The sequence below is a fragment of the Pristiophorus japonicus genome, chromosome 29, assembly GCF_044704955.1.
Source record: "Pristiophorus japonicus isolate sPriJap1 chromosome 29, sPriJap1.hap1, whole genome shotgun sequence".
In the NCBI taxonomy this organism is placed as follows: Eukaryota; Metazoa; Chordata; class Chondrichthyes; family Pristiophoridae; genus Pristiophorus; species Pristiophorus japonicus.
The window spans coordinates 6,280,324-6,424,502 of record NC_092005.1 but is presented as its reverse complement, the minus strand read 5'-3'; positions in this window follow the sequence as shown (position 1 = coordinate 6,424,502).

Genomic DNA, 144,179 nt, shown 5'->3' with positions numbered 1-144,179 from the left:
CCAGGTCAGTATTTATTGCACTCTCCTGGTCAATATTTATTGCCTTCTCCAGATCAGTATTTATTGTCCTCTCCAGGTGAGTATTTATTGTACTCTCCTGGTCAATATTTATTGTGCTCTCCAGGTCAAAATTTATTGTACTCTCCAGGTCAGTATTTATTGTACTCTCCAGGTCAGTAATTATTGCCCTGTACAGGTCAGTATTTATTGTATTTATTGTACTCTCCAGGTCAGTATTTATTGTACTCTCCACGTCAGTATTTACTGTACTCTCCAGGTCAGTATTTATTGTACTCTCCAGGTCAGTATTTATTGCCCTCTCCAGGTCAGTATTTATTGTACGCTCCAGGTCAGTATTTATTGTACTCTCCAGGTCAGTATTTATTGTACACTCCAGGTCAGTATTTATTGTACTCTCCAGGTCAGTATTTATTGTACTCACCAGGTCAGTATTTATTGCACTCTCCAGGTCAGTGTTTATTGTACTCTCCAGGTCAATATTTATTGTACTCTCCAGGTCAGTATCTATTGTACTCTCCAGTTAATTTTTAATGGTACTCTCCAGGTCAGTATTTATTGTACTCTCCAGGTCAGTATTTATTGTATATATTGTACTTTCCAGGTCAGTATTTATTGTACTCTTCAGGTCAGTATTTATTGTACTCTCCAGGTCAGTATTTATTGTACACTCCAGGTCAGTATTTATTGTACTCTCCAGTTAATTTTTTATGGTACTCTCCAGGTCAGTATTTATTGCCCTGTCCAGGTCAATATTTATTGTATTTATTGTACTCTCCAGGTCAGTATTTATTGTAGTCTCCAGATCAATATTTAGTGGACTCTCCAGGTCAGTATTTATTGTACTCTCCAGGTCAATATTTATTGCCCTGTCCAGGTCAGTATTTATTGTACGCTCCAGGTCAGTATTTATTGTACTCTCCAGGTCAGTATATATTAACCTCTCCAGGTCAGTATTTATTGTACTCTCCAGGCCAGTATTTATTGTACTCACCAGGTCAATATTTAATGTACTCTCCAGGTCAGTATTTATTGTACTCCCCAGGTCAGTATTTATTGTACTCACCTGGGCAGTATTGATTGCCCTCTCCAGATCAGTATTTATTGTACTCTCCAGGTCAGTATTTATTGTACTCTCCAGGTCAGTATTTATTGCCCTGTCCATGTCAGTATTTATTGTACTCTCCTGGTCAATATTTATTGTGCTCTCCAGGTCAATATTTATTTTGCCCTCCAGGTCAGTGTTTATTGTACTCTCCAAGTCAGTACTTATTGTATTTATTGTACTCTCCAGGTCAGTATTTATTGTCTTCGCCAGGTCATTATTTAATGTACTCTTCAGTTCAGTATTTACTGTACTCTCCAGGTCAGTATTTATTGTACTCTCCAGGTCCAGTAATTATTGCCCTGTCCAGGTCAATATTTATTGTATTTATTGTACTCTCCAGGTCAGTATTTATTGTACACTCCAGATCAATATTTAGTGGACTCTCCAGGTCAGTATTTATTGTACTCTCCAGGTCAGTATTTATTGCCCTGTCCAGGTCAGTATTTATTGTACGCTCCAGGTCAGTATTTATTGTACTCTCCAGGTCAGTATATATTAACCTCTCCAGGTCAGTATTTATTGTCCTCTCCAGGTCAGTATTTTTTGTACTCACCAGGTCAATATTTAATGTACTCTCCAGGTCAGTATTTATTGTACTCCCCAGGTCAGTATTTATTGTACTCACCTGGGCAGTATTGATTGCCCTCTCCAGATCAGTATTTATTGTACTCTCCAGGTCAGTATTTATTGTACTCTCCAGGTCAGTATTTATTGCCCTGTCCAGGTCATTATTTATTGTACTCTCCTGGTCAATATTTATTGTGCTCTCCAGGTCAATATTTATTTTGCCCTCCAGGTCAGTGTTTATTGTACTCTCCAAGTCAGTACTTATTGTATTTATTGTACTCTCCAGGTCAGTATTTATTGTCTTCTCCAGGTCAGTATTTAATGTACTCTTCAGTTCAGTATTTACTGTACTCTCCAGGTCAGTATTTATTGCCTCTCCAGGTCAGTATTTATTGTACTCTCCATGTCAGTATTTATTGTACTCTCCAGGTCAGTATTTATTGTACACTCCAGGTCAGTATTTACTGTACTCTCCAGGTCAATATTTATTACCCTCTTCAGTTCGATATTTATTACCCTCTCCAGGTCAGTATTTATTGTACTCTCCAGGTCAGCATTTATTGTACTCTCCAGGTCAGCATATATTGCATACTCAAGGTCAATATTTATTGCCCTCTCCATGTCAGTATTGATTGCCCTCTCCAGGTCAGTATTTATTGTATTCTACAGGTCAGTATTTATTGTATTCTCCAGGTCAGTATTTATTATAATCTCCAGTTCAGTATTTATTGTACTCTCCAGGTCAGTATTTATTGTACTCTCCAGGTCAGTATATATTACCCTCTCCAGGTCAGTATTTATTGTACTCTCCAGGTCAGTATTAATTGTACTGTCCAGGTCAGTATTTATTACACTCTCCAGGTCAGTACGTATTGTACTCCCCAGGTCAGTATTTATTGTACTCACCAGGTCAATATTTATTGTACTCTCCAGGTCAGTATTTATTGTACTCTTCAGGTGAGTATTTATTGTACTCTCCAGGTCAATATTTATTGTACACTCCAGGTCAGTATTTATTGTACTCTCCAGGTCTGTATTTATTACCCTCTTCAGGTCGATATTTATTCCCATCTCCAGGTCGGTATTTATTGTACTCTCCAGGTCAGCATTTATTGTACTCTCCAGATCAGCATATATTGCACTCTCAAGGTCAATATTTATTGCCCTCTCCATGTCAGTATTTATTGCCCTCTCCAGGTCAGTATTTATTGTACTCTCCAGGTCAGTATTTACTGTACTCTCCAGGTCATTATTTATTGTACTGTCCAGGTCAGTATTTATTATCCTCTCCAGGTCAGTATTTATTGTACCTTCTCGGTCAGTATTTATTGTACTAACCAGGTCAGTATTTATTGTACTCTCCAGGTCCGTATTTATTGCACTCTCCAGTTCAGGATTTATTGTACTCTCCGGGACAGTATTTATTGTACTCTCCAGGTCACTATTTATTGTACTCTCCTGGTCGGTATTTATTGTTCTCTCCAGGTCAGTATTTATTGTACACTCCAGGTCAGTATTTATTGCACTCTCCTGGTCAATATTTATTGCCTTCTCCAGATCAGTATTTATTGTCCTCTCCAGGTGAGTATTTATTGTACTCTCCTGGTCAATATTTATTGTGCTCTCCAGGTCAAAATGTATTGTACTCTCCAGGTCAGTATTTATTGTACTCTCCAGGTCAGTAATTATTGCCCTGTACAGGTCAGTATTTATTGTATTTATTGTACTCTCCAGGTCAGTATTTATTGTACTCTCCACGTCAGTATTTACTGTATTCTCCAGGTCAGTATTTATTGTACTCTCCAGGTCAGTATTTATTGCCCTCTCCAGGTCAGTATTTATTGTACGCTCCAGGTCAGTATTTATTGTACTCTCCAGGTCAGTATTTATTGTACACTCCAGGTCAGTATTTATTGTACTCTCCAGGTCAGTATTTATTGTACTCACCAGGTCAGTATTTATTGCTCTCTCCAGGTCAGTGTTTATTGTACTCTCCAGGTCACTATTTATTGTACTCACCAGGTCAGTATCTATTGTACTCTCCAGTTAATTTTTAATGGTACTCTCCTGGTCAGTATTTATTGTACTCTCCAGGTCAGTATTTATTGTATATATTGTACTTTCCAGGTCAATATTTATTGTACTCTTCAGGTCAGTATTTATTGTACTCTCCAGGTCAGTATTTATTGTACACTCCAGGTCAGTATTTATTGTACTCTCCAGTTAATTTTTTATGGTACTCTCCAGGTCAGTATTTATTGCCCTGTCCAGGTCAATATTTATTGTATTTATTGTACTCTCCAGGTCAGTATTTATTGTAGTCTCCAGATCAATATTTAGTGGACTCTCCAGGTCAGTATTTATTGTACTCTCCAGGTCAATATTTATTGCCCTGTCCAGGTCAGTATTTATTGTACGCTCCAGGTCAGTATTTATTGTACTCTCCAGGTCAGTATATATTAACCTCTCCAGGTCAGTATTTATTGTACTCTCCAGGCCAGTATTTATTGTACTCACCAGGTCAATATTTAATGTACTCTTCAGTTCAGTATTTACTGTACTCTCCAGGTCAGTATTTATTGTACTCTCCAGGTCAGTAACTATTGCCCTGTCCAGGTCAGAATTTATTGTATTTATTGTACTCTCCAGGTCAGTATTTATTGTACTCTCCACGTCAGTATTTACTGTACTCTCCAGGTCAGTATTTATTGTACTCTCCAGGTCAGTATTTATTGCCCTCTCCAGGTCAGTATATATTGTACTCTCCAGGTCAGTATTTATTGTACTCTCCAGGTCATTATTTATTGTACACTCCAGGTCAGTATTTATTGTACTCTCCAGGTCAGTATTTATTGTACTCTCCACGTCAGTATTTATTGTACTCTCCAGGTCAGTAATTATTGCACTCTCCAGGTCAGTATTTATTGTACTCTCCAGGTCAGTATTTATTGTACTCTCCAGGTCAGTTTTTATTGTACTATCCAGGTCAGTGTTTATTGTACTGTCCAGGTCAATATTTATTATCCACTCCATGTCAGTATTTATTGTAGTCTCCAGGTTAGTATTTATTGCATTCTCCAGTCAGTATTTATTGTATTCTCCAGCTTAGTGAATATTGTAATCTCCAGGTCACTATTTATTGTACTCTCCTGGTCAGTATTTATTACCATCTCCAGGTGAGTATTTATTGTACTCTCCTGGTCAATATTTATTGTGCTCTCCAGGTCAGTATTTATTGTACTCTCCAGGTCAGTATTTATTATACTCTCCAGGTCAGTATTTATTGCCCTGTCCAGGTCAGTATTTATTGTATTTATTGTACTCTCCAGGTCACTATTTATTGTACACTCCAGGTCAGTATTTATTGTACTCTCCAGTTCATTTTTATGGTACTCTCCAGGTCAGTATTTATTGCCCTGTCCAGGTCAATATTTATTGTATTTATTGTACTCTCCAGGTCAGTATTTATTGTACTCTCGAGATCAATATTTAGTGGACTCTCCAGGTCAGTATTTATTGTACTCTCCACGTCAGTATTTATTGCCCTGTCCAGGTCAGTATTTATTGTACGCTCCAGGTCAGTATTTATTTACTCTCCAGGTCAGTATATATTAACCTTTCCAAGTCAGGATTTATTGTACTCTCCAGGTCAGTATTTATTGTACTCACCAGGTCAATATTTAATGTACTCTCCAGGTCAGTATTTATTGTACTCCCCAGGTCAGTATTTATTGTACTCACCTGGGCAGTATGGATTGCCCTCTCCAGATCAGTATTTATTGTACTCTTCAGGTCAGTATTTATTGTACTCTCCAGGTCAATATTTATTGCTCTGTCCAGTTCAGTATTTATTGTACTCTCCTGGTCAGTATTTATTGCCCTCTCCAGGTCAGTATTTATTGTACTCTCCAGGTCAGTATTTATTGTACTCTCCAGGTCAGTATTTATTGTACACTCCAGGTCAATATTTATTGTACTCTCCAGGTCAGTATTTATTGTACTCTCCAGGTCAGTATTTATTGTACTCTCCAGGTCAGTATTTATTGCACTCTCCAGGTCAGTATTTATTGTACTCTCCAGGTCAGTATTTATTGTACTCTCCAGGTCAGTATTTATTGTACTCTCCAGTTAATATTTAATGGTACTCTCCTGGTCAATATTTAATGTACTCTCCAGGTCAGTATTTATTGTACTCCCCAGGTCAGTATTTATTGTACTCACCTGGGCAGTATTGATTGCCCTATCCAGATCAGTATTTATTGTACTCTCCAGGTCAGAATTTATTGTACTCTCCAGGTCAGTATTTATTGCCCTGTCCAGGTCAGTATTTATTGTAATCTCCTGGTCAATATTTATTGTGCTCTCCAGGTCAATATTTATTTTGCCCTCCAGGTCAGTGTTTATTGTACTCTCCAAGTCAATACTTATTGTATTTATTGTACTCTCCAGGTAAGTATTTATTGTCTTCGCCAGGTCAGTATTTAATGTACTCTTCAGTTCAGTATTTACTGTACTCTCCAGGTCAGTATTTATTGTACTCTCCAGGTCAGTAATTATTGCCCTGTCCAGGTCAGTATTTATTGTATTTATTGTACTCTCCAGGTCAGTATTTATTGTACTCTCCACGTCAGTATTTACTGTACTCTCCAGGTCAGTATTTATTGTACTCTCCAGGTCAGTATTTATTGACCTCTCCATGTCAGTATTTATTGTACACTCCAGGTCAGTATTTATTGTACTCTGCAGGTCAGTATTTATTGTACTCTCCAGGTCAGTATTTATTGTACTCTCCAGGTCAGTATTTATTGCACTCTCCAGGTCAGTATTTATTGTACTCTCCAGGTCAGCATTTATTGTACTCTCCAGGTCAGTATTTATTGTACTCTCCAGGTCAGTTTTTATTGTACTCTCCAGGTCAGTGTTTATTGTACTGTCCAGGTCAATATTTATTGTCCTCTCCATGTCAGTATTTATTGTAGTCTCCAGGTTGGTATTTATTGTATTCTCCAGTCAGTATTTATTGTATTCTCCAGCTCAGTGAATATTGTAATCTACAGGTCACTATTTATTGTACTCACCTGGTCAGTATTTATTGCCATCTCCAGGTGAGTATTTATTGTACTCTCCAGGTCAGTATTTATTATACTCTCCAGGTCAGTATTTATTGCCCTGTCCAGGTCAGTATTTATTGTATTTTTTGTAATCTCCAGGTCAGTATTTATTGTAATCTCCAGTCAATATTTAATGTACTCTCCAGGTCAGTATTTATTGTACTCTCCAGGTCAGTATTTATTGCCCTCTCCAGGTCAATATTTATTGTACTCTCCAGGTCAGTATTTATTGTACTCTCCAGTTAATTTTTAATGGTACTCTCCAGGTCAGTATTTATTGTACTCTCCAGGTCAGTATTTATTGTATTTATTGTACTTTCCAGGTCAGTATCTATTGTACTCTCCAGGTCAGTATTTATTGTACTCTCGAGGTCAGTATTTATTGTACTCTCCAGGTCAGTTTTTATTGTACTCTCCAGGTCAGTGTTTATTGTACTGTCCAGGTCAATATTTATTGTCCTCTCCATGTCAGTATTTATTGTAGTCTCCAGGTTAGTATTTATTGTATTCTCCAGTCAGTATTTATTGTATTCTCCAGCTCAGTGAATATTGTAATCTCCAGGTCACTATTTATTGTACTCTCCTGGTCAGTATTTATTGCCATCTCCAGGTGAGTATTTATTGTACTCTCCTGGTCAATATTTATTGTGCTCTCCAGGTCAGTATTTATTGTACTCTCCAGGTCAGTATTTATTATACTCTCCAGGTCAGTATTTATTGCCCTGTCCAGGTCAGTATTTATTGCACTTTTTTGTTCTCTCCAGGTCAGTATTTATTGTAATCTCCAATCAATATTTAATGTACTCTCCAGGTCAGTATTTATTGTACTCTCCAGGTCAGTATTTATTGTACTCACCAGGTCAATATTTAATGTACTCTCCAGGTCAGTATTTATTGTACTCACCTGGGCAGTATTGATTGCCCTCTCCAGATCAGTATTTATTGTACTCTCCAGGTCAGTATTTATTGTACTCTCCAAGTCAGTATTTATTGCCCTGTCCAGGTCAGTATTTATTGTACTCTCCTGGTCAATATTTATTGTGCTCTCCAGGTCAATATTTATTTTGCCTCCAGTTCAGTGTTTATTGTACTCTCCAAGCCAGTATTTATTGTCTTTCCAGGTCAGTATTTAATGTACTCTTCAGTTCAGTATTTACTGTACTCTCCAGGTCAGTATTTATTGCCTCTCCAGGTCAGTATTTATTGTACTCTCCAGGTCAGTATTTATTGTAATCTCCAGGTCAGTATTTATTGTACACTCCAGGTCAGTATTTATTGTACTCTCCAGGTCTATATTTATTAACCTCTTCAGGTCGATATTTATTACCCTCTCCAGGTTAGTATTTATTGTACTCTCCAGGTCAGCATTTATTGTACTCTCCAGGTCAGCATATATTGCACACTCAAGTTCAATATTTATTGCCCTCTCCATGTCAGTATTTATTGCCCTCTCCAGGTCAGTATTTATTGTACTCTCCAGGTCAGTATTTACTGTACTCTCCAGGTCATTATTTATTGTACTGTCCAGGTCAGTATTTATTGCACTCTCCAGGTCAGTATTTATTGTACTCTCCAGGTCAGTATTTATTGTACTCTCCAGGTCAGTATTTATTGCACTCTCCAGGTCAGTATTTACTGTACTCTCCAGGTCAGTATTTATTGTACTCTCCAGGTCAGTATTTATTGCACTCTCCAGGTCAGTATTTATTGTACTCTCCAGGTCAGTATTTATTGCACTCTCCAGGTCAGTATTTATTGTACTCTCCAGGTCAGTTTTTAGTGTACTCTCCCCTCAGTGTTTATTGTACTGTCCAGGTCAATATTTATTGTCCTCTCCATGTCAGTATTTATTGTAGTCTCCAGGTTAGTATTTATTATATTCTCCAGTCAGTATTTATTGTATTCTCCAGCTCAGTGAATATTGTAATCTCCAGGTCACTATTTATTGTACTCTCCTGGTCAGTATTTATTGCCATCTCCAGGTGAGTATTTATTGTACTCTCCTGGTCAATATTTATTGTGCTCTCCAGGTCAGTATTTATTGTACTCTCCAGGTCAGTATTTATTATACTCTCCAGGTCAGTATTTATTGCCCTGTCCAGGTCAGTATTTATTGTACTTTTTTGTTCTCTCCAGGTCAGTATTTATTGTAATCTCCAATCAATATTTAATGTACTCTCCAGGTCAGTATTTATTGTACTCTCCAGGTCAGTATTTATTGTACTCACCAGGTCAATATTTAATGTACTCTCCAGGTCAGTATTTATTGTACTCTCCTGGTCAATATTTATTGTGCTCTCCAGGTCAATATTTATTTTGCCTCCAGTTCAGTGTTTATTGTACTCTCCAAGCCAGTATTTATTGTCTTCTCCAGGTCAGTATTGAATGTACTCTTCAGTTCAGTATTTACTGTACTCTCCAGGTCAGTATTTATTGCCTCTCCAGGTCAGTATTTATTGTACTCTCCAGGTCAGTATTTATTGTAATCTCCAGGTCAGTATTTATTGTACACTCCAGGTCAGTATTTATTGTACTCTCCAGGTCTATATTTATTAACCTCTTCAGGTCGATATTTATTACCCTCTCCAGGTTAGTATTTATTGTACTCTCCAGGTCAGCATTTATTGTACTCTGCAGGTCAGCATATATTGCACACTCAAGTTCAATATTTATTGCCCTCTCCATGTCAGTATTTATTGCCCTCTCCAGGTCAGTATTTATTGTACTCTCCAGGTCAGTATTTACTGTACTCTCCAGGTCATTATTTATTGTACTGTCCAGGTCAGTATTTATTATCCTCTCCAGGTCAGTATTTATTGTACCTTCTCGGTCAGTATTTATTGTACTAACCAGGTCAGTATTTATTGTACTCTCCAGGTCAGTATTTATTGTACTCTCCAGTTCAGCATTTATTGTACTCTCCGGGTCAGTATTTATTGTACTCTCCAGGTCACTATTTATTGTACTCTCCTGGTCGGTATTTATTGTTCTCTCCAGGTCAGTATTTATTGCACTCTCCTGGTCAATATTTATTGCCTTCTCCAGATCAGTATTTATTGTCCTCTCCAGGTGAGTATTTATTGTACTCTCCTGGTCAATATTTATTGTGCTCTCCAGGTCAAAATTTATTGTACTCTCCAGGTCAGTATTTATTGTACTCTCCAGGTCAGTAATTATTGCCCTGTACAAGTCAGTATTTATTGTATTTATTGTACTCTCCAGGTCAGTATTTATTGTACTCTCCACGTCAGTATTTACTGTACTCTCCAGGTCAGTATTTATTGTACTCTCCAGGTCAGTATTTATTGTACTCTCCAGGTCAGTATTTATTGTACTCTCCAGGTCAGTATTTATTGTACTCTCCAGGTCAGTATTTATTGCTCTCTCCAGGTCAGTATTTATTGTACTCTCCAGGTCAGTATTTATTGTACTCTCCAGGTCAGTATTTATTGCACTCTCCAGGTCAGTATTTATTGTACTCTCCAGGTCAGTTTTTATTGTACACTCCCCTCAGTGTTTATTGTACTGTCCAGGTCAATATTTATTGTCCTCTCCATGTCAGTATTTAATGTAGTCTCCAGGTTAGTATTTATTGTATTCTCCAGTCAGTATTTATTGTATTCTCCAGCTCAGTCAATATTGTAATCTCCAGGTCACTATTTATTGTACTCTCCTGGTCAGTATTTATTGCCATCTCCAGGTGAGTATTTATTGTACTCTCCTGGTCAATATTTATTGTGCTCTCCAGGTCAGTATTTATTGTACTCTCCAGATCAGTATTTATTATACTCTCCAGGTCAGTATTTATTGCCGTGTCCAGGTCAGTATTTATTGTACTTTTTTGGTCTCTCCAGGTCAGTATTTATTGTAATCTCCAATCAATATTTAATGTACTCTCCAGGTCAGTATTTATTGTACTCTCCAGGTCAGTATTTATTGCCCTCTCCAGGCCAGTATTTATTGTACTCTCCAGGTCAGTATTTATTGTACTCTCCAGTTAATTTTTAATGGTACTCTCCAGGTCAGTATTTATTGTACTCTCCAGGTCAGTATTTATTGTATTTATTGTACTTTCCAGGTCAGTATTTATTGTCCTCTCCAGGTCAGTATTTATTGTACTCTTCAGGTCAGTATTTATTGTACTCTCCAGGTCAGTATTTATTGTACACTCCAGGTCAGTATTTATTGTACTCTCCAGTTCATTTTTTATGGTACTCTCCAGGTCAGTATTTATTGCCCTGTCCAGGTCAATATTTATTGTATTTATTGTACTCTCCAGGTCAGTATTTATTGTACTCTCCAGATCAATATTTAGTGGACTCTCCAGGTCAGTATTTATTGTACTCTCCAGGTCAGTATTTATTGCCCTGTCCAGGTCAGTATTTATTGTACGCTCCTGGTCAGTATTTATTGTACTCTCCAGGTCAATATATATTAACCTCTCCAGGTCAGTATTTATTGTACTCTCCAGGTCAGTATTTATTGTACTCACCAGGTCAATATTTAATGTACTCTCCAGGACAGTATTTATTGTACTCCCCAGGTCAGTATTTATTGTACTCACCTGGGCAGTATTGATTGCCCTCTCCAGATCATTATTTTTTGTACTCTCCAGGTCATTATTTATTGTACTCTCCAGGTCAGTATTTATTGCCCTGTCCAGGTCAGTATTTATTGTACTCTCCTGGTCAATATTTATTGTGCTCTCCAGGTCAATATTTATTTTGCCCTCCAGGTCAGTGTTTATTGTACTCTCCATGTCAGTACTTATTGTATTTATTGCCCTTTCCAGGTCAGTATTTATTATAATCTCCAGGTCATTATTTATTGTACTCTGCAGGTCAGTATTTATTGTACTCTCCAGGTCAGTATTTACTCTATTCTCCAGGACAGTATTTATTGTACTGTCCAGGTCAGTGTTCATTGTCCTCTCCAAGTCAGTAATTATTGTACCCTCCAGGTCAGAATTTATTGTACTAACCAGGTTAGTATTTATTGTACTCTCCAGGTCAGTATTTATTTTACTCTCAAGATCAATATTTATTGTAGTCTCCAGATCAGTATTTATTGCATACTCCTGGTCAGTATTTATTGCACTCTCCTGGTCAATATTTATTGCCCTCTCCAAGTCATTATTTATTGCCCTCTCCAGGTGAGTATTTATTGTACTCCCCAGGTCAATATTTATTGTACTCTCCAGATCAGTATATATTACCCTCTCCAGGTCACTATTTATTGTACTCTCCAGGTCAGTATTTATTGTACTCACCAGTTAATTTTTAATGGTACTCTCCAGGTCAGTATTTATTGTATGTATTGTACTTTCCAGGTCAGTATTTATTGTCCTCTCCAGGTCAGTATTTATTGTACTCTTAAGGTCAGTATTTATTGTATTCTCCAGGTCAGTGTTTATTGTACACTCCAGGTCAGTATTTATTGTACTCTCCAGTTCATTTTTTATGGTACTCTCCAGGTCAGTATTTATTGCCCTGTCCAGGTCAATATTTATTGTATTTATTGTACTCTCCAGGTCAGTATTTATTGTACTCTCCAGATCAATATTTCGTGGACTCTCCAGGTCAGTATTTATTGTACTCTCCAGGTCAGTATTTATTGCCCTGTCCAGGTCAGTATTTATTGTACGCTCCAGGTCAGTATTTATTGTACTCTCCAGGTCAGTATATATTAAACTCTCCAGGTCAGTATTTATTGTACTCTCCAGGTCCGTATTTATTGTACTCACCAGGTCAATATTTAATGTACTCTCCAGGTCAGTATTTATTGTACTCCCCAGGTCAGTATTTATTGTACTCACCTGGGCAGTATTGATTGCCCTCTCCAGATCAGTATTTATTGTACTCTCCAGGTCAGTATTTATTGTACTCTCCAGGTCAGTATTTATTGCCCTGTCCAGGTCAGTATTTATTGTACTCTCCTGGTCAATATTTATTGTGCTCTCCAGGTCAATATTTATTTTGCCCTCCAGGTCAGTGTTTATTGTACTCTCCAAGCCAGTATTTATTGTCTTCTCCAGGTCAGTGTTTAATGTACTCTTCAGTTCAGTATTTACTGTACTCTCCAGGTCAGTATTTATTGCCTCTCCAGGTCCGTATTTATTGTACTCTCCAGGTCAGTATTTATTGTACTCTCCAGGTCAGTATTTATTGTACACTCCAGGTCAGTATTTATTGTACTCTCCAGGTCTATATTTATTACCCTCTTCAGGTCGATATTTATTACCCTCTCCAGGTTAGTATTTATTGTACTCTCCAGGTCAGCATTTATTGTACTCTCCAGGTCAGCATATATTGCACACTCAAGTTCAATATTAATTGCCCTCTCCATGTCAGTATTTATTGCCCTCTCCAGGTCAGTATTTATTGTACTCTCCAGGTCAGTATTTACTGTACTCTCCAGGTCATTATTTATTGTACTGTCCAGGTCAGTATTTATTATCCTCTCCAGGTCAGTATTTATTGTACCTTCTCGGTCAGTATTTATTGTACTAACCAGGTCAGTATTTATTGTACTCTCCAGGTCAGTATTTATTGTACTCTCCAGTTCAGCATTTATTGTACTCTCCGGGTCAGTATTTATTGTACTCTCCAGGTCACTATTTATTGTAATCTCCTGGTCGGTATTTATTGTTCTCTCCAGGTCAGTATTTATTGCACTCTCCTGGTCAATATTTATTGCCTTCTCCAGATCAGTATTTATTGTCCTCTCCAGGTGAGTATTTATTGTACTCTCCTGGTCAATATTAATTGTGCTCTCCAGGTCAAAATTTATTGTACTCGCCAGATCAGTATTTATTGTACTCTCCAGGTCAGTAATTATTGCCCTGTACAGGTCAGTATTTATTGTATTTATTGTACTCTCCAGGTCAGTATTTATTGTACTCTCCACGTCAGTATTTACTGTACTCTCCAGGTCAGTATTTATTGTACTCTCCAGGTCAGTATTTATTGTACTCTCCAGGTCAGTATTTATTGTAATCTCCAGGTCAGTATTTATTGTACACTCCAGGTCAGTATTTATTGTACTCTCCAGGTCAGTATTTATTGTACTCTCCAGGTCAGTATTTATTGTACTCTCCAGGTCAGTATTTATTGCACTCTCCAGGTCAGTATTTATTGTACTCTCCAGGTCAGTATTTATTGTACTCTCCAGGTCAGTATTTATTGTCCTCTCCAAATCAGTATTTATTGTAGTCTCCAGGTTAGTATTTATTGTATTCTCCAGTCAGTATTTATTGTATTCTCCAGCTCAGTGAATATTGTAATCTCCATGTCACTATTTATTGTACTCTCCTGGTCAGTATTTATTGCCATCTCCAGGTGAGTATTTATTGTACTCTCCTGGTCAATATTTATTGTGCTCTCCAGGTCAGTATTTATTGTACTCTCCAGGTCAGTATTTCTTATACTCTCCAGGTCAGTATTTATGGCCCTGTCCAGGTCAGTATTTATTATACTTTTTTGTACTCTCCAGGTCAGTATTTATTGTAATCTCCAATCAATATTTAATGTACTCTCCAGGTCAGTATTTATTGTACTCTCCAGGTCATTATTTATTGCCCTCTCCAGGTCAGTATTTATTGTACTCTCCAGGTCAGTATTTATTGTACTCTCCAGTTAATTTTTAATGGTACTCTCCAGGTCAGTATTTAATGTACTCTTCAGGTCAGTATTTATTGTATTTATTGTACTTTCCAGGTCAGTATTTATTGTCCTCTGCAGGTCAGTATTTATTGTACTCTTCAGGTCAGTATTTATTGTACTCTCCAGTTCATTTTTTATGGTACTCTCCAGGTCAGTATTTATTGCCCTGTCCAGGTCAATATTTATTGTATTTATTGTACTCTCCAGTTCAGTATTTATTGTACTCTCCAGATCAATATTTAGTGGATTCTCCAGGTCAGTATTTATTGTACTCTCCAGGTCAGTATTTATTGCCCTGTCCAGGTCAGTATTTATTGTACGCTCCTGGTCAGTATTTATTGTACTCTCCAGGTCAATATATATTGACCTCTCCAGGTCAGTATTTATTGTACTCTCCAGGTCAGTATTTATTGTACTCACCAGGTCAATAATTAATGTACTCTCCAGGTCAGTATTTATTGTACTCCCCAGGTCAGTATGTATTGTACTCACCTGGGCAGTATTGATTGCCCTCTCCAGATATTTATTTATTGTACTCTCCAGGTCAGTATTTATTGTACACTCCAGGTCAGTATTTATTGCCCTGTCCAGGTCAGTATTTATTGTACTCTCCTGGTCAATATTTATTGTCCTCTCCAGGTCAATATTTATTTTGCCCTCCAGGTCAGTGTTTATTGTACTCTCCATGTCAGTACTTATTGTATTTATTGTACTCTCCAGGTCAGTATTTATTGTCTTCTCCAGGTCAGTATTTAATGTACTCTTCAGTGCAGTATTTACTCTGCTCTCCAGGTCAGTATTTATTGCCTCTCCAGGTCAGTATTTATTGTACTCTCCAGGTCAGTATTTATTGTACTCTCCAGGTCAGTATTTATTGTACACTCCAGGTCAGTATTTATTGTGCTCTCCAGGTCTATTTTTATTACCCTCTTCAGGTCGATATTTATTACCCTCTCCAGGTCAGTATTTATTGTACTCTCCAGGTCAGCATTTATTGTACTCTCCAGGTCAGCATATATTGCACACTCAAGGTCAATATTTATTGCCCTCTCCATGTCAGTATTTGTTGCCCTCTCCAGGTCAGTATTTATTGTACTCTCCAGGTCAGTATTTATTGTATTCTCCTGGTCAGTATTTATTATAATCTCCAGTTCATCATTTATTGTACTCTCCGGGTCAGTATTTATTGTACTCTCCAGGTCACTATTTATTGTAATCTCCTGGTCGGTATTTATTGTTCTCTCCAGGTCAGTATTTATTGCACTCTCCTGGTCAATATTTATTGCCTTCTCCAGATCAGTATTTATTGTCCTCTCCAGATTAGTATTTATTGTACTCTCCTGGTCAATATTTATTGTGCTCTCCAGGTCAAAATTTATTGTACTCGCCAGGTCAGTATTTATTGTACTCTCCAGGTCAGTAATTATTGCCCTGTACAGGTCAGTATTTATTGTATTTATTGTACTCTCCAGGTCAGTATTTATTGTACTCTCCACGTCAGTATTTACTGTACTCTCCAGGTCAGTATTTATTGTACTCTCCAGGTCAGTATTTATTGTACTCTCCAGGTCAGTATTTATTGTACTCTCCAGGTCAGTATTTATTGTACACTCCAGGTCAGTATTTATTGTACTCTCCAGGTCAGTATTTATTGTACTCTCCAGGTCAGTATTTATTGTACTCTCCAGGTCAGTATTTATTGCACTCTCCAGGTCAGTATTTATTGTACTCTCCAGGTCAGTATTTATTGTACTCTCCAGGTCAGTATTTATTGTCCTCTCCATGTCAGTATTTATTGTAGTCTCCAGGTTAGTATTTATTGTATTCTCCAGTCAGTATTTATTGTATTCTCCAGCTCAGTGAATATTGTAATCTCCATGTCACTATTTATTGTACTCTCCTGGTCAGTATTTATTGCCATCTCCAGGTGAGTATTTATTGTACTCTCCTGGTCAATATTTATTGTGCTCTCCAGGTCAGTATTTATTGTACTCTCCAGGTCAGTATTTCTTATACTCTCCAGGTCAGTATTTATGGCCCTGTCCAGGTCAGTATTTATTGTACTTTTTTGTACTCTCCAGGTCAGTATTTATTGTAATCTCCAATCAATATTTAATGTACTCTCCAGGTCAGTATTTATTGTACTCTCCAGGTCATTATTTATTGCCCTCTCCAGGTCAGTATTTATTGTACTCTCCAGGTCAGTATTTATTGTACTCTCCAGTTAATTTTAATGGTACTCTCCAGGTCAGTATTTAATGTACTCTTCAGGTCAGTATTTATTGTATTTATTGTACTTTCCAGGTCAGTATTTATTGTCCTCTGCAGGTCAGTATTTATTGTACTCTTCAGGTCAGTATTTATTGTACTCTCCAGTTCATTTTTTATGGTACTCTCCAGGTCAGTATTTATTGCCCTGTCCAGGTCAATATTTATTGTATTTATTGTACTCTCCAGTTCAGTATTTATTGTACTCTCCAGATCAATATTTAGTGGACTCTCCAGGTCAGTATTTATTGTACTCTCCAGGTCAGTATTTATTGCCCTGTCCAGGTCAGTATTTATTGTACGCTCCTCGTCAGTATTTATTGTACTCTCCAGGTCAATATATATTGACCTCTCCAGGTCAGTATTTATTGTACTCTCCAGGTCAGTATTTATTGTACTCACCAGGTCAATGTTTAATGTACTCTCCAGGTCAGTATTTATTGTACTCCCCAGGTCAGTATGTATTGTACTCACCTGGGCAGTATTGATTGCCCTCTCCAGATATTTATTTATTGTACTCTCCAGGTCAGTATTTATTGTACACTCCAGGTCAGTATTTATTGCCCTGTCCAGGTCAGTATTTATTGTACTCTCCTGGTCAATATTTATTGTGCTCTCCAGATCAATATTTATTTTGCCCTCCAGGTCAGTGTTTATTGTACTCTCCATGTCAGTACTTATTGTGTTTATTGTACTCTCCAGGTCAGTATTTATTGTCTTCTCCAGGTCAGTATTTAATGTACTCTTCAGTGCAGTATTTACTCTACTCTCCAGGTCAGTATTTATTGCCTCTCCAAGTCAGTATTTATTGTACTCTCCAGGTCAGTATTTATTGTACTCTCCAGGTCAGTATTTATTGTACACTCCAGGTCAGTATTTATTGTGCTCTCCAGGTCTATTTTTATTACCCTCTTCAGGTCGATATTTATTACCCTCTCCAGGTCAGTATTTATTGTACTCTCCAGGTCAGCATTTATTGTACTCTCCAGGTCAGCATATATTGCACACTCAAGGTCAATATTTATTGCCCTCTCCATGTCAGTATTTATTGCCCTCTCCAGGTCAGTATTTATTGTACTCTCCAGGTCAGTATTTATTGTATTCTCCAGGTCAGTATTTATTATAATCTCCAGTTCAGTATTTATTGTACTCTCCAGGTCAGTATATATTACCCTCTCCAGGTCAGTATTTATTGTACTCTCCAGGTCAGTATTTATTGTACTGTCCAGGTCAGTATTTATTACACTCTCCAGGTCAGTACTTATTGTACTCCCCAGGTCAGTATTTATTACCCTCTTCAGGTCGATATTTATTCCCCTCTCCAGGTCGGTATTTATTGTACTCTCCAGGTCAGCATTTATTGTACTCTCCAGGTCAGCATATACTGCACTCTCAAGGTCAATATTTATTGCCCTCTCCATGTCAGTATTTATTGCCCTCTCCAGGTCAGTATTTATTGTACTCTCCAGGTCAGTATTTATTGTATTCTCCAGGTCAGTATTTATTGTAATCTCCAGTTAAGTTTTTATTGTACTCTCCAGGTCAGTATTTATTGTACTCTCCAGGTCAGTATATATTACCCTCTTCAGGTCAGTATTTATTGTACTCTCCATGTCAGTATGTATTGTACTGTCCAGGTCAGTATTTATTACACTCTCCAGGTCAGTACTTATTGTACTCCCCAGGTCAGTATTTATTGTACTCACCAGGTCAATATTTCTTGTACTTTCCAGGTCAGTATTTACTGTACTCTCCAGGTCAGTATTTATTGCTCTCTCCAGGGTAGTATTTATTGCCCTTTCCAGGTCAGTATGTATTATACTCTCCAGGTCATTATTTATTGTACTCTGCAGGTCAGTATTTATTGTACTCTCCAGGTCAGTATTTAATCTATTCTCCAGGACAGTATTTATTGTACTGTCCAGGTCAGTGTTCATTGTCCTCTCCAAGTCAGTAATTATTGTACCCTCCAGGTCAGAATTTATTGTACTAACCAGGTCAGTATTTATTGTACTCTCCAGGTCAGTATTTATTTTATTCTCAAGATCAGTATTTATTGTAGTCTCCAGATCAGTATTTATTGCACACTCCAGGTCAGTATTTATTGCACTCTCCTGGTCAATATTTATTGCCCTCTCCAAGTCAGTATTTATTGCCCTCTCCAGGTGAGTATTTATTGTATTCGCCAGGTCAATATTTATTGTACTCTCCAGATCAGTATATATTACCCTCTCCAGGTCACTATTTATTGTACTCTCAAGGTCAGTATTTATTGTACTGGCAAGTCAGTATTTATTACCCTCTCCAGGTCAGTATTTATTGTACTCCCCAGGTCAGTATTTATTGTACTCTCCAGGTCAGTATTTAATGTACTCTCCAGGTCAGTATTTATTGTACTCTCCAGGTCAGTATTTATTGCCCCCTCCAGGTCAGTATTTATTGTACTCTCCAGATCATTTTTTATGGTACTCTCCAGGTCAGTATTTATTGTACTCTCCAGGTCAGTATTTATTATACTCTCCAGGTCAGTATTTATTGCCCTGTCCAGGTCAGTATTTATTGTACTTTTTTGTACTCTCCAGGTCAGTATTTATTGTAATCTCCAATCAATATTTAATGTACTCTCCAGGTCAGTATTTATTGTACTCTCCAGGTCAGTATTTATTGCCCTCTCAAGGTCAGTATTTATTGTACTCTCCAGGTCAGTATTTATTGTACTCTCCAGTTAATTTTTAATGGTACTCTCCAGGTCAGTATTTATTGTACTCTCCAGGTCAGTATTTATTGTATTTATTGTACTTTCCAGGTCAGTATTTATTGTCCTCTCCAGGTCAGTACTTATTGTACTCTTCAGGTCAGTATTTATTGTACTCTCCAGGTCAGTATTTATTGTACACTCCAGGTCAGTATTTATTGTACTCTCCAGTTCATTTTTTATGGTACTCTCCAGGTCAGTATTTATTGCCCTGTCCAGGTCAATATTTATTGTATTTATTGTACTCTCCAGGTCAGTATTTATTGTACTCTCCAGATCAATATTTAGTGGACTCTCCAGGTCAGTATTTATTGTACTCTCCAGGTCAGTATTTATTGCCCTGTCCATGTCAGTATTTATTGTACGCTCCTGGTCAGTATTTATTGTACTCTCCAGGTCAATATATATTAACCTCTCCAGGTCAGTATTTATTGTACTCTCCAGTTCATTTTTTATGGTACTCTCCAGGTCAGTATTTATTGCCCTGTCCAGGTCAATATTTATTGTATTTATTGTACTCTCCAGGTCAGTATTTATTGTACTCTCCAGATCAATATTTAGTGTACTCTCCAGGTCAGTATTTATTGTACACTCCAGGTCAGTATTTATTGCCCTGTCGAGGTCAGTATTTATTGTACTCTCCTGGTCAATATTTATTGTGCTCTCCAGGTCAATATTTATTTTGCCCTCCAGGTCAGTGTTTATTGTACTCTCCATGTCAGTACTTATTGTATTTATTGTACTCTCCAGGTCAGTATTTATTGTCTTCTCCAGGTCAGTATTTAATGTACTCTTCAGTGCAGTATTTACTGTACTCTCCAGGTCAGTATTTATTGCCTCTCCAGGTCAGTATGTATTGTACTCTCCAGGTCAGTATTTATTGTACTCTCCAGGTCAGTATTTATTGTACACTCCAGGTCAGTATTTATTGTGCTCTCCAGGTCTATATTTATTACCCTCTTCAGGTAGTTATTTATTACCCTCTCCAGGTCAGTATTTATTGTACTCTCCAGGTCAGCATTTATTGTACTCTCCAGGTCAGCATATATTGCACACTCAAGGTCAATATTTATTGCCCTCTCCATGTCAGTATTTATTGCCCTCTCCAGGTCAGTATTTATTGTACTCTCCAGGTCAGTATTTATTGCATTCTCGAGGTCAGTATTTATTATAATCTCCAGTTCAGTATTTATTGTACTCTCCAGGTCAGTATTTATTGTACTCTCCATGTCAGTATATATTACCCTCTCCAGGTCAGTATTTATTGTACTCTCCAGGTCAGTATTTATTGTACTGTCCAGGTCAGTATTTATTACACTCTCCAGGTCAGTACTTATTGTACTCCCCAGGTCAGTATTTATTGTACTCACCAGGTCAATATTTATTGTACTCTCCAGGTCAGTATTTATTGTACTCTTCAGTTCAGTATTTATTGTACTCTCCAGGTCAGTATTTATGTACACTCCAGGTCAGTATTTATTGTACTCTCCAGGTCTGTATTTATTACCCTCTTCAGGTCGATATTTATTCCCCTCTCCAGGTCGGTATTTATTGTACTCTCCAGGTCAGCATTTATTGTACTCTCCAGGTCAGCATATATTGCACTCTCAAGGTCAATATTTATTGCCCTCTCCATGTCAGTATTTATTGCCCTCTCCAGGTCAGTATTTATTGTACTCTCCAGGTCAGTATTTATTGTATTCTCCAGGTCAGTATTTATTGTAATCGCCAGTTAAGTTTTTATTGTACTCTCCAGGTCAGTATTTTTGTACTCTCCAGGTCAGTATATATTACCCTCTCCAGGTCAGTATTTATTGTACTCTCCATGTCAGTATTTATTGTACTGTCCAGGTCAGTATTTTTTACACTCTCCAGGTCAGTACTTATTGTACTCCCCAGGTCAGTATTTATTGTACTCACCAGGTCAATATTTCTTGTACTTTCCAGGTCAGTATTTACTGTACTCTCCAGGTCAGTATTTATTGCTCTCTCCAGGGTAGTATTTATTGCCCTTTCCTGGTCAGTATTTATTATACTCTCCAGGTCATTATTTATTGTGCTCTGCAGGTCAGTATTTATTGTACTCTCCAGGTCAGTATTTACTCTATTCTCCAGGACAATATTTATTGTACTGTCCAGGTCAGTGTTCATTGTCCTCTCCAAGTCAGTAATTATTGTACCCTCCAGGTCAGAATTTATTGTACTAACCAGGTCAGTATTTATTGTACTCTCCAGGTCAGTATTTATTTTACTCTCAAGATCAGTATTTATTGTAGTCTCCAGATCAGTATTTATTGCACACTCCAGGTCAGTATTTATTGCACTCTCCTGGTCAATATTTATTGCCCTCTCCAAGTCAGTATTTATTGCCCTCTCCAGGTGAGTATTTATTGTACTCGCCAGGTCAATATTTATTGTACTCTCCAGATCAGTATATATTACCCTCTCCAGGTCACTATTTATTGTACTCTCCTGGTCAGTATTTATTGTACTGGCAAGTCAGTATTTATTACCCTCTCCAGGTCAGTATTTATTGTACTCCCCAGGTCAGTATTTATTGTACTCACCAGGGCAGTATTGATTGCCCTCTCCAGGTCAGTATTTATTGTACTCTCCAGGTCAGTATTTAATGTACTCTCCAGGTCAGTATTTATTGTACTCACCAGGTCAGTATGTATTGGACACTCGAGGTCAGTATTTATTGTACTCTCCAGGTCAGTATTTATTGCCCTCTCGAGGGCATTATTTATTGACCTTCCAGGTCAGTGTTTATTATACTCTCCAGGTCATTATTTATTGTACTCTGCAGGTCAACAATTATTGTACTATCCAGGTCAGTATTTACTGTACTTTCCAGGTCATTATTTATTGTACTGTCCAGGTCAGTATTTATTATACTCTCCAGGTCAATATTTATTGCCATGCCAGGTCAGTATTTATTGTATTTATTGTACTCTCCAGGTCAGTATTTAATGTACTCTCCAGGTCAGTATTTATTGTACTCTCCAGGTCAGTATTTATTGCCCCCGCCAGGTCAGTATTTATTGTACTCTCCAGATCATTTTTTATGGTACTCTCCAGGTCAGTATTTATTGTACTCTCCAAGTCAGTATTTATTGTATTTATTGTACTCGCCAGGTCAGTATTTATTGTACTCTCCAGATCAATATTTAATGGACTCTACAGGTCAGTATTTATTGTACTCCCCAGGTCAGTATTTATTGCCCTGTCCAGCTCAGTATTTATTGTACACTCCAGGTCAGTATTTATTGTACTCTCCAGGTCAGTATTTATTGTACTCTCCAGATCAGTATTTATTGTACTTTCCAGGTCAGTATTTATTGCACTCTCCTGGTCAATATTTATTGCCCTCTCCAGGTCAGTATTTATTGCCCTCTCCAGGTGAGTATTTATTGTACTCTCCTGGTGAATATTTATTGTGCTCTCCAGGTCAGTATTTATTGTACTCTCCAGGACAGTATTTATTATAATCTCCAGGTAAGTATTTATTGCCCTGTCCAGGTCAGTATTTATTGTATTTACTGTACTCTCCAGGTCAGTATTTATTGTACTCTCTAGATCAGTATTTAATGTACTCTCCAGGTCAGTATTTATTGTACTCTCCAGGTCAGTATTTATTGTCCTCTCCAGGCCACTATTTATTGTACTCTCCAGGTCAGTATTTATTGTACTCTTCAGGTCAGTATTTATTGTACACTCCAGGTCAGTATTTATTGTACTCTCCAGGTCAGTATTTATTGTACTCTCCAGGTCACTATTTATTGTACCATCCAGGTCATTAGTTATTGCACTCTCCAGGTCAATATTTATTGCACTCTCCAGGGCAGTATTTATTGTACTGTCCAGTTCAGCATTTATTGTACTCTCCTGTTCAGCATTTATTGTACTCTCCAGGTCAGTATTTATTATACTCTCCTGGTCATTACTTATCGTACTCTGCATGTCAGTATTTATTGTACTCTCCAGGTCAGTATTTACTGTACTCTCCAGGTCAGTATTTATTGTACTGTCCAGGTCAGTATTTATTGTCCTCTCTAGGTCAGTATTTATTGTACCCTCTAGGTCAGTATTTATTGTACTAACTAGGTCATTATTTGTTTTACTCTCCAGGTCAATATTTATTGTACTCTCCAGGTCACTATTTATTGTACTCTCCATGTTATTAATTATTGCACTCTCCAGGTCAGTATTTATTGCTCTCCCAAGGGCAGTATATATTGTACTCTCCAGTTCAGCATTTTTTGTACTCTCCGGGTCAGTATTTATTGTGCTCTCCAGGTCAGTATTTATTGTAATCTCCAGATCAGCAGATATTAACCTCTCCAGGTAAGTATTTATTGTACTCTCCAGGTCAGTATTTATTGTACTCACAAGGTCAATATTTAATATACTCTCCAGGTCAGTATTTATTGTACTGTCAGGTCAGTATTTATTGTACTGGCCACGTCAGTATTTATTGTCCTCTCCAGGTCAGTATTTATTTTACCCTCGAGGTCAGTATTTATTGTACTCTCCAGATCAGTATTTATTGAACTCTCCAGGTCTGTATTTATTGCACTCTCCTGGTCAATATTTATTGCCCTCTCCAGGTCAGTATTTATTGCCCTCTCCAGGTGAGTATTTATTGTACTCTCCTGGTCAATATTTATTGTGCTCTCCAGGTCAGTATTTATATTGCCCTCCAGGTCAGTGTTTATTGTACTCTCCAAGTCAGTATTTATTGTATTTATTGTACTCTACAGGTCAGTATTTATTGTATTCTCCAGGTCAGTATTTAATGCACTCTTCAGTTCAGTATTTACTGTACTCTCCAGGTCAGTATTTATTGCCCTCTCCAGGTCAGTATTTATTGTACTCTCCAGGTCAGTATTTATTGTGCTCTCCAGTTCAGTATTTATTGTACACTCCAGGTCAGTATTTATTGTACTCTCCAGGTCTGTATTTATTACCCTCTTCAGGTCGATATTTATTACCCTCTCCAGGTCAGTATTTATTGTACTCTCCAGGTCAGCATTTATTGTACTCTCCAGGTCAGCATATATTGCACTCTCAAGGTCAATATTTATTGCCCTCTCCATGTCAGTATTTATTGCCCTCTCCAGGTCAGTTTTTTTTGTACTCTCCAGGTCAGTATTTATTGTATTCTCCAGGACAGTATTTATTGTAATCTCCAGTTCAGTATTTATTGTACTCTGCAGGTAAGTATTTATTGTACTCTCCAGGTCAGTATATATTACCCTCTCCAGGTCAGTATTTATTGTACTCTCCAGGTCAGTATTTATTGTACTGTCCAGGTCAGTATTTATTACACTCTCCAGGTCAGTATTTATTGTACTCCCCAGGTCAGTATTTATTGTACTCACCAGATCAATATTTATTGTACTCTCCAGTGCAGTATTTACTGTACTCTCCAGGTCAGTATTTATTGCTCTCTCCAGGGTAGAATTTATTGCCCTTTCCAGGTCAGTATTTATTATACTCTCCAGGTCATTATTTATTGTACTTTGCAGGTCAGTATTTATTGTACTCTCCAGGTCAGTATTTACTCTACTCTCCAGGACAGTATTTATTCTACTGTCCAGGTCAGTGTTCATTGTCCTCTCAAAGTCAGTAATTATTGTACCCTCCAGGTCAGTATTTATTGTACTAACCAGGTCAGTATTTATTGTACTCTCCAGGTCAGTATTTATTGTACTCTCAAGGTCAGTATTTATTGTAGTCTCCAGATCAGTATATATTGCACACTCCAGGTCAGTATTTATTGCACTCTCCTGGTCAACATTTATTGCCCTCTCCAGGTCAGTATTTATTGCCCTCTCCAGGTGAGTATTTATTGTACTCGCCAGGTCAATATTTATTGTACTGTCCAGATCAGTATATATTACCCTCTCCAGGTCAGTATTTATTGTACTCTCCAGGTCAGTATTTATTCTACTGGCAAGTCAGTATTTATTACCCTCTCCAGGTTAGTATTTATTGCACTCCCCAGGTCAGTATTTATTGTACTCACCAGGGCAGTATTGATTGCCCTCTCCAGGTCAGTATTTATTGTACTCTCCAGGTCAGTATTTAATGTACTCTCCAGATCTGTATTTATTGTACTCACCAGGTCAGTAATTATTGGACACTCGAGTTCAGTATTTATTGTACTCTCCAGGTCAGTATTTATTGCCCTCTCCAGGGCATTATTTATTGACCTCTCCAGGTCGGTATTTATTATACTCTCCAGGTCATTATTTATTGTACTCTGCAGGTCAATAATTATTGTACTCTCCAGGTCAGTATTTATTGTCCTCTCCAGGTCAGTATTTATTGTACCTTCTCGGTCAGTATTTATTGTACTAACCAGGTCAGCATTTATTGTACTCTCCAGGTCTGTATTTATTGTACTCTCCAGTTCAGCATTTATTGTACTCTCCGGGTCAGTATTTATTGTTCTCTCCAGTTCAGTATTTATTGCACTCTCCTGGTCAATATTTATTGCCCTCTCCAGATCAGTATTTATTGTCCTCTCCAGGTGTGTATTTATTGTACTCTCCCTGTCAATATTTATTGTGCTCTCCAGGTCAAAATTTATTGTACTCTCCAGGTCAGTATTTATTGTACTCTCCAGGTCAGTAATTATTGCCCTGTCCAGGTCAGTATTTATTGTATTTATTGTACTCTCCAGGTCAGTATTTATTGTACTCTCCACGTCAGTATTTACTGTACTCTCCAAGTCAGTATTTATTGTACTCTCCAGGTCAGTATTTATTGCCCTCTCCAGGTCAGTATTTATTGTACTCTCCAGGTCAGTGTTTATTGTACTGTCCAGGTCAATATTTATTGTACTCTCCAGGTCAGTATTTATTGTACTCTCCAGGTCAGTATTTATTGCCCTGTCCAGGTCAGTATTTATTGTACTCTCCAGGTCATTATTTATTGTACTCTCCAGTTCAGTATATATTAACCTCTCCAGGTCAGTATTTATTGTACTCTCCAGGTCAGTGTTTATTGTACTCTCAAGGTCAGTATTTATTGTAGTCTCCAGATCAGTATTTATTCTACTCTCCAGGTCAGTATATATTAACCTCTCCAGGTCAGTATTTATTGTACACTCCAGGTCAGTATTTATTGTACTCTCAAGGTCAATATTTATTGTACTCTTCAGATCAGTATATATTACCCTCTCCAGGTCAGTATTTATTGTACTCTCCAGGTCAGTATTTATTCTACTGGCAAGTCAGTATTTATTACCCTCTCCAGGTCAGTATTTATTGCACTCCCCAGGTCAGTATTTATTGTACTCACCAGGGCAGTATTGATTGCCCTCTCCAGGTCAGTATTTATTGCCCTTTCCAGGTCAGTATTTATTATACTCTCCAGGTCATTATTTATTGTACTCTGCAGGTCAGTATTTATTGTACTCTCCAGGTCAGTATTTACTCTACTCTCCAGGACAGTATTTATTGTACTGTCCAGGTCAGTGTTCATTGTCCTCTCCAAGTCAGTAATTATTGTACCCTCCAGGTCAGTATTTATTGTACTAACCAGGTCAGTATTTATTGTACTCTCCAGGTCAGTATTTATTGTACTCTCAAGGTCAGTATTTATTGTAGTCTCCAGATCAGTATTTATTGCACACTCCAGGTCAGTATTTATTGCACTCTCCTGGTCAACATTTATTGCCCTCTCCAGGTCAGTATTTATTGCCCTCTCCAGGTGAGTGTTTATTGTACTCGCCAGGTCAATATTTATTGTACTCTCCAGATCAGTATATATTACCCTCTCCAGGTCAGTATTTATTGTACTCTCCAGGTCAGTATTTATTCTACTGGCAAGTCAGTATTTATTACCCTCTCCAGGTCAGTATTTATTGCACTCCCCAGGTCAGTATTTATTGTACTCACCAGGGCAGTATTGATTGCCCTCTCCAGGTCAGTATTTATTGTACTCTCCAGGTCAGTATTTAATGTACTCTCCAGATCTGTATTTATTGTACTCACCAGGTCAGTATTTATTGGACACTCGAGTTCAGTATTTATTGTACTCTCCAGGTCAGTATTTATTGCCCTCTCCAGGGCATTATTTATTGACCTCTCCAGGTCTGTATTTATTATACTCTCCAGGTCATTATTTATTATACTCTGCAGGTCATTAATTATTGTACTCTCCAGTTCAGTATTTATTGTCCTCTCCAGGTCAGTATTTATTGTACCTTCTCGGTCAGTATTTATTGTACTAACCAGGTCAGCATTTATTGTACTCTCCAGGTCTGTATTTATTGTACTCTCCAGTTCAGCATTTATTGTACTCTCCGGGTCAGTATTTATTGTACTCTCCAGGTCATTTTTATTGTACTCTCCTGGTCAGTATTTATTGTTCTCTCCAGGTCAGTATTTATTGCACTCTCCTGGTCAATATTTATTGCCCTCTCCAGATCAGTATTTATTGTCCTCTCCAGGTGAGTATTTATTGTACTCTCCCTGTCAATATTTATTGTGCTCTCCAGGTCAAAATTTATTGTACTCTCCAGGTCAGTATTTATTGTACTCTCCATGTCAGTAATTATTGCCCTGTCCAGGTCAGTATTTATTGTATTTATTGTACTCTCCAGGTCAGTATTTATTGTACTCTCCACGTCAGTATTTACTGTACTCTCCAAGTCAGTATTTATTGTACTCTCCAGGTCAGTATTTATTGCCCTCTCCAGGTCAGTATTTATTGTACTCTCCAGGTCAGTGTTTATTATACTGTCCAGGTCAATATTTATTGTACTCTCCAGGTCAGTATTTATTGTACTCTCCAGGTCAGTATTTATTGCCCTGTCCAGGTCAGTATTTATTGTACTCTCCAGGTCAGTATTTATTGTACTCTCCAGGTCAGTATATATTAACCTCTCCAGGTCAGTATTTATTGTACTCTCCAGGTCAGTATTCATTGTACTCTCAAGGTCAGTATTTATTGTAGTCTCCAGATCAGTATTTATTGCACACTCCAGATCAGTATATATTACCCTCTCCAGGTCAGTATTTATTGTACTCTCCAGGTCAGTATTTATTGTACTGGCAAGTCAGTATTTATTAACCTCTCCAGGTCAGTATTTATTGTACTCCCCAGGTCAGTATTTATTGTACTCACCAAAGCAGTATTGAATGCCCTCCCCAGGTCAGTATTTATTGTACTCACAAGGGCAGTATTGATTGCCCTCTCCAGGTCAGTATTTATTGCCCTTTCCAGGTCAGTATTTATTATACTCTCCAGGTCATTATTTATTGTACTCTGCAGGTCAGTATTTATTGTACTCTCCAGGTCAGTATTTACTCTACTCTCCAGTACAGTATTTATTGTACTGTCCAGGTCAGTGTTCATTGTCCTCTCCAGGTCAGTAATTATTGTACCCTCCAGGTCAGTATTTATTGTACTAACCAGGTCAGTATTTATTGTACTCTCCAGGTCAGTATTTATTGTACTCTCAAGGTCAGTATTTATTGTAGTCTCCAGATCAGTATTTATTGCACACTCCAGGTCAGTATTTATTGCACTCTCCTGGTCAACATTTATTGCCCTCTCCAGGTCAGTATCTAATGCCCTCTCCAGGTGAGTATTTATTGTACTCGCCAGGTCAATATCTATTGTACTCTCCAGATCAGTATATATTACCCTCTCCAGGTCAGTATTTATTGTACTCTCCAGGTCAGTATTTATTCTACTGGCAAGTCAGTATTTATTACCCTCTCCAGGTCAGTATTTATTGTCCTCTCCAGGTCAGTATTTATTGTACCTTCTCGGTCAGTATTTATTGTACTAACCAGGTCAGTATTTATTGTACTCTCCAGGTCTGTATTTATTGTACTCTCCAGTTCAGCATTTATTGTACTCTCCGGGTCAGTATTTATTGTACTCTCCAGGTCACTATTTTTTGTACTCTCCTGGTCAGTATTTATTGTTCTCTCCAGGTCAGTATTTATTGCACTCTCCTGGTCAATATTTATTGCCCTCTCCAGATCAGTATTTATTGTCCTCTCCAGGTGAGTATTTATTGTACTCTCCCTGTCAATATTTATTGTGCACTCCAGGTCAAAATTTATTGTACTCTCCAGGTCAGTATTTATTGTACTCTCCAGGTCAGTAATTGTTGCCCTGTCCATGTCAGTATTGATTGTATTTATTGTACTCTCCAGGTCAGTATTTATTGTACTCTCCACGTCAGTATTTACTGTACTCTCCAGGTCAGTATTTATTGTACTCTCCAGGTCAGTATTTATTGTACTCTCCAGGTCAGTATTTATTGTACTCTCCAGGTCTGTTTATATTGTACTCTCCAGGTCAGTGTTTAATGTACTGTCCAGGTCAATATTTATTGTACTCTCCAGGTCAGTATTTATTGTACTCTCCAGGTCAGTATTTAATGTACTCTCCAGGTCAGTTATATTAACCTCTCCAGATCAGTATTTATTGCACACTCCAGGTCAGTATTTATTGCACTCTCCAGGTCAATATTTATTGCCCTCTCCAGGTGAGTATTTATTGTACTCGCCTGGTCAATATTTATTGTACTCTCCAGATCAGTATATATTACCCTCTCCAGGTCAGTATTTATTGTACTCTCCAGGTCAGTATTTATTGTACTGGCAAGTCAGTATTTATTACCCTCTCCAGGTCAGTATTTATTGTACTCACCAGGGCAGTATTGATTGCCCTCTCCAGGTCAGTATTTATTGTACTCTCCAGGTCAGTATTTAATGTACTCTCCAGGTCAGTATTTATTGTACTCACCAGGTAAGTATTTATTGGACACTCGAGGTCAGTATTTATTGTACTCTCCAGGTCAGTATTTATTGCCCTCTCCAGTGCATTATTTATTGACCTCTCCAGGTCAGTATTTATTATACTCCCCAGGTCATTATTTATTGTACTGTGCAGGTCAATAATTATTGTACTCTCCAGGTCAGTATTTACTGTACTCTCCAGGTCATTATTTATTGTACTGTCCAGGTCAGTATTTATTGTCCTCTCCAGGTCAGTATTTATTGTACCTTCTCGGTCAGTATTTATTGTACTAACCAGGTCAGTATTTATTGTACTCTCCAGGTCAGTATTTATTGTACTCTCCAGGTCACTATTTATTGTACTCTCCTGTTCGGTATTTATTGTTCTCTCCAGGTCAGTATTCATTGCACTCTCCTGGTCAATATGTATTGCCCTCTTCTGATCAGTATTTACTGTCCTCTCCAGGTGAGTATTTATTGTACTCTCCAGGTCAGTAATTATTGCCCTGTCCAGGTCAGTATTTTTGTATTTATTGTACTCTCCAGATCAGTATTTATTGTACTCTCCACGTCAGTATTTACTGTATTCTCCAGGTCATTATTTATTGTACTCTCCAGGTCAGTATTTATTGTACTCTCCAGGTCATTATTTATTGTACACTCCAGGTCAGTATTTATTGTACTCTCCAGGTCAGTATTTATTGTACTCTCCAGGTCAGTATTTATTGTACTCTCCAGGTCAGTATTTATTGTACTCTCCAGGTCAGTATTTATTGTACACTCCAGGTCAGTATTTATTGTACTCTCCAGGTCAGTATTTATTGTACTCTCCAGGTCAGCTTTTATTGTACTCTCCAGGTCAGTGTTTATTGTACTGTCCAGGTCAATATTTATTGTCCTCTCCATGTCAGTATTTACTGTACTCTCCAGGTCAGTATTTATTGTACTCTCCAGGTCAGTATTTATTGTACTCTCCAGGTCAGTATTTATTACCATCTACAGGTGAGTATTTATTGCACTCTCCTGGTCAATATTTATTGTGCTCTCCAGGTCAGTATTTATTGTACTCTCCAGGTCAGTATTTATTATACTCTCCAGGTCAGTATTTATTGCCCTGTCCATGTCAGTATTTATTTTATTTTTTGTACTCTCCAGGTCAGTATTTATTGTAATCTCCAGGTCAATATTTAATGTACTCTCCAGGACAGTATTTATTGTACTCTCCAGGTCAGTATTTATTGCCCTGTCCAGGTCAGTATTTATTGTACTCTCCAGGTCAGTATTTATTGTACTCTCCAGGTCAGTATATATTAACCTCTCCAGATCAGTATTTATTGTACTCTCCACGTCAGTATTTACTGTACTCTCCAGGTCAGTATTTATTGTACTCTCCAGGTCAGTATTTATTGTACTCTCCAGGTCAGTATTTATTCTACTGGCAAGTCAGTATTTATTACCCTCTCCAGGTCAGTATTTATTGCACTCCCCAGGTCAGTATTTATTGTACTCACAAGGGCAGTATTGATTGCCCTCTCCAGGTCAGTATTTATTGCCCTTTCCAGGTCAGTATTTATTATACTCTCCAGTTCATTATTTATTGTACTCTCCAGGTCAGTATTTACTCTACTCTCCAGTACAGTATTTATTGTACTGTCCAGGTCAGTGTTCATTGTCCTCTCCAGGTCAGTAATTATTGTACCCTCCAGGTCAGTATTTATTGTACTAACCAGGTCAGTATTTATTGTACTCTCCAGGTCAGTATTTATTGTACTCTCAAGGTCAGTATTTATTGTAGTCTCCAGATCAGTATTTATTGCACACTCCAGGTCAGTATTTATTGCACTCACCTGGTCAACATTTATTGCCCTCTCCAGGTCAGTATTTATTGCCCTCTCCAGGTGAGTATTTATTGTACTCGCCAGGTCAATATTTATTGTACTCTCCAGATCAGTATATATTACCCTCTCAGGTCAGTATTTATTGTACTCTCCAGGTCAGTATTTATTCTACTGGCAAGTCAGTATTTATTACCCTCTCCAGGTCAGTATTTATTGTCCTCTCCAGGTCAGTATTTATTGTACCTTCTCGGTCAGTATTTATTGTACTAACCAGGTCAGTATTTATTGTAATCTCCAGGTCTGTATTTATTGTACTCTCCAGTTCAGCATTTATTGTACTCTCCGGGTCAGTATTTATTGTACTCTCCAGGTCACTATTTTTTGTACTCTCCTGGTCAGTATTTATTGTTCTCTCCAGGTCAGTATTTATTGCACTCTCCTGGTCAATATTTATTGCCCTCTCCAGATCAGTATTTATTGTCCTCTCCAGGTGAGTATTTATTGTACTCTCCCTGTCAATATTTATTGTGCACTCCAGGTCAAAATTTATTGTACTCTCCAGGTCAGTATTTATTGTACTCTCCAGGTCAGTAATTGTTGCCCTGTCCATGTCAGTATTGATTGTATTTATTGTACTCTCCAGGTCAGTATTTATTGTACTCTCCACGTCAGTATTTACTGTACTCTCCAGGTCAGTATTTATTGTACTCTCCAGGTCAGTATTTATTGTACTCTCCAGGTCAGTATTTATTGTACTCTCCAGGTCTGTTTATATTGTACTCTCCAGGTCAGTGTTTAATGTACTGTCCAGGTCAATATTTATTGTACTCTCCAGGTCAGTATTTATTGTACTCTCCAGGTCAGTATTTAATGTACTCTCCAGGTCAGTATATATTAACCTCTCCAGATCAGTATTTATTGCACACTCCAGGTCAGTATTTATTGCACTCTCCAGGTCAATATTTATTGCCCTCTCCAGGTGAGTATTTATTGTCCTCGCCTGGTCAATATTTATTGTACTCTCCAGATCAGTATATATTACCCTCTCCAGGTCAGTATTTATTGTACTCTCCAGGTCAGTATTTATTGTACTGGCAAGTCAGTATTTATTACCCTCTCCAGGTAAGTATTTATTGTACTCACCAGGGCAGTATTGATTGCCCTCTCCAGGTCAGTATTTATTGTACTCTCCAGGTCAGTATTTAATGTACTCTCCAGGTCAGTATTTATTGTACTCACCAGGTCAGTATTTATTGGACACTCGAGGTCAGTATTTATTGTATTCTCCAGGTCAGTATTTATTGCCCTCTCCAGTGCATTATTTATTGACCTCTCCAGGTCAGTATTTATTATACTCCCCAGGTCATTATTTATTGTACTCTGCAGGTCAATAATTATTGTACTCTCCAGGTCAGTATTTACTGTACTCTCCAGGTCATTATTTATTGTACTGTCCAGGTCAATATTTATTGTCCTCTCCAGGTCAGTATTTATTGTACCTTCTCGGTCAGTATTTATTGTACTAACCAGGTCAGTATTTATTGTACTCTCCAGGTCAGTATTTATTGTACTCTCCAGGTCACTATTTATTGTACTCTCCTGTTCGGTATTTATTGTTCTCTCCAGGTCAGTATTCATTGCACTCTCCTGGTCAATATGTATTGCCCTCTTCTGATCAGTATTTACTGTCCTCTCCAGGTGAGTATTTATTGTACTCTCCAGGTCAGTAATTATTGCCCTGTCCAGGTCAGTATTTATTGTATTTATTGTACTCTCCAGATCAGTATTTATTGTACTCTCCACGTCAGTATTTACTGTATTCTCCAGGTCAGTATTTATTGTACTCTCCAGGTCAGTATTTATTGTACTCTCCAGGTCATTATTTATTGTACACTCCAGGTCAGTATTTATTGTACTCTCCAGGTCAGTATTTATTGTACTCTCCAGGTCAGTATTTATTGTACTCTCCAGGTCAGTATTTATTGTACTCTCCAGGTCAGTATTTATTGTACACTCCAGGTCAGTATTTATTGTACTCTCCAGGTCAGTATTTATTGTACTCTCCAGGTCAGCTTTTATTGTACTCTCCAGGTCAGTGTTTATTGTACTGTCCAGGTCAATATTTATTGTCCTCTCCATGTCAGTATTTACTGTACTCTCCAGGTCAGTATTTATTGTACTCTCCAGGTCAGTATTTATTACCATCTACAGGTGAGTATTTATTGCACTCTCCTGGTCAATATTTATTGTGCTCTCCAGGTCAGTATTTATTGTACTCTCCAGGTCAGTATTTATTATACTCTCCAGGTCAGTATTTATTGCCCTGTCCATGTCAGTATTTATTTTATGTTTTGTACTCTCCAGGTCAGTATTTATTGTAATCTCCAGGTCAATATTTAATGTACTCTCCAGGACAGTATTTATTGTACTCTCCAGGTCAGTATTTATTGCCCTGTCCAGGTCAGTATTTATTGTACTCTCCAGGTCAGTATTTATTGTACTCTCCAGGTCAGTATATATTAACCTCTCCAGATCAGTATTTATTGTACTCTCCACGTCAGTATTTACTGTACTCTCCAGGTCAGTATTTATTGTACTCTCCAGGTCAGTATTTATTGTACTCTCCAGGTCAGTATTTATTGTACTCTCCAGGTCATTATTTATTGTACACTCCAGGTCAGTATTTATTGTACTCTCCAGGTCAGTATTTATTGTACTCTCCAGGTCAGTATTTATTGTACTCTCCAGGTCAGTATTTATTGTACTCTCCAGGTCAGTATTTATTGTACTCTCCAGGTCAGTATTTATTGTAATCTCCAGGTCAGTTTTCATTGTACTCTCCAGGTCAGTGTTTATTGTACTGTCCACGTCAATATTTATTGTCCTCTCCATGTCAGTATTTACTGTACTCTCCAGGTCAGTATTTATTGTACTCTCCAGGTCAGTATTTATTGTACTCTCCAGGTCAGTATTTATTGCCATCTCCAGGTGAGTAGTTATTGCACTCTCCTGGTCAATATTTATTGTGCTCTCCAGGTCAGTATTTATTGTACTCTCCAGGTCAGTATTTATTATACTCTCCAGGTCAGTATTTATTGCCCTGTCCATGTCAGTATTTATTGTATTTTTTGTACTCTCCAGGTCAGGTCAGTATTTATTGTAATCTCCAGGTCAATATTTAATGTACTCACCAGGTCAGTATTTATTGTACTCTCCAGGTCAGTATTTATTGCCCTCTCCAGGTCAGTATTTATTGTACTCTCCAGTTCAGTATTTACTGTACTCTCCAGGTCAGTATTTATTGCCCTCTCCAGGTCAGTATTTATTGTACTCTCCAGGTCAGTATTTATGGTACTCTCCAGGTCAGTATTTATTGTACTCTCAAGGTAACTTATTTATTGTATTTATTGTCCTCTCCAGGTCAGTATTTATTGTCCTCTCCAGGTCAGTATTTATTGTACTCTTCAGGTCAGTATTTATTGTACTCTCCAGGTCAGTATTTATTGTACACTCCAGGTCAGTATTTATTGTACTCTCCAGTTCATTTTTTATGGTACTCTCCAGGTCAGTATTTATTGCCCTGTCCAGGTCAGTATTTATTGTATTTATTGTACTCTCCAGGCCAGTATTTATTGTACTCTCCAGATCAATATTTAGTGGACTCTCCAGGTCAGTATTTATTGTACTCTCCAGGTCAGTATTTATTGCCCTGTCCAGGTCAGTATTTATTGTACTCTCCAGGTCAGTATTTATTGTACTCTCCAGGTCAGTATATATTAACCTCTCCAGGTCAGTATTTATTGTACTCTCCAGGTCAGTATTTATTGTACTCAGCAGGTCAATATTTAATGTACTCTCCAGGTCAGTATTTATTGTACTCCCCAGGTCAGTATTTATTTTATTCTCCAGGTCAGTATTTATTGCAATCTCCAGTTCAGTATTTATTCTATCTCCAGGTCAGTATTTATTGTACTCTCCAGGTCAGTATATATTACCCTCTCCAGGTCAGTATTTATTGTACTCTCCAGGTCAGTATTTATTGTACTGTCCAGGTCAGTATTTATTACACTCTCCAGGTCAGTACTTATTGTACTCCCCAGGTCAGTATTTATTGTACTCACCATGTCAATATTTATTGTACTCTCCAGTTCAGTATTTATTGTACTCTTCAGGTCTATATTTATTGTACTCTCCAGGTCAGTATTTATTGTACACTCCAGGTCAGTATTTATTGTACTCTCCAGTTAATTTTTTATGGTGCTCTCCAGGTCAGTATTTATTGTACACTCCAGGTCAGTATTTATTGTACTCTCCAGGTATGTATTTATTACCCTCTTCAGGTCGATATTTATTACCCTCTTCAGGTCAGTATTTATTGTACTCTCCAGGTCAGCATTTATTGTACTCTCCAGGTCAGCATATATTGCACTCTCAATGTCAATAATTATTGCCCTCTCCATGTCAGTATTTATTGCCCTCTCCAGGTCAGTATTTATTGTACTCTCCAGGTCAGTATTTATTGTATTCTCCAGGTCAGTATTTATTGTAATCTCCAGTTCAGTATTTATTGTACTCTCCAGGTCAGTATTTATTGTACTCTCCAGGTCAGTATATACTACCGTCTCCAGGTCAGTATTTATTGTACTCTCCATGTCAGTATTTATTGTACTGTCCAGGTCAGTATTTATTACACTCTCCAGGTCAGTACTTATTGTACTCCCCAGGTCAGTATTTATTGTACTCACCAGGTCAATATTTATTGTACTCTCCAGGTCAGTATTTACTGTACTCTCCAGGTCAGTATTTATTGCTCTCTCCATGGTAGTATTTATTGCCCTTTCCAGGTCAGTATTTATTATACTCTCCAGGTCATTATTTATTGTACTCTGCAGGTCAGTATTTATTGTACTCTCCAGGTCAGGATTTACTCTACTCTCCAGGACAGTATTTATTGTACTGTCCAGGTCAGTGTTCATTGTCCTCTCCAAGTCAATAATTATTGTACCCTCCAGGTCAGTATTTATTGTACTAACCAGGTCAGTATTTATTGTACTCTCCAGGTCAGTATTTATTGTACTCTCAAGGTCAGTATTTATTGTATTCTCCAGGTCAGTATTTATTGCACTCTCCTGGTCAATATTTATTTCCCTCTCCAGGTCAGTATTTATTGCCCTCTCCAGGTCAGTATTTATTGTACTCTCCAGGTCAGTATTTATTGTACACTCCAGGTCAGTATTTATTGTACTCTCCAGTTCATTTTTTATGGTACTCTCCAGGTCAGTATTTATTGCCCTGTCCAGGTCAGTATTTATTGTATTTATTGTACTCTCCAGGTCAGTATTTATTGTACACTCCAGGTCAGTATTTATTGTACTCTCCAGTTAATTTTTTATGGTACTCTCCAGGTCAGTATTTATTGACACTCCAGGTCAGTATTTATTGTACTCTCCAGGTCTGTATTTATTACCCTCTTCAGGTCGATATTTATTACCCTCTTCAGGTCAGTATTTATTGTACTCTCCAGGTCAGCATTTATTGTACTCTCCAGGTCAGCATATATTGCACTCTCAAGGTCAATAATTATTGCCCTCTCCATGTCAGTATTTATTGCCCTCTCCAGGTCAGTATTTATTGTACTCTCCAGGTCAGTATTTATTGTAATCTCCAGGTCAGTATTTATTGTAATCTCCAGTTCAGTATTTATTGTACTCTCCAGGTCAGTATTTAATGTACTCTCCAGGTCAGTATTTATTGTACTCACCAGGTCAGTATTTATTGGACACTCGAGGTCAGTATTTATTGTACTCTCCAGGTCAGTATGTATTGCCCTCTCGAGGGCATTATTTATTGACCTCTCCAGGTCAGTATTTATTATACTCTCCAGGTCATTATTTATTGTACTCTGCAGGTCAATAATTATTGTACTCTCCAGGTCAGTATTTACTGTACTCTCCAGGTCATTATTTATTGTACTGTCCAGGTCAGTATTTATTGTCCTCTCCAGGTCAGTAGTTATTGTACCTTCTCGGTCAGTATTTATTGTACTAATCAGGTCAGTATTTATTGTGCTCTCCAGGTCAGTATTTAGTGTACTCTCCAGTTCAGCATTTATTGTACTCTCCGGGTCAGTATTTATTGTACTCTCCAGGTCACTATTTATTGTACTATCCTGGTCAGTATTTATTGTTCTCTGCAGGTCAGTATTTATTGCACTCTCCTGGTCAATATTTATAGCCCTCTCCAGATCAGTATTTATTGTCCTCTCCAGGTGAGTATTATTGTACTCTCCTGGTCAATATTTATTGTGCTCTCCAGGTCAAAATTTATTGTACTCTCCAGGTCAGTATTTACTGTACTCTCCAGGTCAGTATTTATTGTACTCTCCAGGTCAGTATTTATTGTACTCTCCAGGTCAGTATTTATTGTACACTCCAGGTCAGTATTTATTGAACTCTCCAGGTCAGTATGTATTGTACTCTCCAGGTCAGTATTTATTGTACTCTCCAGGTCAGTTTTTATTGTACTCTCCAGGTCAGTGTTTATTGTACTGTCCAGGTCAATATTTATTGTCCTCTCCATGTCAGTATTTATTGTACTCTCCAGGTTAGTATTTATTTTATTCTCCAGTCAGTATTTATTGTATCCTCCAGCTCAGTGAATATTGTACTCTCCAGATCACTATTTATTGTACTCTCCTGGTCAGTATTTATTGCCATCTCCAGGTGAGTATTTATTGTACTCTCCTGGTCAATATTTATTGTGCTCTCCAGGTCAGTATTTATTGTACTCTCCAGTTCAGTATTTATTATACTCTCCACTTCAGTATTTATTGCCCTATCCAGGTCAGTATTTATTGTATTTTTTGTACTCTCCAGGTCAGTATTTATTGTACTCGCCAGGTCAATATATAATGTACTCTCCAGGTCAGTATTTCTTGCCCTCTCCAGGTCAGTATTTATTGTACTCTCCAGGTCAGTATTTATTGTATTCTCCAGTTCATTTTTTATGGTACTCTCCAGGTCAGTATTTATTGTACTTTCCAGGTCAGTATTTATTGTATTTATTGTACTCTCCAGGTCAGTATTTATTGTCCTCTCCAGGTCAGTATTTATTGTACTCTTCAGGTCAGTATTTACTGTACTCTCCAGGTCATTATTTATTGTACTGTCCAGGTCAGTATTTATTGTCCTCTCCAGGTCAGTAGTTATTGTACCTTCTCGGTCAGTATTTATTGTACTAATCAGGTCAGTATTTATTGTGCTCTCCAGGTCAGTATTTAGTGTACTCTCCAGTTCAGCATTTATTGTACTCTCCGGGTCAGTATTTATTGTACTCTCCAGGTCACTATTTATTGTACTATCCTGGTCAGTATTTATTGTTCTCTGCAGGTCAGTATTTATTGCACTCTCCTGGTCAATATTTATAGCCCTCTCCAGATCAGTATTTATTGTCCTCTCCAGGTGAGTATTATTGTACTCTCCTGGTCAATATTTATTGTGCTCTCCAGGTCAAAATTTATTGTACTCTCCAGGTCAGTATTTACTGTACTCTCCAGGTCAGTATTTATTGTACTCTCCAGGTCAGTATTTATTGTACTCTCCAGGTCAGTATTTATTGTACACTCCAGGTCAGTATTTATTGAACTCTCCAGGTCAGTATGTATTGTACTCTCCAGGTCAGTATTTATTGTACTCTCCAGGTCAGTTTTTATTGTACTCTCCAGGTCAGTGTTTATTGTACTGTCCAGGTCAATATTTATTGTCCTCTCCATGTCAGTATTTATTGTACTCTCCAGGTTAGTATTTATTTTATTCTCCAGTCAGTATTTATTGTATCCTCCAGCTCAGTGAATATTGTACTCTCCAGATCACTATTTATTGTACTCTCCTGGTCAGTATTTATTGCCATCTCCAGGTGAGTATTTATTGTACTCTCCTGGTCAATATTTATTGTGCTCTCCAGGTCAGTATTTATTGTACTCTCCAGTTCAGTATTTATTATACTCTCCACTTCAGTATTTATTGCCCTATCCAGGTCAGTATTTATTGTATTTTTTGTACTCTCCAGGTCAGTATTTATTGTACTCGCCAGGTCAATATATAATGTACTCTCCAGGTCAGTATTTCTTGCCCTCTCCAGGTCAGTATTTATTGTACTCTCCAGGTCAGTATTTATTGTATTCTCCAGTTCATTTTTTATGGTACTCTCCAGGTCAGTATTTATTGTACTTTCCAGGTCAGTATTTATTGTATTTATTGTACTCTCCAGGTCAGTATTTATTGTCCTCTCCAGGTCAGTATTTATTGTACTCTTCAGGTCAGTATTTATTGTACTCTCCAGGTCAGTATTTATTGTACACTCCAGGTCAGTATTTATTGTAATATCCAGTTCATTTTTTATGGTACTCTCCAGGCAAGTATTTATTGTACTCTCCATGTCAGTATTTATTGTATTTATTGTACTCTCCAGGTCAGTATTTATTGTACTCTCCAGATCAATATTTAATGGACTCTCCAGGTCAGTATTTATTGTACTCTCCAGGTCAGTATATATTGCCCTGTCCAGGTCAGTATTTATTGTACTCTCCAGGTCTGTATTTATTGTCCTCTCCAGGTCAGTATTTATTGTCCTCTCCAGGTCAGTATTTATTGTACTCTTCAGGTCAGTATTTATTGTACTCTCCAGGTCAGTATTTATTGTACACTCCAGGTCAGTATTTATTGTACTCTCCAGTTCATTTTTTATGGTACTCTCCAGGTCAGTATTTATTGCCCTGTCCAGGTCAGTATTTATTGTATTTATTGTACTCTCCAGGCCAGTATTTATTGTACTCTCCAGATCAATATTTAGTGGACTCTCCAGGTCAGTATTTATTGTACTCTCCAGGTCAGTATTTATTGCCCTGTCCAGGTCAGTATTTATTGTACTCTCCAGGTCAGTATTTATTGCACTCTCCAGGTCAGTATATATTAACCTCTCCAGGTCAGTATTTATTGTACTCTCCAGGTCAGTATTTATTGTACTCAGCAGGTCAATATTTAATGTACTCTCCAGGTCAGTATTTATTGTACTCCCCAGGTCAGTATTTATTTTATTCTCCAGGTCAGTATTTATTGCAATCTCCAGTTCAGTATTTATTCTATCTCCAGGTCAGTATTTATTGTACTCTCCAGGTCAGTATATATTACCCTCTCCAGGTCAGTATTTATTGTACTCTCCAGGTCAGTATTTATTGTACTGTCCAGGTCAGTATTTATTACACTCTCCAGGTCAGTACTTATTGTACTCCCCAGGTCAGTATTTATTGTACTCACCATGTCAATATTTATTGTACTCTCCAGTTCAGTATTTATTGTACTCTTCAGGTCTATATTTATTGTACTCTCCAGGTCAGTATTTATTGTACACTCCAGGTCAGTATTTATTGTACTCTCCAGTTAATTTTTTATGGTACTCTCCAGGTCAGTATTTATTGTACACTCCAGGTCAGTATTTATTGTACTCTCCAGGTATGTATTTATTACCCTCTTCAGGTCGATATTTATTACCCTCTTCAGGTCAGTATTTATTGTACTCTCCAGGTCAGCATTTATTGTACTCTCCAGGTCAGCATATATTGCACTCTCAATGTCAATAATTATTGCCCTCTCCATGTCAGTATTTATTGCCCTCTCCAGGTCAGTATTTATTGTACTCTCCAGGTCAGTATTTATTGTATTCTCCAGGTCAGTATTTATTGTAATCTCCAGTTCAGTATTTATTGTACTCTCCAGGTCAGTATTTATTGTACTCTCCAGGTCAGTATATACTACCGTCTCCAGGTCAGTATTTATTGTACTCTCCATGTCAGTATTTATTGTACTGTCCAGGTCAGTATTTATTACACTCTCCAGGTCAGTACTTATTGTACTCCCCAGGTCAGTATTTATTGTACTCACCAGGTCAATATTTATTGTACTCTCCAGGTCAGTATTTACTGTACTCTCCAGGTCAGTATTTATTGCTCTCTCCATGGTAGTATTTATTGCCCTTTCCAGGTCAGTATTTATTATACTCTCCAGGTCATTATTTATTGTACTCTGCAGGTCAGTATTTATTGTACTCTCCAGGTCAGGATTTACTCTACTCTCCAGGACAGTATTTATTGTACTGTCCAGGTCAGTGTTCATTGTCCTCTCCAAGTCAATAATTATTGTACCCTCCAGGTCAGTATTTATTGTACTAACCAGGTCAGTATTTATTGTACTCTCCAGGTCAGTATTTATTGTACTCTCAAGGTCAGTATTTATTGTATTCTCCAGGTCAGTATTTATTGCACTCTCCTGGTCAATATTTATTTCCCTCTCCAGGTCAGTATTTATTGCCCTCTCCAGGTCAGTATTTATTGTACTCTCCAGGTCAGTATTTATTGTACACTCCAGGTCAGTATTTATTGTACTCTCCAGTTCATTTTTTATGGTACTCTCCAGGTCAGTATTTATTGCCCTGTCCAGGTCAGTATTTATTGTATTTATTGTACTCTCCAGGTCAGTATTTATTGTACACTCCAGGTCAGTATTTATTGTACTCTCCAGTTAATTTTTTATGTTACTCTCCAGGTCAGTATTTATTGACACTCCAGGTCAGTATTTATTGTACTCTCCAGGTCTGTATTTATTACCCTCTTCAGGTCGATATTTATTACCCTCTTCAGGTCAGTATTTATTGTACTCTCCAGGTCAGCATTTATTGTACTCTCCAGGTCAGCATATATTGCACTCTCAAGGTCAATAATTATTGCCCTCTCCATGTCAGTATTTATTGCCCTCTCCAGGTCAGTATTTATTGTACTCTCCAGGTCAGTATTTATTGTAATCTCCAGGTCAGTATTTATTGTAATCTCCAGTTCAGTATTTATTGTACTCTCCAGGTCAGTATTTAATGTACTCTCCAGGTCAGTATTTATTGTACTCACCAGGTCAGTATTTATTGGACACTCGAGGTCAGTATTTATTGTACTCTCCAGGTCAGTATGTATTGCCCTCTCGAGGGCATTATTTATTGACCTCTCCAGGTCAGTATTTATTATACTCTCCAGGTCATTATTTATTGTACTCTGCAGGTCAATAATTATTGTACTCTCCAGGTCAGTATTTACTGTACTCTCCAGGTCATTATTTATTGTACTGTCCAGGTCAGTATTTATTGTCCTCTCCAGGTCAGTAGTTATTGTACCTTCTCGGTCAGTATTTATTGTACTAATCAGGTCAGTATTTATTGTGCTCTCCAGGTCAGTATTTATTGTACTCTCCAGTTCAGCATTTATTGTACTCTCCGGGTCAGTATTTATTGTACTCTCCAGGTCACTATTTATTGTACTATCCTGGTCAGTATTTATTGTTCTCTGCAGGTCAGTATTTATTGCACTCTCCTGGTCAATATTTATAGCCCTCTCCAGATCAGTATTTATTGTCCTCTCCAGGTGAGTATTATTGTACTCTCCTGGTCAATATTTATTGTGCTCTCCAGGTCAAAATTTATTGTACTCTCCAGGTCAGTATTTACTGTACTCTCCAGGTCAGTATTTATTGTACTCTCCAGGTCAGTATTTATTGTACTCTCCAGGTCAGTATTTATTGTACACTCCAGGTCAGTATTTATTGAACTCTCCAGGTCAGTATGTATTGTACTCTCCAGGTCAGTATTTATTGTACTCTCCAGGTCAGTTTTTATTGTACTCTCCAGGTCAGTGTTTATTGTACTGTCCAGGTCAATATTTATTGTCCTCTCCAGGTCAGTATTTATTGTACTCTCCAGGTTAGTATTTATTTTATTCTCCAGTCAGTATTTATTGTATCCTCCAGCTCAGTGAATATTGTACTCTCCAGATCACTATTTATTGTACTCTCCTGGTCAGTATTTATTGCCATCTCCAGGTGAGTATTTATTGTACTCTCCTGGTCAATATTTATTGTGCTCTCCAGGTCAGTATTTATTGTACTCTCCAGTTCAGTATTTATTATACTCTCCAGGTCAGTATTTATTGCCCTATCCAGGTCAGTATTTATTGTATTTTTTGTACTCTCCAGGTCAGTATTTATTGTACTCGCCAGGTCAATATATAATGTACTCTCCAGGTCAGTATTTCTTGCCCTCTCCAGGTCAGTATTTATTGTACTCTCCAGGTCAGTATTTATTGTATTCTCCAGTTCATTTTTTATGGTACTCTCCAGGTCAGTATTTATTGTACTTTCCAGGTCAGTATTTATTGTATTTATTGTACTCTCCAGGTCAGTATTTATTGTCCTCTCCAGGTCAGTATTTATTGTACTCTTCAGGTCAGTATTTATTGTACTCTCCAGGTCAGTATTTATTGTACACTCCAGGTCAGTATTTATTGTAATATCCAGTTCATTTTTTATGGTACTCTCCAGGTAAGTATTTATTGTACTCTCCATGTCAGTATTTATTGTATTTATTGTACTCTCCAGGTCAGTATTTATTGTACTCTCCAGATCAATATTTAATGGACTCTCCAGGTCAGTATTTATTGTACTCTCCAGGTCAGTATATATTGCCCTGTCCAGGTCAGTATTTATTGTACTCTCCAGGTCTGTATTTATTGTACTCTCCAGGTCAGTATATATTAACCTCTCCAGGTCAGTATTTATTGTACTCTCCAGGTCAGTATTTATTGTAATCACCAGGTCAATATTTAATGTACTCTCCAGGTCGGTATTTATTGTACTCCCCAGGTCAGTATTTATTGTACTCACCAGGGCAGTATTGATTGCCCTCTCCAGATCAGTATTTATTGTACTCTCCAGGTCAGTATTTATTGTACTCCCCAGGTCAGTATTTATTGCCCTGTCCAGGTCAGTATCTATTGTACTCTCCAGGTCAGTATTTATTGTACTCTCCAGGTCAGTATATATTAACCTCTCTAGGTCAGTATTTATTGTACTGTCCAGGTCAGTATTTATTGTCCTCTCCAGGTCAGTATTTATTGTACCTTCTCGGTCAGTATTTATTGTACACTCCAGGTCACTATTTATTGTACTCTCCGGATCAGTTTTTATTGTTCTCTCTAGGTCAGTTTTTATTGCACTCTCCTGGTCAATATTTATTGCCCTCTCCAGGTCAGTATTTATTGTCCTCTCCAGGTGAGTATTTATTGTACACTGCAGGTCAATAATTTTTGTACTCTCCAGGTCAGTATTTACTGTACTCTCCAGGTCATTATTTATTGTACTGTCCAGGTCAGTATTTATTGTCCTCTCCAGGTCAGTATTTATTGTACCTTCTCGGTCAGTATTTATTGTACTAACCAGGTCAGTATTTATTGTACTCTCCAGGTCAGTATTTATTGTACTCTCCAGTTCAGTATTTATTGTAATCTCCGGATCAGTTTTTATTGTTCTCTCCAGGTCAGTATTTATTGCACTCTCCTGGTCAATATTTATTGCCCTCTCCAGGTCAGTATTTATTGTCCTCTCCAGGTGAGTATTTATTGTACTCTCCTGGTCAATATTTATTGTACTCTCCCGGTCAATATTTATTGTACTCTCCAGGTCAGTATTTATTGTTCTCTCCAGGTCAGTAATTATTGCCCTGTCCAGGTCAGTATTTATTGTATTTATTGTACTCTCCAGGTCAGTATATATTGTTCTCTCCACGTCAGTATTTACTGTACTCTCCAGGTCACTATTTATTGCCCTCTCCAGGTCAGTATTTATTGTACTCTCCAGGTGAGTATTTATTGTACTCTCCTCATCAATATTTATTGTGCTCTCCAGGTAAATATTTATTGTACTCTCCAGGTCAGTATTTATTGTACACTCAAGGTCAGTAATTATTGCCCTGTCCAGGTCATTATTTATTGTATTTATTGTACTCTCCAGGTCAGTATTTATTGTACTCTCCACGTCAGTATTTACTGTACTCTCCAGGTCAGTATTTATTGTACTCTCCAGGGCAGTATTTATTGTACTCTTCAGGTCAGTATTTATTGTACTCTCCAGGTCAGTATTTATTGTACACTCCAGGTCAGTATTTATTGTAATCTCCAGTTCATTTTTTATGGTACTCTCCAGGTAAGTATTTATTGTACTCTCCATGTCAGTATTTATTGTATTTATTGTACTCTCCAGGTCAGTATTTATTGTAATCTCCAGATCAATATTTAATGGACTCTCCAGGTCAGTATTTATTGTACTCTCCAGGTCAGTATATATTGCCCTGTCCAGGTCAGTATTTATTGTACTCTCCAGGTCTGTATTTATTGTACTCTCCAGGTCAGTATATATTAACCTCTCCAGGTCAGTATTTATTGTACTCTCCAGGTCAGTATTTATTGTACTCACCAGGTCAATATTTAATGTACTCTCCAGGTCGGTATTTATTGTACTCCCCAGGTCAGTATTTATTGTGCTCACCAGGGCAGTATTGATTGCCCTCTCCAGATCAGTATTTATTGTACTCTCCAGGTCAGTATTTATTGTACTCCCCAGGTCAGTATTTATTGCCCTGTCCAGGTCAGTATCTATTGTACTCTCCAGGTCAGTATTTATTGTACTCTCCAGGTCAGTATATATTAACCTCTCTCGGTCAGTATTTATTGTACTGTCCAGGTCAGTATTTATTGTCCTCTCCAGGTCAGTATTTATTGTACCTTCTCGGTCAGTATTTATTGTACACTCCAGATCACTATTTATTGTACTCTCCTGGTCAGTATTTATTGTAATCTCCAGGTCAGTATTTATTGTACTCTCCGGATCAGTTTTTATCGTTCTCTCTAGGTCAGTTTTTATTGCACTCTCCTGGTCAATATTTATTGCCCTCTCCAGGTCAGTATTTATTGTCCTCTCCAGGTGAGTATTTATTGTACACAGCAGGTCATTAATTTTTGTACTCTCCAGGTCAGTATTTACTGTACTCTCCAGGTCATTATTTATTGTACTGTCCAGGTCAGTATTTATTGTCCTCTCCAGGTCAGTATTTATTGTACCTTCTCGGTCAGTATTTATTGTACTAACCAGGTCAGTATTTATTGTACTCTCCAGGTCAGTATTTATTGTACTCTCCAGTTCAGTATTTATTGTACTCTCCGGATCAGTTTTTATTGTTCTCTCCAGGTCAGTATTTATTGCACTCTCCTGGTCAATATTTATTGCCCTCTCCAGGTCAGTATTTATTGTCCTCTCCAGGTGAGTATTTATTGTACTCTCCTGGTCAATATTTATTGTACTCTCCCGGTCAATATTTATTGTACTCTCCAGGTCAGTATTTATTGTTCTCTCCAGGTCAGTAATTATTGCCCTGTCCAGGTCAGTATTTATTGCATTTATTGTAATCTCCAGGTCAGTATATATTGTTCTCTCCACGTCAGTATTTACTGTACTCTCCTGGTCAGTATTTATTGCCCTCTCCAGGTCAGTATTTATTGTACTCTCCAGGTGAGTATTTATTGTACTCTCCTCATCAATATTTATTGTGCTCTCCAGGTCAATATTTATTGTACTCTCCAGGTCAGTATTTATTGTACACTCAAGGTCAGTAATTATTGCCCTGTCCAGGTCATTATTTATTGTATTTATTGTACTCTCCAGGTCAGTATTTATTGTACTCTCCACGTCAGTATTTACTGTACTCTCCAGGTCAGTATTTATTGTACTCTCCAGGGCAGTATTTATTGTACTCTCCAGGTCAGTATTTATTGTACTCTCCAGGTCAGTATTTATTGTACACTCCAGGTCAGTATTTATTGTACTCTCCAGGTCAGTATTTATTGTACTGTCCAGGTCAGTTTTTATTGTACTCTCCAGGTCAGTGTTTATTGTACTGCCCAGGTCAATATTTATTGTCCTCTCCAGGTCAGTATTTATTGTACTCTCCAGGTTAGTATTTATTGTATTCTCCAGTCAGTATTTATTGTATTCTCCAGCTCAGTGAATATTGTAATCTCCAGGTCACTATTTATTGTACTCATCTGGTCAGTATTTATTGCCATCTCCAGGTGAGTATTTATTGTACTATCCTGGTCAATATTTATTGTGTTCTCCAGGTCAGTATTTATTGTACTCTCCAGTTCAGTATTATTATTCTCTCCAGGTCAGAATTTATTGCCCTGTCCAGGTCAGTGTTTATTGTATTTTTTGTACTCTCCAGGTCAGTATTTATTGTACTCTCCAGGTCAACATTTAATGTACTCTCCAGGTCAGTATTTATTGTACACTCCAGGTCAGTATTTATTGTACACTCCAGGTCAGTATTTATTGTACTCTCCAGTTCATTTTTTATGCTACTCACCAGTTAAGTATTTATTGTACTCTCCATGTCAGTATTTATTGTATTTATTGTACTCTCCAGGTCAGTATTTATTGTACTCTCCAGATCAATATTTAATGGACCCTCCAGGTCAGTATTTATTGTACTCTCCAGGTCAGTATTTATTGCCCTGTCCAGGTCAGTATTTATTGTACTCTCCAGGTCTGTATTTATTGTACTCTCCAGGTCAGTATATATTAACCTATCCAGGTCAGTATTTATTGTACTCTCCAGGTCAGTATTTATTGTACTCACCAGGTCAATATTTAATATACTCTCCAGGTCGGTATTTCTTGTACTCCCCAGGTCAGTATTTATTGTACTCACCAGGGCAGTATTGATTGCCCTCTCCAGATCAGAATTTATTGTACTCTCCAGGTCAGTATTTATTGTACTCTCCAGGTCAGTATTTATTGCCCTGTCCAGGTCAGTATCTATTGTACTCTCCAGGTCAGTATTTATTGTACTCTCCAGGTCAGTATATATTAACCACTCCAGGTCAGTATTTATTGTCCTCTCCAGGTCAGTATTTATTGTACTCTCCAGGTCAGTATTTATTGTACTCACCAGGTCAGTATTTATTGGACACTCGAGGTCAGTATTTATTGCACTCTCCAGGTCAGTATTTATTATACTCTCCAGGTCATTATATATTGTACTCTGCAGGTCAATAATTATTCTACTCTCCAGGTCAGTATTTACTGTACTCTCCAGGACATTTTTTATTGCACTGTCCAGGTCAGTATTTATTGTCCTCTCCAGGTCAGTATTTATTGTACCTTCTCGGTCAGTATTTATTGTATACTCCAGGTCACTATTTATTGTACTCTCCTGGTCAGTATTTATTGTAATCTCCAGGTCAGTATTTATTGTACTCTCCGGATCAGTTTTTATTGTTCTCTCTAGGTCAGTAATTATTGCACTCTCCTGGTCAATATTTATTGCCCTCTCCAGGTCAGTATTTATTGTCCTCTCCAGGTGAGTATTTATTGTACACTGCAGGTCAATAATTTTTGTACTCTCCAGGTCAGTATTTACTGTACTCTCCAGGTCATTATTTATTGTACTGTCCAGGTCAGTATTTATTGTCCTCTCCAGGTCAGTATTGATTGTACCTTCTCGGTCAGTATTTATTGTACTAACCACGTCACTATTTATTGTACTCTCCAGGTCAGTATTTATTGTACTCTCCAGTTCAGTATTTATTGTACTCTCCGGATCAGTTTTTATTGTTCTCTCCAGGTCAGTATTTATTGCACTCTCCTGGTCAATATTTATTGCCCTCTCCAGGTCAGTATTATTGTCCTCTCCAGGTGAGTATTTATTGTACTCTCCTGGTCAATATTTATTGTACTCTCCCGGTCAATATTTATTGTACTCTCCAGGTCAGTATTTATTGTTCTCTCCAGGTCAGTAATTATTGCCCTGTCCAGGTCAGTATTTATTGTATTTATTGTACTCTCCAGGTCAGTATTTATTGTTCTCTCCACGTCAGTATTTACTGTACTCTCCAGGTCAGTATTTATTGCCCTCTCCAGGTCAGTATTTATTGTACTCTCCAGGTGAGTATTTATTGTACTCTCCTGGTCAATATTTATTGTGCTCTCCAGGTCAATATTTATTGTACTCTCCAGGTCAGTATTTATTGTACTCTCAAGGTCAGTAATTATTGCCCTGTCCAGGTCAGTATTTATTGTATTTATTGTACTCTCCAAGTCAGTATTTAGTGTACTCTCCACGTCAGTATTTACTGTACTCTCCAGGTCAGTATTTATTGTACTCTCCAGGGCAGTATTTATTGTACTCTCCAGGTCAGTATTTATTGTACTCTCCAGGTCAGTATTTATTGTACTCTCCATTTCAGTATTTATTGTACTCTCCGGATCAGTTTTTATTGTTCTCTCCAGGTCAGTATTTATTGCACTCTCCTGGTCAATATTTATTGCCCTCTCCAGGTCAGTGTTTATTGTCCTCTCCAGGTGAGTATTTATTGTACTCTCCTGGTCAATATTTATTGTACTCTCCCGGTCAATATTTATTGTACTCTCCAGGTCAGTATTTATTGTTCTCTCCAGGTCAGTAATTATTGCCCTGTCCAGGTCAGTATTTATTGTATTTATTGTACTCTCCAGGTCAGTATTTATTGTTCTCTCCACGTCAGTATTTACTGTACTTTCCAGGTCAGTATTTTATGCCCTCTCCAGGTCAGTATTTATTGTACTCTCCAGGTGAGTATTTATTGTACTATCCTGGTCAATATTTATTGTGCTCTCCAGGTCAGTATTTATTGTACTCTCCAGGTCAGTATTTATTGTACACTCCAGGTCAGTATTTATTGTACTCTCCAGGTCAGTATTTATTGTACTCTCCAGGTCAGTTTTTATTGTACTCTTCAGGTCAGTGTTTATTGTACTGCCCAGGTCAATATTTATTGCCCTCCCGATCAGGTCAGTATTTATTGTACTCTCCAGGTTAGTATTTATTGTATTCTCCAGTCAGTATTTCTTGTATTCTCCAGCTCAGTGAATATTGTAATCTCCAGGTCACTATTTATTGTACTCATCTGGTCAGTATTTATTTCCATCTCCAGGTGAGTATTTATTGTACTCTCCTGGTCAATATTTATTGTGCTCTCCAGGTCAGTATTTATTGTACTCTCCAGTTCAGTATTTATTATTCTCTCCAGGTCAGAAGTTATTGCCCTGTCCAGGTCAGTGTTTATTGTATTTTTTGTACTCTCCAGGTCAGTATTTATTGTACTCTCCAGGTCAATATTTAATGTACTCTCCAGGTCAGTATTTATTGTAATCTCCAGGTCAGTATTTATTACCCTCTCCAGGTCAGTATTTATTGTACTCTCCAGGTCAGTATTTATTGTACTCTCAAGGTCAGTATTTATTGTACTCTCCAGATCAGTATTTATTGCATACTCCAGGTCAGTATATATTGCACTCTCCAGGTCAATATTTATTGTGCTCTCCAGGTCAGTATTTATTGTACCTCCAGGTCAGTATTTATTGTACTCTCCAGGTCAGTATTTATTGCCCTCTCCAGGTCAGTGTATATTGTACTCTCCAGGTCAGTATTTATTACCCTCTCCAGGTCATTTTTTATGGTACTCTCCAGGTCAATATTTATTGTACTCTCCAGGTCAGTATTTATTGTACTCTCCAGGTCAGTATTTATTGCCCTGTCCAGGTCAGTATTTATTGTATTTATTGTACTCACCAGGTCAGTATTTATTGTACTCTCCAGGTCAGTATTTAATGTACTCTCCAGGTCAGTATTTATTGTACTCACCAGATCAGTATTTATTGCCCTCTCCAGGTCAGTATTTATTGTACTCCCCAGGTCCGTATTTATTGTACTCTCCAGGTCAGTATTTATTGTGCACTCCAGGTCAGCATTTATTGTACTGTCCAGGTCAGTATTTATTGTCCTCTCCAGGTCAGTATTTATTGTACCCTCGAGGTTAGTATTTATTGGACTAACCAGGTCAGTATTTAATGTACTCTTCAGGTTCGTATTTATTACCCTCTCCAGGTCAATATTTATTGTACTCTCCAGGTCTGTATTTATTGTACTCACCAGGTCAATATTTAATGTACTCTCCAGGTCAGTATTTACTGTACTCTCCAGGTCAGGATTTATTGCTGTCTCCAGGGCAGTATTTATTGCCCTCTCCAGGTCAGTATTTATTGTACTCTCCAAGTCAGTATTTAATGTGCTCTTCAGGTTCGTATTTATTACCCTCTCCAGGTCAATATTTATTGTACTCTCCAGGTCTGTATTTATTGTACTCTCCAGGTCAGTATTTAATGTACTCTCCAGGTCAGTATTTATTGTACTCACCAGGTCAGTATTTATTGGACACACGAGGTCAGTATTTATTGTGCTCTCCAGGTCAGTATTTATTGCCCTCTCCAGGGCAGTATTTATTGCCCTATCCAGGTCAGTATTTATTATACTCTTCAGGTCATTATTTATTGTACTCTGCAGGTCATTATTTATTGTACTGTCCAGGTCAGTATTTCTTGTCCTCTCCATGTCAGTATTTATTGTACCCTCTAGGTCAATATTTATTGTACTAACCAGGTCATTATTTATTGTACTCTCCAGGTCAGTATTTATTGTACTCTCCAGGTCAGTATTTATTGCCCTGTCCAGGTCAGTATTTATTGTATTTATTGTACTCTCCTGGTCAGTATTTATTGTACTCTCCAGGTCACTATTTATTGTACTCTCCAGGTTATTATTTATTGCACTCTCCAGGTCAGTATTTATTGCACTCTCCAGGGCAGTATTGATTGTACTCTCCAGTTCAGCATTTTTTGTACTTTCCTGGTCAGTATTTATTGTGCTCTCCAGGTCACTATTTATTGTACTCTCCATGTCAGTATTTATTGTAATCTCCAGGTCAGTATTTATTACCCTCTCCAGGTCAGTATTTATTGTAATCTCAAGGTCAGTATTTATTGTACTCTCCAAATCAGTATTTATTGTACTCTCCAGGTCTATATTTATTGCACTCTCCTGGTCAATATTTATTGCCCTCTCCAGGTCAGTATTTATTGCCCTCTCCAGGTGAGTATTTATTGTACTCTCCTGGTCAATATTTATTGTGCTCTCCAGATCAGTATTTATTGTACTCTCCAGGTCAGTATTTATTGTATTCTCCAGGTCAGTATTTAATGTACTCTCCAGTTAAGTATTTATTGTACTTTCCTGGTCAGTATTTATTGCCCTCTCCAGGTCAGTATTTATTGTACTCTCCAGGTCAGTATCTTTTGTAATCTCCAGGTCAGTATTTATTGTACACTCCAGGTCAGTATTTATTGTACTCTCCAGGTCAGTATTTATTGTACTCTGCAGGTCAGTATTTATTACACTCTCCAGGTCAGTGTTTATTGTACTGTCCAGGTCAGTATTTATTGTCCTCTCCGAGTCAGTATTAATTATACTCTCCAGGTCAGTATTTATTTTACACTCCAGGTCAGTATTTATTGTACTCTCCAGGTCAGTATTTATTGTACTCTCCAGGTCAGTATTTATTGAACTCTCCAGGTCAGTTTATATTGTCCTCTCAAGGTCAGTATATATTGTACTCTCCAGGTTAGTATTTATTGTATTCTCCAAGTCAGTATTTATTGTACCCTCCAGGTCAGTATTTATTGTACTTTCCAGGTCAGTATTTATAGGACTCTTCAGTTCAGTATTTATTGCCCTGTCCAGGTCAGTATTTATTGTATTTATTTTACTCTCCAGGTCAGTATTTATTGTACTCTCCAGGTCAGTACTTAATGTACTCTCCAGGTCAGTATTTACTGTACTCCCCAGGTCAGTATTTATTGCCCTCTCCAGGTCAGTATTTATTGTACTCTCCAGGTCAGTATTTATTGTACTCTCCAGGTCAGTATTTATTGTACACTCCAGTTCAGTATTTATTGTACGCTCCAGGTCAGCATTTATTGTACTGTCCAGGTCGGTATTTATTGTACTCTCCAGGTCAGTAGTTATTGTATTCTCCAGGTCATTTTTAATTGTAATCTCCAGATCACTATTTATTGTACTCTCCTGGTCAGTGTTTATTGCAATGTCCACGTCAGTATTTATTGTCCTCTCCAGGTAAATATTAATTGTACTCTCCAGGTCATATTTAATGTACTCTCCAGGTCAGTATTTATTGTACTCTCCAGGTCAGTATTTATTACCCTCTCCAGGTCCGTATTCATTCTCCTCTCCAGGTCAGTATTTATTGTACTCTCCAGTTCAGCATTTATTGTACTCTCCGTGTCAGTATTTATTGTACTCTCCAGGTTACTATTTATTGTACTCTCCTGGTCAGTATTTATTGTAATCTCAAGGTCAGTATTTATTGTACTCTCAAGGTCCGTATTTATTGTACTCTCCAGGTCAGTATTTATTGTACTCTCCAGGTCAGTATTTATTGTACTCTCCAGGTCAGTATTTTTTGCCCTGTCCAGGTCAGTATTTATTGTATTTATTGTACTCCCCAGGTCAGTATTTATTGCCCTCTCCAGGGCAGTATTTATTGTACTCTCCAGGTCAGTATTTATTGTACTCTCCAGGTCAGTATTTATTGTACACTCCAGTTCAGTATTTATTGTACTCTCCAGGTCAGCATTTATTGTACTGTCCAGGTCGGTATTTATTGTACTCTCCAGGTCAGTAGTTATTGTACTCCCCAGGTCAGTATTTATTGCTCTCTCCAGGTCAGTATTTATTGTACTCTCCAGGTCAGTATTTATTGTACTCTCCAGGTCAGTATTTATTGTACACTCCAGTTCAGTATTTATTGTACTCTCCAGGTCAGCATTTATTGTACTGTCCAGGTCGGTATTTATTGTACTCTCCAGGTCAGTAGTTATTGTATTCTCCAGGTCAGTTTTTATTGTAATCTCCAGATCACTATTTATTGTACTCTCCTGGTCAGTATTTATTGCACTCTCCATGTCAGTATTTATTGTACTCTCTAGGTCAGTTTTTATTACCCTCTCCAGGTCCGTATTCATTCTCCTCTCCAGGTCAGTATTTATTGTACTCTCCAGTTCAGCATTTATTGTACTCTCCGGGTCAGTATTTATTGTACTCTCCAGGTAACTATTTATTGTACTCTCCTGGTCAGTATTTATTGTAATCTCAAGGTCAGTATTTATTGTTCTCTCAAGGTCCGTATTTATTGTACTCTCCAGATCAGTTTTTATTGTACTATCCAGGTCAGTATTTATTTCCCTCTCCCGGTGAGTATTTATTGTACTCTCCTGGTCAATATTTATTGTGCTCTCCAGGTCAGTATTTATTGTACTCTCCAGGTCAGTATTTATTGTACTCTCCAGGTCAGTATTTATTGCCCTGTCCAGGTCAGTATTTATTGTATTTATTCTACTCCCCAGGTCAGTATTTATTGCCCTCTCCAGGTCAGTATTTTTTGTACACTCCAGTTCAGTATTTATTGTACTCTCCAGGTCAGCATTTATTGTACTGTCCAGGTCGGTATTTATTGTACTCTCCAGGTCAGTAGTTATTGTATTCTCCAGGTCAGTTTTTATTGTAATCTCCAGATCACTATTTATTGCCCTCTCCAGGTCAGTATTTATTGCCCTCTCCAGGTGAGTATTTATTGTACTCTCCTGGTCAATATTTATTGTGCTCTCCAGATCAGTATTTATTGTGCTCTCCAGGTCAGTGTTTATTGTACTCTCCAGGTCAGTATTTATTGTATTTATTGTACTCTCCAGGTCAGTGTTTATTGTATTCTCCAGGTCAGTATTTAATGTACTCTCCAGTTAAGTATTTATTGTACTTTCCTGGTCAGTATTTATTGCCCTCTCCAGGTCAGTATTTATAGTACTCTCCAGGTCAGTATCTTTTGTAATCTCCAGGTCAGTATTTATTGTACACTCCAGGTCAGTATTTATTGTACACTCCAGTTCAGTATTTATTGTACGCTCCAGGTCAGCATTTATTGTACTCTTCAGGTCAGTATTTATTGCCCTGTCCAGGTCAGTATTTATTGTATTTATTGTACTCTCCAGGTCAGTATTTATTGTAATCTCCAGGTCAGTTTTTAATGTACTCTCCAGGTCAGTATTTATTGTACTCCCCAGGTCAGTATTTATTTCCCTCTACAGGTCAGTATTTATTGTACTCTCCAGGTCAGTATTTATTGTACTCTCCAGGTCAGTATTTATTGTACACTCCAGTTCAGTATTTATTGTACGCTCCAGGTCAGCATTTATTGTACTGTCCAGGTCGGTATTTATTGTACTCTCCAGGTCAGTAGTTATTGTATTCTCCAGGTCAGTTTTTATTGTAATCTCAAGGTCAGTATTTATTGTACTCTCAAGGTCCGTATTTATTGTACTCTCCAGATCAGTTTTTATTGTACTCTCCAGGTCAGTATTTATTGCCCTCTCCAGGTGAGTATTTATTGTACTCTCCTGGTCAATATTTATTGTGCTCTCCAGGTCAGTATTTATTGTACTCTCCAGGTCAGTATTTATTGTACTCTCCTGGTCAGTATTTATTGTACACTCCAGTTCAGTATTTATTGTACTCTCCAGGTCAGCATTTATTGTACTGTCCAGGTCGGTATTTATTGTACTCTCCAGGTCAGTAGTTATTGTACTCCCCAGGTCAGTATTTATTGCCCTCTCCAGGTCAGTATTTATTGTACTCTCCAGGTCAGTAGTTATTGTATTCTCCAGGTCAGTTTTTATTGTAATCTCCAGATCACTATTTATTGTACTCTCCTGGTCAGTATTTATTGCACTCTCCATGTCAGTATTTATTGTACTCTCCAGGTCAGTATTTATTACCCTCTCCAGGTCCGTATTCATTCTCCTCTCCAGGTCAGTATTTATTGTACTCTCCAGTTCAGCATTTATTGTACTCTCCGGGTCAGTATTTATTGTACTCTGCAGGTAACTATTTATTGTACTCTCCTGGTCAGTATTTATTGTAATCTCAAGGTCAGTATTTATTGTTCTCTCAAGGTCCGTATTTATTGTACTCTCCAGATCAGTTTTTATTGTACTATCCAGGTCAGTATTTATTTCCCTCTCCCGGTGAGTATTTATTGTACTCTCCTGGTCAATATTTATTGTGCTCTCCAGGTCAGTATTTATTGTACTCTCCAGGTCAGTATTTATTGTACTCTCCAGGTCAGTATTTATTGCCCTGTCCAGGTCAGTATTTATTGTATTTAATCTACTCCCCAGGTCAGTATTTATTGCCCTCTCCAGGTCAGAATTTTTTGTACTCTCCAGGGCAGTATTTATTGTACTCTCCAGGTCAGTAGTTATTGTATTCTCCAGGTCAGTTTTTATTGTAATCTCCAGATCACTATTTATTGTACTCTCCTGGTCAGTATTTATTGTACTCTCCATGGCAGTATTTATTGTACTCTCCAGGCCAGTATTTATTACCCTCTCCAGCTCCGTATTCATTCTCCTCTCCAGGTCAGTATTTATTGTTATCTCCAGTTCAGCATTTATTGTATTCTCCGGGTCAGTATTTTTTGTACTCTCCAGGTCACTATTTACTGTACTGTCCTGGTAAATATTTATTGTAATCTCCAGGTCAGTATTTATTGTACTCTCCAGGTCAGTATTTATTGTACTCTCCAGGTCAGTATTTATTGTACACTCCAGTTCAGTATTTATTGTACTCTCCAGGTCAGCATTTATTGTACTGTCCAGGTCGGTATTTATTGTACTCTCCAGGTCAGTAGTTATTGTATTCTCCAGGTCAGTTTTTATTGTAATCTCCAGATCACTATTTATTGTACTCTCCTGGTCAGTATTTATTGCACTCTCCATGTCAGTATTTATTGTACTCTCCAGGTCAGTATTTATTACCCTCTCCAAGTCCGTATTCATTCTCCTCTCCAGGTCAGTATTTATTGTACTCTCCGGGTCAGTATTTATTGTACTCTCCAGGTAACTATTTATTGTACTCTTCTGGCCAGTATTTATTGTAATCTCAAGGTCAGTATTATTGTACTCTCAAGGTCCGTATTTATTGTACTCTCCAGATCAGTTTTTATTGTACTCTCCAGGTCAGTATTTATTGCCCTCTCCAGGTGAGAATTTTTTGTACTCTCCTGGTCAATATTTATTGTGCTCTCCAGGTCAGTATTTATTGTACTCTCCAGGTCAGTATTTATTGTACTCTCCTGGTCAGTATTTATTGTACGCTCCAGGTCAGCATTTTTTGAACTGTCCAGGTCAGTATTTATTCTCCTCTCCAGGTCAGAATTTATTGTACCCTCGAGGTCAGTATTTATTGGACTAAACAGGTCATTATTTATTGCACTCTCCAGGTCAGTATTTATCGCACTCTCCAGGGCAGTATTTATTGTACTCTCCAGTTCAGCATTTATAGTACTCTCCAGGTCAGTATTTATTGTACTCTCCAGGTCACTATTTATTGTACTCTCCAGGTCAGTATTTATTGTAATCTCAAGGTCAGTATTTATTACCCTCTCCAGGTCAGTATTTATTGTACTCTCCAGGTCAGTATTTATTGTACTCTCAAGGTCAGTATGAATTGTACTCTCCAGATCAGTATTTATTGCACACTCCAGTTCAGTATTTATTGCACTCTCCTGGTCAATACTTATTGCCCTCTCCAGGTCAGTATTTATTGCCCTCTCCAGGTGAGTATTTATTGTACTCTCCTGGTCAATATTTATTGTCCTCTCCAGGTCAGTATTTATTGTACCCTCTAGGTCAGTATTTATTGTACTAACCAGGTCATTATTTATTGTACTCTCCAGGTCAGTATTTATTGTACTCTGCAGGTCACTATTTATTGTACTCTCCAGGTTATTATTTATTGCACTCTCCAGGTCAGTATTTATTGCACTCCCAAGGGCCGTATTTATTGTACTCTCCAGTTCAGCATTTTTTATACTCTCCGTGTCAGTATTTATTGTGCTCTCCAGGTCACTATTTATTGTACTCTCCAGGTCCCTATTTATTGTAATCTCCAGGTCAGTATTTATTACCCTCTCCAGGTCAGTATTTATTGTACTCTCAAGATAATTATGTATTGTTCTCTCCAGATCAGTATTTATTGTACTCTCCAGGTCAGTATTTATTGCACTCTCCTGGTCAATATTTATTGTGCTCTCCAGGTCAGTATTTATAGTGCTCTCCAGGTCAGTGTTTATTGTACTCTCCAAGTCAGTATTTATTGTATTTATAGTACTCTCCTGGTCAGTATTTATTGTATTCTCCAGGTCAGTCTTTAATGTACTCTCCAGGTCGGTATTTATTGCACTCTCCAGGTCAGTGTTTATTGTACTGTCCAGGTCAGTATTTATTGTCCTCTCCATGTCAGTATTAATTGTACTTTCCAGGTCAGTATATATTTTACACTCCAGGTCAGTATTTATTGTATTCTCCAGGTCAGTATTTATTGTACTCTCCAGGTCAGCGCATATTGTCCTCTCCAGGTCAGCGCATATTGTCCTCTCAAGGTCAGTATTTATTGTACTCTCCAGGTTAGTATTTATTGTATTCTCCAGGTCTGTATTTATTTTACCCTCCAGGTCAGTATTTATTGTACTTTCCAGGTCAGTATTTATAATACTCTCCAGGTCAGTATCTATTATATTCTCCAGGTCATTATTTATTGCACTCTCCAGGTCAGAAATTATTGCACTCCCCAGGGCAGTATTTATTGTACTCACCAGGTCAGCATTTATTGAACTCTCCAGGTCAGTATTTATTACCCTCTCCAGGTCCGTATTCATTCTTCTCTCCAGGTCAGTATTTATTGTACTCTCCAGGTCACTATTTATTGTACTCTCCTGGTCAGTATTTATTGTAATCTCAAGGTCACTATTTATTGTACTCTCCTGGTCAGTATTTATTGTAATCTCCAGGTCAGTATGTATTATCCTCTCCAGGTCAGTATTTATTGTACTCTCCAGGTCAGTATTTATTGTACTCTCAAGGTCAGTATTTATTGTACTCTCCAGATCAGTTTTTATTGCACTCTCCAGGTCACTATTTATTGCCCTCTCCAGGTGAGTATTTATTATATCTCCTGGTCAATATTTATTGTGCTCTCCAGGTCAGTATTTATTGTACTCTCCAGGTCAGTATTTATTGTACTCTCCAGGTCAATATTTATTGCCCTGTCCAGGTCAGTATTTATTGTATTTATTGTACTCTCCAGGTCAGTATTTAATGTACTCTCCAGGTCAGTATTTAATGTACTCTCCAGGTCAGTATTTATTGTGCTCCCCAATTCAGTATTTATTGCCCTCTGCAGGTCAGTATTTATTGTACTCTCCAGGTCAGTCGTTATTGTACTCTCCAGGTCAGTATTTATTGTCCTCTACAGGTCAGTATTTATTGTACCCTCGAGGTCAGTATTTATTGTACTCTCCAGGTCACTATTTATTGTACCCTCCAGGTCATTATTTATTGCACTCTCCAGGTCAGTATTTATTGCACTCTCCAGGGCAGTATTTATTGTACTCTACAGTTCAGCATTTATTGTACTCTCCAGGTCACTATTTATTGTACCCTCCAGGTCATTATTTATTGCACTCTCCAGGTCAGTATTTATTGCACTCTCCAGGGCAGTATTTATTGTACTCTACAGTTCAGCATTTATTGTACTCTCCAGGTCAGTATTTATTGTACTCTCCAGGTCAGTATTTATTACCCTCTCCAAGTCCGTATTCATTCTCCTCTCCAGGTCAGTATTTATTGTACTCTCGAGTTCAGCAATTATTGTACTCTCCGGGTCAGTATTTATTGTACTCTCCAGGTAACTATTTATTGTACTCTCCTGGCCAGTATTTATTGTAATCTCAAGGTCAGTATTTATTGTACTCTCAAGGTCCGTATTTATTGTATTCTCCAGATCAGTTTTTATTGTACTCTCCAGGTCATTATTTATTGCCCTCTCCAGGTGAGAATTTTTTGTACTCTCCTGGTCAATATTTATTGTGCTCTCCAGGTCAGTATTTATTGTACTCTCCAGGTCAGTATTTATTGTAATCTCCAGGTCAGTATTTATTGCCCTGTCCAGGTCAGTATTTCTTGTACTCACCAGGTCAGTATTTATTGTATTCTCCAGGACAGTATTTATTGTACACTCCTGGTCAGTATTTATTGTACTCTCCAGGTCAGCATTTTTTGAACTGTCCAGGTCAGTATTTATTCTCCTCTCCAGGTCAGTATTTATTGTACCCTCGAGGTCAGTATTTATTGGACTAAACAGGTCATTATTTATTGCACTCTCCAGGTCAGTATTTATCGCACTCTCCAGGGCAGTATTTATTGTACTCTCCAGTTCAGCATTTATTGTACTCTCCAGGTCAGTATTTATTGTACTCTCCAGGTCACTATTTATTGTACTCTCCAGGTCAGTATTTATTGTAATCTCCAGGTCAGTATTTATTACCCTCTCCAGGTCAGTATTTATTGTACTCTCCAGGTCAGTATTTATTGTACTCTCAAGGTCAATATTAATTGTACTCTCCAGATCAGTATTTATTGCACACTCCAGTTCAGTATTTATTGCACTCTCCTGGTCAATATTTATAGCCATCTCCAGGTCAGTATTTATTGCCCTATCCAGGTGAGTATTTATTGTACTCTCCTGGTCGATATTTATTGTCCTCTCCAGGTCAGTATTTATTGTACCCTCTAGGTCAGTATTTATTGTACTAACCAGGTCATTATTTATTGTACTCTCCAGGTCAGTATTTATTGTACTCTACAGGTCACTATTTATTGTACTCTCCAGGTTATTATTTATTGCACTCTCCAGGTCAGTATTTATTGCACTCCCAAGGGCAGTATTTATTGTACTCTCCAGTTCAGCATTTTTTATACTCTCCGTGTCAGTATTTATTGTGCTCTCCAGGTCACTATTTATTGTACTCTCCAGGTCACTATTTATTGTAATCTCCAGGTCAGTATTTATTACCCTCTCCAGGTCAGTATTTATTGTACTCTCAAGATAATTATTTATTGTTCTCTCCAGATCAGTATTTATTGTACTCTCCATGTCAGTATTTATTGCACTCTCCTGGTCAATATTTATTGTGCTCTCCAGGTCAGTATTTATAGTGCTCTCCAGGTCAGTGTTTATTGTACTCTCCAAGTCAGTATTTATTGTATTTATAGTACTCTCCAGGTCTGTATTTATTGTATTCTCCAGGTCAGTCTTTAATGTACTCTCCAGGTCGGTATTTATTGCACTCTCCAGGTCAGTGTTTATTGTACTGTCCAGGTCAGTATTTATTGTCCTCTCCATGTCAGTATTAATTGTACTTTCCAGGTCAGTATATATTTTACACTCCAGGTCAGTATTTATTGTACTCTCCAGGTCAGTATTTATTGTACTCTCCAGGTCAGTATTTATTGTACTCTCCAGGTCAGTGCATATTGTCCTCTCAAGTTCAGTATTTATTGTACTCTCCAGGTCCATATTTATTGTATTCTCCAGGTCTGTATTTATTTTACCCTCCAGGTCAGTATTTATTGTACTTTCCAGGTCAGTATTTATAATACTCTCCAGGTCAGTATCTATTATATTCTCCAGGTCATTATTTATTGCACTCTCCAGGTCAGAAATTATTGCACTCCCCAGGGCAGTATTTATTGTACTCACCAGGTCAGCATTTATTGAACTCTCCAGGTCAGTATTTATTACCCTCTCCAGGTCCGTATTCATTCTTCTCTCCAGGTCAGTATTTATTGTACTCTCCAGGTCACTATTTATTGTACTCTCCTGGTCAGTATTTATTGTAATCTCCAGGTCACTATTTATTGTACTCTCCTGGTCAGTATTTATTGTAATCTCCAGGTCAGTATGTATTATCCTCTTCAGGTCAGTATTTATTGTACTCTCCAGGTCAGTATTTATTGTACTCTCAAGGTCAGTATTTATTGTACTCTCCAGATCAGTTTTTATTGCACTCTCCAGGTCACTATTTATTGCCCTCTCCAGGTGAGTATTTATTATATCTCCTGGTCAATATTTATTGTGCTCTCCAGGTCAGTATTTATTGTACTCTCCAGGTCAGTATTTATTGTACTCTCCAGGTCAATATTTATTGCCCTGTCCAGGTCAGTATTTATAGTATTTATTGTACTCTCCAGGTCAGTATTTATTGTACTCTCCAGGTCAGTATTTAATGTACTCTCCAGGTCAGTATTTATTGTGCTCCCCAATTCAGTATTTCTTGCCCTCTCCAGATCAGTATTTATTGTACTCTCCAGGTCAGTCGTTATTGTACTCTCCAGGTCAGTATTTATTGTCCTCTACAGGTCAGTATTTATTGTAACCTCGAGGTCAGTATTTATTGGACTAATCAGTTCAGTATTTATTGTACTCTTCAGGTCAATATTTATTGTACTCTCCAGGTCACTATTTATTGTACCCTCCAGGTCATTATTTATTGCACTCTCCAGGTCAGTATTTATTGCACTCTCCTGGGCAGTATTTATTGTACTTTACAGTTCAGCATTTATTGTACTCTCCAGGTCAGTATTTATTGTACTCTCCAGGTCACTATTTATTGTACTCTCCAGGTCAGTATTTATTGTAATCTCCAGGTCAGTATTTATTACCCTCTCCAGGTCAGTATTTATTGCACTCTCCTGGTCAATATTTATTGTGCTCTCCAGGTCAGTATTTATTGTACCTCCAGGTCAGTATTTATTGTACACTCCAGGTCAGTATTTATTGCCCTCTCCAGGTCAGTGTATAATGTACTCTCCAGGTCAGTATTTATAACCCTCTCCAGGTCATTTTTTATGGTACTCTCCAGGTCAATATTTATTGTACTCTCCAGGTCAGTATTTATGGTACTCTCCAGGTCAGTATTTATTGCCCTGTCCAGGTCAGTATTTATTGTATTTATTGTACTCTCCAGGTCAGTATTTATTGTACTCTCCTGGTCAGTATTTAATGTACTCTCCAGGTCAGTATTTATTGTACTCCCCAGGTCAGTAGTTATTGCCCTCTCCAGGTCAGTATTTATTGTACTCCCCAGGTTTGTATTCATTGTACTCTCCAGGTCAGTATTTATTGTGCACTCCAGGTCAGTATTTATTGTACTCTCCAGGTCAGCATTTATTGTACTGTCCAGGTCAGTATTTATTGTCCTCTGCAGGTCAGTATTTATTGTACCCTCGAGGTCAGTATTTATTGGACTAACCAGGTCATTATTTATTGCACTCTCCAGGTCAGTATTTATTATACTCTCCAGGTGACGATTTATTTTACTCTCCAGTTCAGTATTTATTGTACTCTCCAGGTCAGTATATATTACCCTCTCCAGGTCAGTATTTATTGTACTCTCCAGGTCTGTATTTATTGTACTCACCAGGTCAATATTTAATGTACTCTCGAGGTCAGTATTTACTGTACTCTCCAGGTCAGTATTTATTGCTGTCTCCAGGGCAGTATTTATTGCCCTCTCCAGGTCAGTATTTATTGTACTCTCCAGGTCAGTATTTAATGTGCTCTTCAGGTTCGTATTTATTACCCTCTCCAGGTCAATATTTATTGTACTCTCCACGTCTGTATTTATTGTACTCTCCAGGTCAGTATTTAATGTACTCTCCAGGTCAGTATTTATTGTACTCACCAGGTCAGTATTTATTGGACACTCGAGGTCAGTATTTATTGTGCTCTCCAGGTCAGTATTTATTGCCATCTCCAGGGCAGAATTTATTGCCCTATCCAGGTCAGTATTTATTATACTCTTCAGGTCACTCTTTATTGTACTCTGCAGGTCAGTATTTATTTTACTCTCCAGGTCAGTATTTACTGTATTCACCAGGTCATTATTTATTGTACTGTCCAGGTCAGTATTTCTTGTCCTATCCATGTCAGTATTTATTGTACCCTCTAGGTCAATATTTATTGTACTAACCAGGTCATTATTTTTTGTACTCTCCAGGTCAGTATTTATTGTACTCTCCAGGTCACTATTTATTGTACTCTCCAGGTTATTATTTATTGCACTCTCCAGGTCAGGATTTATTGCACTCTCCAGGGCAGTATTTATTGTACTCTCCAGTTCAGCATTTTTTGTACTTTCCTGGTCAGTATTTATTGTGCTCTCCAGCTCACTATTTATTGTACTTTCCATGTCAGTATTTATTGTAATCTCCAGGTCAGTATTTATTGTACTCTCAAGGTCAGTATTTATTGTACTCTCCAAATCAGTATTTATTGTACTCTCCAGGTCAGTATTTATTGCCCTCTCCAGGTGAGTATTTATTGTACTCTCCTGGTCAATATTTATTGTGCTCTCCAGGTCAGTATTTATTGTACTCTCAAGGTCAGTATTTATTGTACTCTCCAGATCAGTTTTTATTGCACTCTCCAGGTGAGTATTTATTATATCTCCTGGTCAATATTTATTGTGCTCTCCAGGTCAGTATTTATTGTACTCTCCAGATCAGTATTTATTGTACTCACCAGGTCAATATTTATTGCCCTGGCCAGGTCAGTATTTATTGTATTTATTGTACTCTCCAGGTCAGTATTTATTGTACTCTCCAGGTCAGTATTTAATGTACTCTCCAGGTCAGTATTTATTGTGCTCCCCAATTCAGTATTTATTGCCCTCTCCAGATCAGTATTTATTGTACTCTCCAGGTCAGTCGTTATTGTACTCTCCAGGTCAGTATTTATTGTCCTCTACAGGTCAGTATTTATTGTACCCTCGAGGTCAGTATTTATTGGACTAACCAGTTCAGTATTTATTGTACTCTTCAGGTCAATATTTATTGTACTCTCCAGGTCACTATTTATTGTACCCTCCAGGTCATTATTTATTGCACTCTCCAGGTCAGTATTTATTGCACTCTCCAGGGCAGTATTTATTGTACTCTACAGTTCAGCATTTATTGTACTCTCCAGGTCAGTATTTATTGTACTCTCCAGGTCACTATTTATTGTACTCTCCAGGTCAGTATTTATTGTAATCTCCAGGTCAGTATTTATTACCCTCTCCAGGTCAGTATTTATTGTACTCTCCAGGTCAGTATTTATTGTACTCTCAAGGTCAGTATTTATTGTACTCTCCAGATCAGTATTTATTGCACACTCCAGGTCAGTATTTATTGCACTCTCCTGGTCAATATTTATTGTGCTCTCCAGGTCAGTATTTATTGTACCTCCAGGTCAGTATTTATTGTACACTCCAGGTCAGTATTTATTGCCCTCTCCAGGTCAGTGTATATTGTACTCTCCAGGTCAATACTTATTACCCTCTCCAGGTCATTTTTTATGGTACTCTCCAGGTCAATATTTATTGTACTCTCCAGGTCAGTATTTATTGTACTCTCCAGGTCAGTATTTATTGCCCTGTCCAGGTCAGTATTTATTGTATTTATTGTACTCTCCAGGTCAGTATTTATTGTACTCTCCAGGTCAGTATTTAATGTACTCTCCAGGTCAGTATTTATTGTACTCCCCAGGTCAGTATTTATTGCCCTCTCCAGGTCAGTATTTATTGTACTCCCCAGGTCAGTATTCATTGTACTCTACAGGTCAGTATTAATTGTGCACTCCAGGTCAGTATTTATTGTACTCTCCAGGTCAGCATTTATTGTACTGTCCAGGTCATTATTTATTGTCCTCTCCAGGTCAGTATTTATTGTACCCTCGAGGTCAGTATTTATTGGACTAACCAGGTCATTATTTATTGCACTCTCCAGGTCAGTATTTATTGTACTCTCCAGGTCACGATTTATTTTACTCTCCAGGTCAGTATTTATTGTACTCTCCAGGTCAGTATATATTACCCTCTCCAGGTCAGTATTTATTGTACTCTCCAGGCCAGTATTTTTTGTACTCACCAGGTCAATATTTAATGTACTCTCCAGGTCAGTATTTACTGTACTCTCCAGGTCAGTATTTATTGCTCTCTCCAGGGCAGTATTTATTGCCCTCTCCAGGTCAGTATTTATTGTACTCTCCAGGTCAGTATTTAATGTACTCTTCAGGTTCGTATTTATTACCCTCTCCAGGTCAATATTTATTGTACTCTCCAGGTCTGTATTTATTGTACTCACCAGGTCAATATTTAATGTACTCTCCAGGTCAGTATTTACTGTACTCTCCAGGTCAGTATTTATTGCTGTCTCCAGGGCAGTATTTATTACCCTCTCCAGGTCAGTATTTATTGTACTCTCCAGGTCAGTATTTATTGTACTCTCCAGATCAGTATTTATTGTACTCTCCAGGTCAATATTTATTGCCCTGTCCAGGTCAGTATTTATTGTATTTATTGTACTCTCCAGGTCAGTATTTATTGTACTCTCCAGGTCAGTATTTAATGTACTCTCCAGGTCAGTATTTATTGTGCTCCCCAATTCAGTATTTATTGCCCTCTCCAGATCAGTATTTATTGTACTCTCCAGGTCAGTCGTTATTGTACTCTCCCGGTCAGTATTTATTGTCCTCTACAGATCAGTATTTATTGTACCCTCGAGGTCAGTATTTATTGGACTAACCATCTCAGTATTTATTGTACTCTTCAGGTCAATATTTATTGTACTCTCCAGATCACTATTTATTGTACCCTCCAGGTCATTATTTATTGCACTCTCCAGGTCAGTATTTATTGCACTCTCCAGGGCAGTATTTATTGTACTCTACAGTTCAGCATTTATTGTACTCTCCAGGTCAGTATTTATTGTACTCTCCAGGTCACTATTTATTGTACTCTCCAGGTCAGTATTTATTGTAATCTCCAGGTCAGTATTTATTACCCTCTCCAGGTCAGTATTTATTGTACTCTCCAGGTCAGTATTTATTGTACTCTCAAGGTCAGTATTTATTGTACTCTCCAGATCAGTATTTATTGCACACTCCAGGTCAGTATTTATTGCACTCTCCTGGTCAATATTTATTGTGCTCTCCAGGTCAGTATTTATTGTACCTCCAGGTCAGTATTTATTGTACACTCCAGGTCAGTATTTATTGCCCTCTCCAGGTCAGTGTATATTGTACTCTCCAGGTCAGTATTTATTACCCTCTCCAGGTCATTTGTTATGGTACTCTCCAGGTCAATATTTATTGTACTCTCCAGGTCAGTATTTATTGTACTCTCCGGGTCAGTATTTATTGCCCTGTCCAGGTCAGTATTTATTGTATTTATTGTACTCTCCAGGTCAGTATTTATTGTACTCTCCAGGTCAGTATTTATTGCCCTCTCCAGGTCAGTATTTATTGTACTCCCCAGGTCTGTATTCATTGTACTCTCCAGGTCAGTATTTATTGTGCACTCCAGGTCAGTATTTATTGTACTCTCCAGGTCAGCATTTATTGTACTGTCCAGGTCAGTATTTATTGTCCTCTCCAGGTCAGTATTTATTGTACCCTCGAGGTCAGTATTTATTGGACTAACCAGGTCATTATTTATTGCACTCTCCAGGTCAGTATTTATTGCACTCTCCAGGTCACGATTTATTTTACTCTCCAGGTCAGTATTTATTGTACTCTCCAGGTCAGTATATATTACCCTCTCCAGGTCAGTATTTATTGTACTCTCCAGGCCAGTATTTTTTGTACTCACCAGTTCAATATTTAATGCACTCTCCAGTTCAGTATTTACTGTACTCTCCAGGTCAGTATTTATTGCTCTCTCCAGTGCAGTATTTATTGCCCTCTCCAGGTCAGTATTTATTGTACTCTCCAGGTCAGTATTTAATGTACTCTTCAGGTTCGTATTAATTACCCTCTCCAGGTCAATATTTATTGTACTCTCCAGGTCTGTATTTATTGTACCAACCAGGTCAATATTTAATGTACTCTCCAGGTCAGTATTTACTGTACTCTCCAGGTCAGTATTTATTGCTGTCTCCAGGGCAGTATTTATTGCCCTCTCCAGGTCAGTATTTATTGTACTCTCCAGGTCAGTATTTAATGTGCTCTTCAGGTTCGTATTTATTACCCTCTCCAGGTCAATATTTATTGTACTCTCCAGGTCTGTATTTATTGTACTCTCCAGGTCAGTATTTAATGTACTCTACAGGTCAGTATTTCTTGTACTCTCCATGTCAGTATTTATTGTACCCTCGAGGTCAATATTTATTGTACGAACCAGGTCATTATTTTTTGTACTCTCCAGGTCAGTATTTATTGTACTCTCCAGGTCACTATTTATTATACTCTCCAGGTTATTATTTATTGCACTCTCCAGGTCAGTATTTATTGCACTCTCCAGGGCAGTATTTATTGTACTCTCCAGTTCAGCATTTTTTGCACTTTCCTGGTCAGTATTTATTGTACTCTCAAGGTCAGTATTTATTGTACTCTCCAAATCAGTATTTATTGTACTCTCCAGGTCAGTATTAATTCCCTCTCCAGGTGAGTATTTATTGTACTCTCCTGGTCAATATTTATTGTGCTCTCCAGGTCAGTATTTATTGTACTCTCAAGGTCAGTATTTATTGTACTCGCCAGATCAGTTTTTATTGCACTCTCCAGGTCACTATTTATTGCCCTCTCCAGGTGAGTATTTATTATATCTCCTGGTCAATATTTATTGTGCTCTCCAGGTCAGTATTTATTGTACTCTCCAGGTCAGTATTTATTGTACTCTCCAGGTCAATATTTATTGCCCTGTCCAGGTCAGTATTTATTGTACTCTCCAGGTCAGTATTTAATGTACTCTACAGGTCAGTATTTATTGTGCTCCCCAATTCAGTATTTATTGCCCTCTCCAGATCAGTATTTATTGTACTCTCCAGGTCAGTCGTTATTGTACTCTCCAGGTCAGTATTTATTGTCCTCTACAGGTCAGTATTTATTGTACCCTCGAGGTCAGTATTTATTGGACTAACCAGTTCAGTATTTATTGTACTCTCCAGGTCAGTATTTATTGTACTCTCAAGGTCAGTATTTATTGTACTCCCCAGGTCAGTATTCATTGTACTCTCCAGGTCAGTATTAATTGTGCACTCCAGGTCAGTATTTATTGTACTCTCCAGGTCAGCATTTATTGTACTGTCCAGGTCAGTATTTATTGTCCTCTCCAGGTCAGTATTTATTGTACCCTCGAGGTCAGTATTTATTGGACTAACCAGGTCATTATTTATTGCACTCTCCAGGTCAGTGTTTATTGTACTCTCCAGGTCACGATTTATTTTACTCTCCAGGTCAGTATTTATTGTACTCTCCAGGTCAGTATATATTACCCTCTCCAGGTCACTATTTATTGTACTCTCCAGGCCAGTATTTTTTGTACTCACCAGGTCAATATTTAATGTACTCTCCAGGTCAGTATTTACTGTACTCTCCAGGTCAGTATTTATTGCTCTCTCCACGGCAGTATTTATTGCGCTCTCCAGGTCAGTATTTATTGTACTCTCCAGGTCAGTATTTCATGTACTCTTCAGGTTCGTATTTATTACCCTCTCCAGGTCAATATTTATTGTACTCTCCAGGTCTGTATTTATTGTACTCACCAGGTCAATATTTAATGTACTCTCCAGGTCAGTATTTACTGTACTCTCCAGGTCAGTATTTATTGCTGTCTCCAGGGCAGTATTTATTGCCCTCTCCAGGTCAGTATTTATTGTACTCTCCAGGTCAGTATTTAATGTGCTCTTCAGGTTCGTATTTATTACCCTCTCCAGGTCAATATTTATTGTACTCTCCAGGTCTGTATTTATTGTACTCTCCAGGTCAGTATTTAATGTACTCTCCAGGTCAGTATTTATTGTACTCACCAGGTCAGTATTTATTGGACACTCGAGGTCAGTATTTATTGTGCTCTCCAGGTCAGTATTTATTGCCCTCTCCAGGGCAGTATTTATTGCCCTATCCAGGTCAGTATTTATTATACTCTTCAGGTCATTATTTATTGTACTCTGCAGGTCAGTATTTATTGTACTCTCCAGGTCAGTATTTACTGTATTCTCCAGGTCATTATTTATTGTACTGTCCAGGTCAGTATTTCTTGTCCTCTCCATGTCAGTATTTATTGTACCCTCTAGGACCATATTTATTGTACTAACCAGGTCATTATTTTTTGTACTCTCCAGGTCAGTATTTATTGTACCCTCCAGGTCACTATTTATTGTACTCTCCAGGTTATTATTTATTGCACTCTCCAGGTCAGTATTTATTGCACTCTCCAGGGCAGTATTTATTGTACTCTCCAGTTCAGCATTTTTTGTACTTTCCTGGTCAGTATTTATTGTGCTCTCCAGGTCACTATTTATTGTACTCTCCATGTCAGTATTTATTGTAATCTCCAGGTCAGTATTTATTACCCTCTCCAGGTCAGTATTTATTGTACTCTCAAGGTCAGTATTTATTGTACTCTCCAAATCAGTATTTATTGTACTCTCCAGGTCAGTATTTATTGCCCTCTCCAGGTGAGTATTTATTGTACTCTCCTGGTCAATATTTATTGTGCTCTCCAGGTCAGTATTTATTGTACTCTCCAGGTCAGTATTTATTGTACTCTCCAGGTCAGTATGTATTGCCCTGTCCAGGTCAGTATTTATTGTATTTATTGTACTCCCCAGGTCAGTATTTATTGCCCTCTCCAGGTCAGTATTTATTGTACTCTCCAGGTCAGTATTTATTGTACTCTCCAGGTAAGTATTTATTGTACACTCCAGTTCAGTATTTATTGTACTCTTCAGGTCAATATTTATTGTACTCTCCAGGTCACTATTTATTGTACCCTCCAGGTCATTATTTATTGCACTCTCCAGGTCAGTATTTATTGCACTCTCCAGGGCAGTATTTATTGTACTCTACAGTTCAGCATTTATTGTATTCTCCAGGTCAGTATTTATTGTACTCTCCAGGTCACTATTTATAGTACTCTCCAGGTCAGTATTTATTGTAATCTCCAGGTCAGTATTTATTACCCTCTCCAGGTCAGTATTTATTGTACTCTCCAGGTCAGTATTTATTGTACTCTCAAGGTCAGTATTTATTGTACTCTCCAGATCAGTATTTATTGCACACTCCAAGTCAGTATTTATTGCACTCTCCTGGTCAATATTTATTGTGCTCTCCAGGTCAGTATTTATTGTACCTCCAGGTCAGTATTTATTGTACACTCCAGGTCAGTATTTATTGCCCTCTCCAGGTCAGTGTATATTGTACTCTCTAGGTCAGTACTTATTACCCTCTCCAGGTCATTTTTTATGGTACTCTCCAGGTCAATATTTATTGTACTCTCCAGGTCAGTATTTATTGTACTCTCCAGGTCAGTATTTATTGCCCTGTCCAGGTCAGTATTTATTGTATTTATTGTACTCTCCAGGTCAGTATTTATTGTACTCTCCAGGTCAGTATTTAATGTACTCTCCAGGTCAGTATTTATTGTACTCCCCAGGTCAGTATTTATTGCCCTCTCCAGGTCAGTATTTATTGTACTCCCCACGTCAGTATTCATTGTACTCTACAGGTCAGTATTAATTGTGCACTCCAGGTCAGTATTTATTGTACTCTCCAGGTCAGCATTTATTGTACTGTCCAGGTCATTATTTATTGTCCTCTCCAGGTCAGTATTTATTGTACCCTCGAGGTCAGTATTTATTGGACTAACCAGGTCATTATTTATTGCACTCTCCAGGTCAGTATTTATTGTACTCTCCAGGTCACGATTTATTTTACTCTCCAGGTCAGTATTTATTGTACTCTCCAGGTCAGTATATATTACCCTCTCCAGGTCAGTATTTATTGTACTCTCCAGGCCAGTATTTTTTGTACTCACCAGGTCAATATTTAATGTACTCTCCAGGTCAGTATTTACTGTACTCTCCAGGTCAGTATTTATTGCTCTCTCCAGGGCAGTATTTATTGCCCTCTCCAGGTCAGTATTTATTGTACTCTCCAGGTCAGTATTTAATGAACTCTTCAGGTTCGGATTTATTACCCTCTCCAGGTCAATATTTATTGTACTCTCCAGGTCTGTATTTATTGTACTCACCAGTTCAATATTTAATGTACTCTCCAGGTCAGTATTTACTGTACTCTCCAGGTCAGTGTTTATTGCTGTCTCCAGGGCAGTATTTATTGCCCTCTCCAGGTCAGTATTTATTGTACTCTCCAGGTCAGTATTTAATGTGCTCTTCAGGTTCGTATTTATTACCCTCTCCAGGTCAATATTTATTGTACTCTCCAGGTCTGTATTTATTGTACTCTCCAGGTCAGTATTTATTGTACTCTCCAGGTCAATATTTATTGCCCTGTCCAGGTCAGTATATATTGTATTTATTGTGCTCTCCAGGTCAGTATTTATTGTACTCTCCAGGTCAGTATTTAATGTACTCTCCAGGTCAGTATTTATTGTGCTCCCCAATTCAGTATTTATTGCCCTCTCCAGATCAGTATTTATTGTACTCTCCAGGTCAGTCGTTATTGTACTCTCCAGGTCAGTATTTATTGTCCTCTACAGGTCAGTATTTATTGTACCCTCGAGGTCAGTATTTATTGGACTAACCAGTTCAGTATTTATTGTACTCTTCAGGTCAATATTTATTGTACTCTCCAGATCACTATTTATTGTACCCTCCAGGTCATTATTTATTGCACTCTCCAGGTCAGTATTTATTGCACTCTCCAGGGCAGTATTTATTGTACTCTACAGTACAGCATTTATTGTACTCTCCAGGTCAGTATTTATTGTACTCTCCAGGTCACTATTTATTGTACTCTCCAGGTCAGTATTTATTGTAATCTCCAGGTCAGTATTTATTACCCTCTCCAGGTCAGTATTTATTGTACTCTCCAGGTCAGTATTTATTGTACTCTCAAGGTCAGTATTTATTGTACTCTCCAGATCAGTATTTATTGCCCCCTCCAGGTCAGTATTTATTGCCCTGTCCAGGTCAGTATTTATTGTATTTATTGTACACTCCAGGTCAGTATTTATTGCCCTCTCCAGGTCAGTATTTATTGTACTCCCCAGGTCAGCATTTATTGTACTGTCCAGGTCAGTATTTATTGTCCTCTCCAGGTCAGTATTTATTGTACCCTCGAGGTCAGTATTTATTGGACTAACCAGGTCATTATTTATTGCACTCTCCAGGTCAGTATTTATTGCACTCTCCAGGTCACGATTTATTTTACTCTCCAGGTCAGTATTTATTGTACTCTCCAGGTCAGTATATATTACCCTCTCCAGGTCAGTATTTATTGTACTCTCCAGGCCAGTATTTTTTGTACTCACCAGGTCAATATTTAATGTACTCTCCAGGTCAGTATTTACTGTACTCTCCAGGTCAGTATTTATTGCTCTCTCCAGGGCAGTATTTATTGCCCTCTCCAGGTCAGTATTTATTGTACTCTCCAGGTCAGTATTTAATGAACTCTTCAGGTTCGTATTTATTACCCTCTCCAGGTCAATATTTATTGTACTCTCCAGGTCTGTATTTATTGTACTCACCAGTTCAATATTTAATGTACTCTCCAGGTCCGTATTTACTGTACTCTCCAGGTCAGTGTTTATTGCTGTCTCCAGGGCAGTATTTATTGCCCTCTCCAGGTCAGTATTTATTGTACTCTCCAGGTCAGTATTTAATGTGCTCTTCAGGTTCGTATTTATTACCCTCTCCAGGTCAATATTTATTGTACTCTCCAGGTCTGTATTTATTGTACTCTCCAGGTCAGTATTTATTGTACTCTCCAGGTCAATATTTATTGCCCTGTCCAGGTCAGTATATATTGTATTTATTGTGCTCTCCAGGTCAGTATTTATTGTACTCTCCAGGTCAGTATTTAATGTACTCTCCAGGTCAGTATTTATTGTGCTCCCCAATTCAGTATTTATTGCCCTCTCCAGATCAGTATTTATTGTACTCTCCAGGTCAGTCGTTATTGTACTCTCCAGGTCAGTATTTATTGTCCTCTACAGGTCAGTATTTATTGTACCCTCGAGGTCAGTATTTATTGGACTAACCAGTTCAGTATTTATTGTACTCTTCAGGTCAATATTTATTGTACTCTCCAGATCACTATTTATTGTACCCTCCAGGTCATTATTTATTGCACTCTCCAGGTCAGTATTTATTGCACTCTCCAGGGCAGTATTTATTGTACTCTACAGTTCAGCATTTATTGTACTCTCCAGGTCAGTATTTATTGTACTCTCCAGGTCACTATTTATTGTACTCTCCAGGTCAGTATTTATTGTAATCTCCAGGTCAGTATTTATTACCCTCTCCAGGTCAGTATTTATTGTACTCTGAAGGTCAGTATTTATTGTACTCTCCAGATCAGTATTTATTGCCCCCTCCAGGTCAGTATTTATTGCCCTGTCCAGGTCAGTATTTATTGTATTTATTGTACACTCCAGGTCAGTATTTATTGCCCTCTCCAGGTCAGTATTTATTGTACTCCCCAGGTCTGTATTCATTGTACTCTCCAGGTCAGTATTTATTGTGCACTCCAGGTCAGTATTTATTGTACTCTCCAGGTCAGCATTTATTGTACTGTCCAGGTCAGTATTTATTGTCCTCTCCAGGTCAGTATTTATTGTACCCTCGAGGTCAGTATTTATTGGACTAACCAGGTCATTATTTATTGCACTCTCCAGGTCAGTATTTATTGCACTCTCCAGGTCACGATTTATTTTACTCTCCAGGTCAGTATTTATTGTACTCTCCAGGTCAGTATATATTACCCTCTCCAGGTCAGTATTTATTGTACTCTCCAGGCCAGTATTTTTTGTACGCACCAGGTCAATATTTAATGTACTCTCCAGGTCAGTATTTACTGTACTCTCCAGGTCAGTATTTATTGCTCTCTCCAGGGCAGTATTTATTGCCCTCTCCAGGTCAGTATCTATTGTACTCTCCAGGTCAGTATTTAATGTACTCTTCAGGTTCGTATTAATTACCCTCTCCAGGTCAATATTTATTGTACTCTCCAGGTCTGTATTTATTGTACCAACCAGGTCAATATTTAATGTACTCTCCAGGTCAGTATTTACTGTACTCTCCAGGTCAGTATTTATTGCTGTCTCCAGGGCAGTATTTATTGCCCTCTCCAGGTCAGTATTTATTGTACTCTCCAGGTCAGTATTTAATGTGCTCTTCAGGTTCGTATTTATTACCCTCTCCAGGTCAATATTTATTGTACTCTCCAGGTCTGTATTTATTGTACTCTCCAGGTCAGTATTTAATGTACTCTACAGGTCAGTATTTCTTGTACTCTCCATGTTAGTATTTATTGTACCCTCTAGGTCAATATTTATTGTACTAACCAGGTCATTATTTTTTGTACTCTCCAGGTCAGTATTTATTGTACTCTCCAGGTCACTATTTATTGTACTCTCCAGGTTATTATTTATTGCACTCTCCAGGTCAGTATTTATTGCACTCTCCAGGGCAGTATTTATTGTACTCTCCAGTTCAGCATTTTTTGTACTTTCCTGGTCAGTATTTATTGTACTCTCATGGTCAGTATTTATTGTACTCTCCAAATCAGTATTTATTGTACTCTCCAGGTCAGTATTAATTCCCTCTCCAGGTGAGTATTTATTGCACTCTCCTGGTCAATATTTATTGTGCTCTCCAGGTCAGTATTTATTGTACTCTCAAGGTCAGCATTTATTGTACTCGCTAGATCAGTTTTTATTGCACTCTCCAGGTCACTATTTATTGCCCTCTCCAGGTGAGTATTTATTATATCTCCTGGTCAATATTTATTGTGCTCTCCAGGTCAGTATTTATTGTACTCTCCAGGTCAGTATTTATTGTACTCTCCAGGTCAATATTTATTGCCCTGTCCAGGTCAGTATTTATTGTACTCTCCAGGTCAGTATTTAATGTACTCTACAGGTCAGTATTTATTGTGCTCCCCAATTCAGTATTTATTGCCCTCTCCAGATCAGTATTTATTGTACTCTCCAGGTCAGTCGTTATTGTACTCTCCAGGTCAGTATTTATTGTCCTCTACAGGTCAGTATTTATTGTACACTCGAGGTCAGTATTTATTGGACTAACCAGTTCAGTATTTATTGTACTCTTCAGGTCAATATTTATTGTACTCTCCAGGTCACTATTTATTGTACCCTCCAGGTCATTATTTATTGCACTCTCCAGGTCAGTATTTATTGCACTCTCCAGGGCAGTATTTATTGTACTCTACAGTTCAATATTTATTGTACTCTCCAGGTCAGTATTTATTGTACTCTCCAGGTCAGTATTTATTGTACTCTCCAGGTCAGTATTTATTGTAATCTCCAGGTCAGTATTTATTACCCTCTCCAGGTCAGTATTTATTGTACTCTCCAGGTCAGTATTTATTGTACTCTCAAGGTCAGTATTTATTGTACTCTCCAGATCAGTATTTATTGCACACTCCAGGTCAGTATTTATTGCACTCTCCTGGTCAATATTTATTGTGCTCTCCAGGTCAGTATTTATTGTACCTCCAGGTCAGTATTTATTGTACACTCCAGGTCAGTATTTATTGCCCTCTCCAGGTCAGTGTATATTGTACTCTCCAGGTCAGTATTTATTACCCTCTCCAGGTCATTTTTTATGGTACTCTCCGGGTCAATATTTATTGTACTCTCCAGGTCAGTATTTATTGTACTCTCCAGGTCAGTATTTATTGCCCTGTCCAGGTCAGTATTTATTGTATTTATTGTACTCTCCAGGTCAGTATTTATTGTACTCTCCAGGTCAGTATTTAATGTGCTCTTCAGGTTCGTATTTATTACCCTCTCCAGGTCAATATTTATTGTACTCTCCAGGTCTGTATTTATTGTACTCTCCAGGTCAGTATTTATTGTACTCTCCAGGTCAATATTTATTGCCCTGTCCAGGTCAGTATATATTGTATTTATTGTACTCTCCAGGTCAGTATTTATTGTACGCTCCAGGTCAGTATTTAATGTACTCTCCAGGTCAGTCGTTATTGTACTCTCCAGGTCAGTATTTATTGTCCTCTACAGGTCAGTATTTATTGTACCCTCGAGGTCAGTATTTATTGGACTAACCAGTTCAGTATTTATTGTACTCTTCAGGTCAATATTTATTGTACTCTCCAGATCACTATTTATTGTACCCTCCAGGTCATTATTTATTGCACTCTCCAGGTCAGTATTTATTGCACTCTCCAGGGCAGTATTTATTGTACTCTACAGTTCAGCATTTATTGTACTCTCCAGGTCAGTATTTATTGTACTCTCCAGGTCACTATTTATTGTACTCTCCAGGTCAGTATTTATTGTAATCTCCAGGTCAGTATTTATTACCCTCTCCAGGTCAGTATTTATTGTACTCTCCAGGTCAGTATTTATTGTACTCTCAAGGTCAGTATTTATTGTACTCTCCAGATCAGTATTTATTGCACACTCCAGGTCAGTATTTATTGCACTCTCCTGGTCAATATTTATTGTGCTCTCCAGGTCAGTATTTATTGTACCTCCAGGTCAGTATTTATTGTACACTCCAGGTCAGTATTTATTGCCCTCTCCAGGTCAGTGTATATTGTACTCTCCAGGTCAGTATTTATTACCCTCTCCAGGTCATTTTTTATGGTACTCTCCAGGTCAATATTTATTGTACTCTCCAGGTCAGTATTTATTGTACTCTCCAGGTCAGTATTTATTGCCCTGTCCAGGTCAGTATTTATTGTATTTATTGTACTCTCCAGGTCAGTATTTATTGTACTCTCCAGGTCAGTATTTAATGTACTCTCCAGGTCAGTATTTATTGTTCTCCCCAGGTCAGTATTTATTGCCCTCTCCAGGTCATTTTTTATGGTACTCTCCAGGTCAGTATTTATTGGACTAACCAGGTCATTATTTATTGCACTCTCCAGGTCAGTATTTATTGCACTCTCCAGGTCACGATTTATTTTACTCTCCAGGTCAGTATTTATTGTACTCTCCAGGTCAGTATATATTACCCTCTCCAGGTCAGTATTTATTGTACTCTCCAGGCCAGTATTTTTTGTACTCACCAGGTCAATATTTAATGTACTCTCCAGGTCAGTATTTACTGTACTCTCCAGGTCAGTATTTATTGCTCTCTCCAGGGCAGTATTTATTGCCCTCTCCAGGTCAGTATTTATTGTACTCTCCAGTTCAGTATTTAATGTACTCTTCAGGTTCGTATTAATTACCCTCTCCAGGTCAATATTTATTGTACTCTCCAGGTCTGTATTTATTGTACCAACCAGGTCAATATTTAATGTACTCTCCAGGTCAGTATTTACTGTACTCTCCAGGTCAGTATTTATTGCTGTCTCCAGGGCAGTATTTATTGCCCTCTCCAGGTCAGTATTTATTGTACTCTCCAGGTCAGTATTTAATGTGCTCTTCAGGTTCGTATTTATTACCCTCTCCAGGTCAATATTTATTGTACTCTCCAGGTCAGTATTTATTGTACTCTCCAGGTCAGTATTTAATGTACTCTACAGGTCAGTATTTCTTGTACTCTCCATGTCAGTATTTATTGTACCCTCTAGGTCAATATTTATTGTACTAACCAGGTCATTATTTTTTGTACTCTCCAGGTCAGTATTTATTGTACTCTCCAGGTCAATATTTATTGTACTCTCCAGGTTATTATTTATTGCACTCTCCAGGTCAGTATTTATTGCACTCTCCAGGGCAGTATTTATTGTACTCTCCAGTTCAGCATTTTTTGTACTTTCCTGGTCAGTATTTATTGTACTCTCATGGTCAGTATTTATTGTACTCTCCAAATCAGTATTTATTGTACTCTCCAGGTCAGTATTAATTCCCTCTCCAGGTGAGTATTTATTGTACTCTCCTGGTCAATATTTATTGTGCTCTCCAGGTCAGTATTTATTGTACTCTCAAGGTCAGTATTTATTGTACTCGCCAGATCAGTTTTTATTGCACTCTCCAGGTCACTATTTATTGCCCTCTCCAGGTGAGTATTTATTGCACTCTCCTGGTCAATATTTATTGTACTCTCCAGGTCAATATTTATTGTACTCTCCAGGTCACTATTTATTGTACCCTCCAGGTCATTATTTATTGCACTCTCCAGGTCAGTATTTATTGCACTCTCCAGGGCAGTATTTATTGTACTCTACAGTTCAATATTTATTGTACTCTCCAGGTCAGTATTTATTGTACTCTCCAGGTCAGTATTTATTGTACTCTCCAGGTCAGTATTTATTGTAATCTCCAGGTCAGTATTTATTACCCTCTCCAGGTCAGTATTTATTGTACTCTCCAGGTCAGTATTTATTGTACTCTCAAGGTCAGTATTTATTGTACTCTCCAGATCAGTATTTATTGCACACTCCAGGTCAGTATTTATTGCACTCTCCTGGTCAATATTTATTGTGCTCTCCAGGTCAGTATTTATTGTACCTCCAGGTCAGTATTTATTGTACACTCCAGGTCAGTATTTATTGCCCTCTCCAGGTCAGTGTATATTGTACTCTCCAGGTCAGTATTTATTACCCTCTCCAGGTCATTTTTTATGGTACTCTCCGGGTCAATATTTATTGTACTCTCCAGGTCAGTATTTATTGTACTCTCCAGGTCAGTATTTATTGCCCTGTCCAGGTCAGTATTTATTGTATTTATTGTACTCTCCAGGTCAGTATTTATTGTACTCTCCAGGTCAGTATTTAATGTGCTCTTCAGGTTCGTATTTATTACCCTCTCCAGGTCAATATTTATTGTACTCTCCAGGTCTGTATTTATTGTACTCTCCAGGTCAGTATTTATTGTACTCTCCAGGTCAATATTTATTGCCCTGTCCAGGTCAGTATATATTGTATTTATTGTACTCTCCAGGTCAGTATTTATTGTACTCTCCAGGTCAGTATTTAATGTGCTCTCCAGGTCAGTCGTTATTGTACTCTCCAGGTCAGTATTTATTGTCCTCTACAGGTCAGTATTTATTGTACCCTCGAGGTCAGTATTTATTGGACTAACCAGTTCAGTATTTATTGTACTCTTCAGGTCAATATTTATTGTACTCTCCAGATCACTATTTATTGTACCCTCCAGGTCATTATTTATTGCACTCTCCAGGTCAGTATTTAATGTACTCTCCAGGTCAGTATTTATTGTTCTCCCCAGGTCAGTATTTATTGCCCTCTCCAGGTCAGTATTTATTGTACTCCCCAGGTCTGTATTCATTGTACTCTCCAGGTCAGTATTTATTGTGCACTCCAGGTTAGTATTTATTGTACTCTCCAGGTCAGCATTTATTGTACTGTCCAGGTCAGTATTTATTGTCCTCTCCAGGTCAGTATTTATTGTACCCTCGAGGTCAGTATTTATTGGACTAACCAGGTCATTATTTATTGCACTCTCCAGGTCAGTATTTATTGCACTCTCCAGGTCACGATTTATTTTACTCTCCAGGTCAGTATTTATTGTACTCTCCAGGTCAGTATATATTACCCTCTCCAGGTCAGTATTTATTGTACTCTCCAGGCCAGTATTTTTTGTACTCACCAGGTCAATATTTAATGTACTCTCCAGGTCAGTATTTACTGTACTCTCCAGGTCAGTATTTATTGCTCTCTCCAGGGCAGTATTTATTGCCCTCTCCAGGTCAGTATTTATTGTACTCTCCAGGTCAGTATTTAATGTACTCTTCAGGTTCGTATTAATTACCCTCTCCAGGTCAATATTTATTGTACTCTCCAGGTCTGTATTTATTGTACCAACCAGGTCAATATTTAATGTACTCTCCAGGTCAGTATTTACTGTACTCTCCAGGTCAGTATTTATTGCTGTCTCCAGGGCAGTATTTATTGCCCTCTCCAGGTCAGTATTTATTGTACTCTCCAGGTCAGTATTTAATGTGCTCTTCAGGTTCGTATTTATTACCCTCTCCAGGTCAATATTTATTGTACTCTCCAGGTCAGTATTTATTGTACTCTCCAGGTCAGTATTTAATGTACTCTACAGGTCAGTATTTCTTGTACTCTCCATGTCAGTATTTATTGTACCCTCTAGGTCAATATTTATTGTACTAACCAGGTCATTATTTTTTGTACTCTCCAGGTCAGTATTTATTGTACTCTCCAGGTCAATATTTATTGTACTCTCCAGGTTATTATTTATTGCACTCTCCAGGTCAGTATTTATTGCACTCTCCAGGGCAGTATTTATTGTACTCTCCAGTTCAGCATTTTTTGTACTTTCCTGGTCAGTATTTATTGTACTCTCATGGTCAGTATTTATTGTACTCTCCAAATCAGTATTTATTGTACTCTCCAGGTCAGTATTAATTCCCTCTCCAGGTGAGTATTTATTGTACTCTCCTGGTCAATATTTATTGTGCTCTCCAGGTCAGTATTTATTGTACTCTCAAGGTCAGTATTTATTGTACTCGCCAGATCAGTTTTTATTGCACTCTCCAGGTCACTATTTATTGCCCTCTCCAGGTGAGTATTTATTGCACTCTCCTGGTCAATATTTATTGTACTCTCCAGGTCAATATTTATTGTACTCTCCAGGTCACTATTTATTGTACCCTCCAGGTCATTATTTATTGCACTCTCCAGGTCAGTATTTATTGCACTCTCCAGGGCAGTATTTATTGTACTCTACAGTTCAATATTTATTGTACTCTCCAGGTCAGTATTTATTGTACTCTCCAGGTCAGTATTTATTGTACTCTCCAGGTCAGTATTTATTGTAATCTCCAGGTCAGTATTTATTACCCTCTCCAGGTCAGTATTTATTGTACTCTCCAGGTCAGTATTTATTGTACTCTCAAGGTCAGTATTTATTGTACTCTCCAGATCAGTATTTATTGCACACTCCAGGTCAGTATTTATTGCACTCTCCTGGTCAATATTTATTGTGCTCTCCAGGTCAGTATTTATTGTACCTCCAGGTCAGTATTTATTGTACACTCCAGGTCAGTATTTATTGCCCTCTCCAGGTCAGTGTATATTGTACTCTCCAGGTCAGTATTTATTACCCTCTCCAGGTCATTTTTTATGGTACTCTCCGGGTCAATATTTATTGTACTCTCCAGGTCAGTATTTATTGTACTCTCCAGGTCAGTATTTATTGCCCTGTCCAGGTCAGTATTTATTGTATTTATTGTACTCTCCAGGTCAGTATTTATTGTACTCTCCAGGTCAGTATTTAATGTGCTCTTCAGGTTCGTATTTATTACCCTCTCCAGGTCAATATTTATTGTACTCTCCAGGTCTGTATTTATTGTACTCTCCAGGTCAGTATTTATTGTACTCTCCAGGTCAATATTTATTGCCCTGTCCAGGTCAGTATATATTGTATTTATTGTACTCTCCAGGTCAGTATTTATTGTACTCTCCAGGTCAGTATTTAATGTGCTCTCCAGGTCAGTCGTTATTGTACTCTCCAGGTCAGTATTTATTGTCCTCTACAGGTCAGTATTTATTGTACCCTCGAGGTCAGTATTTATTGGACTAACCAGTTCAGTATTTATTGTACTCTTCAGGTCAATATTTATTGTACTCTCCAGATCACTATTTATTGTACCCTCCAGGTCATTATTTATTGCACTCTCCAGGTCAGTATTTATTGCACTCTCCAGGGAAGTATTTATTGTACTCTACAGTTCAGCATTTATTGTACTCTCCAGGTCAGTATTTATTGTACTCTCCAGGTCACTATTTATTGTACTCTCCAGGTCAGTATTTATTGTAATCTCCAGGTCAGTATTTATTACCCTCTCCAGGTCAGTATTTATTGTACTCTCCAGGTCAGTATTTATTGTACTCTCAAGGTCAGTATTTATTGTACTCTCCAGATCAGTATTTATTGCACACTCCAGGTCAGTATTTATTGCACTCTCCTGGTCAATATTTATTGTGCTCTCCAGGTCAGTATTTATTGTACCTCCAGGTCAGTATTTATTGTACACTCCAGGTCAGTATTTATTGCCCTCTCCAGGTCAGTGTATATTGTACTCTCCAGGTCAGTATTTATTACCCTCTCCAGGTCATTTTTTATGGTACTCTCCAGGTCAATATTTATTGTACTCTCCAGGTCAGTATTTATTGTACTCTCCAGGTCAGTATTTATTTCCCTGTCCAGGTCAGTATTTATTGTATTTATTGTACTCTCCAGGTCAGTATTTATTGTACTCTCCAGGTCAGTATTTAATGTACTCTCCAGGTCAGTATTTATTGTTCTCCCCAGGTAGTATTTATTGCCCTCTCCAGGTCAGTACTTATTGTACTCCCCAGGTCTGTATTCATTGTACTCTCCAGGTCAGTATTTATTGTGCACTCCAGGTCAGTATTTATTGTACTCTCCAGGTCAGCATTTATTGTACTGTCCAGGTCAGTATTTATTGTCCTCTCCAGGTCAGTATTTATTGTACCCTCGAGGTCAGTATTTATTGGACTAACCAGGTCATTATTTATTGCACTCTCCAGGTCAGTATTTATTGCACTCTCCAGGTCACGATTTATTTTACTCTCCAGGTCAGTATTTATTGTACTCTCCAGGTCAGTATATATTACCCTCTCCAGGTCAGTATTTATTGTACTCTCCAGGTCTGTATTTATTGTACCAACCAGGTCAATATTTAATGTACTCTCCAGGTCAGTATTTACTGTACTCTCCAGGTCAGTATTTATTGCTGTCTCCAGGGCAGTATTTATTGCCCTCTCCAGGTCAGTATTTATTGTACTCTCCAGGTCAGTATTTAATGTGCTCTTCAGGTTCGTATTTATTACCCTCTCCAGGTCAATATTTATTGTACTCTCCAGGTCAGTATTTATTGTACTCTCCAGGTCAGTATTTAATGTACTCTACAGGTCAGTATTTCTTGTACTCTCCATGTCAGTATTTATTGTACCCTCTAGGTCAATATTTATTGTACTAACCAGGTCATTATTTTTTGTACTCTCCAGGTCAGTATTTATTGTACTCTCCAGGTCAATATTTATTGTACTCTCCAGGTTATTATTTATTGCACTCTCCAGGTCAGTATTTATTGCACTCTCCAGGGCAGTATTTATTGTACTCTCCAGTTCAGCATTTTTTGTACTTTCCTGGTCAGTATTTATTGTACTCTCATGGTCAGTATTTATTGTACTCTCCAAATCAGTATTTATTGTACTCTCCAGGTCAGTATTAATTCCCTCTCCAGGTGAGTATTTATTGTACTCTCCTGGTCAATATTTATTGTGCTCTCCAGGTCAGTATTTATTGTACTCTCAAGGTCAGTATTTATTGTACTCGCCAGATCAGTTTTTATTGCACTCTCCAGGTCACTATTTATTGCCCTCTCCAGGTGAGTATTTATTGCACTCTCCTGGTCAATATTTATTGTACTCTCCAGGTCAATATTTATTGTACTCTCCAGGTCACTATTTATTGTACCCTCCAGGTCATTATTTATTGCACTCTCCAGGTCAGTATTTATTGCACTCTCCAGGGCAGTATTTATTGTACTCTACAGTTCAATATTTATTGTACTCTCCAGGTCAGTATTTATTGTACTCTCCAGGTCAGTATTTATTGTACTCTCCAGGTCAGTATTTATTGTAATCTCCAGGTCAGTATTTATTACCCTCTCCAGGTCAGTATTTATTGTACTCTCCAGGTCAGTATTTATTGTACTCTCAAGGTCAGTATTTATTGTACTCTCCAGATCAGTATTTATTGCACACTCCAGGTCAGTATTTATTGCACTCTCCTGGTCAATATTTATTGTGCTCTCCAGGTCAGTATTTATTGTACCTCCAGGTCAGTATTTATTGTACACTCCAGGTCAGTATTTATTGCCCTCTCCAGGTCAGTGTATATTGTACTCTCCAGGTCAGTATTTATTACCCTCTCCAGGTCATTTTTTATGGTACTCTCCGGGTCAATATTTATTGTACTCTCCAGGTCAGTATTTATTGTACTCTCCAGGTCAGTATTTATTGCCCTGTCCAGGTCAGTATTTATTGTATTTATTGTACTCTCCAGGTCAGTATTTATTGTACTCTCCAGGTCAGTATTTAATGTGCTCTTCAGGTTCGTATTTATTACCCTCTCCAGGTCAATATTTATTGTACTCTCCAGGTCTGTATTTATTGTACTCTCCAGGTCAGTATTTATTGTACTCTCCAGGTCAATATTTATTGCCCTGTCCAGGTCAGTATATATTGTATTTATTGTACTCTCCAGGTCAGTATTTATTGTACTCTTCAGGTCAGTATTTAATGTGCTCTCCAGGTCAGTCGTTATTGTACTCTCCAGGTCAGTATTTATTGTCCTCTACAGGTCAGTATTTATTGTACCCTCGAGGTCAGTATTTATTGGACTAACCAGTTCAGTATTTATTGTACTCTTCAGGTCAATATTTATTGTACTCTCCAGATCACTATTTATTGTACCCTCCAGGTCATTATTTATTGCACTCTCCAGGTCAGTATTTATTGCACTCTCCAGGGAAGTATTTATTGTACTCTACAGTTCAGCATTTATTGTACTCTCCAGGTCAGTATTTATTGTACTCTCCAGGTCACTATTTATTGTACTCTCCAGGTCAGTATTTATTGTAATCTCCAGGTCAGTATTTATTACCCTCTCCAGGTCAGTATTTATTGTACTCTCCAGGTCAGTATTTATTGTACTCTCAAGGTCAGTATTTATTGTACTCTCCAGATCAGTATTTATTGCACACTCCAGGTCAGTATTTATTGCACTCTCCTGGTCAATATTTATTGTGCTCTCCAGGTCAGTATTTATTGTACCTCCAGGTCAGTATTTATTGTACACTCCAGGTCAGTATTTATTGCCCTCTCCAGGTCAGTGTATATTGTACTCTCCAGGTCAGTATTTATTACCCTCTCCAGGTCATTTTTTATGGTACTCTCCAGGTCAATATTTATTGTACTCTCCAGGTCAGTATTTATTGTACTCTCCAGGTCAGTATTTATTTCCCTGTCCAGGTCAGTATTTATTGTATTTATTGTACTCTCCAGGTCAGTATTTATTGTACTCTCCAGGTCAGTATTTAATGTACTCTCCAGGTCAGTATTTATTGTTCTCCCCAGGTAGTATTTATTGCCCTCTCCAGGTCAGTACTTATTGTACTCCCCAGGTCTGTATTCATTGTACTCTCCAGGTCAGTATTTATTGTGCACTCCAGGTCAGTATTTATTGTACTCTCCAGGTCAGCATTTATTGTACTGTCCAGGTCAGTATTTATTGTCCTCTCCAGGTCAGTATTTATTGTACCCTCGAGGTCAGTATTTATTGGACTAACCAGGTCATTATTTATTGCACTCTCCAGGTCAGTATTTATTGCACTCTCCAGGTCACGATTTATTTTACTCTCCAGGTCAGTATTTATTGTACTCTCCAGGTCAGTATATATTACCCTCTCCAGGTCAGTATTTATTGTACTCTCCAGGCCAGTATTTTTTGTACTCACCAGGTCAATATTTAATGTACTCTCCAGGTCAGTATTTACTGTACTCTCCAGGTCAGTATTTATTGCTCTTTCCAGGGCAGTATTTATTGCCCTCTCCAGGTCAGTATTTATTGTACTCTCCAGGTCAGTATTTAATGTACTCTTCAGGTTCGTATTAATTACCCTCTCCAGGTCAATATTTATTGTACTCTCCAGGTCTGTATTTATTGTACCAACCAGGTCAATATTTAATGTACTCTCCAGGTCAGTATTTACTGTACTCTCCAGGTCAGTATTTATTGCTGTCTCCAGGGCAGTATTTATTGCCCTCTCCAGGTCAGTATTTATTGTACTCTCCAGGTCAGTATTTATTGTACTCTCCAGGTCAATATTTATAGTACTCTCCAGGTTATTATTTATTGCACTCTCCAGGTCAGTATTTATGGCACTCTCCAGGGCAGTATTTATTGTACTCTCCAGTTCAGCATTTTTTGTACTTTCCTGGTCAGTATTTATTGTACTCTCATGGTCAGTATTTATTGTACTCTCCAAATCAGTATTTATTGTACTCTCCAGGTCAGTATTAATTCCCTCTCCAGGTGAGTATTTATTGTACTCTCCTGGTCAATATTTATTGTGCTCTCCAGGTCAGTATTTATTGTACTCTCAAGGTCAGTATTTATTGTACTCGCCAGATCAGTTTTTATTGCACTCTCCAGGTCACTATTTATTGCCCTCTCCAGGTGAGTATTTATTATATCTCCTGGTCAATATTTATTGTGCTCTCCAGGTCAGTATTTATTGTACTCTCCAGGTCAGTATTTATTGTACTCTCCAGGTCAATATTTATTGCCCTGTCCAGGTCAGTATTTATTGTACTCTCCAGGTCAGTATTTATTGCACTCTCCAGGTCACGATTTATTTTACTCTCCAGGTCAGTATTTATTGTACTCTCCAGGTCAGTATATATTACCCTCTCCAGGTCAGTATTTATTGTACTCTCCAGGCCAGTATTTTTTGTACTCACCAGGTCAATATTTAATGTACTCTCCAGGTCAGTATTTACTGTACTCTCCAGGTCAGTATTTATTGCTCTCTCCAGGGCAGTATTTATTGCCCTCTCCAGGTCAGTATTTATTGTACTCTCCAGGTCAGTATTTAATGTACTCTTCAGGTTCGTATTAATTACCCTCTCCAGGTCAATATTTATTGTACTCTCCAGGTCTGTATTTATTGTACCAACCAGGTCAATATTTAATGTACTCTCCAGGTCAGTATTTACTGTACTCTCCAGGTCAGTATTTATTGCTGTCTCCAGGGCAGTATTTATTGCCCTCTCCAGGTCAGTATTTATTGTACTCTCCAGGTCAGTATTTATTGTACTCTCCAGGTCAATATTTATAGTACTCTCCAGGTTATTATTTATTGCACTCTCCAGGTCAGTATTTATTGCACTCTCCAGGGCAGTATTTATTGTACTCTCCAGTTCAGCATTTTTTGTACTTTCCTGGTCAGTATTTATTGTACTCTCATGGTCAGTATTTATTGTACTCTCCAAATCAGTATTTATTGTACTCTCCAGGTCAGTATTAATTCCCTCTCCAGGTGAGTATTTATTGTACTCTCCTGGTCAATATTTATTGTGCTCTCCAGGTCAGTATTTATTGTACTCTCAAGGTCAGTATTTATTGTACTCTCCAGGTCAATATTTATTGCCCTGTCCAGGTCAGTATTTATTGTACTCTCCAGGTCAGTATTTAATGTACTCTACAGGTCAGTATTTATTGTGCTCCCCAATTCAGTATTTATTGCCCTCTCCAGATCAGTATTTATTGTACTCTCCAGGTCAGCCGTTATTGTACTCTCCAGGTCAGTATTTATTGTCCTCTACAGGTCAGTATTTATTGTACCCTCGAGGTCAGTATTTATTGGACTAACCAGTTCAGTATTTATTGTACTCTTCAGGTCAATATTTATTGTACTCTCCAGGTCACTATTTATTGTACCCTCCAGGTCATTATTTATTGCACTCTCCAGGTCAGTATTTATTGCACTCTCCAGGGCAGTATTTATTGTACTCTACTGTTCAATATTTATTGTACTCTCCAGGTCAGTATTTATTGTACTCTCCAGGTCAGTATTTATTGTACTCTCCAGGTCAGTATTTATTGTAATCTCCAGGTCAGTATTTATTACCCTCTCCAGGTCAGTATTTATTGTACTCTCCAGGTCAGTATTTATTGTACTCTCAAGGTCAGTATTTATTGTACTCTCCAGATCAGTATTTATTGCACACTCCAGGTCAGTATTTATTGCACTCTCCTGGTCAATATTTATTGTGCTCTCCAGGTCAGTATTTATTGTACCTCCAGGTCAGTATTTATTGTACACTCCAGGTCAGTATTTATTGCCCTCTCCAGGTCAGTGTATATTGTACTCTCCAGGTCAGTATTTATTACCCTCTCCAGGTCATTTTTTATGGTACTCTCCGGGTCAATATTTATTGTACTCTCCAGGTCAGTATTTATTGTACTCTCCAGGTCAGTATTTATTGCCCTGTCCAGGTCAGTATTTATTGTATTTATTGTACTCTCTAGGTCAGTATTTATTGTACTCTCCAGGTCAGTATTTAATGTACTCTCCAGGTCAGTATTTATTGTACTCCCCAGGTCAGTATTTATTGCCCTCTCCAGGTCAGTATTTATTGTACTCCCCAGGTCAGTATTCATTGTACTCTCCAGGTCAGTATTAATTGTGCACTCCAGGTCAGTATTTATTGTACTCTCCAGGTCAGCATTTATTGTACTGTCCAGGTCAGTATTTATTGTCCTCTCCAGGTCAGTATTTATTGTACCCTCGAGGTCAGTATTTATTGGACTAACCAGGTCATTATTTATTGCACTCTCCAGGTCAGTGTTTATTGTACTCTCCAGGTCACGATTTATTTTACTCTCCAGGTCAGTATATATTACCCTCTCCAGGTCAGTATTTATTGTACTCTCCAGGCCAGTATTTTTTGTACTCACCAGGTCAATATTTAATGTACTCTCCAGGTCAGTATTTACTGTACTCTCCAGGTCAGTATTTATTGCTCTCTCCAGGGCAGTATTTATTGCCCTCTCCAGGTCAGTATTTATTGTACTCTCCAGGTCAGTATTTCATGTACTCTTCAGGTTCGTATTTATTACCCTCTCCAGGTCAATATTTATTGTACTCTCCAGGTCTGTATTTATTGTACTCACCAGGTCAATATTTAATGTACTCTCCAGATCAGTATTTACTGTACTCTCCAGGTCAGTATTTATTGCTGTCTCCAGGGCAGTATTTATTGCCCTCTCCAGGTCAGTATTTATTGTACTCTACAGGTCAGTATTTAATGTGCTCTTCAGGTTCGTATTTATTACCGTCTCCAGGTCAATATTTATTGTACTCTCCAGGTCTGTATTTATTGTACCAACCAGGTCAATATTTAATGTACTCTCCAGGTCAGTATTTACTGTACTCTCCAGGTCAGTATTTATTGCTGTCTCCAGGGCAGTATTTATTGCCCTCTCCAGGTCAGTATTTATTGTACTCTCCAGGTCAGTATTTATTGTACTCTCCAGGTCAATATTTATAGTACTCTCCAGGTTATTATTTATTGCACTCTCCAGGTCAGTATTTATTGTACTCTCCAGGTCAGCATTTATTGTACTGTCCAGGTCAGTATTTATTGTCCTCTCCAGGTCAGTATTTATTGTACCCTCGAGGTCAGTATTTATTGGACTAACCAGGTCATTATTTATTGCACTCTCCAGGTCAGTGTTTATTGTACTCTCCAGGTCACGATTTATTTTACTCTCCAGGTCAGTATTTATTGTACTCTCCAGGTCAGTATATATTACCCTCTCCAGGTCAGTATTTATTGTACTCTCCAGGCCAGTATTTTTTGTACTCACCAGGTCAATATTTAATGTACTCTCCAGGTCAGTATTTACTGTACTCTCCAGGTCAGTATTTATTGCTCTCTCCAGGGCAGTATTTATTGCCCTCTCCAGGTCAGTATTTATTGTACTCTCCAGGTCAGTATTTCATGTACTCTTCAGGTTCGTATTTATTACCCTCTCCAGGTCAATATTTATTGTACTCTCCAGGCCAGTATTTTTTGTACTCACCAGGTCAATATTTAATGTACTCTCCAGGTCAGTATTTACTGTACTCTCCAGGTCAGTATTTATTGCTCTCTCCAGGGCAGTATTTATTGCCCTCTCCAGGTCAGTATTTATTGTACTCTCCAGGTCAGTATTTAATGTACTCTTCAGGTTCGTATTAATTACCCTCTCCAGGTCAATATTTATTGTACTCTCCAGGTCTGTATTTATTGTACCAACCAGGTCAATATTTAATGTACTCTCCAGGTCAGTATTTACTGTACTCTCCAGGTCAGTATTTATTGCTGTCTCCAGGGCAGTATTTATTGCCCTCTCCAGGTCAGTATTTATTGTACTCTCCAGGTCAGTATTTATTGTACTCTCCAGGTCAATATTTATAGTACTCTCCAGGTTATTATTTATTGCACTCTCCAGGTCAGTATTTATTGCACTCTCCAGGGCAGTATTTATTGTACTCTCGAGTTCAGCATTTTTTGTACTTTCCTGGTCAGTATTTATTGTACTCTCATGGTCAGTATTTATTGTACTCTCCAAATCAGTATTTATTGTACTCTCCAGGTCAGTATTAATTCCCTCTCCAGGTGAGTATTTATTGTACTCTCCTGGTCAATATTTATTGTGCTCTCCAGGTCAGTATTTATTGTACTCTCAAGGTCAGTATTTATTGTACTCTCCAGGTCAATATTTATTGCCCTGTCCAGGTCAGTATTTATTGTACTCTCCAGGTCAGTATTTAATGTACTCTACAGGTCAGTATTTATTGTGCTCCCCAATTCAGTATTTATTGCCCTCTCCAGATCAGTATTTATTGTACTCTCCAGGTCAGCCGTTATTGTACTCTCCAGGTCAGTATTTATTGTCCTCTACAGGTCAGTATTTATTGTACCCTCGAGGTCAGTATTTATTGGACTAACCAGTTCAGTATTTATTGTACTCTTCAGGTCAATATTTATTGTACTCTCCAGGTCACTATTTATTGTACCCTCCAGGTCATTATTTATTGCACTCTCCAGGTCAGTATTTATTGCACTCTCCAGGGCAGTATTTATTGTACTCTACTGTTCAATATTTATTGTACTCTCCAGGTCAGTATTTATTGTACTCTCCAGGTCAGTATTTATTGTACTCTCCAGGTCAGTATTTATTGTAATCTCCAGGTCAGTATTTATTACCCTCTCCAGGTCAGTATTTATTGTACTCTCCAGGTCAGTATTTATTGTACTCTCAAGGTCAGTATTTATTGTACTCTCCAGATCAGTATTTATTGCACACTCCAGGTCAGTATTTATTGCACTCTCCTGGTCAATATTTATTGTGCTCTCCAGGTCAGTATTTATTGTACCTCCAGGTCAGTATTTATTGTACACTCCAGGTCAGTATTTATTGCCCTCTCCAGGTCAGTGTATATTGTACTCTCCAGGTCAGTATTTATTACCCTCTCCAGGTCATTTTTTATGGTACTCTCCGGGTCAATATTTATTGTACTCTCCAGGTCAGTATTTATTGTACTCTCCAGGTCAGTATTTATTGCCCTGTCCAGGTCAGTATTTATTGTATTTATTGTACTCTCTAGGTCAGTATTTATTGTACTCTCCAGGTCAGTATTTAATGTACTCTCCAGGTCAGTATTTATTGTACTCCCCAGGTCAGTATTTATTGCCCTCTCCAGGTCAGTATTTATTGTACTCCCCAGGTCAGTATTCATTGTACTCTCCAGGTCAGTATTAATTGTGCACTCCAGGTCAGTATTTATTGTACTCTCCAGGTCAGCATTTATTGTACTGTCCAGGTCAGTATTTATTGTCCTCTCCAGGTCAGTATTTATTGTACCCTCGAGGTCAGTATTTATTGGACTAACCAGGTCATTATTTATTGCACTCTCCAGGTCAGTGTTTATTGTACTCTCCAGGTCACGATCTATTTTACTCTCCAGGTCAGTATTTATTGTACTCTCCAGGTCAGTATATATTACCCTCTCCAGGTCAGTATTTATTGTACTCTCCAGGCCAGTATTTTTTGTACTCACCAGGTCAATATTTAATGTACTCTCCAGGTCAGTATTTACTGTACTCTCCAGGTCAGTATTTATTGCTCTCTCCAGGGCAGTATTTATTGCCCTCTCCAGGTCAGTATTTATTGTACTCTCCAGGTCAGTATTTCATGTACTCTTCAGGTTCGTATTTATTACCCTCTCCAGGTCAATATTTATTGTACTCTCCAGGTCTGTATTTATTGTACTCACCAGGTCAATATTTAATGTACTCTCCAGATCAGTATTTACTGTACTCTCCAGGTCAGTATTTATTGCTGTCTCCAGGGCAGTATTTATTGCCCTCTCCAGGTCAGTATTTATTGTACTCTACAGGTCAGTATTTAATGTGCTCTTCAGGTTCGTATTTATTACCGTCTCCAGGTCAATATTTATTGTACTCTCCAGGTCTGTATTTATTTTACTCTCCAGGTCAGTATTTAATGTACTCTCCAGGTCAGTATTTATTGTACTCACCAGGTCAGTATTTATTGGACACTCGAGGTCAGTATATATTGTGCTCTCCAGGTCAGTATTTATTGCCCTCTCCAGGGCAGTATTTATTGCCCTATCCAGGTCAGTATTTATTATACTCTTCAGGTCATTATTTATTGTACTCTGCAGGTCAGTATTTATTGTACTCTCCAGGTCAGTATTTACTGTATTCTCCAGGTCATTATTTATTGTACTGTCCAGGTCAGTATTTCTTGTCCTCTCCATGTCAGTATTTATTGTACCCTCTGGACCATATTTATTGTACTAACCAGGTCATTATTTTTTGTACTCTCCAGGTCAGTATTTATTGTACTCTCCAGGTCACTATTTATTGTACTCTCCAGGTTATTATTTATTGCACTCTCCAGGTCAGTATTTATTGCACTCTCCAGGGCAGTATTTATTGTACTCTCCAGTTCAGCATTTTTTGTACTTTCCTGGTCAGTATTTATTGTGCTCTCCAGGTCACTATTTATTGTACTCTCCATGTCAGTATTTATTGTAATCTCCAGGTCAGTATTTATTACCCTCTCCAGGTCAGTATTTATTGTACTCTCAAGGTCAGTATTTATTGTACTCTCCAAATCAGTATTTATTATACTCTCCAGGTCAGTATTTATTGCCCTCTCCAGGTGAGTATTTATTGTACTCTCCTGGTCAATATTTATTGTGCTCTCCAGGTCAGTATTTATTGTACTCTCCAGGTCAGTATTTATTGTACTCTCCAGGTCAGTATTTATTGCCCTGTCCAGGTCAGTATTTATTGTATTTATTGTACTCCCCAGGTCAGTATTTATTGCCCTCTCCAGGTCAGTATTTATTGTACTCTCCAGGTCAGTATTTATTGTACTCTCCAGGTAAGTATTTATTGTACACTCCAGTTCAGTATTTATTGTACTCTCCAGGTCAGCATTTATTGTACTGTCCAGGTCGGTATTTATTGTACTCTCCAGGTCAGTAGTTATTGTACTCCCAAGGTCAGTATATATTGCCCTCTCCAGGTCAGTATTTATTGTACTCTCCAGGTCAGTATTTATTGCCCTCTCCAGATCCGTGTTTATTGTACTCTCCAGGTCAGTATTTATTACCCTCTCAATGTCATTTTTTATGGTACTCTCCAGGTCAGTATTTATTTTACTCTCCAGGTCAGTATTTATTGTATTTATTGTATTCTCCAGGTCAGTATTTATTGTACTCTCCAGATCAGTATTTAATGGACTCTCCAGGTCAGTATTTATTGTACTCTCCAGATCATTATTAATTGTGCTCTCCAGGTCAGTATTTATTGCACTCTCCTGGTCAATATTTATTGCCCTCTCCAGGTCAATATTTATTGCCCTCCCAAGGTGAGTATTTATTGTACTCTCCTGGTCAATATTTATTGTGCTCTCCAGGTCAGTATTTATTGTACTCTCCAGGTCAGTATTTATTATGCTCTCCAGATCAGTATTTATTGCCCTGTCCAGTTCAGTATTTATTGTATTTATTGTACTCTCCAGGTCAGTATTTATTGTACTCTCCAGGTCAATATTTAATGTACTCTCCAGGTCAGTATTTATTGTACTCTCCAGGTCGGTATTTATTGCCCTCTCCAGGTCAGTATTTATTGTACTCTCCAGGTCAGTATTTACTGTATTCTCCAGGTCATTATTTATTGTACTGTCCAGGTCAGTATTTCTTGTCCTCTCCATGTCAGTAGTTATTGAACCCTCTAGGTCAATATTTATTGTACTAACCAGGTCATTATTTTTTGTACTCTCCAGGTCAGTATTTATTGTACTCTCCAGGTCAGTATTTATTGCCCTCTCCAGGTCCGTGTTTATTGTACTCTCCAGGTCAGTATTTATTACCCTCTCAAGGTCATTTTTTATGGTACTCTCCAGGTCAGTATCTATTTTACTCTCCAGGTCAGTATTTATTGTATTTATTGTATTCTCCAGGTCAGTATTTATTGTACTCTCCAGATCAGTATTTAATGGACTCTACAGGTCTGTATTTATTGTAATCTCCAGATCAGTATTTATTGTGCTTTCCAGGTCAGTATTTATTGCACTCTCCTGGTCAATATTTATTGCCCTCTCCAGGTCAATATTTATTGCCCTCCCAAGGTGAGTATTTATTGTACTCTCCTGGTCAATATTTATTGTGCTCTCCAGGTCAGTATTTATTGTACTCTCCAGGTCAGTATTTATTATGCTCTCCAGGTCAGTATTTATTGCCCTGTCCAGGTCAGTATTTATTGTATTTATTGTACTCTCCAGGTCAGTATTTATTGTACTCTCCAGGTCAATATTTAATGTACTCTCCAGGTCAGTATTTATTGTACTCTCCAGGTCTGTATTTATTGTACTCTCCAGGTCAGTATTTATTGTACTCTCCAGGTCAGTATTTACTGTATTCTCCAGGTCATTATTTATTGTACTGTCCAGGTCAGTATTTCTTGTCCTCTCCATGTCAGTAGTTATTGTACCCTCTAGGTCAATATTTATTGTACTAACCAGGTCATTATTTTTTGTACTCTCCAGGTCAGTATTTATTGTACTCTCCAGGTCACTATTTATTGTACTCTCCAGGTTATTATTTATTGCACTCTCCAGGTCAGTATTTATTGCACTCTCCAGGGCAGTATTGATTGTACTCTCCAGTTCAGCATTTTTTGTACTTTCCTGGTCAGTATTTATTGTGCTCTCCAGGTCACTATTTATTGTACTCTCCATGTCAGTATTTATTGTAATCTCCAGGTCAGTATTTATTACCCTCTCCAGGTCAGTATTTATTGTACTCTCAAGGTCAGTATTTATTGTACTATCCAAATCAGTATTTATTGTACTCTCCAGGTCAGTATTTATTGCCCTCTGCAGGTGAGTATTTATTGTACTCTCCTGGTCAATGTTTATTGTGCTCTCCAGGTCAGTATTTATTGTACTCTCCAGGTCAGTATTTATTGTACTCTCCAGGTCAGTATTTATTGCCCTGTCCAGGTCAGTATTTATTGTATTTATTGTACTCCCCAGGTCAGTATTTATTGCCCTCTCCAGGTCAGTATTTATTGTACTCTCCAGGTCAGTATTTATTGTACTCTCCAGGTCAGTATTTATTGTACACTCCAGTTCAGTATTTATTGTAATCTCCAGGTCAGCATTTATTGTACTTTCCAGGTCGGTATTTATTGTACTCTCCAGGTCAGTAGTTATTGTACTCCCCAGGTCAGTATTTATTGCCCTCTCCAGGTCAGTATTTATTGTACTCTCCAGGTCAGTATTTATTGCCCTCTCCAGGTCCGTGTTTATTGTACTCTCCAGGTCAGTATTTATTACCCTCTCAAGGTCATTTTTTATGGTACTCTCCATGTCAGTATTTATTTTACTCTCCAGGTCAGTATTTATTGTATTTATTGTACTCTCCAGGTCAGTATTTATTGTACTGTCCAGATCAGTATTTAATGGACTCTCCTGGTCAGTATTTATTGTACTCTCCAGATCAGTATTTATTGTGCTCTCCAGATCAGTATTTATTGCACTCTCCTGGTCAATATTTATTGCCCTCTCCAGGTCAATATTTATTGCCTTCCCAAGGTGAGTTTTTATTGTACTCTCCTGGTCAATATTTATTGTGCTCTCCAGGTCAGTATTTATTGTACTCTCCAGGTCAGTATAATTTATGCTCTCCAGGTCAGTATTTATTGCCCTGTCCAGGTCAGTATTTATTGTATTTATTGTACTCTCCAGGTCAGTATTTATTGTACTCTCCAGGTCAATATTTAATGTACTCTCCAGGTCAGTATTTATTGTACTCTCCAGGTCTGTATTTATTGCCCTCTCCAGGTCAGTATTTATTGTACTCTCCAGGTCAGTATTTATTGTCCTCTCCAGGTCAGTATTTATTGTACACTCCAGGTCAGTATTTATTGTACTCTCCAGGTCAGTATTTATTGTACTGTCCAGGTCTGTATTTATTGTCCTCTCCAGGTCAGTATTTATTGAACCCTCGAGGTCAGTCTATATTGTACTAAACAGGTCAGTATTTATTGCACTCTCAAGGTCAGTATTTATTGTACTCTCCAGGTCACTATTTATTGTACGCTTCAGGTCATTATTTATTGCACTCTCCAGGTCAGTATTTATTGCACTCTCCAGGGCAGTATTTATTGTACTCTCCAGTTCAGCATTTATTGCACTCTCCAGGTCAGTATTTATTGCCCTCTCCAGGTCAGTGTTTATTGTATTCTCCAGGTCAGTATTTATTACCCTCTCCAGGTCATGTTTTATGGGACTCTCCAGGTCAGTATTATTTGTACTCTCCAGGTCAGTATTTATTGTATTTATAGTACTCTCCAGGTCAGTATTTATTTTACTCTCCAGGTCAGTATTTATTGTCCTCTCCAGGTCACTATTTATTGTACTCTCCGGGTTATTATTTATTGCACTCTCCTGGTCAGTATTTATTGCACTCCCAAGGGCAGTATTTATTGTACTCTCCAGTTCAGCATTTTTTATACTCTCCGTGTCAGTATTTATTGTGCTCTCCAGGTCAGTATTTGTTGCCCTCTCCAGGTCAGTATTTATTGCGCTCTCCAGGTCAGTATTTATTATAATCTCCAGGTCACTATTTATTGTACTCTCCAGTTCACTATTTATTGTAATCTCCAGGTCAGTATTTATTACCCTCTCCAGGTCAGTATTTATTGTACTCTCAAGGTAATTATTTATTGTTCTCTCCAGATCAGTATTTATTGTACTCTCCAGGTCAGTATTTATTGCAATCTCCTGGTCAATATTTATTGCCCACTCCAGGTCAGTATTTATTGCCCTCTCCAGGTGAGTATTTATTGTACTCTCCTGGTCAATATTTATTGTGCTCTCCAGGTCAGTATTTATTGTGCTCTCCAGGTCAGTGTTTATTGTACTCTCCAAGTCAGTATTTATTGTGTTTATAGTACTCTCCAGGTCAGTATTTATTGTATTCTCCAGGTCAGTCTTTAATGTACTCTCCAGGTCGGTATTTATTGCACTCTCCAGGTAAGTGTTTATTGTACTGTCCAGGTCAGTATTTATTGTCCTCTCCATGTCAGTATTAATTGTACTTTCCAGATCAGTATATATTTTACACTCCAGGTCAGTATTTATTGTACTCTCCAGGTCAGTATTTATTGTACTCTCCAGGTCAGTATTTATTGTACTCCCCAATTCAGTATTTATTGCCCTCTCCAGGTCAGTATTTATTGTACTCTCCAGGTCAGTAGTTATTGTACTTTCCAGGTCAGTATTTATTGTACTCTCCAGGTCAGTATTTATTGTCCTCTACAGGTCAATATTTATTGTACCCTCGAGGTCAGTATTTATTGGACTAACCAGTTCAGTATTTATTGTACTCTCCAGGTCAGTATTTATTGTACTCTCCAGGTCACTATTTATTGTACCCTCCAGGTCATTATTTATTGCACTCTCCAGGTCAGTATTTATTGCATTCTCCAGGGCAGTATTTATTGTACTCTCCAGTTCAGCATTTATTGTACTCTCCAGGTCAGTATTTATTGTACTCTCCAGGTCACTATTTATTGTACTCTCCAGGTCAGTATTTATTGTAATCTCCAGGTCAGTATTTATGACCCTCTCCAGGTCAGTATTTATTGTACTCTCCAGGTCAGTATTTATTGTACTCTCAAGGTCAGTATTTATTGTACTCTCCAGATCAGTATTTATTGCACACTCCAGGTCAGTATTTATTGCACTCTCCAGGTCAGTGTATATTGTACTCTCCAGGTCAGTTTTTATTACCCTCTCCAGGTCATTTTTTATGGTACTCTCCAGGTCTGTATTTATTGTACTCTCCAGGTCAGTATTTATTGTACTCTCCAGGTCAGTATTTATTGCACTGTCCAGTTCAGTATTTATTGTATTTATTGTACTCTCCAGGTCAGTATTTATTGTACTCTCCAGGTCAGTATTTAATGTACTCTCCAGGTCAGTATTTATTGTACTCCCCAGGTCAGTATTTATTGCCCTCTCCAGGTCAGTATTTATTGTACTCCCCAGGTCAGTATTTATTGTACTCTCCAGGTCAGTATTTATTGTGCACTCCAGGTCAGTATTTATTGTACTCTCCAGGTCAGCATTTATTGTACTGTCCAGGTCAGTATTTATTGTCCTCTCCAGGTCAGTATTTATTGTACCCTCGAGGTCAGTATTTATTGGACTAACCAGGTCATTATTTATTGCACTCTCCAGGTCAGTATTTATTGTACACTCCAGGTCACTATTTATTTTACTCTCCAGGTCAGTACTTATTGTACTCTCCAGGTCTGTATTCATTGTACTCACCAGGTCAGTATTTATTGGACACTCGAGGTCATTATTTATTTCCCTCTCCAGTGCAGTATTTATTGCCCTATCCAGGTCAGTATTTATTATACTCTCCAGGTCAGTATTTACTGTATTTTCCAGGTCAGTATTTATTGTACTCTCCAGGTCAGTATTTATTGTACTCTCCAGGTCAATATTTATTGTACTAACCAGGTCATTATTTTTTGTACTCTCCAGGTCAGTATTTATTGTACTCTCCAGGTCACTATTTATTGTTCTCTCCAGGTTATTATTTATTGCACTCTCCAGGTCAGTATTTATTGAACTCTCCAGGGCAGTATTTATTGTACTCTCCAGTTCAGCATTTTTTGTACTCTCCGGGTCAATATTTATTGTGCTCTCCAGGTCACTATTTATTGTACTCTCCATGTCAGAATTTATTGTAATCTCCAGGTCAGTATTTATTACCATCTACAGGTCAGTATTTATTGTACTCTCAAGGTCAGTATTTATTGTAATCTCCAAATCAGTATTTATTGTACTCTCCAAATTTGTATTTATTGCTCTCTCCTGGTCAATATTTATTGCCCTCTCCAGGTCAGTATTTATTGCCCTCTCCAGGTGAGTATTTATTGTACTCTCCTGGTCAATATTTATTGTGCTCTCCAGATCAGTATTTATTGTGCTCTCCAGGTCAGTGTTTATTGTACTCTCCAGGTCAGTATTTATTGTATTTATTGTACTCTCCAGGTCAGTATTTATTGTATTCTCCAGGTCAGTATTTAATGTACTCTCCAGTTAAGTATTTATTGTTCTTTCCTGGTCAGTATTTATTGCCCTCTCCAGATCAGTATTTATTGTACTCTCCAGGTCATTATTTATTGTAATCTCCAGGTCAGTACTTATTGTACACTCCAGGTCAGTATTTATTGTACTCTCCAGGTCAGTATTTATTGTACTCTGCAGGTCAGTATTTATTGCACTCTCCAGGTCAGTGTTTATTGTACTGTCCAGGTCATTATTTATTGTCCTCTCCAGGTCAGTATTAATTATACTCTCCAGGTCAGTATTTATTTTACACTCCAGGTCAGTATTTATTGTACTCTCCAGGTCAGTATTTATTGTACTCTCCAGGTCAGTATTTATTGAACTCTCCAGGTCAGTTTATATTGTCCTCTCAAGGTCAGTATATATTGTACTCTCCAAGTTAGTATTTATTGTATTCTCCAGGTTAGTATTTATTGTACCCTCCAGGTCAGTATATATTGTACTTTCCAGGTCAGTATTTATAGTACTCTCCAGGTCAGTATTTATTATATTCTCCAGGTCATTATTTATTGCACTCTCCAGGTCAGAAATTATTGCACTCTCCAGGGCAGTATTTTCTGTACTCACCAGGTCAGCATTTATTGTTCTCACCAGGTCAGTTTTTATTGCTCTCTCCAGGTCAGTATTTATTGCCCTTGCCAGGTCAGTATTTATTGTAGACTCCAGGTCATTAGTTATTGTATTCGCCAGGTCAGTTTTTATTGTAATCTCCAGGTCACTATTTATTGTACTCTCCTGGTCAGTATTCATTGTACTCTCCATGTCAGTATTTATTGTACTCTCCAGGACAGTATTCATTCTCCTCTCCAGGTCAGTATTTATTGTACTCTCCAATTCAGCATTTATTGTACTCTTTGGGTCATTATTTATTGTATTCTCCAGACACTATTTATTGTACTCTCCTGGTCAGTATTTATTTTAATCTCCAGGTCAGTATTTATTACCCTCTCCAGGTCAGTATTTATTATACTCTCCCGGTCAGTATTTATTGTACTCTCAAGGTCAGTATTTATTTTACTCTCCAGATCAGTTTTATTGTACTCTCCAGGTCAGTATTTATTGCACTCTCCTGGTCAATATTTATTGCCCTCTCCAGGTCAGTATTTATTACCCTCTCCAGGTGAGTATTTATTGTACTCTCCTGGTCAATATTTATTGTCCAATCCAGGTCAGTATTTACTGTACTCTCCAGGTCAGTATTTATTGCCATGTCCAGGTCAGTATTTATTGTATTTATTGTACTCTCCAGGTCAGTATTTATTGCACTCTCCAGGGCAGTATTTATTGTACTCTCCAGTTCAGCATTTATTGTACTCTCCAGGTCCGTATTTATTATACTCTCCAGGTCACTATTTATTGTACTCTCCAGGTCAGTATTTATTGTAATCTCCAGTTCAGTATTTATTACCCTCTACAGGTCAGTATTCATTGTACTCTCCAGGTCAGTATTTATTGTACTCTCCAGATCAGTATTTATTGTACCTCCAGGTCAGTATTTATTGTACTCTCCAGGTCAGTATTTATTGCCCTCTCCAGCTCCGTGTTTATTGTACTCTCCAGGTCAGTATTTATGGCACTCTCCACGTTAGTATTTATTGTATTCTCCAGGTCAGTATTTATTGTACCATCGAGGTCAGTATGTATTGCACTCTCCAGGGCAGTATTTATTGTACTCTCCAGTTCAGCATTTATTGTACTCTCCAGGTCGTTATTTATTGTTCTCTCCAGTTCACTATTTATTGTACTCTCCAGGTCAGTATTTATTGTAATCTCCAGTTCAGTATTTATTACCCTCTCCAGGTCAGTATTTATTGTATTTATTGTACTCTCCAGGTCAGTATTAATTGTACTCTCCAGATCAGTATTTAATTGACTCTCCAGGTCAGTAATTATTGTACTGTCCAGGTCAGTATTTATTGCCATGTCCAGGTCAGTATTTATTGTACTCTCCAGGTCAGTATTTATTGTATTCTCCAGATCATTATACATTACCCTCTCCAGGTCAATATTTATTTTACTCTCCAGGTCAGTATTTATTGTACTCCCCAGGTCAATATTTAATGTAGTCTCCAGGTCAGTATTTATTGTACTCTCCAGATCAGTATTTATTGTGCTCTCCAGGTCAGTATTTATTGCACTCTCCTGGTCAATATTTATTTCCCTCTCCAGGTCAATATTTATTGCCCTCTCCAGATGAATATTTATTGTACTCTCCTGGTCAATATTTATTGTGCTCTCCAGGTCTGTATTTATTATACTCTCCAGTTCAGTATTTATTATACTCGCCAGGTCAGTATTTATTGCCCTGTCCAGGTCAGTATTTATTGTATTTATTGTACTCTCCAGGTCAGTATTTATTGTACTCTCCAGGTCAGTATTTAATGTACTCTCCAGGTCAGCAGTTATTGTGTTCTCCAGGTCAGTATTTATTGTACCATCGAGGTCAGTATTTATTGGACTAACCAGGTCAGTATTTATTGTACTCTCCAGGTCAGTATGTATTGCACTCTCCAGGGCAGTATTTATTGTACTCTCCAGTTCAGCATTTATTGTCCTCTCCAGGTCAGTATTTATTGTTCTCTACTGTTCACTATTTATTGTACTCTCCAGGTCAGTATTTTTTGTAATCTCCAGTTCAGTATTTATTACCCTCTCCAGGTCTGTATTTATTGTATTTATTGTACTCTCCAGGTCAGTATTTATTGTACACTCCAGATCAGTATTTAATTGACTCTCCAGGTCAGTATTTATTGTACTGTCCAGGTTTGTGTTTATTGCACTCTCCAGGTCAGTATTTATTGCACTCTCCAGGGCAGTATTTATTGTACTCTCCAGTTCAGCATTTTTTGTACTCTCTTGGTCAGTATTTATTGTGCTCTCCATTTCACTATTTATTGTACTCTCCAGGTCAGTATTTATTGTACTCTCAAGGTCAGCATTGATTGTACTCTCCAGATCAGTACTTATTGTACTCTACAGGTCAGTATTTAATGCACTCCCCTGGTCAATATTTATTGCCCTCTCCAGGTGAGTATTTATTGCACTCTCCTGGTCAATATTTATTGTGCTCTCCAGGTCAGTATTTATTGTACTCTCCAGGTCAGTATTTATTATACTCTCCAGGTCAGTATTTATTGCCCTCTCCAGGTCAGTGTTTATTGTACTCTCCTGGTCAGTATTTATTGTAATTATTGTACTCTCCAGGTCAGTATTTATTGTACTCTCCAGGTCAGTATGTAACGTACTCTCCAGTTCAGTCTTTATTGTACACTCCAGGTCAGTATTTATTGCCCTCTCCAGGTCTGTATTTATTGTACTCTCCAGCTCAGCATTTATTTTACTCTCCAGGTCAGTATTTATTTTACACTCCAGGTCAGTATTTATTGTACTCTCCAGGTCAGTATTTATTGTACTCTCCAGGTCAGTATTTATTGGACTCTCCCGGTCAGTGTTTATTGTGCTGTCCAGGTCAGTATTTATTGTCCTCTCCACGTCAGTATTAATTGTAATCTCCAGGTCAGTATTTATTTTACACTCCAGGTCAGTATTTATTGTACTCTCCAGATCAGTATTTATTGTACTCTCCAGGTCAGTATTTATTGTACTCTCCAGCTCTGTGTATATTGTCCTCTCCAGGTTAGTATTTATTGTACTCTCCAGGTTAGTATTTATTGTATTCTCCAGGTCAGTATTTATTGTACCCTCCAGGTCAGTATTTATTGTACTTTCCAGGTTAGTATTTATTATATTCTCCAGGTCATTATTTATTGCACTCTTCAGGTCAGAAATTATTGCACTCTCCAGGGCAGTATTTATTGTACTCACCAGGTCAGCATTTATTGTACTCTCCAGGTCAGTATTTATTGCCCTCTCCAGGTCAGTATTTATTGCCCTCTCCAGGTCAGTATTTATTGTACTCTCCAGGTCAGTAGTTATTGTATTCTCCAGGTCACTTTTTATTGTAATCTCCAGGTCACTATTTATTGTACTCTATGGTCAGTATTTATTGTACTCGCCATGTCAGTATGTATTGTACTCTCCAGTCCGTATTTATTACCTTCTCCAGGGCAATATTTATTGCACTCTCCAGGTCAGTATTTATTGTACTCTCAAGGTCAGTATTTATTGTACTCTCCAGGTCAGTATTTATTGCATTCTCCTGGTCAATATTTATTGCCCTCTCCAGGTGAGTATTTATTGCCCTCTCCAGGTGAATATTTATTGTACTCTCCTGGTCAATATTTATTGTGCTCTGCAGGTCAGTATTTATTGTACTCTCCAGGTCAGTATTTTTTGTACTCTCCAGGTCAGTATTCATTGCCCTCTCCAAGTCAGTGTTTATTGTATTCTCCAGGTCAGTATTTATTGTATTTATTGTACTCTCCAGGTCAGTATTTATTGTACTCTCCAGGTCAGTATTTATGGTACTCTCCAGTTCAGTATTTATTGTACTCTCCAGGGCAGTATTTATTGCCCTCTCCAGGTCAGTATTTATTGTACTCTCCAGGTCAGTATTTATTGTACTCTCCAGGTTAGTATTTATTGTATTCTCCAGGTCAGTATTTATTGTACCCTCCAGGTCAGTATTTCTTGCACTCTCCAGGTCAAAAATTATTGCACTCTCCAGGGCAGTATTTATTGTACTCACCAGGTCAGTATTTATTGTACTCTCCAGGTCAGTAGTTATTGTATTCTCCAGGTCACTTTTTATTGTAATCTCCAGGTCACTATTTATTGTACTCTATGGTCAGTATTTATTGTACTCTCCAGGTCAGTATTTATTACCCTCTCCAGGTCAATATTTATTGCACTCTCCAGGTCAGTATTTATTGTACTCTCACGGTCAGTATTTATTGTACTCTCCAGGTCAGTATTTATTGCATTCTCCTGGTCAATATTTATTGCCCTCTCCAGGTGAGTATTTATTGCCCTCTCCAGGTGAGTATTTATTGTACTCTCCTGGTCAATATTTATTGTGCTCTGCAGGTCAGTATTTATTGTACTCTCCTGGTCAAGATTTATTGTGCTCTGCAGGTCAGTATTTATTGTACTCTCCAGGTCAGTATTTTTTGTACTCTCCAGGTCAGTATTTATTGTATTTATTGTACTCTCCAGGTCAGTATTTATTGTACTCTCCAGGTCAGTATTTAATGTACTCTCCAGTTCAGTATTTATTGTACTCTCCAGGTCAGTATTTATTGCCCTCTCCAGGTCAGTATTTATTGTACTCTCCAGGTCAGTATTTATTGTAATCTCCAGGTCAGTATTTATTGTACACTCCAGGTCAGTATTTATTGTACTCTCCAGGTCAGTATTTATTGTACTCTCCAGGTCAGTATTTATTGCACTCTCCAGGTCATTGTTTATTGTACTGTCCAGGTCAGTATTTATTGTCCTCTCCACGTCAGTATTAATTGTACTCTCCAGGTCAGTATTTACTTTACACTCCAGGTAAGTATTTATTGTACTCTCCAGGTCAGTATTTATTGTACTCTCCAGGTCATTATTTATTGTACTCTCCAGGTCAGTGTATATTGTCCTCTCCAGGTCAGTATTTATTGTACTCTCCAGGTCAGTATTTAATGTACTCTCCAGTTCAGTATTTATTGTACTCTCCAGGTCAGTATTTATTGTACTCTCCATGTCAGTATTTATTGTATACTCCAGGTCAGTATTTATTGTACTCTCCAGGTCAGTATTTATTGTACTCTACAGGTCAGTATTTATTGCACTCTCCAGGTCAGTGTTTATTGTACTGTCCAGGTCAGTATTTATTGTCCTCTCCACGTCAGTATTAATTGTACTCTCCAGGTCAGTATTTATTTTACACTCCAGGTCAGTATTTATTGTGCTCTCCAGGTCAGTATTTATTGTACTCTCCAGGTCGGTATTTATTGTACTCTCCAGGTCAGTGTATATTGTCCTCTCCAGTTCAGTCTTTATTGTACACTCCAGGTCAGTATTTATTGCCCTCTCCAGGTCTGTATTTATTGTACTCTCCAGCTCAGTATTTATTTTACTCTCCAGGTCAGTATTTATTTTACACTCTAGGTCAGTATTTATTGTACTCTCCAGGTCAGTATTTATTGGACTCTCCAGGTCAGTGTTTATTGTGCTGTCCAGGTCAGTATATATTGTCCTCTCCACGTCAGTATTAATTGTAATCTCCAGGTCAGTATTTATTTTACACTCCAGGTCAGTATTTATTGTACTCTCCAGGTCAGTATTTATTGTACTCTCCAGGTCAGTATTTATTGTACTCTCCAGCTCTGTGTATATTGTCCTCTCCAGGTTAGTATTTATTGTACTCTCCAGGTTAGTATTTATTGTATTCTCCAGGTCAGTATTTATTGTACCCTCCAGGTCAGTATTTCTTGCACTCTCCAGGTCAAAAATTATTGCACTCTCCAGGGCAGTATTTATTGTACTCACCAGGTCAGCATTTATTGTACTCTCCAGGTCATTATTTATTGCCCTTCCAGGTCAGTATTTATTGCCCTCTCCAGCTCAGTATTTATTGTACTCTCCAGGTCAGTAGTTATTGTATTCTCCAGGTCACTTTTTATTGTAATCTCCAGGTCACTATTTATTGTACTCTATGGTCAGTATTTATTGTACTCTCCATGTCAGTATTTATTGTACTCTCCAGGTCAGTATTTATTACCCTCTCCAGGTCAATATTTATTGCACTCTCCAGGTCAGTATTTATTGTACTCTCAAGGTCAGTATTTATTGTACTCTCCAGGTCAGTATTTATTGCATTCTCCTGGTCAATATTTATTGCCCTCTCCAGGTGAGTATTTATTGCCCTCTCCAGGTGAGTATTTATTGTACTCTCCTGGTCAATATTTATTGTGCTCTGCAGGTCAGTATTTATTGTACTCTCCTGGTCAAGATTTATTGTGCTCTGCAGGTCAGTATTTATTGTACTCTCCAGGTCAGTATTTTTTGTACTCTCCAGGTCAGTATTTATTGTATTTATTGTACTCTCCAGATCAGTATTTATTGTACTCTCCAGGTCAGTATTTAATGTACTATCCAGTTCAGTATTTATTGTACTCTCCAGGTCAGTATTTATTGCCCTCTCCAGGTCAGTATTTATTGTACTCTCCAGGTCAGTATTTATTGTAATCTCCAGGTCAGTATTTATTGTACACTCCAGGTCAGTATTTATTGTACTCTCCAGGTCAGTATTTATTGTACTCTCCAGGTCAGTATTTATTGCACTCTCCAGGTCATTGTTTATTGTACTGTCCAGGTCAGTATTTATTGTCCTCTCCACGTCAGTATTAATTGTACTCTCCAGGTCAGTATTTACTTTACACTCCAGGTAAGTATTTATTGTACTCTCCAGGTCAGTATTTATTGTACTCTCCAGGTCAGTATTTATTGTATTCTCCAGGTCAGTGTATATTGTCCTCTCCAGGTCAGTATTTATTGTACTCTCCAGGTCAGTGTATATTGTCCTCTCCAGGTCAGTATTTATTGCACTCTCCACGTTAGTATTTATTGTATTCTCCAGGTCAGTATTTATTGTACCATCGAGGTCAGTATTTATTGGACTAACCAGGTCAGTATTTATTGTACTCTCCAGGTCAGTATTTATTATACTCTCCATGGCACTATTTAATGTACCCTCCAGGTCATTATTAATTACACTCTCCAGGTCAGTATTTATTGCACTCTCCAGGGCAGTATTTATTGTACTCTCCAGTTCAGAATTTATTGTACTCTCCAGGTCAGTATTTATTGTTCTCTCCGGTTCACTATTTATTGTACTCACCAGGTCAGTATTTATTGTAATCTCCAGTTCAGTATTTATTACCCTCTCCAGGTCAGTATTTATTGTATTTATTGTACTCTCCAGGTCAGTATTTATTGTACTCTCCAGATCAGTATTTAATTGACTCTCCAGGTCAGTATTTATTGTACTCTCCAGGTCAGTATTTATTGCCATGTCCAGGTCAGTATTTATTGTATTCTCCAGGTCAGTATATATTACCCTCTCCAGGTCAGTATTTATTGTACTCTCCAGGTCAGTATTTATTGTACTCACCAGGTCAATATTTAATGTAGTCTCCAGGTCAGTATTTATTGTACTCTCCAGATCAGTATTTATTGTGCTCTCCATGTCAGTATTTATTGCACTCTCCTGGTCAATATTTATTGCCCACTCCAGGTCAATATTTATTGCCCTCTCCAGGTGAGTATTTATTGTATTCTCCTGGTCAATATTTATTGTGCTCTTCAGGTCTGTATTTATTGTACTCTCCAGGTCAGTATTTATTATACTCTCCAGGTCAGTATTTATTGCCCTGTCCAGGTCAGTATTTATTGTATTTATTGTACTCTCCAGGTCAGTATTTATTGTACTCTCCAGGTCAGTATTTAATGTACTCTCCAGGTCAGTATTTATTGTTCACTCCAGATCAGTATGTATTGCCCTCTCCAGGTCAGTAGTTATTGTACTCTCCAGGTCAGTATTTAATGTACTGTCCAGGTCAGTTTTTATTGTCCTCTCCAGGTCAGTATTTAGACTACCCTCGAGTTCAGTATTTATTGTACTAACCAGGTCAGTATTTATTGTACTCTCCAGGTCGGTATTTATTGTACTCTCCAGGTCAGTGTATATTGTCCCCTCCAGGTCAGTATTTATTGCACTCTCCACGTTAGTATTTATTGTATTCTCCAGGTCAGTATTTATTGTACCATCGAGGTCAGTATTTATTGGACTAACCAGGTCAGTATTTATTGTACTCTCCAGTTCAGCATTTATTGTACTCTCCAGTTCAGTATTTATTGTACCTCCAGGTCTATATTTATTGTACTCTCCAGGTCAGTATTTATTGCCCTCTCCAGGTCAGTGTTTATTGTACTCTCCAGGTCAGTATTTATTACCCTCTCCAGGTCATTTTTATGGGACTCTCCAGGTCAGTATTTATTGCACTCTCCAGGTCAGTATTTATTATATTTATTGTACTCTCCAGGTCAGTATTTATTGTACTGTCCAGATCAGTATTTAATAGACTCTCCAAGTTAGTATTTATTGTGCTCTCCAGGTCTGTATTTATTGCCCTGTCCATGTCAGTATTTATTTTACTCTCCAGTTCATTATTTTTTGTAATCTGCAGGTCAGTATTTATTGCACTCTCCAGGTCAGTATTTACTGTACTCTCCAGGTCAGTATTTATTGCACTGTCCAGGTCAGTATTTATTGTCCTCTCCAGGTCAGTATTTATTGTACCCTCTAGGTCAGTATTTATTGTACTAACCAGGTCATTATTTATTTTACTCTCCAGGTCAGTATTTATTGTACTCTCCAGGTCACTATTTATTGTACTCTCCAGGTCACTATTTATTGTACTCTCCAAGTTATTATTTATTGCCCTGTCCAGGTCAGTATTTATTGTACTCTCCAGGTCAGTATTTATTGTAATCTCCAGGTCAGTATTTAATGTACTCTCCAGTTCAGTATTTATTGTTCTCTCCAGGTCAGTATTTATTGCCCTCTCCAGGTCAGTCGTTATTGTACTCTCCAGGTCAGTATTTATTGCCCGCTCCAGGTCAGTATTTATTGTACTCTCCAGGTCAGTATTTATTGTACTCTCCAGGTCAGTATTTATTGTACACTCCAGGTCAGTATTTATTGTACTCTCCAGGTCAGTATTTATTGTACTCTCCAGGTCAGTATTTATTGTACTCTCCTGGTCAATATTTATTGTGCTCTCCAGGTCAGTATTTATTGTACTCTCCAGGTCAGTATTTATTATACTCTCCAGGTCAGTATTTATTGCCCTCTCTAGGTCAGTGTTTATTGTACACTCCCGGTCAGTATTTATTGTATTTATTGTACTCTCCAGGTCAGTATTTATTGTACTCTCCAGGTCAGTATGTAATGTACTCTCCAGTTCAGTCTTTATTGTACACTCCAGGTCAGTATTTATTGCCCTCTCCAGGTCTGTATTTATTGTACTCTCCAGCTCAGTATTTATTTTACTCTCCAGGTCAGTATTTATTTTACACACCAGGTCAGTATTTATTGTACTCTCCAGGTCAGTATTTATTGGACTCTCCAGGTCAGTGTTTATTGTGCTGTCCAGGTCAGTATATATTGTCCTCTCCATGTCAGTATTAATTGTAATCTCCAGGTCAGTATTTATTTTACACTCCAGGTCAGTATTTATTGTACTCTCCAGGTCAGTATTTATTGTACTCTCCAGGTCAGTATTTATTGTACTCTCCAGCTCTGTGTATATTGTCCTCTCCAGGTTAGTATTTATTGTACTCTCCAGGTTAGTATTTATTGTATTCTCCAGGTCAGTATTTATTGTACCCTCCAGGTCAGTATTTCTTGCACTCTCCAGGTCAAAAATTATTGCACTCTCCAGGTCAGTATTTATTGTACTCTCCAGGTCAGTAGTTATTGTATTCTCCAGGTCACTTTTTATTGTAATCTCCAGGTCACTATTTATTGTACTCTATGGTCAGTATTTATTGTACTCTCCATGTCCGTATTTATTGTACTCTCCAGGTCAGTATTTATTACCCTCTCCAGGTCAATATTTATTGCACTCTCCAGGTCAGTATTTATTGTACTCTCAAGGTCAGTATTTATTGTACTCTCCAGGTCAGTATTTATTGCATTCTCCTGGTCAATATTTATTGCCCTCTCCAGGTGAGTATTTATTGCCCTCTCCAGGTGAGTATTTATTGTACTCTCCTGGTCAATATTTATTGTGCTCTGCAGGTCAGTATTTATTGTACTCTCCTGGTCAAGATTTATTGTGCTCTGCAGGTCAGTATTTATTGTACTCTCCAGGTCAGTATTTTTTGTACTCTCCAGGTCAGTATTTATTGTATTTATTGTACTCTCCAGGTCAGTATTTATTGTACTCTCCAGGTCAGTATTTAATGTACTCTCCAGTTCAGTATTTATTGTACTCTCCAGGTCAGTATTTATTGCCCACTCCAGGTCAGTATTTATTGTACTCTCCAGGTCAGTATTTATTGTAATCTCCAGGTCAGTATTTATTGTACACTCCAGGTCAGTATTTATTGTACTCTCCTGGTCAGTATTTATTGTACTCTCCAGGTCATTGTTTATTGTACTGTCCAGGTCAGTATTTATTGTCCTCTCCACGTCAGTATTAATTGTACTCTCCAGGTCAGTATTTACTTTACACTCCAGGTAAGTATTTATTGTGCTCTCCAGGTCAGCATTTATTGTACTCTCCAGGTCAGTATTTATTGTACTCTCCAGGTCAGTGTATATTGTCCTCTCCAGGTCAGTATTTATTGTACTCTCCAGGTCAGTATTTAATGTACTCTCCAGTTCAGTATTTATTGTACTCTCCAGGTCAGTATTTATTGTACTCACCATGTCAGTATTTATTGTACACTCCAGGTCAGTATTTATTGTACTCTCCAGGTCAGTTTTTATTGTACTCTACAGGTCAGTATTTATTGCACTCTCCAGGTCAGTGTTTATTGTACTGTCCAGGTCAGTATTTATTGTCCTCTCCACGTCAGTATTAATTGTACTCTCCAGGTCAGTATTTATTTTACACTCCAGGTCAGTATTTATTGTGCTCTCCAGGTCAGTATTTATTGTACTCTCCAGGTCAGTATTTATTGTACTCTCCAGGTCAGTGTATATTGTCCTCTCCAGGTCAGTATTTATTGTACTCTCCAGGTCAGTATTTAATGTACTCTCCAGTTCAGTATTTATTGTACTCTCCAGGTCAGTATTTATTGTACTCTCCATGTCAGTATTTATTGTACACTCCAGGTCAGTATTTATTGTACTCTGCAGGTCAGTATTTATTGTACTCTACAGGTCAGTATTTATTGCACTCTCCAGGTCAGTGTTTATTGTACTGTCCAGGTCAGTATTTATTGTCCTCTCCACGTCAGTATTAATTGTACTCTCCAGGTCAGTATTTATTTTACACTCCAGGTCAGTATTTATTGTGCTCTCCAGGTCAGTATTTATTGTACTCTCCAGTTCGGTATTTATTGTACTCTCCAGGTCAGTGTATATTGTCCTCTCCAGGTCAGTATTTATTGCACTCTCCACGTTGGTATTTATTGTATTCTCCAGGTCAGTATTTATTGTACCATCGAGGTCAGTATTCATTGGACTAACCAGGTCAGTATTTATTGTACTCTCCAGGTCAGTATTTATTATACTCTCCAGGTCACTATTTAATGTACCCTCCAGGTCATTATTTATTGCACTCTCCAGGTCAGTATTTATTGCACTCTCCAGGGCAGTATTTATTGTACTCTCCAGTTCAGAATTTATTGTACTCTCCAGGTCAGTATTTATTGTTCTCTCCGGTTCACTATTTATTGTACTCTCCAGGTCAGTATTTAATGTACTCTCCAGTTCAGTATTTATTGTTCTCTCCAGGTCAGTATTTATTGCCCTCTCCAGGTCAGTCGTTATTGTACTCTCCAGGTCAGTATTTATTGCCCGCTCCAGGTCAGTATTTATTGTACTCTCCAGGTCAGTATTTATTGTACTCTCCAGGTCAGTATTTATTGTACACTCCAGGTCAGTATTTATTGTACTCTCCAGGTCAGTATTTATTGTACTCTCCAGGTCAGTATTTATTGCACTCTCCTGGTCAATATTTATTGTGCTCTCCAGGTCAGTATTTATTGTACTCTCCAGGTCAGTATTTATTATACTCTCCAGGTCAGTATTTATTGCCCTCTCCAGGTCAGTGTTTATTGTACACTCCCGGTCAGTATTTATTGTATTTATTGTACTCTCCAGGTCAGTATTTATTGTACTCTCCAGGTCAGTATGTAATGTACTGTCCAGGTCAGTTTTTATTGTCCTCTCCAGGTCAGTATTTATACTACCCTCGAGGTCAGTTTTTATTGTACTAACCAGGTCAGTATTTATTGTACTCTCAAGGTCACTATTTATTGTACTCTCCAGGTCACTATTTATTGTACCCTCCAGGTCATTATTTATTGCACTCTCCAGGTCAGTATTTATTGCACTCTCCAGGGCTGTATTTATTGTACTCTCCAGTTCAGCATTTATTGTACTCTCCAGTTCAGTATTTATTGTACCTCCAGATCTATATTTATTGTACTCTCCAGGTCAGTATTTATTGCCCTCTCCAGGTCAGTGTTTATTGTACTCTCCAGGTCAATATTTATTACCCTCTCCAAGTCATTTTTATGGGACTCTCCAGGTCAGTATTGATTGCACTCTCCAGGTCAGTATTTATTATATTTATTGTACTCTCCAGGTCAGTATTTATTGTACTGTCCAGATCAGTATTTAATAGACTCTCCAAGTTAGTATTTATTGTGCTCTCCAGGTCTGTATTTATTGCCCTGTCCATGTCAGTATTTATTTTACTCTCCAGGTCATTATTTTTTGTAATCTGCAGGTCAGTATTTATTGCACTCTCCAGGTCAGTATTTACTGTACTCTCCAGGTCAGTATTTATTGCACTGTCCTGGTCAGTATTTATTGTCCTCTCCAGGTCAGTATTTATTGTACCCTCTAGGTCAGTATTTATTGTACTAACCAGGTCATTATTTATTTTACGCTCCAGGTCAGTATTTATTGTACTCTCCAGGTCACTATTTATTGTACTCTCCATGTCACTATTTATTGTACTCTCCAAGTTATTATTTATTGCCCTGTCCAGGTCAGTATTTATTGTACTCTCCAGGTCAGTATTTATTGTACTCTCCAGGTCAGTATTTAATGTACTCTCCAGTTCAGTATTTATTGTTCTCTCCAGGTCAGTATTTATTGCCCTCTCCAGGTCAGTCGTTATTGTACTCTCCAGGTCAGTATTTATTGTACTGTCCAGGTCAGTTTTTATTGTCCTCTCCAGGTCAGTATTTATAGTATCCTCGAGGTCAGTATTTATTGTACTAACCAGGTCAGTATTTATTGTACTCTCAAGGTCACTATTTATTGTACTCTCCAGGTCACTATTTATTGTACTCTCCAGGTCATTATTTATTGCACTCTGCAGGTCAGTATTTATTGCACTCTCCAGGGCAGTATTTATTGTACTCTCCAGTTCAGCATTTATTGTACTCTCCAGTTCAGTATTTATTGTACCTCCAGGTCAATATTTATTGTACTCTCCAGGTCAGTATTTATTGCCCTCTCCAGGTCAGTGTTTATTACCCTCTCCAGGTCATTGTTTATGGGACTCTCCAGGTCAGTATTTATTGCATTCTCCAGGTCAGTATTTATTATATTTATTGTACTCTCCAGGTCAGTATCTATTGTACTGTCCAGATCAGTATTTAATGGACTCTCCAAGTTAGTATTTATTGTGCTCTCCAGGTCTGCATTTACTGTACTCTCCAGGTCAGTATTTATTGCACTGTCCAGTTCAGTATTTATTGTCCTCTCCAGGTCAGTATTTATTGTACCTTCTAGGTCAGTATTTATTGTACTAACCAGGTCATTATTAATTGTACTCACCAGGTCAGTATTTATTGTACTCTCCAGGTCACTATTTATTGTACTCTCCAGGTCACTATTTATTGTACTCTCCAGGTTATTATTTATTGTACTCTCCAGGTCAGTATTTAATGTACTCTTCAGGTCAATATTTATTGTACTCACCAGGTCAGTATTTATTGGACACTCGAGGTCAGTATTTATTGTATCCACCAGGTCAGTATTTATTGCCTTCTCCAGTGCAGTATTTATTGCCCTCTCCAGGTCATTACTTATTGCACTCTCCAGGTCAGTATTTTCTGTAATCTCCAGGTCACTATTTATTGTACTCTCCAGGTTATTATGTATTGCACTCTCCATGTCTGTATTTATTGCCCTGTCCAGGTCAGTATTTATTTTACTCTCCAGTCCATTATTTGTTGTAATCTGCAGGTCAGTATTTATTGTACTGTCCAGGTCAGTATTTACTGTACTCTCCAGGTCAGTATTTATTGCACTGTCCAGGTCAGTAATTATTGTCCTCTCCAGGTCACTATTTATTGTACTCTCCAGGTCACTATTTATTGTACTCTCCAGGTTATTATTTATTGTACTCACCAGGTCAGTATTTATTGGACACTCGAGGTCAGTATTTATTGTATCCACCAGGTCAGTATTTATTGCCTTCTCCAGTGCAGTTTTTATTGCCCTCTCCAGGTCATTACTTATTGCACTCTCCAGGTCAGTATGTTCTGTAATCTCCAGGTCACTATTTATTGTACTCTCCAGGTTATTATGTATTGCACTCTCCACGTCAGTATTTATTGCACTCTCCAGGGCAATATTTATTGTACTCTCCAGTTCAACATTTTTCGTACTCTCTGGGCCAGTATTTATTGTTCTCTCCAGGTCACTATTTATTGTACTCTCCAGGTCAGTATTTATTATACTCTCAAGGTCAGTATTTATTGTACTCTCCAGATCAGTATTTATTGTACTCTCCAAGTCAGTTTTTATTATACTCTACAGGTCAGTATTTATTGCCCTGTCCAGGTCAGTATTTATTGTATTTATTGTACTCTCCAGGTCAGTATTTATTGTCCATTCCACGTCAGTATTAATTGTACTCTCCATGTCAGTAATTATTTTACACTCCAGGTCAGTATTTATTGTACTCTCCAGGTCAGTATTTATTGTATTCACCAGGTCAATATTTATTGCACTCCCCTGGTCAATATTTATTGCCCTCTCCAGGTCAATATTTATTCCTCTCCAGGTGAGTATTTATTGTACTCTCCTGGTCAATATTTATTGTGCTCTCCAGTTCAGTATTTATTGTACTCTCCAGGTCATTATTTATGATACTCTCCAGGTCAGTATTTATTGCCCTGTCCAGGTCAGTATTTATTATATTTACTGTACTCTCCAGGTCAGTATTTATTGCACTCTCCAGGTCAGTATTTATTGCACTCTCCAGGTCAGTGTTTATTGTACTGTCCAGGTCAGTATTTATTGTCCTCTCCACGTCAGTATTAATTGTACTCTCCAGGTCAGTATTTATTTTACACTCCAGGTCAGTATTTATTGTACTCTCCAGGTCAGTATTTATTGTACTCTCCAGGTCATTATTTAATGTACTCTCCAGTTCAGTATTTATTGTACTCTCCAGGTCAGTATTTATTGCCCTCTCCAGGTCAGTATTTATTGTACTCTCCAGATCAGTCTTTATTGTACTCTCCAGGTCAGTATTTATTGTACACTCCAGGTCAGTATTTATTGTACGCTCCAGGTCATTATTTATTGTACTCTACAGGTCAGTATTTATTGCACTCTCCAGGTCAGTGTTTATTGTACTGGCCAGGTCAGTATATATTGTCCTCTCCACGTCAGTATTAATTATACTCTCCAGGTCAGTATTTATTTTACACTCCAGGTCAGTATTTATTGTACTCTCCAGGTCAGTATTTATTGTACTCTCCAGGTCAGTATTTATTTTAGTCTCCAGGTCAGTGTATATTGTCCTCTCCAGGTCAGTATTTATTGCACTCTCTACGTTAGTATTTATTGTATTCTCCAGGTCAGTATATATTACCCTCTCCAGGTCAGTATTTATTGTACTCTCCAGGTCAGTATTTATTGTACTCACCAGGTCAATTTTTAATGTAGTCTCCAGGTCAGTATTTATTGCACTCTCCAGATCAGTATTTATTGTGATCTCCAGGTCAGTATTTATTGCACTCTCTTGGTCAATATTTATTGCCCTCTCCACGTCATTATTTATTGCCCTCTCCAGGTGAGTATTTATTGTACTCTCCTGGTCAATATTTATTGTGCTCTCCAGGTCTGTATTTATTGTACTCTCCAGGTCAGTATTTATTATACTCTCCAGGTCAGTATTTATTGCCCTGCCCAGGTCAGCATTTATTGTATTTATTGTACTCTCCAGGTCAGTATTTATTGTACTCTCCAGGTCAGTATTTAATGTTCTCTCCAGATCAGTATTTATTGTACTCTCCAGGTCAGTATTTATTGCCCTCTCCAGGTCAGTAATTATTGTACTCTCCAGGTCAGTATTTATTGTACTGTCCAGGTCAGTTTTTATTGTCCTCTCCAGGTCAGTATTTATGGTAACCTCGAGGTCAGTATTTATTGTACTAACCAGGTCAGTATTTATTGTACTCTCAAGGTCAGTATTTATTGTACTCTCCAGGTCACTATTTATTGTAGCCTCCAGGTCATTATTTATTGCACTCTCCAGGTCAGTATTTATTGCACTCTCCAGGGCAGTATTTATTGTACTCTCCAGTTCAGCATTTATTGTACTCTCCAGCTCAGTATTTATTGTACCTCCAGGTCTATATTTATTGTACTCTCCAGGTCAGTATTTATTGCCCTCTCCAGGTCAGTGTTTATTGTACTCTCCAGGTCAGTATTTATTACCCTCTCCAGGTCATTTTTTATGGGACTCTCCAGGTCAGTATATATTGTACTCTCCAGGTCAGTATTTATTGTATTTATTGTGCTCTCCAAGTCAGTATTTATTGGACAGTCGAGGTCAGTATTTATTGTACCCTCTAGATCAGTATTTATTGTACTAACCAGGTCATTATTTATTGTACTCTCCAGGTCAGTATTTATTGTACTCTCCAGTGCACTATTTATTATACTCTCCAGGTCACTATTTATTGTACTCTCCAGGTTATTATTTATTTGTACTCTCCAGGTCAGTGTTTAATGTACTCTTCAGGTCAGTATTTATTGTACTCACCAGGTCAGTATTTATTGGACACTCGAGGTCAGTATTTATTGTACTCACCAGGTCAGTATTTATTGCCCTCTCCAGGGCAGTATTTATTGCCCTCTCCAGGTCAGTATTTATTGTACTAATCAGGTCATTATTTATTGTACTCTCCAGGTCAGTATTTACTAGTAATCTCCAGGTCACTATTTATTGTACTCTCCAGGTTATTATTTATTGCACTCTCCAGGTCAGTATTTATTGCACTCTCCAGTGCAGTATTTATTGTACTCTCCAGTTCAGCATTTTTTGTACTCTCCGGGCCAGTATTTATTGTGCTCTCCAGGTCACTATTTATTGTACTCTCCAGGTCAGTATTTATTGTACTCTCAAGGTCAGTATTTATTGTACTCTCCAGATCAGTATTTATTGTACTCACTACTTCAGTATTTATTGCACTCTCCTGGTCAATATTTATTGCCCTCTCCAGGTGAGTATTTATTGCCCTCTCCAGGTCAGTATTTATTGTATTTATTGTACTCTCCAGGTCAGTATTTATTGTACTCTCTAGGTCAGTATTTATTGTACTCTCCAGGTCAGTATTTATTTTACACTCCAGTTCAGTATTTATTGTACTCTCCAGGTCAGTATTTATTGTACTCTTCAGGTTAGTATTTCGTGTACTCTCCAGGTCAGTATTTATTGTACTCTCCAGGTCAGTATTTATTGTACTCTCCTGGTCAATATTTATTGTGCTCTCCAGGTCAGTATTTATTGTACTCTCCAGGTCAGTATTTATTGTACTCTCCAGGTCAGTATTTATTGCCCTCTCCAGGTCAGTGTTTATTGTACTCTCCAGGTCAATATTTATTGTATTTATTGTACTCTCCAGGTCAGTATTTATTGTACTCTCCAGGTCAGTATTTATTGCCCTCTCCAGGTCAGTATTTATTTTACACTCCAGTTCAGTATTTATTGTACTCTCCAGGTCAGTATTTATTGTACTCTTCAGGTTAGTATTTAGTGTATTCTCCAGGTCAGTATTTATTGTATCCTCCAGGTCAGTATTTATTGTACTTTCCAGGTCAGTATTTATAGTACTCTCCAGGTCAGTATTTATTATATTCTCCAGGTCATTATTTATTGTACCCTCCAGGTCAGTATTTATTGTACTTTCGAGGTCAGTATTTATAGTACTCTCCAGGTCAGTATTTATTATATTCTCCAGGTCATTATTTATTGCACTCTCCAGGTCAGAAATTATTGCACTCTCCAGGGCAGTATTTATTGTCCTCACCAGGTCAGCTTTTTTTTTACTCTCCAGGTCAGTATTTATTGCCTTCTCCAGGTCAGTATTTATTGCACTCTCCAGGTCAGTATTTATTGTACTCTCCAGGTCAGTAGTTATTGTCTTGTCCAGGTCACTTTTTATTGTAATCTCCAGGTCACTATTTATTATACTCTATGTTCAGTATTTATTGTACTCTCCAGGTCTGTATTTATTGTACTCTCCTGGTCAGTATTTATCACCCTCTCTCGGTCAGTATTTATTGCACTCTCCAGGTCAGTATTTGTTGTACTCTCAAGGTCAGTATTTATTGTACTCTCCAGGTCAGTATTTATTGCACTCTCCTGGTCAATTTTTATTGCCCTCTCCAGGTGAGTATTTATCGCCCTCTCAAGGTCAGTATTTATTGTATTTATTGTACTCTCCACGTCAGTATTTATTGCCCTCTCCAGGTCAGTGTTTACTGTACTCTCCAGGTCAGTATTTATTGTATTTATTGTACTCTCCAGGTCAGTATGTATTGTACTCTCCAGGTCAGTATTTAATGTACTCTCCAGTTCATTATTTATTGTACTCTCCAGGTCAGTATTTATTGCCCTCTCCAGGTCAGTATTTATTGTACTCTCGAGGTCAGTATTTATTGTAATCTCCAGGTCAGTATTTATTGTACACTCCAGGTCAGTATTTATTGTACTCTCCAGGTCAGTATTTATTGTACTCTCCAGGTCAGTATTTATTGCACTCTCCAGGTCAGTATTTATTGTACTCTCCAGGTCAGTATTTATTGTACTCTCCAGGTCAGTGTATATTGTCCTCTCCAGGTCAGTATTTATTGCACTCTCCAGGTATGTATTTATTGTATTCTGCAGGTCAGTATTTATTGTACCCTCCAGATCAGTATTTATTGTACTTTCCAGGTCAGTATTTATAGTACTCTCCAGGTCAGTATTTATTATATTCTCCAGGTCGTAATTTATAGCACTCTCCAGGTCAGTATTTATTGTACTCACCAGGTCAGTATTTATTGCCCTCTCCAGGTCAGTATGTATTGCCCTCTCCAGGTCAGTATTTATTGTACTGTCCAGGTCAGTAGTTATTGTATTCTCGAGGTCACGTTTTAATGTAATCTCCAGGTCACTATTTATTGTACTCTATGGTCAGTATTTATTGTACTCTCCAGGTCAGTATTTATTGCCCTCTCCAGGTCAGTATTTATTATATTCTCCAGGTCATTATTTATTGTACCCTCCAGGTCAGTATTTATTGTACTTTCGAGGTCAGTATTTATAGTACTCTCCAGGTCAGTATTTATTATATTCTCCAGGTCATTATTTATTGCACTCTCCAGGTCAGAAATTATTGCACTCTCCAGGGCAGTATTTATTGTCCTCACCAGGTCAGCTTTTTTTTTACTCTCCAGGTCAGTATTTATTGCCTTCTCCAGGTCAGTATTTATTGCACTCTCCAGGTCAGTATTTATTGTACTCTCCAGGTCAGTAGTTATTGTCTTCTCCAGGTCACTTTTTATTGTAATCTCCAGGTCACTATTTATTATACTCTATGTTCAGTATTTATTGTACTCTCCAGGTCTGTATTTATTGTACTCTCCTGGTCAGTATTTATCACCCTCTCTCGGTCAGTATTTATTGCACTCTCCAGGTCAGTATTTGTTGTACTCTCAAGGTCAGTATTTATTGTACTCTCCAGGTCAGTATTTATTGCACTCTCCTGGTCAATTTTTATTGCCCTCTCCAGGTGAGTATTTATCGCCCTCTCCAGGTCAGTATTTATTGTATTTATTGTACTCTCCACGTCAGTATTTATTGCCCTCTCCAGGTCAGTGTTTACTGTACTCTCCAGGTCAGTATTTATTGTATTTATTGTACTCTCCAGGTCAGTATGTATTGTACTCTCCAGGTCAGTATTTAATGTACTCTCCAGTTCATTATTTATTGTACTCTCCAGGTCAGTATTTATTGCCCTCTCCAGGTCAGTATTTATTGTACTCTCGAGGTCAGTATTTATTGTAATCTCCAGGTCAGTATTTATTGTACACTCCAGGTCACTATTTATTGTATTCTCCAGGTCAGTATTTATTGTACTCTCCAGGTCAGTATTTATTGCACTCTCCAGGTCAGTATTTATTGTACTCTCCAGGTCAGTATTTATTGTACTCTCCAGGTCAGTGTATATTGTCCTCTCCAGGTCAGTATTTATTGCACTCTCCAGGTATGTATTTATTGTATTCTGCAGGTCAGTATTTATTGTACCCTCCAGATCAGTATTTATTGTACTTTCCAGGTCAGTATTTATAGTACTCTCCAGGTCAGTATTTATTATATTCTCCAGGTCGTAATTTATAGCACTCTCCAGGTCAGTATTTATTGTACTCACCAGGTCAGTATTTATTGCCCTCTCCAGGTCAGTATGTATTGCCCTCTCCAGGTCAGTATTTATTGTACTGTCCAGGTCAGTAGTTATTGTATTCTCGAGGTCACGTTTTAATGTAATCTCCAGATCACTATTTATTGTACTCTATGGTCAGTATTTATTGTACTCTCCAGGTCAGTATTTATTGCCCTCTCCAGGTCAGTATTTATTGCACTCTCCAGGTTAGTATTTATTGTATTCTGCAGGTCAGTATTTATTGTACCCTCCAGGTCAGTATTTATTGTACTTTCCAGGTCAGTATTTATAGTACTCTCCAGGTCAGTATATATTATATTCTCCAGGTCGTAATTTATAGCATTCTCCAGGTCAGAAATTATTGCACTCTCCAGGGCAGTATTTATTGTACTCTCCAGGTCAGTAGTTATTGTCTTCTCCAGGTCAGTATCTTTGTTCTCCCCAGGTCAGTATTTATTACCCTCTACAGGTCAGCATTTATTGTACTCTCCATGTCAGTATTTATTGCCATCTCCAGGTCATTATTTATTGTACTGTCCAGGTCAGCCGTTATTGTATTCTCGAGGTCACTTTTTAATGTAATCTCCAGGTAACTATTTATTGTACTCTATGGTCAGTATTTATTGTACTCTCCAGGTCAGTATTTATTGCCCTCTCCAGGTCAGTGATTATTGTACTCTCCAGGTCAGTATTTATTACCCTCTCCAGATCATTTTTTATGGGACTCTCCAGGTCAGTATTTTTTGTACTCTCCAGGTCAGTATTTATTGTATTTATTGTACTCTCCAGGTCAGTATTTATTTTACTCTCCAGAGCAGTTTTTAATGGACTCTCCAAGTCAGTATTTATTGTAATCTTCAGGTCAGTATTTATTGCCCTGTCCAGGTCAGTATTTATTTTACTCTTCAGGTCAGTACTTATTGTACTCTCCAGGTCAGTATATATTAGCCTCTCCAGGTCAGTATTTATTGTTCTCTCCAGGTCAGTATTTATTGTACTCACCAGGTCAATATTTAATGTACTCTCCAGGTCAATATTTACTGTACTCTCCAGGTCAGTATTTATTGCTCTCTCCAAGACAGAATTTTTGCCCTCTCCAGGTCACTATTTATTGTACTCTCCAGGTCAGTATTTAATGTACTCTCCAGGTCAGTATTTATTGTACTCACCAGGTCAGTATTTATTGGACAATCGAGGTCAGTATTTGTTGTACCCTCCAGGTCAGTATTTATTGCCCTCTCCAGGGCAGTATTTATTGCCCTCTCCAGGTCAGTATTTATTATACTCTCCAGGTCATTATTTATGTACTCTGCAGGTCAGTATTTATTGTACTCTCCAGGACAGTATTTACTGTGCTCTCCAGGTCAGTATTTATTGTACTGTCCAGGTAAGTATTTATTGTCCTCTCCAGGTCAGTATTTATTGTACCCGCTAGGTCAGTATTTATTGTACTAACCAGGTCATTATTTATTGTACTCTCCAGGTCAGTATTTATTGTACTATCCAGGTCACTATTTATTGTACTAACCAGGTTAGTATTTATTGTATTCTCCAGGTCAGTATTTATTGTAATCTCCACGTCAGTATTTAGTGTACTCTCCAGGTCAGTATTTATTGTACTCTGCAGGTCAGTATTTATTGCGCTCTCCAGGTCAGTGTTTATTGTACTGTCCAGGTCAGTATTTATTGTCCTCTCAACGTCAGTATTAATTGTACTCTCCGGGTCAGTATTTATTTTACACTCCTGGTCAGTATTTATTGTACTCTCCAGGTCAGTATTTATTGTACTCACCAGGTCACTATTTATTGTACTCTCCAGGTCAGTATTTATTTTACACTCCAGGTCAGTATTTATTGTACTCTCCAGGTCAGTATTTATTGTACTCTCCAGGTCAGTATTTATTGTACTCTCCAGGTCAGTGTATATTGTCCTCTCCAGATCAGTATTTATTGTATTTATTGTACTCTACAGGTCAGTATTTATTGTACTCTCCAGGTTAATATTTAATGTACTCCCCAATTCAGTATTTATTGTACTATCCAGGTCAGTATTTAATGCCCTCTCCAAGGCAGTATTTATTGCCCTCTCCAGGTCAGTATTTATTATACTGTCCAGGTCATTATTTTTATTGTACTCTCCAGGTCAGTATTTATTGCCCTCTCCAGGGCAGTATTTATTGCCCTCTCCAGGTCAGTATTTATTATACTGTCCAGGTCATTATTTATTGTACTCTGCAGGTCAGTATTTATTGTACTCTCCAGGTCAGTATTTACTGTACTCTCCAGGTCTGTATTTATTGTACTGTCCAGGTCAGTATTTATTGTCCTCTCCAGGACAGTATTTATTGTACCCTCTAGGTCAGCATTTATTGTACTAACCAGGTCATTATTTATTGTACTCTCCAGGTCAGTATTTATTGTACTCTCCAGGTCACTATTTATTGTTCTCTCCAGATTATTATTTATTGCACTCTCCAGGTCAGTATTTATTACCCTGTCCAGGTCAGTATTTATTGTACTCTCCAGGTTAGTATTTATTGTATTCTGCAGGTCAGTGATTATTGTACTGTCCAGTTCAGTATTTATTGTCCTCTCCACGTCAGTATTTATTATCTTCTGCAGGTCGTTATTTATTGCTCTCTCCAGGTCAGAATTTAATGCACTCTCCAGGGCAGTGTTTATTGTACTCACCAGGTCAGCATTTATTGTACTCTCCAGGTCAGTATTTATTGCCCTCTCCAGATCAGTATTTATTGCCCTCTCCAGGTCAGTATTTATTGTACTGTCCAGGTCAGTATTTATTGTACTCTCCAGGTCAGTATTTATTGCCCTGTCCAGGTCAGTATATATTTTACTCTCCAGGTCAGTATTTATTGTACTCTCCAGGTCAGTATATATTATCCTCTCCAGGTCAGTATTTATTGTTCTCTCCAGGTCAGTATTTATTGTACTCACCAGGTCAATATATAATGTACTCTCCAGGTCAGTATTTACTGTACTCTCCAGGTCAGTATTTATTGCTCTCTCCAGGGCAGTATTTATTGCCCTCTCCAGGTCACTATTTATTGTACTCTACAGGTCAGTATTTAATGTACTCTCCAGGTCAGTATTTATTGTACTCACCAGGTCAGTATTTATTGCCCTCTCCAGGTCAGTATTTATTGCCCTCTCCAGGTCAGTATTTATTGTACTGTCCAGGTCAGTAGTTATTGTATTCTCGAGGTCACATTTTACTGTAATCTCCAGGTCACTATTTATTGTACTCTATGGTCAGTATTTATTGTTCTCTCCAGGTCAGTATTTATTGCCCTCTCCAGGTCAGTTTTTATTGTACTCTCCAGGTCAGTATTTATTACCCTCTCCAGATCATTTTTTATGGGACTCTCCAGGTCAGTATTTATTTTACTCTCCAGGTCAGTATTTATTGTATGTATTGTACTCTCCAGCTCAGTATTTATTGTACTCTCCAGGTCAGTATATACTACCCTCTCCAGGTCTGTATTTATTGTTCTCTCCAGGTCACTATTTAATGTACTCTACAGGTCAGTATTTAATGTACTCTCCAGGTCAGTATTTATTGTACTCACCAGGTCAGTATTTATTGCCCTCTCCAGGTCAGTATTTATTGCCCTCTCCAGGTCAGTATTTATTGTACTGTCCAGGTCAGTAGTTATTGTATTCTCGAGGTCACTTTTTACTGTAATCTCCAGGTCACTATTTATTGTACTCTATGGTCAGTATTTATTGCTCTCTCCAGGGCAGTATTTATTGCCCTCTCGAGGTCAGTATTTATTGCCCTCTCCAGGTCAATATTTATTGTACTCTCCAGGTCAGTAGTTATTGTATTCTCCAGGTCACTTTTTATTGTAATCTCCAGGTCACTATTTATTTTTCTCTCTGGTCAGTATTTATTGTGCTGTCCAGGTCAGTATTTATTGCACTCTCCTGATCAGTATTTATTGTACTCTCATGGTCAGTATTTATTGTACTCTCCAGTTCAGTATTTATTGTACTTCCAGGTCTATATTTATTGTACTCGCCAGGTCAGTATGTATTGCGCTCTCCAGGTCAGTGTTTATTGTACTCGTCAGGTCAGTATTTATTACCCTCTCCAGATCATTTTTTACCGGACTCTCCAGCTCAGTATTTATTGTACTCTCCAGGTAAGTATTTACTGCCCTGTCCAGGTCAGTATTTATTTTACTCTCCAGTTCAGTATTTATTGTACTCTCCAGGACAGTATATATTACACTATCCAGGTCAGTATTTATTGTACTCTCCAGGTCAGTATTTATTGTACTCACCAGGTCAATATTTAATGTACTCTCCAGGTCAGTATTTACTGTGCTCTCCAGGTCAGTATTTATTGCTCTCTCCAGGGCAGTATTTATTGCCCTCTCCAGGTCAGAATTTATTGTACTCTCCAGGTCAGTATTTAATGTACTCTCCAGGTCAGTAATTATTGTACTCACCAGGTCAGTATTTATTGGACACTCGAGGCCAGTATTTATTGTACTCTCCAGGTCAGTATTTATTGCCCGCTCCAGGGCAGTATTTATTGCCCTCTCCAGGTCAGTATTTATTATACTGTCCAGGTCATTATTTATTGTACTCTGCAGGTCAGTATTTATTGTACTCTCCAGGTCAGTATTTACTGTACTTTCCAGGTCAGTATTTATTGTACTGTCCAGGTCAGTATTTATTATACTGTCCAGTTCAGTAGTTATTGTATTCTCGAGGTCACTTTTTACTGTAATCTCCAGGTCACTATTTATTGTACTCTATGTTCAGTATTTATTGTACTCTCCAGGTCAGTATTTATTGCCTTCTACAGGTCAGTGTTTATTGTTATCTCCAGGTCAGTATTTATTACCCTTTCCAGATCATTTTTTATGGGACTCTCCAGGTCAGTATTTATTGTACTATCCAGGTCAGTATTTATTGTATTTATTGTACTCTCCAGGTCAGTATTTATTGTACTCTCCAGATCAGTATTTAATGGACTCTCCAAGTTAGTATTTATTGTACTCTCCAGGTCTGTATTTATTGCCCTGTCCAGGTCAGTATTTATTGTACTCTCCAGGTCAGTATTTATTGTACTCTCCAGGTCAGTATATATTACCCTCTCCAGATCAGTATTTATTGTTCTCTCCAGGTCAGTATTTATTGCTCTCTCCAGGTCAGTATTTATTGCCCTCTCCAGGTCACTATTTATTGTACTCTCCAGGTCAGTATTTAATGTACTCTCCAGGTCAGTATTTATTGTACTCACCAGGTCAGTATTTACTGTACTCTTCAGGTCAGTATTTATTGTACTGTCCAGGTCATTATTTATTGTCCTCTCCAGGTCAGTATTTATTGTACCCTCTAGGTCAGTATTTATTGTACTAACCAGGTCATTATTTATTTTATCTCAAGGTCAGTATTTATAGTACTCTCCAGTTCAGTATTTATTGTACCTCCAGGTCTATATTTATTGTACTCGCCAGGTCAGTATTTATTGCCCTCTCCATGTCAGTGTTTATTGTTCTCTCCAGGTCAGTATTTATTACCCTCTCCAGATCATCTTTTTCGGGACTCTCCAGGTCAGTATTTATTGTACTCTCCAGGTCAGTATTTATTGTATTTATTGTACTCTCCAGGTCAATATTTATTGTACTCTCCAGATCAGTATTTAATGGACTCTCCTGATCAGTATTTATTGTACTCTCAAGGTCAGTATTTATTGTACTCTCCAGTTCAGTATTTATTGTACTTCCAGGTCTATATTTATTATACTCGCCAGGTCAGTATTTATTGCCCTCTCCAGGTCAGTGTTTATTGTACTCGCCAGGTCAGTATTTCTTACACTCTCCAGATCATTTTTACCGTACTCTCCAGGTCAGTATTTATTGTACTCTCCAGGTCAGTATTTATAGTATTTATTGTACTCTCCAGGTAAGTATTTATTGCCCTGTCCAGGTTAGTATTTATTTTACTCTCCAGGTCAGTATTTATTGTTCTCTCCAGGTCAGTATATATTACACTCTCCAGGTCAGTATTTATTGTACTCTCCAGGTCAGTATTTATTGTACTCACCAGGTCAATATTTAATGTACTCTCCAGGTCAGTATTTATTGCTCTCTCCAGGGCAGCATTTATTGCCTTCTCCAGGTCAGAATTTATTGTACTCTCCAGGTCAGTATTTAATGTACTATCCAGGTCAGTATTTATTGTTCTCACCAGGTCAGTATTTATTGGACATTCGAGGCCATTATTTATTGTACTCTCCAGGTCAGTATTTATTGCCCTCTCCAGGGTAGTATTTATTGTACTCTCCAGGTCAGTGTATATTGTCCTCTCCAGGTTAGTATTTAATGTACTCTCCAATTCAGTATTTATTGTACTCTCCAGGTCATTATTTATTGACCTCTCCAGGTCAGTATTTATTGTACTGTCCAGGTCAGACTTTATTGTACTCTCCAGGTCAGTATTTATTGTGCACTCCAGGTCAGTATTTATTGTAATCTCCAGGTCAGTATTTATTGTACTCTCCAGGTCAGTATTTATTGCACTCTCCAGGTCAGTGTTTATTGTACTGTCCAGGTCACTATTGATTGTCCTCTCCACGTCAGTATTAATTGTACTATCCAGGTCAGTATTTATTGTACTCTCCAGCTCAGTATTTATTGTACACTCCAGGTCACTATTTATTGTACTCTCCAGGTCCGCATTTAATGTACTCTCCAGTTCAGTATTTATTGTACCTCCAGGTCTATATTTATTGTACTGTCCAGGTCAGTATTTATTGTCCTCTCCAGGTCAGTATTTATTGTACCCTCGAGGTCAGTATTTATTGTACTAACCAGGTCAGTATTTATTGTACTCTCCAGGTCAGTATTTATTGTACTCTCCAATTCACTATTTATTGTACCCGCCAGGTCATTATTTATTGCACTCTCCATGTCAGTATTTATTGCACTCTCCAGGGCAGTATTTATTGTACTCTCCAGTTCAGCATTTAATGTACTCTCCAGTTCAGTACTTATTGTACCTCCAGGTCTATATTTATTGTACTCTCCAGGTCAGTATTTATTGCCCTCTCCAGGTCAGTGTTTATTGTACTCTCCAGGTCAGTATTTATTACCCTCACCAAGTCATTTTTTATGGGACTCTCCAAGTCAATATTTATTGTACTCTCCAGGTCAGTATTTATTGTATTTATTGTACTCTCCAGGTCAGTATTTATTGTACTCTACAGGTCAGTATTTATTGTACTCACCAGGTCAATATTTAATGTACTCTCCAGGTCACTATTTACTGTACTCTCCAGGTCAGTATTTATTGCTCTCTCCAGGGCAGTATTTATTGCCCTCTCCAGGGCAATATTTATTGCCCTCTCCAGGTCATTATTTATTGTACTCACTAGGTCAATATTTAATGTACTCACCAGGTCAGTATTTATTGGACACTCGAGGTCAGTATTTATTGTACCCTCCAGGTCAGTATTTATTGCCCTCTCCAGGGCAATATTTATTGCCCTCTCCAGGTCAGTATTTATTATACTCTCCAGGTCAATATTTATTGTACTCTGCAGGTCAGTATTTATTGTACTCTCCAGGTCAGTATTTACTGTACTCTCCAGGTCAATATTTATTGTACTGTCCAGGTCAGTATTTATTGTCCTCTCCAGGTCAGTATTTATTGTACCCTCTAGGACAGTATTTATTGTACTCACCAGGTTAGTATTTATTGTATTCTCCAGGTCAGTATTTATTGTACCCTCGAGGTCAGTATTTATTCTACTTTCCAGGTCAGTATTTATAGTACTCTCCAGGTCAGTATTTATTATATTCTCCAGGTCATAATTTATTGCACTCTCCAGGTCAGAAATTATTGCACTCTCCAGGACAGTATTTATTGTACTCAACAGGTCAGCATTTATTGTACTCTCCAGGTCAGTATTTATTGCCCTCTCCAGGTCAGTATTTATTGCCCTCACCAGGTCAGTATTTATTGTACTCTCCAGGTCAGTAATTATTGTATTCTCCAGGTCACTTTTTATTGTAATCTCCAGGTCACTATTTATTGTACTCTATGGTCAGTATTTATTGTACTATCCAGGTCAGTATTTAATGCCCTCTCCAGGGCAGTATTTATTGCCCTCTCCAGGTCAGTATTTATTATACAGTCCAGGCCATTACTTATTGTACTCTCCAGGTCAGTATTTATTGCCCTCTCCAGGGCAGTATTTATTGCCCTCTCCAGGTCAGTATTTATTATACTGTCCAGGTCATTATTTATTGTACTCTGCAGGTCTGTATTTATTGTATTCTCCAGGTCAGTATTTATTGTACTCTCCAGATCAGTATTTAATGGACTCTCCAAGTTAGTATTTATTGTACTCTCCAGGTCTGTATTTATTGCCCTGTCCAGGTTAGTATTTATTGTACTCTCCAGGTCAGTATTTATTGTACTCTCCAGGTCAGTATATATTACCCTCTCCAGGTCAGTATTTATTGTTCTCTCCAGGTCAGTATTTATTGCCCTCTCCAGGTCACTATTTATTGTACTCTCCAGGTCAGTATTTAATGTACTCTCCAGGTCAGTATTTACTGTACTCTTCAGGTCAGTATTTATTGTACCCTCTAGGTCAGTATTTATTGTACTAACCAGGTCATTATTTATTGTATCTCAAGGTCAGTATTTATAGTACTCTCCAGTTCAGTATTTATTGTACCTCCAGGTCTATATTTATTGTACTCGCCAGGTCAGTATTTATTGCCCTCTCCATATCAGTGTTTATTGTTCTCTCCAGGTCAGTATTTATTACCCTCTCCAGATCACCTTTTTCGGGACTCTCCAGGTCAGTATTTATTGTACTCTCCAGGTCAGTATTTATTGTATTTATTGTACTCTCCAGGTCAATATTTATTGTACTCTGCAGATCAGTATTAAATGGACTCTCCAAGTTACTATTTATTGTACTCTCCAGGTCAGTATTTATTGCCCTGTCCAGGTCAGTATTTATTTTACTCTCCAGGTCAGTATTTATTGTACTCTCCAGGTCAGTATATATTACCCTCTCCAGGTCAGTATTTATTGTTCTCTCCAGGTCAGTATTTATTGCTCTCTCCAGGGCAGTATTTATTGCCCTCTCCAGGTCAGTATTTATTGCCCTCTCAAGCTCAGTATTTATTGTACTCTCCAGGTCAGTAGTTATTGTATTCTCCAGGTCACTTTTTATTGTAATCTCCAGGTCACTATTTATTTTACTCTATGGTCAGTATTTATTGTACTCTCCAGGTCAGTATTTATTGTACTCTCCAGGTCAGTATTTATTACCCTCTCCAGGTCAGTATTTATTGCACTCTCCTGATCAGTATTTATTGTACTCTCAAGGTCAGTATTTATTGTACTCTCCGGTTCAGTATTTATTGTACTTCAAGGTCTATATTTATTATACTCGCCAGGTCAGTATTTATTGCCCTCTCCAGGTCCGTGTTTATTGTACTAGCCAGGTCAGTATTTATTACCCTCTCCAGATCATTTTTACCGTACTCTCCAGGTCAGTATTTATTGTACTCTCCAGGTCAGTATTTATTGTATTTATTGTACTCTCCAGGTTAATATTTATTGTATTCTCCAGAGCAGTATTTAATGGAATCTCCAAGTTAGTATTTATTGTACTCTCCAGGTAAGTATTTATTGCCCTGTCCAGGTCAGTATTTATTTTACTCTCCAGGTCAGTATTTATTGTACTCTCCAGGTCAGTATATATTACACGCTCCAGGTCAGTATTTATTGTACTCTCCAGGTCAGTATTTATTGTACTCACCAGGTCAATATTTAATGTACTCTCCAGGTCAGTATTTACTGTACTCTCCAGGTCAGTATTTATTGCTCTCTCCAGGGCAGTATTTATTGCCCTCTCCAGGTCAGAATTTATTGTACTCTCCAGGTCAGTATTTAATGTACTATCCAGGTCAGTATTTATTGTACTCACCAGGTCAGTATTTATTGGACATTCGAGGCCAGTATTTATTGTACTCTCCAGGTCAGCATTTATTGCCCTCTCCAGATCTTCTTTTACGGGACTCTCCAGGTCAGTATTTATTGTACTCTCCAGGTCAGTATTTATTGTATTTATTGTACTCTCCAGGTCAATATTTATTGTACTCTCCAGATCAGTATTTAATGGACTCTCCAAGTTAGTATTTATTGTACTCTCCAGGTCAGTATTTATTGCCCTGTCCAGGTCAGTATTTAATTTACTCTCCAGGTCAGTATTTATTCTACTCTCCAGGTCAGTATGTATTACACTCTCCAGGTCAGTATTTATTGTACTCTCCAGGTCAGTATTTATTGTACTCACCAGATCAATATTTAATGTACTCTCCAGGTCAGTATTTACTGTACACTCCAGGTCAGTATTTATTGCTCTCTCCAGGGCAGTATTTATTGCCCTCTCCAGGTCAGAATTTATTGTACTCTCCAGGTCAGTATTTAATGTACTCTCCAGGTCAGTATTTATTGTACTCACCAGGTCAGTATTTATTGGACACTCGAGGCCAGTATTTATTGTACTCTCCAGGTCAGTATTTATTGCCCTCTGCAGAGCAGTATTTATTGCCCTCTCCAGGTCAGTATTCATTATACTGTCCAGGTCATTATTTATTGTACTCTGCAGGTCAGTATTTATTGTACTCTCCAGGTCAGTATTTACTGTACTCTCCAGGTCAGTATTTATTGTACTGTCCAGGTCAGTATTTATTGTCCTCTCCAGGTCAGTATTTATTGTACTCTCTAGGTCACTATTTATTGTACTCTCCAGGTTATTATTTATTGCACTCTCCAGGTCAGTATTTATTACCCTCTCCATGTCAGTATTTATTGTACTCTCCAGGTCAGTATTTATTGCACTCTCCATATCAATATTTATTGCCCTCTCCAGGTCAGTATTTAATGCCCGCTCCAGGTGAGTATTTATTGTACTCTCCTGGTCAATATTTATTGTGCTCTTCAGGTCAGTATTTATTGTACTCTCCTGGTCAGTATTTATTGTACTCTCCAGGTCAGTATTTATTGGACACTCGAGGCCAGTATTTATTGTACACTCCAGGTCAGTATTTATTGCCCTCTCCAGGGCAGTATTTATTGCCCTCTCCAGGTCAGTATTTATTATACTGTCCAGGTCAGTATTTATTGCACTCTCCTGATCAGTATTTATTGTACTCTCAAGGTCAGTATTTATTGTACTCTCCGGTTCAGTATTTATTGTACTTCAAGGTCTATATTTATTATACTCGCCAGGTCAGTATTTATTGCCCTCTACAGGTCAGTGTTTATTGTACTCGCCAGGTCAGTATTTATTACCCACTCCAGATCATTTTTACCATACTCTCCAGGTCAGTATTTATTGTACTCTCCAGGTCAGTATTTATTGTATTTATTGTACTCTCCGGGTCAATATTTATTGTATTCTCCAGAGCAGTATTTAATGTAATCTCCAAGTTAGTATTTATTGTACTCTCCAGGTCAGTATATATTACACGCTCCAGGTCAGTATTTATTGTACTCTCCAGGTCAGTATTTATTGTACTCACCAGGTCAATATTTAATGTACTCTCCAGGTCAGTATTTACTGTAGTCTCCAGGTCAGTATTTATTGCTCTCTCCTGGGCAGTATTTATTGCCCTCTCCAGGTCAGAATTTATTGTACTCTATGGTCAGTATTTAATGTACTATCCAGGTCAGTATTTATTGTACTCACCAGGTCAGTATTTATTGGACATTCGAGGCCAGTATTTATTGTACTCTCCAGGTCAGCATTCATTGCCCTCTCCAGATCTTCTTTTACGGGACTCTCCAGGTCAGTATTTATTGTACTCTCCAGGTCAGTATTTATTGTATTTATTGTACTCTCCAGGTCAATATTTATTGTACTCTCCAGATCAGTATTTAATGGACTCTCCAAGTTAGTATTTATTGTACTCTCCAGGTCAGTATTTATTGCCCTGTCCAGGTCAGTATTTAATTTACTCTCCAGGTCAGTATTTATTCTACTCTCCAGGTCAGTATATATTACACTCTCCAGGTCAGTATTTATTGTACTCTCCAGGTCAGTATTTATTGTACTCACCAGGTCAATATTTAATGTACTCTCCAGGTCAGTATTTACTGTACTCTCCAGGTAAGTATTTATTGCTCTCTCCAGGGCAGTATTTATTGCCCTCTCCAGGTCAGAATTTATTGTACTCTCCAGGTCAGTATTTAATGTACTCTCCAGGTCAGTATTTATTGTACTCACCAGGTCAGTATTTATTGGACACTCGAGGCCAGTATTTATTGTACTCTCCAGGTCAGTATTTATTGCCCTCTGCAGGGCAGTATTTATTGCCCTCTCCAGGTCAGTATTCATTATACTGTCCAGGTCATTATTTATTGTACTCTGCAGGTCAGTATTTATTGTACTCTACAGGTCAGTATTTACTGTACTCTCCAGGTCAGTATTTATTGTACTGTCCAGGTCAGTATTTATTGTCCTCTCCAGGTCACTATTTATTGTACTCTCCAGGTTATTATTTATTGCACTCTCCAGGTCAGTATTTATTACCCTCTCCATGTTAGTATTTATTGTACTCTCCAGGTCAGTATTTATTGCACTCTCCATATCAATATTTATTGCCCTCTCCAGGTCAGTATTTAATGCCCGCTCCAGGTGAGTATTTATTGTACTCTCCTGGTCAATATTTATTGTGCTCTTCAGATCAGTATTTATTGTACTCTCCTGGTCAGTATTTATTGTACTCTCCAGGTCAGTATTTATTGGACACTCGAGGCCAGTATTTATTGTACACTCCAGGTCAGTATTTATTGCCCTCTCCAGGGCAGTATTTATTGCCCTCTCCAGGTCAGTATTTATTATCCTGTCCAGGTCATTATTTATTGTACTCTGCAGGTCAGTATTTATTGTACTCTCCAGGTCAGTATTTACTGTACTCTCCAGGTCAGTATTTATTGTACTGTCCAGGTCAGTATTTACTGTACTCTCCAGGTCAGTATTTATTGTACACTCTAGGTCAGTATTTATTGTACTCTCCAGGTCACTATTTATTGTACTCTCCAGGTTATTATTTATTGCACTCTCCAGGTCAGTATTTATTACCCTCTCCAGGTCAGTATTTATTGTACTCTCCAGGTCAGTATTTATTGTACTCTCCAGATCAGTATTTATTGTGCTCTCCAGGTCAGTATTTATTGTACTCTCCTGGTCAGTTTTTATTGTACTCTCCAGGTCAGTATTTATTGCCCTCTCCAGGTCAGTGTTTATTGTGCTCTCCAGGTCAGTATTTATTGTATTTATTGTACTCTCCAGGTCAGTATTTATTGTACTCTCCAGGTCAGTATTTAATGTACTCTCCAGTTCAGTATTTATTGTACTCTCCAGGTCAGTATTTATTGCCCTCTCCAGGTCAGTATTTATTGTACTCTCAAGGTCAGCATTTATTGTACTCTCCAGGTCAGAATTTATTGTACACTCCAGGTCAGTATTTATTGTACTCTCCAGGTCAGTATTTATTGTACACTCCATGTCAGTATTTATTGTACTCTCCAGGTCAGTATTTATCGTACTCTCCAGGTCAGTATTTATTGTACTCTCCAGATCAGTGTTTATTGTACTGTCCAGGTCAGTGTTTATTGTCCTCTCCAGGTCAGTATTTATTGTACTCTCCAGTTTAGTATTTATTGTACGCTCCAGGTCAGTATTTATTGTAATCTCCAGTCAGTGTTTATTGTACTGTCCAGGTCAGTATTTATTGTCCTCTCCAGGTTAGTATTAATTGTACTCTCCAGGTCAGTATTTATTGTACACTCCAGGTCAGTATTTATTGTACTCTCCAGGTCAGTAATTATTGTACTCTCCAGGTCAGTATTAATTGTACTCTCCAGGTCAGTGTTTATTGTCCTCTCCTGGTCAGTATTTATTTTACTCTCCAGGTCAGTATTTATTGTACTCTCCATGGTAGAGTTTAGTGTACTTTTAAGATCAGTATTTATTGCCCTCTCAAGTTAAGGATTTATTACTCTCTCGAGGTCACACTTTGTTGTTCTCTGCAGGTTAGTATTTATTACCATCTCCAAGTCACTATTTATTGTACTCTTCAGATCAGTATTTATTGTACTCTCCAGGTCAGTATATATTGTACTCTCCAGGTCAGTATTAATTGTACTCTCCATGTCAGTGTTTATTGTCCTCTCCTGGTCAGTATTTATTGTCCTCTCCAGGTTAGTATTAATTGTACTCTCCAGGTCAGTATTTATTGTACACTCCAGGTCAGTATTTATTGTACTCTCCAGGTCAGTATTTATTGTACTCTCCAGGTCAGTATTAATTGTACTCTCCAGGTCAGTGTTTATTGTCCTCTCCTGGTCTGTATTTATTTTACTCTCCAGGTCAGTATTTATTGTACTCTCCATGGTAGAGTTTATTGTACTTTTAAGATCAGTATTTATTGCCCTCTCAAGTTAAGGATTTATTACTCTCTCGAGGTCACACTTTGTTGTTCTCTGCAGGTCAGCATTTATTGCACTCTCCAGGGCAGTATTTATTGTACTCTCCAGGTCAGTATGTATTGAACTCTCCAGTTCAGTATTTATTACCCTCTCCAGGTCAGTATTTATTGTACTCTCCAGGTCAGTATTTATTGTACTCTCCAGGTCAGTATTTATTGCCCTCTCCAGGGCAGTATTTATTGCCCTCTCCTGGTCAGTATTTATTATACTCTCCAGGTCATTATTTATTGTCCTCTGCAGGTCAGTATTTATTGTACTCTCCAGGTTAGTATTTATTGTATTCTCCAGGTCAGTGTGTATTGTACTCTCCAGGTCAGTATTTATTACCCTCTCCAGGTCATTTTTTATGGTACTCTCCAGGTCGGTTTTTATTGAACTCTTCAGGTCAGTATTTATTGTATTTATTGTTCTCTCCAGGTCAGTATTTACTGTACTCTCCAGGTCCGTATTTACTGTATTCTCCAGGTCACTATTTATTGTACTGTCCAGGTCAGTATTTATTGTCCTCTCCAGGTCAGTATTTATTGTACTCTCCAGGTCAGTATATATTGCAGTCTCCAGGTAAGCATTTATTGCACTCTCCAGGGCAGTATTTATTCTACTCTACAGGTCAGTATTTATTGTACTCTCCAGGTCAGTATTTATTACCCTCTCCAGGTCAGTATTTATTGTACTGTCCTGGTCAGTATTTATTGTACTCTCCAGATCAGTATTTATTGCACTCGCCTGGTCAATATATATTGCCCTCTCCAGCTCAGTATTTATTGCCCTCTCCAGGTCAGTACTTATTGTACTCTCCAGGTCAATAGTTATTGTATTCTCCAGGTGAGTGTTTATTGTAATCTCCAGGTCACTATTTATTGTACTCTCCAGGTCAGTATTTATTGTACTCTCCAGGTCAGTATTTATTACCCTCTCCCGGTCAGTATTTATTGTACTCTGCAGGTCAGTACTTATTGTACTCTCCAGGTCAGTATTTATTGTACTCGCCTGGTCAATATTTATTGCCCTCTCCAGGTCATTATTTATTTACCTCTCCAGGTAAGTATGTATTGTACTCTCCAGGTCAGTATTTATTGTACTCTACAGGTCAGTATATATTGCAGTCTCCAGGTCAGCATTTATTGCACTCTCCAGGGCAGTATTTATTGTACTCTCCAGGTCAGTATGTATTGTACTCTCCAGGTCAGTATTTATTACCCTCTCCAGGTCAGTATTTATTGTATTCTCCAGGTCAGTATTTATTGACCCCTCCAGGTCAGTATTTATTGTACTCTCCAAGTCAGTATTTATAGTACTCTCCAGTTCAGTTTTTATTAAATTCTCCAGGTCATTATTTATTGCACTCTCCAGGTCAGAATTTATTGCACTCTCCAGGGCAGCATTGATTGAACTCTCCAGGTCAGCATTTATTATACTCTCCAGGTCAGTATTTATTGTACTCTCCAGGTCAGTATTTATTGCACTCTCCAGGTCAGTATTAATTGTACTCTCCAGGAGAGTATTTATTTCACTCTCCTGGTCAATATTTATTGCCCTCTCCAGGTCAGTATTTATTGCCCTCTGCAGGACAGTATTTATTGTACTCTCCAGGTCAGTAGTTATTGTATTCTCCAAGTTACTGTTTATTGTAATCTCCAGGTCAGTATTTATTGTACTCTCCAGATCAGTATTTATTGTACTCTCCTGGTCAGTATTTATTTTACTCTCCAGGTCAGTATTTATTGTACTCTCCATGGTAGAGTTTATTGTACTTTCCAAATCAGTATTTATTGCCCTCTCCAGTTCAGGATTTATTAATCTCTCGAGGTCACACTTTATTGTTCTCTGCAGGTCAGTATTTATTACCATCTCCAAGTCACTATTTTTTGTACTCTTCAGATCAGTATTTATTGTACTCTCCAGGTCAGTATATATTACAGTCTCCAGGTTAGCATTTATTGCACTCTCCAGGGCACTATTTATTGTACTCTCCAGGTCAGTATTTATTGTACGCTCCAGGTCAGTAGTTATTGTATTCTCCAGGTCAGTGTGTATTGTAATCTCCAGGTCACTATTTATTGTACTCTCCAGGTCAGTATGTATTGTACTCTCCAGGTCAGTATTTATTACCCTCTTCAAATAAGTATTTATTTTACTCTTCAGGTCAGTATTTTTGTACTCTCCAGGTCATTATTTATTGCACTCTCCAGGCCAGTATTTATTACCCTCTCCAGGTCATTATTATGGTACTCTCCACGTCAGTATTTATTGTACTCTCCAGGTCAGTATTTATTGTATTTATTGTACACTCCAGGTCAGTATTTATTGTACTCTCCAGGTCAGTATTTATTACCCTCTCCAGGTCAGTATGTATTTACTCCCCAGGTCAGTATTTATTGTACACTCCAGGTCAGTATTTATTGTACTCTCCAGGTCAGTATTTATTGTACTCTCCAAGTCAGCATTTATTGCACTCTCCAGGTCAGTGTTTAATGTACTGTCCAGGTCAGTATTTATTGTCCTCTCCAGGTCAGTATTTATTGTACTCTCCAGGTCAGTATTTATTGTACTCTCCAGGTTAGGATTTATTGTATTCTCCAGGTCAGTATTTATTGTACCCTCCAGGTCTAAGTATTTACTGTACTCTCCAGCTCACTATTTATAGTACTCTCCAGGTCAGTATTGATTGCGCTCTCCAGGTCATTATTTATTGCACTCTCCAGGTCAGAATTTATTGCAGTCTCCAGGGCAGTATTTATTGTACTCTCCAGTTCAGCATTTATTGTAGTCTCCAGGTCACTATTTATTGTACTCTCCAGGTCAGTATTAATTGTACTCTCCAGGTCACTATTTATTGTCCTCACCAGGTCATTATTTATTGCACTCTCCAGATCAGTATTTATTGCACTCTCCAGGTCAGTATTTATTGTACTCTCCAGTTCAGTGTTTATTGTCCTGTCCAGGTCCATATTTATTATCCTCTCCCGGTCAGTATTAATTGTACTCTCCAGGTCAGTATTTATTGTACAATCCAGGTCAGTATTTATTGTACTATCCAGATCAGTATTTATTGTACTCTCCAGGTCAGTATTTGTTGTACTCTCCAGGTCAGTATTTATTGTACTCTCCAAGTCAGTATTTTTGTCCCCTCCAGGTCAGTATTTAATGCACTCTCGTGGTCAATATTTATTGCCCTCTCCAGGTCAGTATTTATTGCCCTCTTCAGGTCAGTATTTATTGTACGCTCCAGGTCAGTAGTTATTGTATTCTCCAGGTCAGTGTTTACTGTAATCTCCAGGTCACTATTTATTGTACTCTCCAGGTCAGTATGTATTGTACTCTCCAGGTCAGTATTTATTACTCTCTTCAAGTCAGTATTTATTTTACTCTTCAGGTTAGTATTTTTGTACTCTCCAGGTCATTATTTATTGCACTCTCCAGGCCAGTATTTATTACCCTCTCCAGGTCATTATTATGGTACTCTCCACGTCAGTATTTATTGTACTCTCCAGGTCAGTATTTATTGTATTTATTGTACATTCCAGGTCAGTATTTATTGTACTCTCCAGGTCAGTATTTATTACCCTCTCTAGGTCAGTATTTATTTACTCCCCAGGTCAGTATTTATTGTACACTCCAGGTCAGTATTTATTGTACTCTCCAGGTCAGTATTTATTGTACTCTCCAGGTCAGTGTTTAATGTACTGTCCAGGTCAGTATTTATTGTCCTCTCCAGGTCAGTATTTATTGTACTCTCCAGGTCAGTATTTATTGTACTCTCCAGGTTAGGATTTATTGTATTCTCCAGGTCAGTATTTATTGTACCCTCCAGGTCTAAGTATTTACTGTACTCTCCAGCTCACTATTTATAGTACTCTCCAGGTCAGTATTGATTGCGCTCTCCAGGTCATTATTTATTGCACTCTCCAGGTCAGAATTTATTGCACTCTCCAGGTCACTATTTATTATCCTCACCAGGTCATTATTTATTGCACTCTCCAGATCAGTATTTATTGCAGTCTCCAGCGCAGTTTTTATTGTTCTCTCCGGTTCAGCATTTATTGTACTCTCCAGGTCAGTATTTATTGTACTCTCTATGTCACTATTTATTGTACTCTCCAGGTCAGTATTTATTGTAATCTCAAGGTCAGTATTTATTGTACTCTACAGATCAGTATTTATTGTACTCTACAGATCAGTATTTATTGCACTCTCCTGGTCAATATTTATTGCCTTTTCCAGGTCAGTATTTATTGCCCTTTACAGGTGAGTATTTATTGTACTCTCCAGGTCAATATTTATTGTGCTCTCCAGGTCAGTATTTATTGTACTCTCCAGGTCAGTATTTATTGTACTCTCCAGGTAAGTATTTATTGCCCTCTCCAGGTCAGTGTTTATTGTACTCTCCAGGACAGTATTTATTGTATTTATTGTACTCTCCAGGTCAGTAATTATTGTACTCTCCAGGTCAGTATTTAATGTAATCTCCAGGTCAGTATTTATTGTACTCTCCAGGTCAGTATTTATTGACCTCTCCAGGTCAGTATTTATTGTACTCTCCAGGTCAGTATTTATTGTACTCTCCAGGTCAGTATTTATTGTACACTCCAGGTCAGTATTTATTGTACTTTCCAGGTCAGTATTTATTGTTCTCTATAGGTCAGTATTAATTGTACTCTCCAGGCCAGTATTTATTGTACACTCCAGGTCAGTATTTATTGTACTCTCCACGTCAGTATTTATTGTACTCTCCAGGTCAGTATTTATTGTACTCTCCAAGTTAGTATTTATTGTCCTGTCCAGGTCAGTATTTATTGTCCTCTCCAGGTCAGTATTTATTGTATACTCTAGGTTAGTATTTATTGTATTCTCCAGGTGACTATATATTGGACTCTCCAGGTCAGTATTTATTGTAATCTCCAGGTCAGTATTTATTGTACTCTCCAGGTCAGTATTGATTGTACCCTCCAGGTCAGTATTTATTCTACTTTTCAGGTCAGTATTTTAGTACTTTCGTGGTCAGTATTTATTATATTCTCCAGGTGATTATTTATTGCACTCTCCAGGTCAGAAATTATTGCACTCACCAGGGCAGTATTTATTGTACTCTCCAGGTCAGTATTTTTGTACTCTTCAGTTCATTATTTATTGCACTCTCCAGGCCAGTATTTACTGTACTCTCCAGGTCAGTATTTATTGTACTGTCCAGGGCAGTATTTATTGTCCTCTCCAGGTCAGAATTTATTGTACTCTCCATGTTAGTATTTATTGTACTAACCAGGTCAGTATTTATTGTACTCTCCAGGTCAGTATTTATTGTACTCTCCAGGTCAAGATTTTTTGTACTCTCCAGGTCATTATTTATTGCACTCTCCAGGTCAGTATTTATTGCACTCTCCAGGGCAGTATTTATTGTACTTTCCAGTTCAGCATTTATTGTACTCTCCAGGTCAGTATTTATTGTACCCTCCAGGTGACTATATATTGGACTCTCCAGGTCAGTATTTATTGTAATCTCCAGGTCAATATTTATTGTGCTCTCCAGGTCAATATTTATTGTACTCTCCAGGTCAGTATTAATTGTACTCTCCAGGTCTCTATTTATTGTCCTCACCAGGTCATTATTTATTGCACTCTCCAGGCCAGTATTTACTGTACTCTCCAGGTCAGTATTTATTGTACTGTCCAGGTCATTATTTATTGTTCTCTCCGGTTCAGCATTTATTGTACTCTCCAGGTCAGTATTTATTTTACTCTCTATGTCACTATTTATTGTACTCTCCAGGTCAGTATTTATTGTAATCTCCAGGTCAGTATTTATTGTACTCTCAAGGTCAGTATTTATTGTACACTACAGATCAGTATTTATTGTACTCTACAGATCAGTATTTATTGCACTCTCCTGGTCAATATTTATTGCCTTTTCCAGGTCAGTATTTATTGCCCTTTACAGGTGAGTATTTATTGTACTCTCCAGGTCAATATTTATTGTGCTCTCCAGGTCAGTATTTATTGTACTCTCCAGGCCAGTATTTACTGTACTCTCCAGGTCAGTATTTATTGTACTGTCCAGGTCATTATTTATTGTTCTCTCCGGTTCAGCATTTATTGTACTCTCCAGGTCAGTATTTATTGTACTCTCTATGTCACTATTTATTGTACTCTCCAGGTCAGTATTTATTGTAATCTCCAGGTCAGTATTTATTGTACTCTCAAGGTCAGTATTTATTGTACTCTACAGATCAGTATTTATTGTACTCTACAGATCAGTATTTATTGCACTCTCCTGGTCAATATTTATTGCCTTTTCCAGGTCAGTATTTATTGCCCTTTACAGGTGAGTATTTATTGTACTCTCCAGGTCAATATTTATTGCCCTCTCCAGGTCAGTGTTTATTGTACTCTCCAGGTAAGTATTTATTGTATTTATTGTACTCTCCAGGTCAGTATTTATTGTACTCTCCAGGTCAGTATTTAATGTAATGTCTAGGTCAGTATTTATTGTACTCTCCAGGTCAGTATTTATTGACCTCTCCAGGTCAGTATTTATTGTACTCTCCAGGTCAGTATTTATTGTACTCTCCAGGTCAGTATTTATTGTACACTCCAGGTCAGTATTTATTGTACTTTCCAGGTCAGTATTTATTGTACTCACCAGGTCAGTATTAATTGTACTCTCCAGGTCAGTATTTATTGTACACTCCCGGTCAGTATTTATTGTACTCTCCACGTCAGTATTTATTGTACTCTCCAGGTCAGTATTTATTGTACTCTCCAAGTCAGTGTTTATTGTCCTGTTCAGGTCAGTATTTATTGTCCTCTCCAGGTCAGTATTTATTGTACTCTCTAGGTTAGTATTTATTGTATTCTCCAGGTCAGTATTTATTGTACCCTCCAGGTCAGTATTTATTGTACTTTTCAGGTCAGTATTTATAGTACTTTCCTGGTCAGTAGTTATTATATTTTCCAGGTGATTATTTATTGCACTCTCCAGGTCAGAAATTATTGCACTCACCAGGGCAGTATTTATTGTACTCTCCAGGTCAGTATTTTTGTACTCTTCAGTTCATTATTTATTGCACTCTCCAGGCCAGTATTTACTGTACTCTCCAGGTCAGTATTTATTGTACTGTCCAGGGCAGTATTTATTGTCCTCTCCAGGTCAGAATTTATTGTACTCTCCATGTTTGTATTTATTGTACTCACCAGGTCAGT